This window comes from Eulemur rufifrons, chromosome 27, assembly GCF_041146395.1.
Source record: "Eulemur rufifrons isolate Redbay chromosome 27, OSU_ERuf_1, whole genome shotgun sequence".
NCBI lineage: Eukaryota > Metazoa > Chordata > Mammalia > Primates > Lemuridae > Eulemur > Eulemur rufifrons.
The window spans coordinates 12621562-12765740 of NC_091009.1; the positions used below are offsets into that span (position 1 = coordinate 12621562).

The 144179-nt window shown below is 35.0% G+C and overlaps 3 protein-coding genes across 5 annotated transcripts; 1 reads left to right on the plus strand and 2 right to left on the minus strand.

Moving 5' to 3' along the window:
* Positions 1–1741: 1741 nt before the first annotated feature.
* Positions 1742–37562, minus strand: ODR4 (odr-4 GPCR localization factor homolog). Its single transcript, XM_069459246.1, has 14 exons — positions 37467–37562; positions 33619–33739; positions 32327–32461; positions 29146–29241; positions 26852–26958; positions 25750–25786; positions 24795–24935; positions 23181–23276; positions 21977–22045; positions 17584–17712; positions 16793–16883; positions 11348–11533; positions 4886–4996; positions 1742–3716 (listed from the first exon to the last, which is right to left on the minus strand). The coding sequence occupies exons 2-14, from the start codon at positions 33715–33717 to the stop codon at positions 3649–3651; spliced, it is 1365 nt and encodes a 454-aa protein (XP_069315347.1). The 5' UTR covers positions 33718–33739; positions 37467–37562; the 3' UTR covers positions 1742–3648.
* A 648-nt stretch (positions 37563–38210) lies between these two features.
* TPR (translocated promoter region, nuclear basket protein) lies at positions 38211–98656 on the plus strand. 2 transcript variants are annotated; one of them, XM_069459555.1, is made up of 51 exons: positions 38211–38552; positions 39979–40083; positions 41990–42063; positions 46148–46244; positions 51810–51913; positions 52266–52430; positions 52867–52959; positions 53372–53452; positions 53532–53619; positions 54358–54498; positions 54908–54999; positions 55268–55465; positions 57902–58009; positions 58948–59174; positions 60119–60282; positions 60756–60889; positions 60965–61113; positions 62151–62313; positions 63068–63202; positions 63738–63878; positions 64837–65002; positions 66052–66218; positions 67252–67404; positions 67843–67959; positions 69481–69684; positions 69792–69976; positions 70417–70564; positions 72182–72319; positions 72425–72556; positions 73487–73617; positions 74871–75081; positions 75988–76131; positions 76462–76660; positions 77588–77793; positions 78005–78066; positions 78604–78812; positions 79904–80176; positions 80877–81025; positions 81653–81736; positions 84834–85034; positions 86216–86347; positions 86584–86674; positions 88737–88921; positions 90128–90196; positions 90311–90405; positions 92704–92810; positions 94027–94122; positions 94264–94420; positions 96085–96203; positions 97922–98017; positions 98585–98656. In XM_069459555.1, exons 1-51 carry the CDS (start codon positions 38402–38404, stop codon positions 98638–98640), a joined length of 7092 nt encoding a protein of 2363 aa, XP_069315656.1. In that variant the 5' UTR covers positions 38211–38401; the 3' UTR covers positions 98641–98656. The 2 variants fall into 2 exon arrangements, with proteins under 2 accessions (XP_069315656.1, XP_069315655.1); XM_069459554.1 differs by having other exon boundaries at positions 38349–38552; positions 86584–86641.
* Positions 98657–98720: 64 nt separating this feature from the next.
* PRG4 (proteoglycan 4) lies at positions 98721–115138 on the minus strand. Of its 2 annotated transcripts, XM_069459556.1 has the most exons (12): positions 115109–115138; positions 114451–114552; positions 111802–111924; positions 110369–110488; positions 107685–107834; positions 103063–105528; positions 102357–102434; positions 101439–101575; positions 100997–101153; positions 100336–100536; positions 99746–99871; positions 98721–98932 (listed from the first exon to the last, which is right to left on the minus strand). In XM_069459556.1, the coding sequence occupies exons 2-12, from the start codon at positions 114524–114526 to the stop codon at positions 98835–98837; spliced, it is 3732 nt and encodes a 1243-aa protein (XP_069315657.1). In that variant the 5' UTR covers positions 114527–114552; positions 115109–115138; the 3' UTR covers positions 98721–98834. The 2 variants fall into 2 exon arrangements, with proteins under 2 accessions (XP_069315657.1, XP_069315658.1); XM_069459557.1 differs by lacking the exon at positions 107685–107834 and having other exon boundaries at positions 98722–98932.
* Positions 115139–144179: the final 29041 nt, after the last annotated feature.

Genomic DNA, 144179 nt, shown 5'->3' on the forward strand with positions numbered 1-144179 from the left:
ACGTGTTACCCCTTGCCTCCCTGTCCTGACATCATTCCCACTGAGATAACACTATCCTGAATTATTGATTTATCACTACTTTAAGTTTTATCACAAATATATGTGTTCCTACATAATTTAGATTTTTTTTTAGCTTTATAAAAACTGTTATCACACTGTATGTAGACTTTTGAGACTTGCTGTATTTATCATTATATTTCTAAGATTCCTCTAGGCTGTTGCATGTAGTTTATTTTCCCTAGTAAATAAAATTACAAACCCCACAATTTATATGTTACTCTTTTGTCAATGGACATTTAAGTGGTTACAAACAGTGCTGCCATGAGCATTCTTACATGTGTTTTCTTCAGGCACATGTACGCAAGAATTTCTCTAAGGTATGTATGTAGAGGTATTATAGAATGGTTAGGGTATGTGAATACGAAACTGCAAGAGTCAAACTGCTTTCTGAAGAGTGTATCAGTTTAAAATCCTACCTGCAGTATAAAAGGTGCCTTCATGCACATCATCTTCATTGGTATTATCTTATTTCTTAATTTCTCAATCTTTTGAATGTAAAATGGTATTCATTGTTCTCAGTCAATCATTTATGAGGTTAAGCATCTTTTTCATGTATCCAGTCACATCCTCTCAAAATATTTTTCTGTCTTTTGCTCATTTTTCTACAGAAGAATGTCAAATAGAAGTGGTGATAACAGGCATCCTTGTTGTGTTTCTGATTTTTAACAGGAACAACCAAGTCAGGATGCACTATCCTTTTTTATATGTTAAATTCAGTTTATTAATGGTGCTTTTGACTTCTGTTTGTGTTAATAAGTTCTTTTCTCCTGTTGAATGTGCCTGACTTTAATATCACTAAGTTATACGTATTGGCCCCATGCAGTTAAGTTGGAAATTATTCCTTCATCCTCTATTCTTTGAAAGAGTCTGTATACACGGTTGAGATGGAATGGTCTTTGAAAGAGGGGTAAAACTTACCTGTAAACCTGGGCCAGATGTTGTCAAAAATGTTTAAATTGTTGTCTTATCTTTTCCATCTCTGCTTAACTATGTGGTTAGGACTCCTTTTTCGATCTTTATGTTGTTTATTTGTGCCCCATTTTCTTCTTGTTCAATTATGCCAGTTTTACTGTTTTGTCATGAAAACAACTTTGACATTGTGATTATCTTTTTCTAATTCATTGATTTACTCCCTTGCCTGTATCTCCTTGCTTCTACATTCTGTTTCTTCTATTTTTTTAACTTGTTATACATTTAATCTTTTTCCTTAATTCAAGCATTTAAAGCCATTTCCCTTCAAAGTGCTGTTTCTGCTGCATCAACCAATTTTTAAAAATACATTACTTGTAATTAGGTTCTAAGTATTTGTTTCCTTCTTTCTCCTATAAATGTTTTTTAAACTTGTAAATGTATGATTTTTAAAAACTTAACGTTTGTTATTGACCTCTACTTGTTTCTGGTTATCCATTCAATACCAATTATTTGAAATATTTTGTGGTTTACTTTATCTTTGGAATAATTCATCCCCTATCTATTCTTTTAGCAGTTACCCTTGAAATCTGACTACACATATTTAACATAATCAATTTTAAAGTTAAACAGTATCTTAACTAATTTTCTGAATAATAAAAATGCCGCAGAACACTTTAACCAACCTCTTCCCAGTTTATAAGCTACTGTCGTTTTTCAATTACAACCTTATTTTACAATTGCACATTATTAACGTTGTGTAACAGTTTATTTAGTTTTACATTTATTTACAATTTCTTAAAAACATTTCCTTCATTATGATAGTTTTATGCAAACAACATTTTAAATTTGTAATTTATCATTTTATTTACTTCTTCAATTTCAGATCATCCTTTGGGAATCATTTTCCTTCTTGAAGATCATCCTTTTGCAGTTTCTTTAATGAAGGTCTGCTGATGGTAAAATCATTTTTTCGTCTGACCATGTGTTTCAGTTTTATTTGGTGCAAATTATGATAATTAATTTTTCCCCAAATTCTCAAAATATTATTCTATCATCTTTCTGGTACATTGTTGCAGTTGGGAAGCCTACTAAGTATCTGACTGCCTTGCCTTCACTGATGATCTTTTTTCCCTTTGGTTACTTTTAAAATCTTGTGTGTGGTATCTTGCAGTTTACTACCTTGGGTCGAGGCATGAATTTTATTTAAATATGTGCTTGGGATATACTGTGCTTCCTGAATTTATGAATTCATGTGTTTCCCAAAAATGTGGAAAATTCTGTTATCTCTTCAAATATTGCCTCTCCTCCTGGTCTCTATAGTTCTTAACAACTTTCTAATAATTTGTAACTCCTCGTTTCTTAGTTCCTCAATGTGTAATGACTTAAATCTAGCTTCCAGCTCACTTGTCTCTTCAACTGATTCTAATGATGTTCAGTTGTCCGAGGGTTTCTTTGTTCTTATTTCAATAAATGTATTTCTCATTTCTAGGAGTTCCATTTGGTTCTTTTTCAGATTTGTCTGTGGTTCTATCCTTCATTTCTTATGTTGATAATGAGACCTTGGGGAACTGAATTCAATGTTTATTTTTTTAATAGGTTCCTCCTCATGCTAGCTAGTTTCAACTTGTGCCTGGTGATCTGTAGTCATGAAGTAATTCTACTGGATCTTAATCTATAGCAATCTTATACCTAAAGTAGGAAGGTTTGCCCCTTTGCTTCTGCCAGGAGCTAGAGTACTACAACCTGAGGGCCGCTTAACCTTCTTCAACTGTCCTGGCTAGAGCAGCATCTCAGATTCAGGTCTCTCCTTGTTTCTGGTTTGAGGCAAACTGCACGTGGCAGCTGCTATTGGTATTTGCCATACTGGCAACCACAGTTTCCTTCTATGCTTAATATAATAGTCATGATTTCCAACTTAAAATCTGTTCATTTTTGTGGAGGAGGAAAGATAGAAGTGTGGTTCTTGAAGATTTCTCCCACTTCCTTTGAGCCTATTCAAAAGTACATTTTATTCAGGATCTAGTTGTTTTACAGTATCTAGCCTAGCATACTGCTGAAAGCAAAAGTCTTATTTTATATATCAAATAGATTGAAACTGTTATGATACACTAACCTGAGAAAGCACATGATTTATGTCATTCTTTAATGATTCAAACCTCTCTGGAAAGGTTTTCTACCCCTTGATTAGAACAAAACATACAGTTTATTGGAACTGAATGCATATTACAAAGGTCCTAGAGGATGAACTTACTCCAACGTTGTTCCACTTGGTAGAAAATTCTCCTAAAGCTCTATTACTAAGATACAGAGTCAACACTGACTGTTCAAATTTTTAATGTCCTGATTAATGTGTGATCCAGATTAGCAGGACTAACATCTATGATAAATAATATCCCATCATTTTGAACCTTTCAAAAATAGATAATAACGATTTGTTATGTGCAACTTCCATCTAGATGCATAACTTTATTTTTGGAAACCTGGGCCACCTATAATATAAACAGGCTAAACAAGGCAGGTGGTGAGTTCATTTTAGTCAGAAACACACCTAATAGGCATCATGGCAGCATATCTGGCTGCTACTACCTTAAATACAGATGGATTGTTTACATTGTTATTACTCATAGTTTTTAATCAATGTTCTCTGGATGATCAGGAAGCTCTTTGTGCCTCACCCTAATCACTGAAGTAATGAAAGGAGATACCCACAGCAAGGACTGTAACTGCAAATGCTGCAATCACACCTAAAAGTAAAACAAACACAAAACAAATGAAAATGGAATGAGCAAAAGAAAGGCTTAACTAATCCTAGGCTTTGAAATGTGGGTAACTGATGGGTCAAAAAAAACAACACACATATACATACACATACATGCTATCATAGACACACACATATACATACATATGTGTACGTACTAAAAGCCAGCAAAAAAAAATCTTAGAGAAAAATATAGCAGTAAGTTGAAAATTTATATTGCAAAAATGTTGGACAAAGTGTCTCTCTTGCACATGTGTGTACACTCAGACATTTCTAAGAGAAAAACTGACAAATACTGTAAAAGGCTTCTATAAATATTATATTGGCATACCAGCTGTCTCATGCTACTTAGCTCAAACCAAAAGGCAGCTCCAGCAGGCTATTTCTCAACCACTATAATGCAAAGCCATTTGTGTCGCTATTGAAAACTGCAGAAGCCCACATTCTACCATTTTAAAATCTAAGAATTGGTAAGTCTGGGTTGGTAACTTTTATTTTTTCCCGATTATAGTAGCTTTAAAAGAGAAACTGACCAGAGTAGCCCAGACAGAAACACACACACATGCACACACATACAAATTTATCTAATGAATGACAAGAACTACAACTGAATCTTCTGGCTTCTAATTCTCTGTCAAAAGTCTTAACGCTTAACAGTTCTTAAATTGTTCCTTCACTAAACAATAGTCTGCATGTTCTTTGTTCAAAAAGTCTGAAAAATGTTCGAGTGACTTTTGCACTTCTTAGAGCCTTTAAAATACAAAAGTTCATTATAAATGTCCAGACATGAATTTGACTTTTTTACATAGAATACCCATCAAAATCTCCTGCAATAGTAATACTAGGAATATCAGTTTGGAAAACATTGGCCCTACTATACTAATTGATACTCAAAACTACACATTTTTCTTCTAAAAATACAAAAAAAAAAAAAAAAAAAAAATTAGATGTATCATTTCTGAGAGCACTTGGATGATAACACATTATTTATAAATCTTTCTATCTCCAAGGCCTGGCACTTTCCATAATACTCAATAAATACTGACTTAATCTAGCACTTTTAAGAAAGCAAAATGCAATGAAAATAATTTTAAAGCAATACAAAAACTCAAATCCAAAAATTGTCTTTTCGATGTTATAAAAGAAGTAAAATACCTATGTTTTGCTGAATTTTCAATACTATTGTAGTTTTGATTGGTTGTTTTGGTTGTTCATCATCTGTGTTGTCTGATGAAGCTTGACTATTCATAGAGGAACTCATACAAGCTGCAAAAGGATAATAATAATAAATTCTACATAAAATGAGTTTTAAAGAACATCACAAAGAAATATAAAATCAATACCATTGTCCTTCCATTTGTCTTTTTTATAATATAATGAATTTGCTCCTAATCAAATGAAGGTGAATTAAATTTAACTATGTCAGTTTGACTGACATAGTTTTCAAACACTGTAGCTTTCTCACTGACCTAAACCAGCGGGCCATAGAACCAGATCTGAATGACTCTCAGCAATTATAATTTACTTACTATATAGTAGTAGAGATAAATTGATATCAAAAATTAAACCAGAGAGTAGCAGTGTAAACTTCACTCCTAATTGAGGATTAATTTATATATTCTTATTGGTCGTTTTGGCAATTAATAATTTTAAATAATTAGATATTACTAATAAAATCATGGATCAGCAAACTGCAGCCCATGGGCCAAAACTGGCCCATGACCTGTTTTTTTTTTTTACAGCTCTTAAGCTGAGAATGAATTTTTATATTTTTAAAGGGCTATAAAAAAAGAACATGTGAAATTGATTTTATGTGGCTGACAAAACCTAAAATACTTACTATCTGGCATCATACAGAAAAAGTTTGTGTACCCTTAATCTAACTTGAAATTTGATATCTTCAAATATATAGGCAAAATATGATTAGAAATTTGATCTTAGAAGAAGTCTGAATGGTAAGCAAGGCAAAGACATCATCCCATTTTACAGATGGAAAACAAAACCTGGGAGCTTAAATGCATATTTGAGGGTCATGGCCAGTCAACTGAGAATGTGAACACAAGTTCTCTTTCTATTTCATTACGCTGACAGCAATTTATGTAGGTTGACCTATCTGAATTTATTTAATGAAAATGTTTGAACTTATAACATCCTTAGAGATCACACAGGCCAGTGGTTTTCAATATTTTATTGTAGTGTTGAAGAATCCTATGAAAATAAATAAGATCTGACTGAAAATCTCAAGTATGTAAAATATACGAGAGTAGTACTACTTGGGTTGAAGCAGAGACGGAGGGCTCCTGCAGTCAGACAGCTCCTTTCTCCCCCTCCACCTAGAGGTGGGCGAGGTGGGCGAGGTGGGAAAGGAGTGTTATTCCATAGAACTCTAGAGAGCTGCATATGAAAGCAACTAAATCAGACTGATCCCTTTATTTACAAAAAAAAAGAGAAGAGAACCACAGAATGAGAGAGAAATATTACTGTTAAAATTTACAGTAAAATAGCCTACTGTTTTGATTTTAAAATGTTCCTGTAGACATTTCTGTATCCCAATACAAGCACAGGCTCACAAGGATGACATATAAACTTAATTAAATAGATATCTATGGTACCAAAATAGACGAAAAAAAAAAAAACCTACTTATTAATTTCCCATGAAGAAAAGTTTACTGTGATTTTCAGAAATAATCCCTAGTAACTATCTCATTAGAATCAAGGGTACCATCACTTTTTATTTTCTCTTTAAGCATATAACTAAAGTACTTTAAAAACAAACACAAAACCCTCTTCTCTTTTTTCCTACTCTCACGTCAAATCAATCACAAAGAACAACAAATTGTTATGAAGCATCTTTAGAAATATCCAGTCTTCTACATTTTCACAGTTTCTAGTTTTCTCATGAGCTATAACACCTTAGTTCTAGACTACATTAGCCCACTAGCTTAAAATTTCTTCCAACTTTAGTCTGTAGGTCTAAAAGTTGAATGAATAATACAATTTTATTCATGTTTAAAAAACAAAAAAACATTGGGTCTATTAGCAAGTATCTCTGCTAAAAAGTTTTTCCTTCATATTTGGGCCAATAAAATCCTTTTATTAGGTAACAAAAATAGTGAAGTATTAATCATACCTATTTGCTATATGAATTTTTTACTTGTATACTTGTATATAAAGCACACAAAAATTGTTTTATCTTAATACCTTACTTATACATTTATTATTGAATTGCTATATATGAGGATCATGCTCTAGTACGTCAAGTCCTCTGCACAAGTAATTTATTTCTATAAAAGACATTCCACTGCTCTCCTATTTCCATTTTTAAATCTGTCATACAAAATCATGTGATTTGATACAAATCTGAAATAATTTTACCAAAGCAGAATGTTTTTCAAGGAGGAATAAGGCCTTATCACAACAATTTATTTGCCTGTTTTTGGAGGGGGCTTGTAGGATTTTAATGCAAATCTCAGACACTTTGTCACTTCACCAATATCTCGATATTTTACCTGAAATTTAAATGAAACTAATGTGATGATTCCATAGAAAATTATATCTCAACCTGTCCCTAAAACCACATAATTTTAAAGTCAGACAAATTCTAAATTAATCATGAAAGACAGTAACCTTCTTGAGTGTCTGTCAACAAAAGAGAAAACAAGGGCCATGGTGAATGCAGGCAAAGTTGCAGAGGTGCTCAGATTTCATTCCAAGCTACTGATAGGTATGCAGGGCCGTTTAGAAACTTAAAATGAAATGTTAGGACTCGAACTCCTTAGTTGTCTTCTTCACTATCCCTAAATCCTAAATTAACAATGTATCACTATAGTCAGCAATTTAGCCATAAAATTACATCTTTAGCATTACTCATTTTTCCTATACAATTAAATTATCAATGTTTAACTAAATAACAAAAATTAATTTTAACTCTGATATCAAGATAATATTGGCAAAGGTGAATTCCACCATATTTTAAAGTTGTGTCTCCAAATTTTTTTAGCTGATACTGTGGATAAAGTACATCTGATTTATTAAGTTAATGTCTACTAGGAGATGACTAACACATCTAAGAAATTTTAAAGCCCCATAGTTATCCCTCATCTAAAGTGAGTCATTTTAACAAACAAGTTGTTCTTCATCCCTTAAGTCATTTAACAGTATGTTATTTTAAGACATTTACTTGGCAAAATATGTATTTTAAACATAGCAACTACTTGGCAACTATAGTACAGAACAGAAATAATTAAATAATAATGAAGCAAATAATACAAGCTGAGTATCCCTTATTCAAAATGCTTGGGACCATAAGTATTTCAGATTTTCTTGGATTTTTGAAACCATGTATTTCTGGCTAGGCATAAGCTTATAATCTTTCAAGCATAAAATAAGCACGAAAAAGATGTCTGTGGTTTCCTTAAAATTATTTATTCAGTATTTATTAATCAGTAATAAATACTTATGAGCACCTACCATGTTTTAGGCAGAGAGTTCATAAGTATTCTACCCATTTACTATCAAAGATCTTACAGTCTAATGGGGAAGGTCAACATTAAATATGATTATCAAAAGTGGGAAAAAGAGAAAAACAAAAAAATGCAATTGATTTAAATAATTACAGGTATGTAAAGTAATATAAAAGAACAGCACAGAACAGGGAACTACAAGAAAGTTTAGTGGAGGAGTTGAAGCAGTCTGGGCATATAAAAGTTAGTGACAAGTTAGTACCTACAAAGATTTTTTTAAAAATTCTATTTAGTTCCTTGAAGAAAGGACCAGCATTGTGTTATTCTTTGGACCCCAATCCCTAGGACTGACATAAATCAATAATTTGTTCAGTCAACAAATATTTACTGAATACTTAGGATACGTTAAGGCTGGGCTCTTAGTGAAGTGCTAGAAATACAACAGTAAGCAACAGAGGCAAAGTCCCTTCCCTTGTGAATCTTACAGAAAAATCAATAAATATTTGTTGAAATATACATATCATAGTTTCATAAGAGTTTGAATTTATTGGTTTTAGTTTTGTTTTGCGGAGGCTGTTATGAAAGGCAGCTATAGTTACCTCTTAAGAATATATTACAGTGGTAGACGCTAATTAAATTTTTTTAAAATATCTTGGCAGTGTAAAGAATTAATATGACCCTGTTATTAACTGAGGTTAATAACTGTCATTAACTGTTTTTTAAAGAATAACTTAAAAAGCACTAAATAAAATATAAACTAGTCTATATATCATACTTATGTTTGAAATACAACACGAAACTAAACAATGAGTTAAAAATATTCCTTAAGACAGTCTTTAAAAAATCTAAATGAAATCTCTCTCCATTCCTACTCTTTGATATCAGATTTTATTTATTTATTTTTTTTTGAAAGATTTTGTTTATTAGAATAATATGGGAAATAGCTATAAGATTATCTTATAGCTATGTTTCTTTTTTTTTGGGGGGGGATATATATTTTTTTTTTTCTTTTTTTTTTTTTTTATTTCATCTTGTTATGGGGGATACAGAATTGCAGGTTACATACGTTGCTCCTGTACCGCCTTTCCCCCTAAGTCAGAGCTCCAGGCGTGTCTATTCCCCAGGTCGTGCGCATTGCACCCATCATGTAGGTATATATCCCTCCCTTCCCCACTCCCCCTTCCCGAGTCAGCACCTTCAAGTGTTACCACTCCCCAAATACCAGATTTTAAAGTAACTTGTGAATGGAGCAAGTTTTGCAGTTTGCTACTTTTAGTCATTCTTAGTTTAAGAATGTGACATGCACTAAGAGTGTGACAAAGAATTTGAAAAATATAAAAACCATATATAACAGACTCAAGATTCTAATCAACAAGTGAGAAATTATACTGACATAATCTAGATGAAATTCAACAAGGATAATGTAACATCATTCATTTATATTTAAAAATGTTTAAAAGGATGAAATGAAGGATGCCAGGCTAAAATAAGTAGATCATGGAAAGTGATAGTACTATAGTCTGCATTGGTTAGGTCCCACAGGAAGGCTAGAAAACAAAATTGTTAGGAAAAAAGCACAGACTTTAAAACCAAACTTTTTAAGATTAAATTCCAGCTACAGCATTCCATCACCCTGGAAAAGTTACTTAACCTTTCTGAGCCTTAATTCTGTCATCTGGAAAACAGCATTAATAACAGTATCTACATCACAGGGTTGTTATAAGGAGTAAATAATTTAGTATTCGTAAGACTCTTAAAACAGTGCCTGGAAGATACTGTTTTCAAAAAGTGTAATAGATACTATCTGCTAGAGAATATGCTACAGTTGTACCTTTAGAAACGTTAGTTTTCAAGAAAATAAAACATAGCTGCTTCTTAAACATCAGGTACTAAGCAATTTAGAATAGCTTTTTTCCCCTTTTAAAACAAACTTATTTTCCACATCATGACCAATACTAATCTAAAGTTATAAAAAAACTAGAACCTGGTGGTCTCCAACTAACTTGAGGCAGTTTACTGACAGATTTGATATTTTCCAATCGAATAATTATGTGGTCACCATAATTTCAAGTGCACTATGAATCAAACACTACTCCTGCCAGGTGTGGGAATTAGCAAGGCAAAAAGGAATAACTAAGAAATTAGAAAAGGGACTTAAAAAGATTGCTATATTCAAATATCATAAACAACCATATTCTAAAATTTTTCTACTAAGATATAGTAAGTTTCAAGAATGATAGCTATTTATTCATTATTTATTGTTATTTACAAATAATTACTTTTATGGTACATTTTTAAATGTTTCAGGAAGACTATCTTGCACTCACATATTTATTTATGGACATGTTTTCATATCCTGCACTCACAAGAAACAAAACCAAAAACAAAGCAAAGCCAAGCAAAATAAAAAACAAAACCAGCTTTCAAAGTAGAAGGTCAAATGCGAAAGTGATGGCTAGGGGAAGAAAATGTGGTACCCAATTGGATAGTACAGCAAACCTATTCTCTACAAAAATACCATTAATCTAACTTTCTAGAACTGCTCATCTCAGCTTAGTGTCCCAATTATATGAAGGGAATATAAAAAGGCAAATAAAATAAAGAAACTGTTTAAAAAACACAATGCTTAAAAAAACTTTATGACATGCTGGTTTACCAAATAATTGAGATAACTTTTTTTTTAAAGTAGACGTTATTGTTTTTCCCAACTATAAGATACATATATAAATATACTTGATGTAGAAAATTGTGAAAATATATAAAAGTATATAGAAAAAATGTATTGATTTTATTTCAGAATATTTCAGGGTTTTGAGAAATTTTTTCTCTTACATTAAAATAAATACCTTAAAGCTTTATATTTCCGCTTATTTAAGGCTGAACTTGTTTTATGAAGACCTCCGTGCTAGGTCTGAAAAAAACTGAAGTCTCTTAAATTTTGGTACAATTTCCTAGGAAAATACACACTACATGTTTGTATATGTAGAAAATAAACAGATATACTTTTAAATGTCTCAGTTAATATTTTGAAGTGTCAAACAGAACTAGCTTTAGTTGAAAGCTTTAATTGAAAGACATGCTATTTAAATTAGACATCTCATAAGTAATACTGGCAGTAGTCTAATCGGGTTTCTAAATAACATCATATAATTACCTGTGTTTATTTCCTCTGCAATTTCCAAGTCTTCTATTTGAATCACATGATCTAACATCTCTATAAAATGGTCTCTGATTTCTTCAGCTGATTCATCGCCAAATTTATAATCACATAACATTATAGTGGATCCAGAAATGGGGACAAAAACTCGATGCGGGAGGATGTGGAACTCTTTTTCAGAATCTAAAAGCAGAAGGAATGTTATCGATATTTAGATAGGTCTGTCACTGGTATCAGTGATATATATTTTAGAAGTATATGAAAACATCTAACAGAAATAAAGTTTAAAAGGTCAATGACTTTTCATTTTCTAATTGATCTTGCACAAAATTGCTCATACTAAAGTCTGTTTTACCTCAATATACTGGGACTCTGCACGGGACCTATAAAAATACTCATATAAAACTTATAAATTTATCATTGGCTTCAATGTAAAGATGTTGTTGATTATACATTCTTTTATGACCCACTGTCTATGCAAAAACATTCAAGAAAGAATTTCATCCTTGTTCTCAGAAATTGTTGTCCTTCTAGTTTGTTTTAACCTTATAAGCACTGTAAATGGTATAGTCAATTTTTCCCTTCTTCAAATTAGTGGCCCACCTACATAAAGCATACAGGATATGACAGCACCCATTTTTGTATCATCTCACTAGATGTAGCCCCCTCCTATATCAAACATGTTTAGGACATCAAGACATATTTTGTATACCAATCTCACTGCCAATCCCACCTTGCTTTCTTTTTTATCTTCCTTTTGTCTCCTTAATAATACTTGTTTTTTTTCTCTTGTTTACTTATAATGCCTCTTTGTGAACAGCCTTAAATCATTTTTAGAAAAAATGAATCTGAATATAAATAAATAATGAATAACTATGTTTCATTCTTCTTTGAATACTTACAAGCCAGAATATATTATTTCCCCCAATTTCTAACTTAAAGAGTTACTGGTCCACATAAATACATAATTATTTTTAGTTCAACACTATGATTCTAATGAACTATCACAAAGTTAGACATTTTGTGTAAAAAATGACCTCTTTCAGCAACAGATACATTAAAAAGCTACTAAAATAAAGATCAAGTAGAAAACTAAGGCTCACTTTGACAGTAAGCTACGCTTCCTTGGCAAGAGACTAGTGGCAACGTTATATAATTACAAACAGAAGATGATGAACAAGGCCTTAAGTGTCATGGGACATGTTATGACTTAAACTGTATTCCTTCTAGATTCTGTGTATTATCTTGTTTACATATAATAACTGGGAGAACAATTTTACTCTTTGACCAGATTGCCTCCTACCTGTAGAATTACATTACTGCAATTTGTACTGTAGCAAATAAATGATCTAGACATTGAAGTTAGGAACATATTATTGTATTTTGGGCCACAGTTACCTGCAATGTACTAAGTAAAAACCTTCAAAGATGACTATAATGTGCATATGCAATTGACATGCAAAATTTTAAAACTATTTCAAACTACATAAATTCTAAGTTTATCTGAAAAAGAATAATATGTTATAAAATTAAATGTTAAAGAATCGGTTGCAGCTGGGCGCTGTAGCTCATGCCTATAAACCCAGTGCTTTTGGAGGCCAAGGTGGGAGGATCACTTGAGGCCAGGAGTTTGAAACCAGCCTGCGCAACACAGTGAGGCCTCATCTCTATGAAAAAATAATAATAATGATTGGTTGAAATAAATTTAAATTACTCATTAAAAAGGAAAAAGCATTTATAACTTTCAAATTGGCTATTTAATATCAAAATAAAACCAAGTTTTCCAGTTAGTCTGAAGTTAAAAATGAGTATCTTTTTGAAAAGACACATCTCAAAAGGTATTCCAAAGAATCCTTTAGGATAGTCCCATAGCAAAGTATCTAGTTCAACATTATTTAAGTACAGAGAAAAAAAATTTTTAATTTAAGCCAGTTAGATAAGAATTAGGATTCGGCCCATTAAAAATAGAATCTCTAGCTGGTATCAGAGTATTATAGAAGCTTTTTTAGAACAGGCAATACCAGAGCTACATCTTAAAGGATAACCAGACATTTGCATAAAGGGATGGGGAGAAATGTCATCAGGAGAGTGGAATCATGGGCACAGGCAAAGAGGATTACAAATGCTCTTAGAAGATAAGTGGTACGCATCCATACTGATGTAGGAATGGAAGAAGGTAAGAGATTTCACAATTGATGACCTAAATTTTCTCAATGAGTATGTGATCTATTGAGAGTAAGTTGGGCAAGATTGAATGAAGGCTTACAGCAAATAATGAAGAAGGCTTGGAATATGTTTTAAGGAGAATCAAAGAAGAGAAAGATCACAATAAGTAAAATGATTAATTAGAATTCGTATTTTTTTATTGTCATTGAAATATTAAGTTCTTTCATCTGAATAGAAAGATTCAAAGACTGTGCTTACTTTTTTGTTGTTGTTTTAAGACAGAGTCTCACTCCCTTGCGTAGGCTACAGTGCTGTGGCATCAGCCTAGCTCACAGCAACCTCAAACTCCTGGGCTCAAGCGATCCTCCTGCCTCAGTCTCCCGAGTATCTGGGACTACTGGCATGTGCCACCACGCCCGACTACAAAGACTATGTTCACTTTAAAGACTAGGAATTTAAAGTTAGTATGTTCTTTGCAGACTTTCTTATGCCTGCAGAAATATTCTAAATCAGGTTAATTTCATGGCATATATTCTACATTTTACCATATTAAAGTACCTATAAGAAAAATAAGCTAAGTCAAATGAGGACAAAATCTAAAATCTAACAATTTGATGTATATATATATTCAACTTTAGAAATTTACATTTATTTGTAATTATTACACTTACAATTCATTCTTTTATCTTGATATCTTTTTTTTTTTTTGGGACAGAGTCTTGCTCTGTTGCCTGGGCTAGAGTGCCGTGGCGTCAGCCTAGCTCACAGCAACCTCAAACTCCTGGGCTCAAGCAATCCTTCTGCCTCAGCCTCCTGTGTAGCTGGGACTACAGGCATGTGCCACCATGCCCGGCTAATTTTTTTACATATATATTTTTAGCTGTCCAGATCATTTCTTTCTATTTTTTAGTAGAGACGGGGTCTCGCTCTTGCTCAGGCTGGTCTTGAACTCCTGACCTCAAGCAATCCTCCCGCCTCGGCCTCCCAGAGTGCTAGGATTACAGGCGTGAGCCACCGCGCCCGGCCTTACCTTGGTATCTTAAGATAAACTAACATGTTGCTGGAGTAATCATCCTGTTACTAAAATTTAAAATATATATATTTATAACTTGCTTCTTTTCGTAATATAATGCTAAATTTCCCCAAAATTAAAGTTAAGAAATTTTAAAGACAACTAACAAAGTAAGCAATTCTTCTCCTTCATAATCTCTAACTTAATAGCATTACCACTTACTGAGTGCTTGACTTACACCAACTTGTATTAGAAACATCACCTCATTTAATCTCACAGCCTCAAAAAGTAACTATTACAATTCATGTTTTACATGTAAGAAAACAGATGCTTAGAAAGGCTGAATCATTTGTTTGAGGTCACTGAACTGGTAGTAGAATAGACACAGAAGCCAAGAACTTCTGTCTGTGCTCTTTCCACCAAACTATGCAGTATATTTCTTTACACAGGTCCCAAGGCCAATTGCCAGTGAAAACTTTTTCATTTTTTAAAAACTTATAATTAGATAACATTTACTTCTAAATATACCAAATTTAATGTACAAATAGTACAAATGCTATTAGAAGCCATTAATTTTACTAATTGGACATCATAAATTTCAAAATACTAACTCAATATAAAATAATACCAGGACAGTCATATAATATCATTTTTATAAAGCATTTTTAAATGGAAAGAGTATATTAATGTGTGTGATAAGGTAGATCTTTAACATTAATGGTGGATATATCCTCATGCCCTTGCAAATCTTAAAATTCACAATTCAGCTGTAACACACACTGTGCTCAGAAAGTGAAGCAATGGATTTATACCACGAAAGTTACCACATACTCAAAATCAAGTAGCAAAAACAAAGCCACACCAAGATGAGGCTGCTAGGCTGACTGACTACATGAACATGTCCCACATATTTTCCCTGTAAAAATCTCAATCCAATTGCTGCATCTAAGATTCAAATTTATGTATTAGCAAAATTATATATCATTAGTATATGAAATTTGAGGATAATTTGTGAATTGTGGGAAGAATAAATGTTAAATCTGGCAATCCCAAGAATATGGCATACTAGGAATATTTAAAAAAAAAGATTATGATTAGTCCATCAAACCTAATATACTGGCTATCAGTAGTACTAATATAAGTTAGTTATATTGCTCTACACACTTGCCAGTGAAAAGAAGATTAAAAAAAAACCCAATATAATCAAAAAAAAAAAAAAGGAAGTTAGTTATATAGAGGAGCTATGCTTTTTTCCTATGGACAAAAAAATATTACCTTAATAAGCTAACATGTATGTTTTAATTATACATATATATCTACTCATATCTGAATTGCAGAAATGCGGAAATGAGGGTGTAGCTTTAAAAAGCATACTCAATATTTTAATTTTCTTTTTAGGCAAAAAAATTATTTTTAATACAAATTACTGAGACGGTATAAATGGTTTACATTTCCCAAAAGAGGGATATTTATTAAAAGGTAAGACACCTTTAGCCTTTTTTAAACCTAAAAATGTCTGTTAGAGTAATGGCTAAAGTATATAAACTAGTATAATTTATATAAATAGTACTTATTAAAGAATCTATTTATATAGTACTCAACACTAATGAGTGACACTTTTATGGCTAAATTCTTGAAAAAACACATAGATATTAAAAAATATATTAGCTTTAAGAAGTTAACACAGTTTACTCATTCTGGCAGGGGAAGGTTCACTCAGAATTAATTTTAAAAAATTCTTTGGCCAGGTGAGGTGGCTCATGCCCGTAATCCTACCACTCTGGGAGCCCAAGGTGGGAGGATCACTTGAACCCAGGAGTTTGAAAACAGCCTGGGCACCACAGCAAGACCCCCTTTCTACAAAAAAACAGCCAGGCATGGTGGTACAGGTCTGTAGTCCCAGCTGATTGGAGGCTGAGGCAGAGGGATCCCTCGAGCCCAGGAGTTGGAGGTTGCAGTGAGCTATGATGACACAACTCACTCTAGCCTGGGTGACAGAGCCAGACCCTGTTTAAAAAAAACAAAACAAAACCCTCCCTGAAATTTGAAATTGTTGTATCTTGACAGATTTGCTATTACAGCATTCAAAAAAATTTTTCTGGGCAACAACTGAAAAATTTTCATTCAATAATGAAAGTAAAAGATGACACTGTTATGAAAGATAGGTAGGCAGCTATAAAAGATGATGTATCTACTGTATCTTGATGTCCTACTATTATATCAATTGAATACATAAAAAATTAGTACTTATTTTATACTCATAACTTTTTTTTCTGGAATTTCATTCAAAAGCAGATCCTCAAATAGTATTTCACAACGATCAGCAACTGTGTTCAATATATCCCTCTTCATTGCCTATAGGGAAAGAAACATGAAAAAACACAAGAAATAAAATACTTCAAATTTACATTATTTAATTACCAGAAAACCCACATAATTTGCTTTCCAGTATAATCATGTCCACTAAATAACTGATACATCATTCCATTTTTTATTTCCATTTATTTGACATGTTTATTAACACATTTATAGTTTAAAGGTAAATTTGCCTAGTAATAAATTTGCCTAAGTAATAAATTAAAATAAAAAAATGAATAAAATTTTTTATCTTAACAAATAATGCCAGTGTTTCAAATTAGGAAATGTATAACTATGACATAAATGCCTGTCATCACCTTTTAAATTTCTGAACTATATGGATTATGGAACACTACTTAACAATTCTTCCTATAAATACTTTTCCTGTTATTTGAAAAATTCAATTTCCCTCAGAAGAAATGATTTCAAATGTACTAATATAACTACAGTGCATTTACTAAAAATATATAATTATCATTTCTAAAAAATGCATAAAATAGATAATCTATGTATGAAAATCTTAGAACCAATTAATTAATATGGTACATTTGGGGTACTCAAAACATTGAGCCCTTATCAGTTAAAATCAAATTAATAATTATAAAATCTGATACTGACAAAAGATAAAATTATAGGTTTTTGAATAGTCTGGTTAACAAGGTTCCATTTTTAATACACCAGTTATTCCTTTTTGTACCTGCACAGCATCTTTAACCTTGGGTTTATGGCTGTGAACATAAGCTCTGCATTTCACAGCACCCTTGAGGTTTACGGAACCACTGCATATCTGGACCGTGGCTGTGGATCTGTGGTCTGAATTTAGGAGCTGAAAGACAAAATCTGTTCTAAGTGCCAACAGCCAACAATTATTAACCACAGGAAATATTTAAACATTATGTAAGCCATTTTACAAAGAGAGAAGAATTTTTGACTGAGTCAAGGGTTTGAAAATATTCTGCATAAATTATTTATAGGCCTTCATATTTCTCTTTATAAGTTATAAATTATTTTCTGAGCATTTTGAATGTACACTGAAATTACACACAACTACATTTACATTTTTTTACTAACATAATCTCTAAAAATCCAATATACATTCAATATATTCACTAAAAATGTATTATTTGCAGATTACTCAGATAAGTACTGTGAAGATGGAAAGATGTACAAAAATGACATGATGTAATAGGACAGAGGTCCCCAGCCTATGGTGAGTTGTGTAATTATTTCATCATATATTACAATGTAATAGTAATAGAAATAAAGTGCAATAAATATAATGTGCTTAAATCGTCTGGAAATCATCCCCCCACACCCCCCATCCGTGGAAAAACTGTCATCCACGAAAATGGTACCCGGTGCCAAAAAGGTCGGGGACCGCTGTAATAGGAGATATAAGGTAAAATAGTAGATATGTACAAAAATAACTAAAATAAAAAGTGGGATGTAGTAAATATGGTAAAATTATAATCAATTCATAGACATGCATTTATTTATATACTTTCAACTCATAACTTTCATAGAATGAAAGTAATGTTATGCTTCAGGGCAAAAACAAACACACCAACTATGCCTGACACCAGAAAATGATATTCGTGGTTGTAAGTAGTCACTTTCATCTTGCAGTCCCATCTTCTTTAGTCTAACGAGTGTTAGCTCCTGCTTGGTTTTCAGGTGCTTTGCAGATATTTTTCACCTCATCATCTTTTTTTTTTTTTTTTTGAGACAGAGTCTCCCTTTGTTGCCCGGGCTAAAGTGAGTGCCGTGGCATCAGCCTAGCTCACAGCAACTTCAAACTCCCGGGCTTAAGTGATCCTCCTGCCTCAGCCTCCCGGGTAGCTGGGACTACAGGCATGTGCCACCATGCCCGGCTAATTTTTTTTTTCTATATATATTTTAGTTGGCCAGATAATTTCTTTCTATTTTTTTTAGTAGAGATGGGGTCTCGCTCTTGCTCAGGCCAGTCTCGAACTTCTGACCTTGAGCGATCCACCCACTTCGGCCTCCCAGAGTGCTAGGATTACAGGCGTGAGCCACTGCGCCCGGCCTCACCTCATCATCTTAATAAGAGCCAAAACAAGGAGAACACTGAAACCCTTAAAGTACTATAAACAGGCAGAGCATCCCTAATCCAAAAATCTGAAATGCTCTAAAATCTGAAACTTATTGAGCGCCAACATGATGCTCAAAGGAAATGTTCACTGGAGCATATCGGATTTCAGATTTTTAGATTAGAAGTGCTCAACTGGTAAATATTCTCAAATCTTACAAAATCCAGAAAAACCTGAAACCCATAACACTTCTGGTCCCAAGTATTTCAAATCAGGTATACTCAAACTGTACTAAAGGCCTATAATCACAATGGAAACAAAAATCATGATTAAAAAAAAAATTTAAATGGACATAGTAAGAAAGCAATTTATGTTCTAAGAACACTTGGAATAAATCACTCAACAATATGGTAAATTCTGAAGAACAAAAATCAAATCACTTTACAGAGCTTGTAAAAAGTGCTATATGCCTACGTAATCAGGAATAAAGAAAGAAAAATGGCGACGGAAAGAAATAGAAAGAACGTGAATATGTACTGAAAGAGCATGATCAGTCGATGCTAATGTAATTTAGGCAATGTCTAATGTAATCAAGGAAAACTTAAAATTTCTAGGTTTTTAAAAGAATTTAAACTGAAGCATGGTTAAGGTCATGTCAATACAAAATTTGCCACAGATCAAACAGTTCCAAAGGTCCTAAGTCCATTCAAAAAACGTCCATCATCAGATCAAGCAGCAGCATGACAATGCTGCTACTACAATTGGAATAAGCTTCCTATGACACTTGTAGATTTCACTGATACATCAATAAAGTAAGTGGAGAAGGAGTAATAAGCTGCCCTCATCCATTCCACAAATCTACTGTAGATAAAACTACTCTATTGAAAAATAATGCCCTATTTTATATATTTAATATATAACTTATATCTTTTATAACATATAACTCATTTATAATATATGTATATATTATATATATATTAATTGGGGCACTGTTTTAAAAAATAGACTAAACTATTAAAGACAACCCCCCCCCCCCCACACACACATGGAGAAGAGTTTTAAAGAACATAAGGACTTCATTCCTTGATGATGGAAATGTAGCTGGGTTCTACAAATGTAAGTTTCTGTTGGTTACCTGGACTTAGGAATAAACCAGCTTACAAACAGCCTTTGGAATCTAACTGGTTCATAAGTAAAGGAACTTCTGTGATAATGATGTGGTATTCTGGAAAAGGAAAGATCCACCTGGCTGTAATGACTAAATGAAACCTTATACAAATAGTGGCATTTGGGCTAATTCTTAATGTACAGATAGGATTTTGACAGCTTGGGTGACAGGGAAAAGAAGGCATTGGCAGGACATGTTCAGGAAATTCACAGAACTTTAAAGGCACAGCATACATCTAGAATAGTAAGAGGTAGAAAATAAGAACAAAAAGGTATGCTGAGACTATGAAGAGCCTTGAATTAGACTTTTCTAACTCATCAATAGCAATTAAGAAATATTGAGCAAGGAGAGTAACATAATCAGTGTCTAATTCTTACATACACCCAATAAATAATTTTTGAAAAAAAATTATTAAGTAAATGAATGCAAACTGTGATTCAGAAAGGATAATTGGTATACAAAATAGAGTAGAAAAATGGAAGATATTCCCATAGATATATAAACAAAGGTATAAGGTTTTTCAGAGAAACGAGTACTTTTGCCAGAATGCAAAGATGATGAGAGACCAGTTAAGAGCTACTTGTGCTAATCTAGGTAAAATAATACTATCATAAGGCTGATGGCAGTGGAACTGTAAGAAAATAAAAGATAAGTCTTATACCACAATAACAGAATCAATGAAACTTGAGTGGAAGAAAAGTGGCAACCAGTACTTTACTGACTACTGATATAATGGTCACTTCAAAATTTCTAGTGGGGTGACCAGTGAAATGACTGACAAAAATATTTTATACTACATGATATTAAATAACTATCATGGCAAATTATTTTTTATTATTTCCCACTCTTCTCTCTATATTCCCACACTCTATACATCTCCCAATTACAATTTTTTCACTAAAATAATTTTAATCAAACTGTTTAATAAACTAAGAGGTAAGCCTAACTAGTAAAGAGCATAAAGGCAGAGAAAGGGCCAGCCTTAAAACAAAGGAAACTTCTAAAATCAAAACAAAGGTAGAAAATAAGAGACTAAAATACTTTTAAGGTATTGAATAAAAAATTGAGAACTCATGTTGAGTGGCATAAGTAACAATTTAGTAATGTTTTATTGCTAAACACAGAGAAAGGGAAGAAATTAAAACATCCTCAGATGTCAAACCATCTTTAATTCTATTTTATTCAGTTAAGAAAATCCAAGTCCTAGTAGTATTTCGTTTTCAAAGCCCTATAACATTGAAATTAAAAGTTTTCTACAAACATGGCTGTGCTATTTTACACCCATGTCTGTTCATTAGGATAATTTCGAGCAGGTTTAAAATCAAAGCCATGTATACCTTTAGAAATAATTAGTGGCTTTAATTTTTTATTCTTCAAGATATCCAACTTTAAATTTTTGAAGAGAGTTGTAATTTAATATAACCAAACAGAAATATAAAACTTACTAATATTTTGTGATTTTTATCAAATCAGATATAAATCTATTTCAAATTAAGTATATGACAACTCTTTGCACATCTGTGTATACATCTTTTACTTCTAAGTTGTTAAGAATTGCAACTTCACTCATAAAAACCACAACCCAAATTATTTACATACATGTAGCGCACACATGTGTGTATGTATATGTTTTTAATCGCTATCTACTTGATGTTAAAAGTTTAACAGCGTTAAGGCAAAAGACCCAAATAGGTTCTACTAAACTAATGTTTCTTGTGAATAACTTCCCTACAACTAGACATTTTATGCAGTCTCTTACATCTCTAAAATTCTTTTATTCTTTAATTATAATCATAAAATCAGAAACAATTTTGTTATGGTTATTCTAAGAAACAGTGAATTTAAAATAAGTAGCATTTTAAAATATTTACCAACTGTGTTAGCACTCTGACATCAAAACAATGACTAGTAGTTTGAGTATTTCCTCTGGAAGATTTTTTCTGAAAAAAACACAAAATTTAAAAAGCCAGACTTTTGAGATTATAAGTGGAATATGAAAGACAATTTAGAAACTATCTTACATATACTAAATAACTTAAGAGAAAAAACAAGTCTTATTACATATTTTGATTTAGCTTTTTATACAATGTTACTTTATGTATTCTGTATCAATGTGTACTCTTAGAAATCTTTAATTCCCTCCTTTCAGTCCTCTGCAGTGGTCCCCAACCTTTTTGGTACCAGGGACCGGTTTCATGGAAGACAATTTTTTCACAGTGGGGCGTGGGGAGGGCGGAGCTCAGGCGGTGGTGTGAGCCATGGGGAGTGGCTATAAATACAGATGAAGCTTCACTCACTTGCTCACTGCTCACCTCCTGCTGTGCTGCCCCTGGTTCCTAAGTTCCATGTAAGACATGGTGGGGGCAGGGTGGCAGAGCTCTGCAGCCCCATCACCAAGACACCATGGATTGGTATTGATCTGTGGCCCTGGTGTTAGGGACCGCAGCTCTAAAACAAGGACTGGCAAACTATTGCCTCTGGGCCAAATATCTGCACTGCCATCTGTCTTTGTAAATAAAGTCTTACTCAAACACAAGTATGATCATTTATTTACATATCATCTGTGGCTGCTTTCATGCTACACCACCACAGTTAAATAGTTGTAACAAAGACAATATGGCCTGCAAAGTCTAAAACATTTACTTACTATTTGGCTCTTTACAAAAAGTTTGCTGACCCCTGCTTTAAAGGGAGAGATCATCAAAGTGCCTCTTCCTTTAGATTAAAGCTATTTTGGAAGCCCAAACAGACACCTCTTAGAAAATGGCCGTAGCTTTTCAACAGCTGTCAGGGCAGAAGAACATGTGGCCTTTAGTGATAAGAGAGCAGTTTACAATTTCAAGATTAGAGACAATTCAGAAGACACTCTCTACTTTGGGTTTCGGGATTCCAATTACATCAGAAATAATCTCCTCCCATCATTTTCTGAGAAAAACATTTGCCTTTTACTTTAAAAAAACCTTTGAAATGAGTAGATGAAACTGGTTTTCATGAAGGCAAGGACCAAAGATAAGTCATCTTTTATTTTTTCCTGAAGCACACATAATGTTATAGGATGGTTTTCTCTCAACTCACCTGTCCTTCTAATAGGTCACAATCTTCATCTTTAACTTGTCCATTAATCAAATAAACACTGTTTTCTATTTGCTTGGCCCAGCGTGTAAGTCCATTCTTAAATACAACACAGAAATCCATCAGACATAATGTCATCACAATTAAACTCCCTAGTCTCTACTTTTTTCTACATAACACACTGAAATATTATTAATAAGATCCCTAAGTATCAGTAATACAATATTTAAATCCAGTTTCATAAATTTAAAAAAGTATACTCCCAATTTTTGGTACATTATTCATATTTTATAATAGTTTTTTCTGATCTTTATGCCAAACTAACATTTGTATCACAAACTCAGAAGGCTTATTAACTACTTGACTACAGTTAAATAAAATTCAATAATGTTCATTATCTTTAAAAAAAAGTGAGAAAAAAGAGCCTCAAATGAATAAGATAAAGCAGTATTAAAGAAGGAAAAAACAAGCAAGCTCTATTTTTCTTCATCTTTTTTTTCTTTTTTGAGAAAAAAAAAAGAGGAACCCAGCCTCCATTTTTCTTCTTCAGTGTGAAAAAGGAAGAAAAATGAGATATAAACAAAAGAATGGTATAGAAATACAAAAAAGGGCTGGATGTGGTGGCTTACACCTGTAATACCAGCACTTTGGGAGGCTGAGGTGGGAGGATCACTTGAGGCCTGGATTTCAAGACGAGCCAGGGCCACTTAGGGAGACCCTATTTACAGAAAATAAAAAAATTAGCTGGGCATGGTGGCATTCACCTGTAGTGCCAGCTACTGAAATGGAGGATTGCTTGAGCCCAGGAATAGGAGGTTATAGAGAGCTATGATCAGGCCACTGTACTCCAGCAGCCTGGGGGATAGAGTGAGACCCTATCTCAAGAAAAAGAAAAAAAAAAAAAGAAAAAAGACAAGCAAAAAAGGACTAGAAAAGGGAAAACAAAACTAAGGACCAAGAGAAAGCTAGAAGTCCAAACAGTATGACTTTTTACATAATTATGTTTTACAAGGGCTGGACACAGTAGCTCATGCCTATAATCCTAGCACTCTGGGAGGCCAAGGCCAGAGGATTGCTTGAAGCCAGGAGTTCGAAACCAGTTTGAGCAAGACCAAGACCCCTTCTCTACAAAAAATAGAAAAATTAGTTAGGCGTGGTGGTGTGTGCCTGTAGTCCCAGCTATTTGGGAGGTTGAGGCAGGAGAATCATTTCAGCCCAGGAATTTGAGGTTGCAGTGAGCTATAATGATGCCACTGTACTCTAGCCTGGGCAACAGGGTGAGACACTGTCTCAAAAAAAAAAAAAAAAAAAAATTACATTTTACATATGCTAATTAATAAATATTTAGTATGTACCTATAATAGTGAATATGCAAGTATTATGACATTGTCCTACCTCTAAAAACATTCCTAATCTGGCCGGGGTAATATGTAACTTACTCATATAACAATGTTATTATAAGTAGAATGCAATTTTTGAGGATTATAAAATGACACAAAAATTTTTTTTTAAAAATTAAAAAATAATAGTAGAAAAAAATGAATGACACAGGCAACCATAATAAAAGTAGATTGTTCACTCAGCAATCATGAAAGAAAATTCATTTTACCCTGATACCTTTGTATTTTTCTCCAAAGTATAGCTGACAGAAGTAGTAGAAAGTGGAATGTGAATATTAATGTGAACTGTACACTCTAAAGAAAGCCATGAGGTTGATAATCCATTTTGATACTTCCAATCTGCTGGTTTTGCTGAACTCTAGCAGTAGAGACAGGAGAAAAATAAAATAGATGTGATTTAGGTAAAACACAAGGATCAATAAAACACAAAAGTGTACAACCTAGTAACTCATACAAGCTAATATCCAACATATTTGGGCAAATTCCTTGATCAAAGGGCTATAGATTAGGAGCAAACAATATAACACATGCATTCAGTTCAGTACTCTTCAATACATCCTAAGCAACCCTGGCAACCCTCCTCCTCCCTCCAGTAGCAGACACAAAAAGGATTAGAAAGTTCCATGTTTAGAATTCTGAAAAGTCCCTTGCTCTTCTAACTTTCACCCGTAGCTTCCACAGTTATCAATTCTGAAGATCCTGATGTAAGCAAATAATCACTGAGTGACTACTAGATGCCAGACATTTTTCTTTCTGTCCCATCCTTGCTAACAATATTGCAAAGTTACTTCCTCACTTTGCTTTTAGACACCTTATTAAAATGCTTAGTCTGGGTTCTGCTGAATACAAGTAGCTTGTTTCCTAGGCATTGCAGGTATTAATACCAAAAGTACGCTGTCATTTTTACTATCAGCTTCTCAAATATAACACTAAATGCATAAACAAGGTAGGAGAAGCTTAACAAAGAAATTTTAACAATTCAAAAAAAAAAAAAACATAAGTTTTCCTTGACTACAATAAAATTGTGTATATTTCAAAATAAAAACTACAGTTGGCTATGGACATCAATAGGAAGTGATAGCAATCAAAATAATTAAAACTAAACATAAAGTTGAATTTTAATTTAAAAATAGTTTGCCACACAAAAATCTTTAAAAAGTAATTTTTCTTACCTTTGGATCGTGGACATCATAAGTTCGACAAAGTATTCTTTACTAATTAAGGATAGAAATGACCAAAAAAAAGAATTCTTGATAATCAAAAGAATATAGATAATAAAAAAATAAAATTAAAAAAACACATGCATCCAAGAATCCTTATAAAAATCTTAACACTTCATATACTTAAAGCTATATATATGTATGTACGTATGTATGTGTACATGTAACATGTGTATATGTATACACACACATATAAATTGCTCTGACTACAGCACTTTCAGTTCTTGAAAACTATTACCTACCATTTATAAATCCTGCTAATCACAATGAATAGAATGAACGCACCTGTGAAATTTATCTCAACTACACCCCCTCCATAACAGAAAGGGGCACTGTTTTAGATGGGGTCAAGCCTCAGAATGTTCATTGGCTCACAAGGCTTGGAAGTAAAACTGCCCAGGTAAATACCAAAGAAGTTAAAAGCTGAGCTTCTGCAGGAATGGTCACTTTTTAAATTTACTCTTCCAGAAGTCCTAATTGATTGGGCCCTTTAATTGCATTACTCCTTGGCAAGGCTGTCTCTTGCTTGCAGGCAGCCCACCCCTAGCAAGATGCAGAGGAGACAAGCTAAGGAGGCCCTGTAACTGGCTTCTAGTGCCACTTGATCTTGGCCAAAGACATAAGAATTTCTTGGGAGTCCTACACTGTCCAGCTCAGCACATTTATGCTCTGAATTGCACATTTTATCCATAGCAATTGGTGGTAAAAACTTTAACATAATAAAAATATTACTTTGCCTAAGCTGTTAGCTGAGCATTTTTCTCTCTCTAGGGGATCTATCGTGCTTGGATGTATAGGGTAGACAGCTGGTAAAGCATTCAGAATCCTGAGTCCTTGCCATATTGTTCTCAAACTCTACATAACCCTGGGACATAATTTAACCATTATTGCTATTATTATCGGCAGTTCTAATCACATGTTATTTACCAAAAACCATACAAAACTATGCCTACTTTCAAAATAATTTTGATTTAAATAAGTGCGGGAAAAACCTTGCAGGCATATTATTTTGGTACCATATAGCTTTAAACATAAACCACTAAATAAAAGATACTTTTTTGTAGAAGAACAAATGTGAAGTGTCACTCGTTCTGAGACCTCTTCCTCTGTGAAATTCCACAGTCTCTTTCTATTCATAGACTTTTCCACAGCAAATATTAGCTGAAAGAAATCACATCACACATCAATGCAAAATGAAAAAAAAAGTAAGTGTGGAAAAAAGACAATTATAATGTCTCTATGCTTTAAATGTAGCTTTAAAATTCCATGCTTCTATCATGAATTGGTTTGGTTTTTTTTTTTTTTTTTTTTTTTTTTTTTTGAGACAAGGTCTTGCTATGTTACTCAGGCTGGTTTTGAACTCCTAGGCTCAAGTGATCCTGCAGCCTCAGCCTCCTGAGTAGCTGAGACTACATGCACATGCCATCAAGCCCAGCTATTTTTTTTAGAGTCGGAATCTTGCGATGTTGCTCAGGCTACAGTACAGTGGCTATTCACAGGCCAATCACAGTGCACTGTAGCCTCAAACTTCTGGGCTAAAATTATCCGCCTGCTTCAGCCTCCAGAGTAGATAGGTGCGTACCACCACAAATTTTTCTTTTCTTCAAAATAAAGACTGAAACTCATCATTAAACAGTTTAGATGATTCCATTTTTAGGGATTTACAAAAAAATTAGGTTTTAAATAGAACTGGATATGAAAAATTAGTTTGGGGCAACTAGCATTTACATGAAATATAGAAGAGACTATTTTAATTAGAATAAGACAAATCATTTTAACTACAAAAATGGAGCATGTAACCCATTTAGTGTTTCCTATTTAAATGTCAGAAAAGACTTAAGGTAAACTCTAAGGACATATAAAATATAGTAATAACTTAAAGGTAAGAAAATCAGAATAGTGACATAAACTTATGTCAGAAATAAGAATTTTAAAAATGCACACTTGATATAAGGGATGTTACACATTTGGCTGTAAGCTTTCTAACAATAACATGCATAGAGACATCTAATTTGTTACATAATTAAAATGATCCGTGAGCTGAAAACAAATAATTGATCAGAAGAAGCACAACTTTCTTGATGAGTGTATGAAAAAAAATTTCTTCCAGACACACAATATTATGTAATATAATAAACGATGTTCTTAAAAATAAATCTCACAGGTGACGTTGACAAATTTTATAAGGTTATTTCTCACAGTATCTCTCAATGCTGGCCAATAGAAACAAAGTTAGATCATTGAAATGGAACAATTTCAGAGATACAGCATTTTTAAAGTTTTACGTGATTCTTAGGAACAAATGATACAAAAGCAAAAGGATGAAGAGTCTGTATCTCTCTAGCACTAAGCCCACATTCACCCTGTTCAGTTCAGCTCCAATCACAAAAGGATGCACAACCAACGCTATTCATATTAAATATATACAGATTTATATTAAATTGCAAAGTGCCAAAGAGGATAAACAACTGTGAAAGAGGTAAATTTATTTAAAATGAAAAAATTGGCAGAAGATTGAATAACTTGCCAGGGAGGAGAATATCTCCATTTTCTTCTCTTACTCCCGTAGGTGCAAATATCAAATGCTTAGGGTGGGACATCTGACAGAAGTTACAAAACCAAAAGAAACTATAGAATCTGGAGTTCTTACCTGCACATTTTTATCTTAAAAATGGGGGGATTCTGTGAGGTTTTACACTTCTCAAGATTATGAGACCCCCTTTTCTTGGGGTATGAAATACCCTTTCGAAAGTTCATTTGGATCTTGAGTTCTAAAAGACATGAAAACTGGCTGCACAGAGTTTGCCTTAGGTTTGAGTTTAAGGGAAAACACATTGTGGACCTTCATATTTATTTTTAGACTATGTTAGCCAATTCTCTGATACAGCGATAAAGCAAAAGATACAGTGGATTCAGAATAGATTCCTCTGTCCAGGAATACAAAAGAAATATTTGATTGTTGTTTCGTTATGTTTTACTCTCAAAATCTTAAGAGAATGGAACAGAAGGTGAAGAGTCTCAGCACCTATTAATTTTACATACTAGCAATCACTTGTTACTATATGTAAGATCTAGCAGAATACTGCTATTGCACAAGAAAAACTGTTAAAGCATTGTAACTTGTTTAATAATAGTTAGAAGTTATCTTTAAAATAAAGACAGCTCTGATTGGAAATATAAATATTTGCATTTATTCCACTCACGATATCTAAGCAATTGGGTGGAAAATAATTCCAGCATAAGGGATATGGAACACAAACCTAAATATGCCTAAGATTATTATTGCATATACTCATAGTCAATGAAAATAACATGTAACTCTGATCTTATTAAATATATCAGACTTACTCTGCGCAGGGCATTTTGAAAATCATTTGCCAGTTCTAGAGTAGTAATAATAAATACTCCAAGAACCAAAAGTCCCCCTGGTAGCATTCTGGATACCTAAAAATAGAAATAATGTATTAGCTAATAAAAGCATTTGGCATTATATGCATTCTTTTCTGCTTGAGAAACTAAATATCTTCTTAGAGTGTCCTCAGATTTTTAACTTAAAACTATTTTACAAATAAAACCATCTGATAACAACATCTTTTAGCTACATCAATAAATAAACTCCTTTCTCCTAAGAACAAAGACTAAAACACCTTCTAAAATTTTTTCAATGGGTTCCCACTACCAGCTAAATAAAATACAAGTCTTACCTTAGACTGGTATATCAGACTTTCCAGAATTTGGTCAATGTGACATTCAGAGCCTCATTTGACACTACTTTCTCTGAAATAATTAAAGTATCAGCCAAAAGCTACTGATTGTTATCCACATACATCCCTAGGCTTTCCAACTCTATGCGTTTACTCAGGCTGTTTCCTTGGCCTGAACTGACTTTCTCTTACATTTTTACACATCTGACCTCTATTGGATACTTCAAAGTCAGCTGGAGGAAGCTGCCTTCCCTGATCCTTTGATCTCTTAGCTCCCATAGGACTTCGGTGTAGTTTTCCCATGGACCTTATACACAACCTTGTATTTTTATAGATGGCTTTTTTTCTGCGGTCTATATTCAGAGAGCAGAGTTCTTTGGTCAGCTTTTGTTTACTTAATGTATAAGCAAACAATCACAAAGTTTAGTCTTAGAAAATTAGACACCAGAGTCTAATCTCTAATGTATTTTATTAGCATTATGTCTGCTTGTGGTTCCCTCTGATTTTATAAATTCTATTTAGTATAGTAACATAAATTTGACAAGATTTTCACATTTAGTACAGGCAACCTGCATATCTTTTCAAAACCACCAACACATAAAATCATTTCCTTCTAGATGGAAAAAGATGAATCTAAGTTACTATATAAATTCATTTATTCTTCCTGTGTGTGTGTATGTATATACAACATAACATTTTATAGGAGACCAAAAGCAAAATTAAAATAGGAAGTTATTTACAAGCCACTGGGAATTTAACTTTAAAATATTTAATATTTACTTTAGAAGACAGTTACTATAGTTTGGATGTTTGTCTCCTTAAACCTCATGTTGAAATTTGATCCCCAATGTTGGATCAAACACAGCATGATAGGTGTTTGGGTCATGCGGACAGATCCCTCATGAATACATTAATGCCCTCCCTCAGGGAGGGGGATAAGTGAGTTCTCGCTGTTATTCGTCCCTGTATGAAAGTTGGTTGGTAAAAAAGAGCCTGGCAGCCTCTTCCCTGGCTCTTGCTTCTCTCACCATCTGATCTCTGCACATGCTGCCATGGTGGAAGCAGCCTGAGGCTTTGACCAGATGCCCAATCTTCTAGCCAGCAGAATCAAACGCCAAATTAACCTTCTGTTCTTTATAAGCTACCCAGTCTCAGGTATTCCCTTATAGCAACACAAAGACAATAATGTTAAATGTTTCTTGAATTTTTTTTATAACTATATACTGCCCCCACCATAAACACAAATACATGTCTGTGTGTATACACACATAAATACGTTTGTGGATTTAAAAGATTTAAAGTTGATTGGAGAAAGAAATAATTGTATTTTTATCTTACTGTAACATTCTTTATTAGATGATATAATTCATTCAATAAATACTTTTAAGTGGATTAATTTATTCATCATGCCATCTCACCCACTCTAAATTTGCTTCCTCCTTATATAATGGCAACTCTATCCTCCTAGACACCCAGGCCAAAAATCTCATTCATCTTTAGATACTCTTTCCCTGTGTCTCTTTACTCCCAATCTACTTGATCACTAAATCTTCTTCATTATATAGCTCACTCTTGGCAATGAAGTTCTAGCTCAATGTATTAGCTTTATTGATGCATTCATTTAGCCAGTATTTTGGAGTTCCCATTATAAACCATGGAAATACTGTGCTGGGCACTCAGGAGATAGCTATAAACAAAACAGATGTGACTCTTGACCTCACAAAGTTCAGAGTCTAGGTTAGGTTCACATCATCCTCTTTTAGACCATTGCTGTAACTATATGTTTTTTTGTTCTGTCTCCAATCTGCCTACCCTCCATTTACACTGTACCAAGATAACAAAGTTATATTCTAAATTATTGGCAAATCATTCACCCTAACCCCTTCTCAAAATAAGGAGCTCTGAAAGTCTACCATGGAGCTAGGATTGCATTCAAAAACCATCCATAAACCAGCTTCTTCTAGTCTTACCTCTAATTACATTCTTCTACATACCCTGTGTTTCAACTATACACAATTGCTTGCTATCCTCCTAACATCTTTAACTTTGTGTCATTTATCCATACTGTCCTTGGATACTACATGTTCCTTGACTACTTCTGTGGCAAAGTCCTACTCATTCTTCAAGTTCAGAGCCTTCTTTGTAGCTAGTTTGAATCTAACCATTGGCAGTTATTTAATCACTCCCCTCTACATTCCTATAGTACTTTTCTACTTTTTCATTTTTTATAGTTGGTATTATTAATAATGTCTTTCTCTTTGGTTAAAATATAAATTCTCTAAGGGCATTTAAAATAAATTTAATCATCTTTTTATTCCCTCAGTGCCTAGCATTAATCCTTTAAACAATCTGACCATCAACAATAATAATACTAATTAGTATTATTTTAAAGTAAAAAAAAGAAAAACTAGAAACAAGCTAAATGACCAATAACAAGAGATAGGTTAAAAAATTTCATAAACTAACACAATGAACAAATGTTAACAATGGAAAAGCATAGCATTTAAGAGCAAAGGATTTGAAGTTACGCTGTCTGGGTTAAAATACCAGTTCTACCACTTAATTGCTATGTAATCTTGGATGACTTAACTTCAAGTAAGAAAATGCATTTTTAAAATTAGACACAGGTATATCAACAAATAGAAAATATACTCATGGATGAAACAGAGTAGAAAATACTTCTACTTTTGATATACTCTACAAGTTTTGAAAACTTAAGAATGAGTACTCCTAAACCCTAGTCAAGTAACCTGAGCAAGTGCTTTTTTTTTTTGGTTAGTCAAATAAACACAAACTTAACTATATGAAGAGACAAATAAGATAACCTGGTTAGCATGTTCTGTGGCCCATTCTTCATCCAAGTTATCCAACTTAGCTTTGGGATGTTTGAGGTTCTCATTTAGTTCCTCTTTGGGTGGCGTTCTAGTGGCAAGAATCACATAATCCTTTTGTGAAGAACACTTCAAAAACAAATTATAGAAGCTTATTAGAGTGATATCTGATTGAGGAATCAGATGTCTTAGCCCTTATAACATGCCAAAACTGAGTAATATTTGTAGCAGGTTAAACTGTTAATATTCATAATATTAACAGCCTCTGCAGGGAAACTAATTTCCAAGGACAGCCTCACATTGCTCTTACATGTTATCTTTTAATATATTTAATATCAGCTTCTTATTTATTTGGACATCCCAAATGTGAATCATACAGTGGTCCTTAAAAATGGTTTACTGTATGAGTGAATGAACTGCATTAACTAAAAGGTATACACTTAGTCAATTTTCTAGCTATAATTTGAACAGATTGGATGTTTAGTGAATATAAAATCTCAGTACAATATAGCAACAAATGACCTTGTGTACCTTACTTTAATTGAAATGATGATAGTGGGAAGCTTGCACATAAGTGTCCACCAAATAACAAAGGGGATTTGGGACTCTCCTTTTTTTCTTTTTTGTTTTATACTGCCGATTGACACATTCTTCTTTCAATTATAATCAATCAGTACATAAAGCTGCTTATGCTTTTTTCTAAGTGTCCAAATCTCTGTTCCATTTTATGTATTTTAAAGACTTAACTCTATGAGGAAAATAGAATTTGTCTAATTTCCAAATTTCCCCTAATCCCTTTCTCTCCTCCTAATGAACTTAAAAAAAATTTCAATAATAATGGGTACTACAGCATTTAACAAAAATATGACCACTCTTGTCACAAGTCTGAAATAAGATAAGACAAATTAGAATGGGAATAAAATTATCAAAAGCTTCTTTCATAAAGAATTAGATAGCCAGGAATTAATAAAGATTAGAAGAGAGTACAAAATGCTTTGGAAAGACAACAAAATGTAAATTATCTGGTCAATAAAAATTCTAATTCAAGAGTTTCTACATTATAAATTACTTCTACATGGTCAAACGGAATGTGTTCTGACTTGAGCAAACCTGGGCTAGGTTTGTCCTTTGCTCCACATATTGCCTCAACAATCCACTTTAAATTTACTTCTTCTACATCCCATCCTTGTATCTCCCAACCTTGAGTTTACTGTTCAATTGCATCCTTTAACTGTAAATAAACAGGTCATTTGTATATCGATAAATTCAGAATAAAAGATACATACCTGTCCTATTAAAAGGCCAGAGACAAAAGCCTTTCCTTGGAGATTGATGTTTGAAAGATACTGGCCAACAGTCTCTTCCACAATGTAGGTTCTTCCCATTATTGATAACTAATTCAATCTCCTGAATTATAAGAAAAAAAGATATAGCATTTTTAGGTTAAATATAATTTACAATGTTTTTATCATGGGGGGTAGGATAGTGAGAGAAGTGGTACTATCCTGATACTACCCCATGCCTTGCAGTGATTGCTTATTAAATACAGTATTCTTTCTTGCAAAGTTCAAATATAGAATTCTTTTCAACACAGTGCTTCAGGAAACAACTACCAATCAACCACAGTTGACAAAAGAGATCAAACCTATTTCTCATATCTGGTATAAGGGAAAGGACACTAAACTTGAAGTTGTCAACACACCTGATTTCTTATTTTAGATCTTCTCCTTAGTTGCATTTTCTTTGATAATCTATTGCTAAGCTTCAGTGTTCTCGTTTCTAAAATAGAAAAGATGGATTTCTGAATAGCCCATTGAGAGGGAGAAGAATCAAATTCATTGACTCAATAAGCATATGCTGAAGAACTACTATTTGCTAGAAATTGTGCCAGGTGGGATAACACAAAGATGAGTAACACCTGCTCTTTCCCTTGAATAACACATAATACAGTGAGAGTTATGTCAACAGATAAATAACAATGCAATAACAACATTTCTATAGCTTCTATTTTGTACAAAACATTATTCTAAGTACTTTACATGTAACATTTAATAGTCACAAAATCACCATAAGGGAGGTACTATTACTGTAATTTTCATTTTATAGATGAAGAAAATGAAATGAGAAAGATTAATTAAATAACTTGCCCAAGTGACAAAGCTGGTTAAGTGGCAAAGATGAGATTTAAACTTAGACAGTCTGGCTCTAAAATCCATGTTCTTTAATACTACATTCATACTGAGGAATCATGACCAGTCCCTCAATTAAATCATTACTAAGGACAGTTTCTATTCTGCTCTGTCTCCAGTTTGTGGATGGAAACCAGTATATTCATTCCCCCGACTGGCTTGTGCTCTTCTGATTTGAGTTTCTGTAGCCTAAAACCAAAAATACTGAATAAAAGAGTTAGTCAATAATGAATGATCAAAGAGCTCACATTTAATGCAGATGAAAATGTACAGAGATGATATTCAAAGAGCCTATAAAATAGATATAAACAGACTGTGGGAACATAGTTCCACCATTTTGAATACTGCAACTTAGAGATATTTATTAATAGTCATTTTGGATCTGTAAAAAATTTGAATCTTATTCAATACCACAGAGTTAAGGCCACAGATATGCTGGTATGGCATATCTGACACCAGTAAAGTAAACTCCAGTCACAAGGTGGTTTTGCATTACTCTAAAATTAAAGCTCAGAAAACGTGTTCAAGTTTGAAATGACCTATTGGATGCTGTTTTGTTACTGTTTCAAAAAGCCTGTTCAGTTTTGTCTCAGAATGCATTAATTTCTTCCTGTCTCTTTTTTGACAACAGTGAAAAGTGAATCAAGTTTGAATACCATTTTTTAAAGACTAAGTCTAGAACTCCCTGTGCAAATCATTGATGCCTCTAGTTAAGAACTGTCAACTTTTAGTAATGCCTTAAGGTAGTACTCCCCAACCTTTCTGGCACCAGGAAAAGACAATTTTTCCATGGACGGGGGCAGGGGAGATAGTTTCAGAATGATTCAAGTGCATTACATTGATTGTGCACTTCATTTCTATTATTATTACATTGTCACTTGCCACTCTCTGATAGGGTTTTGATATGAGTCTGCAAGCAATTGATTTATTATGGTCTCTGCGCAGTCTAACCTTTCTGCTAATGATACTCTGCATTTGCGGCTGCTCCCCAAACAGTAGCACCACCGCCTCAGCTCCACCTCAGATCATCAGGCATTAGCACGCAACCTGGGCCCCTCGTATGCACAGTTTACAGTAGGGTTCGGATTCCTATGAGAATCTAATGCTGCCGCTGATCTGAGAGGAGGCAGAGCTAAGTGATGCAAGTGATGGGAAGCAGCTGTTAAATACAGATGAAACTTTGGCTGTAAATACAGATGAAGCTTCACTAGCTAGCCCACTGCTCACCTCCTGCTGTGTGGCCCATTCCTAACGTGCCAGGGACCGTTTCAGTCCTCCGCCCAGGGATGGGGACCGTAGCGTTAAGATATGCATTTCTATGTATTTACTTTATCATGTTATTCTATTCCTTTTCCTTCTGCCCTAATAATTCTTAATTCTTGCAAGAAATAACAAGAAACTCCAAAGTTATATTTCACCTTCTAACCTTATTTCTCCCAGTATCATCTACCAGCCATATTAATAAGTAAGAAATTGAATGCAATAGGGAGATGAAAATCTATATGATTATGAAACCTGGATGAATGTCAGGTAAATTTTTCTTTAGAGCTTTTTCAAAATTTTTAAATGTAGTCAACCATATTGTATAAAAGGCACTACTAAAAATGTATACAGTCAGCTCTCTGTATCTGTGGATTCAACCAACCCTGGACTCAAACTTTTCAGAAAAAAAATGATGGTTGCATCTGTACTGAACATGTATAGACTTTTTTTCATGTCATTATTCCCTAAATAATGCAGTATAACAACTATTTACATAGTATTTACATTCTATCAGGTATACGTAGAGATGATTTAAAGAATACAGGAACATGAGTGTAGATTATATGGAAATACTACACCATTTTATATAAGGGACTTGAGCATCCACAGATTTTGGTATCCATGGGAGATCCTGGAACCAACCCCCCACTGACACCAAGGGACAACTATATCTTGCCCTACACAGTTATAATTTTCCCAAAATGTTGTGCATCAGCTACAGTTTTTGTGGTCTAGCCACTGTGACCTAAGACAACTCAACCCCCCTGGACTCTGGTTTCCTAATCTACTAACTAAAGAATTTGGATCCTCACAGATCTGAAAACCTATCTAATTTAGGATTCTGTGACTCTAAGCACAGAATATCTGCACTTCCCACATGATAGATCAACAGTATGATAACACTGTGGGCCTAGGACATAGCACAGTACTTCACATTCCAGCAACCTTAAAGTGCTTATTTATAAAATATTTTTGAGGGAAAAAAATCAGCCTTAAGCGCCTTACTGATTTACTTTCGTTATCACAAAATATCATAAGATGCTTCTGCTTATATTTCTTAGATGGCTTCAGAACAAGATTCAAAAGTATGAACTAGAGAAAAAAAGAATAAATTTCACGTGAGAACTAAATCACCAATTCACAGAAGGCCCACGACTGTGGGGAACTGCAGAAAGGACGACATTAGGAATGCTTTATTTACAATAAATTCTTTCAGAAAAGTAACCAAACATGAAGCAATGACAAATTGAGCTTAGAAATTCCAGAATTATGATCTGGAAACAAGTAGTTCTGTTATGGTGGCATGGTGGGAAGTGGCTTTAAAAGAATGTGTTTAAAAACTTTAGTTACAACTGTTTTCAAGTCTAAAAACATCAACATGATGTTAGATAACACTTTCTGCAATGAAACATTAAAACACAGGCTACACGCAAACTCCTGGTTTCTCTTAACCCTCTTCCTGAAAAATTAACCGGGCTACTTAAATTCCTGTTAAATCACTCAGTATCCTCCCTCCCCCACGCCCAAAAGGCCGTTTCACATAAGGTAAATTCGTCAAAGGTGTGTACCAGAGTGACAGTCCATGTGTTTCCTACACTCTGTCCCTTTCTTTCTCCCTTGAAAAGGGAGTTCTGTGTCACAGAGTGCACACACACACGTATCACATCCTTAGGTTGTCTCACCTGCTTTCGGGATGTGCACTCGTGGCAGAAAAATCCGTCAAAGTGTCCTCTGGAGCCGGAGGGTTACGGTGCAAGTACCAGCCTCCAGCAGCTAGATTGCCCTCCTGTCCCAATGCCACAGCCAATGACTTCATCAAAAAGCGACCGACTTCCCACACCTCACTTCCCACTCCAACACAGGGTCTCAGGAGTCGGGTGGCGCAGACTGATGACGCAACCTGCCCACCCTCCCTTCTCTGCAGAGCCACAGCCAAAGCGACTGCGGTCGCCACCCCGCCCCCTTCCGGGCGCCATTGAGAGCGTGGCGGTAGCCCAGGGCCTGCCGTCCAGCCCTGCCGGGACCGATGCCCTCTAGCGGCTCAGTGTCCAGAAGCCGCCAACGAGGACGACCCATGGCATCCCGGGGCTTCGACGGTAAGGACGCCCTGCTCCTCAAGATGGGACGTGGGTTGACGAGTAGGTATGTGGCGCCACCGCGCGGACAGTAGTCGCGCGGCTGAGCGAGGAGAGCCAGGGGGCGGGGAGAAGGGAGGAAGCGCAGTGGGCGGTGTGGCTTGGGTTTACGGAAGGGCGAGAGAAAAACACTACGTCTCCCAGAACCCTGCGAGGCCCGAAGTGGGTGGAGCTGGGAGCCGGAAATAGGGGTGCACAACGGAGGCAGAGGCAGGCTCTGAACTCGGATTCCCAGGTTGCACAGCTCCGGCAGCTGCGCGCGCGGCCTGGGCGCGGGCGGTGGTGGCGGCAGCGCTGCCGCTGAGGCAGGACTCGCTTTCCCAGGGTACCGCCGCGGGAGTCTCCGGCGGGCAGGCGCGCGCGAGCCACCCAGCGAGGCGGCCGAGGCGGCGGCCCAGGCTTCTGGGTCCTCCTGGTCTTCGCCTGTCTTCACGGCTTCCACCCCGTCGGCCACTGCCACCGTGGGCCCCGGCCCGACCGACATGGCGGCGGTGTTGCAGCAAGTCCTGGAGCGCACCGAGCTCAATAAGCTGCCCAAGTCCGTCCAGAACAAACTTGAAAAGTTCCTTGCTGATCAGCAATCCGAGATCGATGGCCTGAAGGGGCGGCACGAGAAATTTAAGGTGGAGAGCGGTAAGTGAGACGGTCTTCCCGCCCTTGGTTTTGGGCTTCACTCCGTAGCTGTGTCTGCAGAGGCTTCTCCGTTTGCAAGCTCTCACTCTGTGTAGCACCACTTCCTGGACTCCTCTGGCACCCTAGGCCTTCTCTTTTCCGCTCCCCGCAGTTTGGTAAGAAGAAGCCCTTTTACAAAAAGTTAGAATCCACGTTTGATTCAGTTTTCTTTGTAATTAGGGTGATCTCATATAGGGACGCTTAACTTTGGGTCTTTTTACACCGGACATGCTAAAGTCTGCGACCCACCTTGCTCTCTAAGCCTAGAGTACCTTAGGTGCATGCGTAGTTGCACTTTAAATGATAGTGATTTCCACCCTGTTTGCTTGTCACCTGCATTCATAGGCCTTTGCCTAATTGAACCACTTTGTGCACTTGTTCATAGTTTGTCGGCCTGTGATCCCGTAATGAACTAGATATTGACACAAATGAACAAGTACGTAAGACAGCCCTGGAAACACAGTGAATGTGCAGTAAATAGGTTTAATATATCGATTTTTCTCTAAAACTTGGAATTTGATAGCAAATATATTAAGATCTGCTTATAAATTAGCTAAAGTAGGCCTTCAAATAAGAAAGTTACTAATACTAGTGGCTTGAACATCCTTGGAAAAAGATTAAGACTGTAGTAATTACTATTAGCAAAAGACAAACTTCCTCTTGTGTTTTGGCTTACCATTTGTTTGGGGGAATTGATAACTGTTTTTTGCTAAGTTGCCTTGGAAAAAATAAATTGTCACTTCAAAAAAGTGTAATTGTCAAGCAGAATCGATCATGAAAAGTAGTTCTGTGAATTCCACAGCTAAATATAGAACACTGCATTCTACTCATTAATTTACATAATAAATATTGAGTGTCTTCTGTGTGCCTGATACTGTGCTGAACAAGACAGACTTAATCCCTACTCTTGGGAAGTTTACGCACTTCTACATAAATTTAGTAATTTTATGCTTTCAGATATTATTTTGGCTACTTTAAAACAAGCCTTTTAAAGCAAAGCAGTTTTTAATCTAAACAGTTTTTTTCTCCATTTAATAAATACTTATTTTTAGTCTGCTTAATGTTGAGCCATCTACTGATGTCTAAGGTAAGTACTAAGATAAATAAGACATGTTCCCTACCTTGAAAAAATTCATTTGTAAAATCTCTTTTAGACCTATTTTCTTTTGTCATGTTAGTCATTTGGAAGTGTTCATTTAGAAGATAAGTCTTTCTCAGTGCTCAAACTAATTATCTTTCTTTACATTCTTCTTATTGGGAGTGCAATTCCAATACTATACCTTAAATTTTAAAATCAAAGTTATTAGAAATAAACAGAAGTATTGACAATGTGTATACATGTGTGTTTTAGTTTATTTGTATTATTATCATTTTTTTGCTTTTGTAGAACAACAGTACTTTGAGATAGAGAAGAGACTGTCCCACAGTCAGGAGAGACTTGTAAATGAAACCCGAGAATGCCAAAGCTTACGACTTGAGCTAGAGAAGCTCAGTAAGTATTTAATCACTTCTTTATAAGTATTCTTAGAGTATTGAGATTTCTCAGACAATCCTTTGTATGCTTTGGCAGCATTTAATTACTATATGTGAAAATACTGATTAAGCATCATTGTTTTTGTTTATGGTAATATTTTGAATTTTTCACTCCATGGTAGACTTTATAAGAACACATGGCTTAATGGTCAGGAGGCATGGGTTCTAATTCTGACTTGCTATTAAAAGAAGTTTTGCCATGTGTAAATCATAACATATCTGATTGTTTATAAAATGGTTAGACCCACATGTCCATCTACTTACACAGCTTTGCATATCAAATGATATTTTTGAAAGCCTTTTGAAGAGACTAAAACATTATGCTACTGAAGAAGTAATTTAAAGAGAGTGATTTAAGTATTTTTATGGTAAAGAATTAAAGCCTTGTTGATTTCATTTATATGTTAATTCTCTTTATTCTGTTTTAAATTTTATAAGTATCTATGAATCTCAGGATATTTCCTCTTTAAGTCCTAATTCCTGAGAAAGGTGGATAACTAATTTCCATCTTAGATTTTCTATATCGTTAAATCTTGGATGCTACACAAGATCTTAGTTAAAGGTCCTGACATTTCTTAGGAGAATGATGCATCTTGTGCTTTGCTTGTGATTAAAGAAAGCTAACATCAGTAAAGATCTTATAGACTAAGGGCATAATTCATTGATATTAAATATAGCTCGATTTTAATTTGATTGATGGAGAAGGAACACAGGAAGCTCACAATCAAAGGAATGATTAAAAGTTTCAACTTTCTCTCTTACTGGGTCCATGCCTATCAGCTGTTTGGTTTATAACTTTTTTCAGCTACTTTTAGTACCGCTATTTTTAAAACACAACGTATTTGAATGATGGTATGTATACATGTGTGATGGAGCATAAATAGTTAGATCTGGTTCATTATTTACATAGTTTTCCCTTGTCATAATAAAAAGATCTGTTCAGCAGTGGTGCTGAGGAATTTCAGAAAAATGGCTGTGATACAACTACTTTCATAAGATCTGGGAGAGGGAAAAGATAAGGGTAACCCTAGACAAACATGAAATACCTTCCTGGGGTATACAATTAATGTTTGTTTTTTTAAATATATTATTGTAGATCTGTAAATCTGGAAAGCAGTAAATCACATTAAAACAAAATAGAAGATCTAGACTCATTATCAGGGATTTTTTTTCTTTTAATGATCCTCTTTAATAGAAGATTGAAATTGGTTATAATGTATTTGCTCATTAAATTGCCAGCACATAAGATACATGCATTTTAGTGGAATAAAGTCTCAAAACATATGTTCTTTCTAGTTATCCCTGTGTGTTTAGAAGAGAAACTATGTATAAAGCAAGATAACCCATTTTGATTGGAGATTGAGGGATTGATAATTGAATATCAAGCATACTTTTTTCCTCCATGTTAAAGGCTGTTTAGAGTGATAAACAAGTGGAATTGCAAATATCCGTTACTGTGATTTGTTACATGTATATTTTATGTAGTTTAAATGTTATTTTCTCTCTTAATCCTGTGTTTTTAATTCACTTTTCTTATTTCTAAATACAATCCACTCTTTTTTATGATATATGTTGATTTAGAAGATATCGTTGAAAAATAAGGAGTTTGCACATACTTTTTCCTATAAATGTTGGCTAGAATTCTTATACTTGATTTTGGAGACAGGATAGCATATTTGAAATTTTGGTCTAGAATACAGTAAATTTGCAATGTCTTCATAACTTTGGAATGTGATGTACAATTCAGTCTTTCCAGGCTTCAGTTTCCCTCGTTCTTAAAATGTGTAAGGGTGACAGTTGGATAAAAACACTCATTGCAAGTTTTAAGCTAACATGTGTATGTTCAAAAAATTCATTTTATCCAGACAGTCAGCTGAAGACACTAACTGAGAAAAACAAAGAACTTGAAATTGCTCAAGATCGCAATATTGCCATTCAGGTAAAAGTTACTCCTATAAATAAAGCTAATTGTAAACATGATGCTTGAGGATATTTTCTATTCTGATTGTTTTGATCAGTTATTTTTCAATGGGAAGATGAAACAGATACCCTATTAGGAGAAGCTACCAACAAAAACATGTATACATAAATTCCTTAATTAGATCGTTATATGTTTTATTGATTGGATATTCCTTTTACTCAGCAGAAACTATCTAGTGAATGCTTTATTATAGTTAAGGCATTATTCCAAGTATTGTGATGCACTTGGGGATTTGAGCAAATCCACATTGGTAATCATTTCTTTGGGGCAATGATAATAAAAAATTGAATGTGATCATAAGGACTACTGACCATTTTTTAAATCAAGTCATACCCACTGATTCTTTAACCAGGTAGAACTTTAGAGTCTTGCCAGTGCTTTTGTAAAATTTTAATTTGACTTGGGGGTTAAAAGATAATTTCTTCAGATCTCTAAAAGAAAGAAAAAATATTCTACTCCCAGAATCTGAATAGGACCAAAAAAGCCCCATCATATATCTAGAAATAACTACAAAAATGTAAAGTATCTGTATCGAGAAACCTCAAATTGTTTACTGAAAACTGCATGAATACACCTTTATAGATGGAGATATAGCATTTCTCAGGATGGGAAAGTTTTCTATAATTAATATATGTTGGTTATCTCCAAGTGAAATAGATTGAAACTTGTTAATGTAGGTCTAAAGGTGATTGAGGGGAAAAATGTTATGGCTAGGATAATTCTGGAAAAGAATTATGAACTTAACAGTACTTGCATAGTTACATATTAAAATGTTTTCACAAAGCTATGGTTATTAAAATATTGCAATGCTGATGTAAGAATCAACATAGAGATTAGAAAACAGTCCAGAAGTAAAAACCGATACAGAGGATATTAACCTTTCTAGGAGGGGAGCTGTCACAAAATCTTTATAAATCTGGTAAAAACTGTGAATGTACAGCCTAGGAAAACAACATTCACATAAAATTTTGAAGAAAAAAAAACTGTGAGGCAACTTAAAAGTAATAGAATTTATTAACAATCTGGAAAAAGAAACTGAAAGCTTTTCCGCTAAGATCCAGTATAAGGCAAGAAAGCCCACTCTCACCACTTCTATTCAATATGGTACTGGAAGTACTAGCAAGAGCAGTCAGACAAGAAAAAGAAATAAAAGGCATCCAAATTGGAAAGGAAGAAATAAAATTATTTTGTTTCTCTAGTTACAGATGACAAGATCCTATGTGTAGAAAACCCAAAGATTCCACAAAAAGAACTGTTAGAATAAATGAATTCAGTACATTTGCAGGATACAAATTCAGCATTCAAAAATAAGTAGCATTTCTATACAGAAATAATGACCTCGCTGAAAAAGAAATCAAGAAAATAATCTTGTTTACAACAGCAATAAAAAAATAAAATAGGAATAAATTTAACCAAGGAAATGAAAGATTGGTACACTGAAAACTGTAAAACATTGATGAAACAAATTGAAGATGCAAATAAATGGAAAGATATCCCATGTTGATGGATCAGAAGAATTAATATTGTTAAAATGTTCATACCATCTAAAGCAATCTTATTAAAATTTCATTGGGATTCTTCACAGAAATAGAAAAAATAAACAATTCTAAAATTCCTATGGAATCAACAAAAACCGTGAGTAACCAAAGCAACACTGACAAAGAAAATCAAAGTTAGAGGCATCATACTTCCTGATTTAAAATTATATTATGAAACTACAGTAATCAAAACAGTATGGTACTGGCATAAAAATAAAAATGCAGTCCAATGGACTAGAGCCCAGAAATAACTCCAAACATATACAGTAAACTAATTTTAACAAGGGCACCAAGAGAACAGGGAAAGGATCGTCTCTTCAATAAGTCATGTCAGGAGACTATATTTCCACACACAAAGGAATGAAATTGAACCTTTATTTATTTACTTCGTACACAAAAATCAACCCAAAATGAAAAAAAGAGTTGAGTGTAAGATATGAAACCATAACAGGAAGAAGTCCTGGACATTGGCCTTGATAATGATTGTTTTAGATATCACATCAACAACTCAAGCTGTAAAGGTAAATAAATGGGACTACATCAAACTAAAAACCTTCTGCACAGCAAATGAGACAATCAACAAAATGAAAAGTCAACCTAAGAATGGGAGAAGATTTGCAAATCACATATTTAAGAAGAAATTAATATCCAAAATATATAAAGAACATGTAGAACTCAATAGCAGAAAAACAGCCCTATTGGAAAATGGACAAAGAACCTGAACAGGCATATCTCCAGACAAGATATAAAAATGGTCAAGAGGTATATGAAAAGGGGCTCAGCATCACTAATCATCAGGGAAGTGCAAATTAAAGCCACAATGAGGTAACACCTCACACCCTATTAGGGTGGCTATTAATCGATAAATGTTGATGAGGGTGTGGAGAAGAGAAAACCCTTGTACACTGTTGGTGGGAATGTAAACTGGTACAGCTATTATGGAAAACAGTATGGAGGGTCCTAAAAAAATTAAAACTACCATGTGACCCAGCCATCCCTCTTCTAGATATATAACCAAAGGAAATGAAATCAACACCTCATCAAGATGCTTGCACTCCCATATTCCTTGCATCATTCTTCACAATAGCCAAGATAAGAAAACAGCCTAAGTATCTGTTGATGGATGAATGGATAAAGAAAATGAGGGGGAGTGTACATATATGTGTGTGTATGTTTATACATAAAACAATTGGATATTATTCAGCCTTAAAAAAGGAGATCCTGCTAGGCGCTATAACATAGCAAGACCTGGAGAACATTATACTAAGTGAAATAAGCCAGACACAGAGAAATACTGCATGATCTCACTTATATGTAGAATGTACAAAAAGGTCAAATATACAAAGAGAATAGAACAGTGGTTGGCAGGGAGGAATGGGGGAATGTGAGTCAGAGGATACAAAGTGACAAGTACATAGAATAAACAAATCCAGAGATGTACAACATGAGGACTGTAGTTAATAAAATTGTATTAGGGATTTTTGTTAAGTAGATTTTAGCTGCTCTTGTTCCCAAAAAAATAACTGTGAGGTGATAGATATGTTAATTTGCTTCACTGTAGTTACCATCTTTCTATATGTATCCTGTAACATCATGTCGTAAACCTTCAATATATACAATAAAATTTATTTAAAAAAATTTCTAAGTGTAAAAACAGTATAAGAACTTATAATGGGAAAGAGTGATAGACTCAATCTAGTAGAAATATAAAAATCTCTACATAAACTAAAATGCCAATAAACAAGAAGTATTTTTTCAGTAAAAATATGGTAGTGTTTATGTCCCTAATACATGACTACTTTCAAATTTTAAGGAAATCATTCCAGGGAGATAAGGGCAAAGGAAGTTTTTTTAAAAAAATCAAAGAGGAAGCTATATAAATGGCCAATGGCAGTATGAAATGTTTCTCTACTTGTAATCAGAAAAATGCAGATAAAACAACAATAAGGTAATTATTTTTCACACACCCCCCATGTTAGCATTGATCTCTCTCTCTCTCTCACTGTATTTGAATAACCATTTCTGTCATGGGTGGCTTGCGATTACTACTTATAATTCAAAGAAAAGCACGTAAACTGTCTTACTGCAAAGCAGTTTGACAAAATAAATATTATTTCAAGTAATTTCATTTCTAGGGATCTTTCTTAAGAAGTTATTTCAACTAAGGTGTACAAATGCCATGATATTCCTCAGACTATATTTTGAAGGCAAAAAATTAGAAGTATGTTAAATGTCCTATAAAGGCTTGTTTAAGCAATTAGGACACTTCCATGTGATACAAAGGGACTTGGGAAAAATTGTTACGAGCCTAGCAAAAATGTTTTAAAAATCCAAAGTATGAATAGAAATGTTGAGTAGTTTTAAACTTTTGGATGTATAAATTAGAAAGAAAACCAATCACGTTTATACTGCACCTGATGTTAACTACCGTGACAATTCTGTGTTCAATTTCCTATATTGTTCAACTTGATTTTCTTAATTTAAATTTATTCTTTATATGACAGAGCCAATTTACAAGAACAAAGGAAGAATTAGAAGCTGAGAAAAGAGACTTAATTAGAACCAATGAGAGACTGTCGCAAGAACTTGAATATTTAACAGGTATGAACAAGTGTTTTAGCTTTTAACTCCATTCTTTCCTTTTTTCTTTGAATAGTGCTAGGAATTAATCCCCAGTCCGTTTTTGCTGCTGATGTTTCTTTGGTGTGGCTCAGTATAGAGTTCAGTGTGATATCCTATTCTTTCTCTTACTCACTTATCTTTAAAGCTTTATCAAGTGTTTAAAAAAGTGTCTACAAAGTGCACAGATGAAAAACATGTTAAAGAAGTAATAATTTGGACCAAGTTTTGTATGCAAAGATTTTTACTCCAGTGCTATTTATAATAACAAATTGGTAGCAGTTGAAATATTCAGTATAAAGGCTGAATTACTGTTCTTCATTTTATACAGACAGCCTTGTTATCTGTAACCATTCAATATAAGAAGCTGGAAGAAGAACCTGTATTTAAAAACAGGATGAAGGGAGTTTAGGAGGCAGGAATATAAAATATATAAAGATAGAATATAGTACATAGCACAGCTGATGTATTCAGGTGAGCTTGACTCTGAAGTAGTTAATGGTATGAAGTTCCCTTTGGTCCTTTCTTTTATAGTTTTTGAAAATTTTTATTTCTATAAAACTAAGGAGAGAATTTTCAGATATTTACGTTGCTATACAATAATATTCAATTAGGTAAGTGTACTTTTCCAGTCTCAGAAAAGAGTTACTTCAAAGTATTTGTTGATTATGTTGATTAGCTAGCAGTAATTAAAATTCAAAGAATTATTTTCATAAAAACCTGGATGTTTATGAAATATAAAAAACAAAAGAGCTGGGCACACTGGCTCATGCCTGTAATCCCAGCACTTTGGTAGGCCAAGGCAGGAGGATCAGTTGAGCCTAGAAGTTTGAGACCTGCCTGTACAACAGTTTAGCGAGACCCCATCCTTACAAAAAGAAAATAAAAGTAATTAGCTGGGCGTGGTGTCATGCTCCTATAGTCCCAGCTACTAATACAGGAGGCTGAGGCAGGAGGATCACCTGAGCCTGGGAGTTGGAGACAGAGAGACCCTGTCTCCAAAAAAAGAAAAAAAATGTATAGAACATATATATTCTAACTCAATATTCTAACTAAACTTTGAAGAGAAGGTTTTTATTATCATTGCTTTTTAACTTAACAAATGGTTGTTTGTAAAATTTTAATAGATCTTTTGGCGTATATTAAGAACATTAAGATTAATATTGGATATTTAGCTTAAGATACTGTGTTTAAAATAAAGAAACCCGGATAATTCATGTGTTTGATTGGAGGTACAAATTTCAATTCTTTATAATTTATTTGTTAAAATTATATTTGTAATTAAGTATAGCAAAAACAAGTTAAAACAGAGGAATGGAGAACTACAGTTGACCTTTGAACAGTGCAGGGGTTAGGGTCACTTACCCCTTCCTCCCCATGTAGTCAAAAATCCATGTATAACTTGGCTCCCCCCAAAAATGACTACTAATAGCTGGCTGTTGACCAGAACCCTTACTGATAACATAAACAGTTGCTTAACACATGTTTTGCATGTGATATCTATTATATACTGTATTGTTACAAAAGAAGTAAGCTAACAAAGAGAAAATGTTATTAAGAAAATCATAAGGAAGAGGATGTATTTACTGTTCATTAAGTGGAGATGGGTCATGATAAAGGTCTTCGTCTTCGTCAGTTTCTCATTGAGTAGTCTGGGGAGGAAGGGGAGGGATTGGTCTTGTTGTCTCAGAGGTGGCAGAGGCAGATGTGGAGGAGGTGTAAGGAGAGGCAAGAGAGACAGGCATACTTGGTATAACCTTACAGAAATACATGGTAATTTCTGACTTTTTTGCTTTTTCATTTCTCTAAAAAATGTTGATATACAGTACCAATCCTCCTTCCACCGTCTGCTTTAGGTTCAGTGCCCATATTATAGAAAGGTCCATGTCATAAAAGAAGTCAAAAGCAGCCTTGAGTTACCAGACTTCAAACTATACTACCCCGCTGTAGTAACCAAAACAGCATGTTATTGGTGTAAGAGTAGACACATAGACCAGTGGAACAAAACAGAGAACCCAGATATAAAACCACCTACCTACAACCAATTGACCTTTGACAAAGCAGACAACAACATACACTGGGGAAAAGAAGCCCTTTTCAATAAATGGTGCTGGGAAAATTGGATAGCCACATGCAGAAGAATGAAACAGGACCCCTACCTCTCACCACTCACAAAAATTAATTCAAGATGGATAAAAGACTGAGATCTAAGAAATGAAACTATAAGAATTATAGAGGAAAATGTAGATAAAACTCTTCTAGATATTGGCCTAGGCAAAGAATTTATGAAAAAGACCCCAAAGGAAATCATGCAACAACAAAAAATTAATAAATGGGATTTGATTAAACTAAAAGGCTTCTGCACAGCTAAGGAAACAATCAACAGAGCAAACAGACAACCTACAGAATGGGAGTAGAAGCTACACATCCAATAAAGAGCTAGTAACCAGAATCTGCAAAGAATTCAAGCAAATCAGCAATAAAAAAACAAACAGCCCTATTAAAAAGTAGGCTAATGACATGAACAGAAGCTTTTCAAAAGAAGAAAGGCAAATGGCCAATAAACATGAAAAAATGCTCGACATCACTAATCATCAGGGAAATGCAAATTCAAACCACATTGAGATAGCACCTTACTCCAATTAGAATAGTATTTATCAAAAAGTCCAAAAACAATAGATGCTGGTGTGGATGTAGAGAGAAAGGAACACTTACACACTATTGGTGGGACTGCAAATTAATAAAACGTCTATGGAAAACAGTATGGAGATTCCTCAAAGAACTAAAAGTAGACCTACCATTCGATCCAGCAATCCTACTATTGGGTATTTACCCAGAGGAAAAAAAAGACTTTTCATCAAAAAGTCACCTGCACTCTAGTGTTATTGCAGCACAGTTCACAATTGCAAAGATGTGGAATCAACCCAAATGCCCCTCAATTCATGAATGGATTAATAAAATGTGGTTATATGTATACTATGGAGTACTATTCGGCCATAAAAAAAGTGAATTAATACCTTTTGCAACAATCTTCAGGGAACTGGAGACCATTCTCATAAATGAAGTGTCTGAAGAATGGAAAAACAAACACCACATGTACTCCCTATGAAATTGAAACTAACTAACCTATGAGCACACGTGTGCATAGAGGGAAGTAAAACTCAGTGGAAATCAACTGGGGGGAGGGGAGAAGTGCGAAGGAGCAAAAACCTACCTAACAGGTACTATGAACACTATTTGGGTGACGGGCATACCTTTAGCCACAACCCAAGCATTACAAAAGTGATCCATGTAACCTAAAACATTTGTACCTCCTTAATATTTCGAAATTAAAAAAAAAAAAAAGAACAAAAAGCAGTCTTGAGTAATCAGAACCCTTCTGCCAGATTGTGTAATGTCAGTTTGTTTTGTGACAGTGCTGCTTCAATGTCTTCTTCCTCATTATCTGGCACTGATTTGGAAGTACTCTCCCCAGTCAGTTGTCTTCTGTTAATTTCTCTGCTATGGTGTCTGTTAGCTCTTCAGTTTCTCCATGATCCATATCTTAAAACCCTTCACCACCCACTTTTTTTGCCATATTCACAATTTCCATGATATCCTTGATTGGCTCTGTCATAAATCCTGTGAAGCCATGTGTTAATATAACATTTGGACACACTGTACTCCAGCAGGAATTTATTATTTCATCCTTGATGGTTCTTATCGTTTTTTGTATTAACAACAGTGTCCTCTTGAATGGTGTAATCCTTCCAGATGTTCATGATGTTCTCTCCATGGGCTTCTCTTCCATAGTGTTCCAATCCTTTCCCAAAGTTCATGTGTGATGAGCCTTACAGTTTCTTAAGGAACCCCATGATACGGATGAATTAGAGACGTTGTGTTTGGGGCAAGTAGATCACTTCGATACCTTCAGTGTTGAACTCTTATGGGGTTCTGGGTGGCCAGGGAAGGATGTTGTCCAATACCAAAAGAATGTTAAAAGGCAATCCCTAGTGACAAGGTACTTCCTGACTTCAGGGACAAAGCATCAATAGAACCAGTCTAGAAGAAGGGTTCTCGTTTTCCAGGCCTTCTTGTTGTACAGCCAGAAAACAGGCATCTGGTGTTTATCTTTTCCTTTCAAAGTTCAGGTGTTACTGGCTTTATAGGTAAAGGTAGTCCTGATCATAAACCCAATTGCATTTGCATGAAACAGTGAAGTTGGCCTGTTCCTTGCTGTCTTAGATCCTGGTGCATACTTCTCTTCCTTGCTAATAAATGTGCTTTGTGGCTTCCCCCTCCACCCCTAGAATAGGTCACTTTCATCTGCATTAAAAACCCATTCAGGCAGATACCGTTTCCTCAGTGATTTTCTGTATGGTGTCTGGGAACTCCTCTGCTGCGTCTTAGTTGGTAGAAGCTGCTTCTCCTGTTATCTTGACATTTTTTAAGCTAAACCTCTTTCTAAAATTACCTCACCATTCCTTGCTGACCTTAAATTCTCCACCTTTAGATTCTTCACCTTTCTTTTGCTTTAAGTTGTCATATAATGACTTTGCTTTCTCTCAGATCATATAGTTATGCCTTTCTTACAGCAATTATGCATCCACATAAAAGATGCATTTTCAATACTAGACAAGATATTTCACAAAAAGTGCAAGATTTTTGTGCCTGCTGATGTTGCTGCAGCGATGGCTTCACAGGTATCCTTTTCTTTTTTACAATGGTCCTTTCAGCATTTCATTTATCTTGAAAGGGCAGGCAGTCACAGCTGCAGACCTTAATCTAAGGTACATATCAAGCAATTCAGCTTTGTCTTGTGATGTTATGACTTTTCTCTGCTTCTTGGGAGCACTTCCTGCATCATTAGTGGCACTTCGTATGGGTTCAGTGGTGTTACTCAAGGTTTACAGTATTGCACTAAACACGATGAAAAATACATGAGAACTGCGAGAGATTACTTTTTACTGCCATTTGCAATTTACTGGAGATGATCAGGATCACAGGACATTTTAATCAGATATTTTCAACACTAGAGTTCACTGCAACAAGAGATCCCTACAAAATTATTAAAGTAGTATAGTGCATACTACAGTTAATTTTATGCAGTTATGATTTAATACTGCATTTTTACATTTGTTTACATTTCTCTTAACTATCAATGGTGCCATGTATTGTCTGTAAGTGTGTGCGTAAGTTTTGATAAAGCTTAACTTTTTATAATAGATTTGTATTATATTTTTTGGTAGTAAGTGATAAAAATAAACTAGTGCCAACATATATTTTATGCACTCTTGACTCACCTAACTTTTTCTTAATTTTTTCTATGTTTCTAGGCTACATCATTCGTTTGCAAGTTTTTTCAAATTGTCACAAATCTCAAAAAATTTTCCAATATGTTTATTGAAAAAAAATGCAAGTATATGTGGACCCATATAGTTCAAACCCATGTTGTTTAAGGGTCAACTGTATTATAGTAAAGGTTTATGTTCTCAGAGATAATATTTTTGATGTTTGGTTCCTGTGAGTGTTAGTGATTATTTTCTAATTCTATTTTGACCTCTCTAGAGGATGTTAAACGTCTAAATGAAAAACTTAAAGAAAGCAATGCAACAAAGGGTGAACTTCAGTTAAAACTGGATGAACTTCAAGCTTCTGATGTTTCTGTTAAGGCAAGTAACAAGTAATCCCTAATTTATAAAGTACAATTTTTGCTTAAAACTCACCTAAGTTAAATTTTAAATATAGGCAAGTTGTCCATAAAATAATTAAAACCTGGGTTTTTGTTTGTTTTTAATATCAGGGAATTCAGCATTGGGGCTGTTTTTATTGAACTATTTTGCTTATTTGGAATTTAAGTTTTGTTGTAGTTCTTACTTGATTTTTTCATTAGCTAAGAAACTGTGCAAATATTAATATGTATTTCTGTTTTGAAATAAAATTCTGCTTATGTCCCTTAGCTACAAAAAAGTCTTTTGAACAACAGTCTTTAACTGTCAGTGTTATTTTCTTGGATTTCTTTAGTATCGAGAAAAACGCTTAGAACAAGAAAAGGAATTGCTACATAGTCAGAATACATGGCTGAATACAGAGTTGAAAACCAAAACTGATGAACTTCTAGCTCTTGGAAGAGAAAAAGGAAATGAGATTCTAGAGCTTAAATGTAATCTTGAAAACAAAAAGGAGGAGGTAAATTAGTCAAATTATATCTTTCTTTATGCTGGGTATAACTTACATTTGTGTGTCAGTTTATTAAATATGTATTCGGTGTTGTACCTAATTAGTTGTATTGTAAGGTTAGGGGTCAAATATGGAGGACATAACTTATTAACATTTTGCCTAGGAAATTAACCAATTACATAAACAATTTAAGATATTCTTTGTTGAATCTTGATACTCTTTACTGTCTCACGATGTATCTTCCCTAAGATTTTTGTGAGCTAAACTTAAACATGTCATTCTGTGAACTATTGTTACTCATTTTCTTAAATGTGCATATTTTTAAATTGCTTTTTCAGGTGGGGGGATTATTTTGCTTTTCCTCGGCAGCATAAACCTCATATCAAAGTAATTTCAGTTAGTATGGCATCCTACCCCCCATTGCCACCATGCTTTTTGTTTCTAGGTGACTAGATTGGAAGAACAGATGAATGGCTTAAAAACATCAAATGAACACCTTCAAAAGCATGTGGAGGATCTGTTGACCAAATTAAAAGAGGTATAGATGACCAATTGAAAATGTTTGTTTTATAAAAATATTAAAGCATTTAAGAAGCTGTTATTTTACAAAATGATTTTATCTTTTAATCTATCTTTGGCATCAGAAAACAGGAATTCTCTATTGTATAGCCTGGCTAAAACAGTAATAGCTATTAAACGCTATATCTAATATACTGTCTAAAAAATGAGTATGGGTTAATTTTAATATCATTTTTTCTACTTTCAGTTAAAAATATCAATAATACTTTATCCCTAAAGTAATTCATTTTTGTCATGAAAACTGATTTTAATTTTGGTGTTTTAGTCTTTATGTCTTACTTTATAAAAATGGATTTTTTTAATCTCAGCATTTAAAAAACATTCTAAATTTAGTTCAAACTAGACTGCTATAGTTGGGTTATTTTTTTCAGGCCAAGGAACAACAGGCCAGTATGGAAGAGAAATTCCACAATGAATTAAATGCTCACATAAAACTCTCTAACCTATACAAGGTAAATAACCCACCATACATGTTGGTATTTTAATGTTGCTCTATTGACTATTAGGTAACTTTTTAAGATTAACTTTCAGAGTGCTGCTGATGACTCAGAGGCAAAGAGCAATGAACTAACCCGGGCAGTAGATGAACTACATAAACTTTTGAAAGAAGCTGGAGAAGGTAAGTGTTTTTAATTCTGGGAAAATTATTTTTGTTTTTAGATGGAAAGTACTTTTTTTCTTTACCTTTGCATATATTGTTGGATTTTGAAGTTAGACTTAAATTAATCAGGGACAAAATTTGGCGTAGAAAAAAGATCTTTGGATTATGAAATTCAGAGTTATACTTTAAGCAAATAGTATATTTGAAAATATAGATAGCAGTTTTCTGTTTTTTGATCTAATAACTTTGTATAATTTCCTGATTTCTAATGAGAAAATTTTCTTCCTTTTTTGAAACATTTACTCTGATAAGTACGTTTGGGTACTCTTTTGCTCCATAAATAAGACTCCCTTTTTAAGTTATCAATAGTATATTAAGAAATCTCTTATTAATATTTCCCTAAATTCTTGCTTTTTAAAATGTAATAAATAGTCTTTTCCAATAATTTCCTACATTTCAGACAAAAGATCAAAATTTGAAAGAAAGATTATACCTAGAACCACTTGAGATTTTATCATTTGAGTTTCTTATTTTCCTTATAGATAAGAGATACCAAAAGGAAAAACAGACTCACCAGGCTAGAACATTTCAAGAAGTATAAGTAGAGCAAGAACTTCTAGTACATAACTGTCAAGTGCAGCCTCTGTAGAATTTAATGTTGTCCGCTGAAGAGAAAAATGACTGTTCTGTTACATTTTATAAACTGCAAGATTTTAATGATATGTGTGGGTATTCTGCCTTTAAAAATGTTTTTAGCCAACAAAGCAGTACAAGATCATCTTTTAGAAGTAGAAGAATCTAAAGATCAAATGGAAAAAGAAATGCTTGATAAAATAGGGAAATTGGAGAAGGAATTAGAGAATGCAAATGACCTGCTTTCTGCTACAAAACGTAAAGGTATGGCTAATAGATGCTTATTAATGGCTTGAAATACTAGAACTTCCCTACATAAAGGTCATTTAATTTCACTAATAGAATTTCTTTGTCTTGATGTGATGTAGGAAAGTCCATCAAGTTATATTATTGAAATTTATTTTTAAAGTTAATACTCTATCTGTATTTTTATTGAGTCATCAGATATAAGTGCCATTTCATCACACATAATTGTTTGTAAATTCCCAGGTTATTGCATGATTTTTAGAATTAGGTTATGTTATGTGATTTTTATGTCTTATTTTCTAAATCTTCATAGGAATATGTAACGTACAGTACATGTCACTTATATTTTAGTTATCTTGAAAAATTACGAGTGCCTTTTAGTTTGAAATATTGTCAAAACATACTAGATTTGTGTGTGTTGGCACAGGAGCCATATTGTCTGAAGAAGAGCTTGCGGCCATGTCTCCCACTGCAGCAGCTGTAGCTAAGATAGTGAAACCTGGCATGAAATTAACTGAGGTAAGAGCAGTATTAAATCTTGTAAAATTATTTTTCTTCAGCAAAGGCGTTCAGATCTTTCTGAAATTCTCCCCCAAAATTATTCTTAATATCATCTTATGATTCATGGATCATCCTAGGAAAGGCTTTCTTTAGTTCCTGGTTCTGCGTTAACATATAAGTTAACATTTCTATTTTGTATAAGTGCTAAAGAATGTTTATTATGAAACTAGACCACAGGCTTCCATTATTATGGTTAGACTTGAAATGGCCCTTCTTCTGCTTTCAGCTGTATAACGCTTATGTGGAAACTCAGGATCAGTTGCTTTTGGAGAAACTAGAGAACAAAAGAATTAATAAGTATCTAGATGAAATAGTGAAAGAAGTTGAAGCCAAAGCACCAATTTTGAAACGCCAGCGTGAGGAGTATGAACGTGCACAGAAAGCTGTGGCAAGTTTATCTGTTAAGCTTGAACAAGCTATGAAGGTTGGTTCCATTCCTAAGTAATAGTTGTGGGAACAATACTAGCTAGAAATCATTTACTAGGTAGTGTTTTCTTAAGGTGTTTGAATCAGAAAAATCTAAATATGATTTTCAGTAATATGGGAATTACACATTTTGAAACTTCTCATCACATTATTAAACACCTCTGATTACAAAATGTTCTACCTTTACTTAGCTAAAATTATGAGAGACTTTTATGTTTTTTAAAGGCACTTGGTATGTTTTCCTTAGGATTCTCTAGTAGAGAATAATAACCAAATCTCCTCCGACCACAAATTTAGCATAATCATTGTTTGCCAGACAGTTGTGATATCCTGCCTAGAAATGATAATATTGTTTGACTATAGGTAGGAACTCTTATACCATTTCACAATTTGGCATAACTTTTGTACATTATTTTGTTACTGTTCCTTTGCATATTAAAAGTGTCAAGGATACATCTAGAGACTACTTTTTAATAGATAATGATAAAAAAAAAGTGTTTATAATCTATTTTGCATTTAGGGTACAACTATTAATATTACTGAGGGAAATCTTCAAGATTATTGCATCAGTTTTATTGAGGAAATTCAGCTAAATGAATTTATATCTACCATTCTAAGCTGATAAATTTGTTTTTGTTTTGTTTTGTTTTGTTTTTTGAGACAGAGTCTCACTCTGTTGCCCAGGCTAGAGTACCGTGGCATCAGCCTAGCTCACAGCAACCTCAAACTCCCAGGCTCAAGTGATCCTCCTGCCTCAGCCTCCCGAGTAGCTGGGACTACAGGCATGCGCCACAATGCCCGGCTAATATTTTCTATATATTTTTAGTTGTCCAGATAATTTCTTTCTATTTTTAGTAGAGACGGGGTCTCGCTCTTGCTCAGGCTGGTCTCAAACTCCTGACCTTGAGCAATCCTCCCTCCTCGGCCTCCCAGAGTGCTAGGATTATAGGCGTGAGCCACCGCGCCCGCCCCTAAGCTGATAAATTTCTTTTTCCCTTTTTTTTTTGAAGAATGTAAATAAATTGTAACCCTAATTCTGAATTAAATCTCTGCTGCTATTACAGTTTAGAAGTCAGCCTAAATTCAGATACTATATTGTAGCCAATTATTTGTTTTTAGTCAGATGAAGTCTAGCAGTCTTTCCCTGATTGGAAATAATTAACTTTTTTTGACACCCACATCCCTACCCCAACAGTGTAGATTGCAAAGAGGTCCCTTCAGTCCAATTAGATCTTCTTGAGTTTCTGTCTGTTGAAAGTAAGGAATTTGCCTGGAACTTCTTTTTGTCTGAAGAGGGATAGAGGGACTGAGTAGATAACAGCAGCTGTTTATTATGGAAAAATCCTGTTTGTTCCTTCTTCATGAATGTACAATAACAGTAGTAAAAATTTTTTAAATACTTCATAGCTGCTAAAGAATTTGAAGATAATTTGTTTCCTTTTTATAACTAAATTTTTCTGTCCATAACATTTCATGTATCTTCCAGTATAAATTCAATAATGCTCATCTGTAAGGTTCTAATAATTTTATGACCAAATTGCTTCCTTTTTTGTCATCTTAATCAGTCTTGTTTTGAACTCAGTAGATTTTTATTACTGTGATCTTTCGTGAACATTTACCCACTTCGTTTTTCATTTATCTGTTCCTGTTGAAATTGATGTATGTATACCTTTAGAACAGTGTGCTCAGAGATACTTGAAACACCAGGATAAATATAAATTATCTTTAATTTAAATAGTATTTAAAAATATTACTATGTGAAAATAGCACATTAAGAATCAAAATTTGCATGAATTTGAGATAAAACATAAAATTTCAAAGCTGTAAGATTTCTGTGACTGTAGCAATCTCCTTAAAACTGTGCCCCTAAACTCCTAATGATAATTTTGATGGAAAACTTTGCAAAACCAACCTATATCTTTTTTTTTTTTTAACAGCTTTGTGCATTGGTTGCTGCTGCTTTAGAATTACTTACTGATGCATTTTTTTTAAATAAATCAAGTACTTTTTTCATCTTACCCAATATATTTTACTTTTGACATTTATCTCCAGATGACAAGTCTAATAATGATTATTACTGCAATGTAGTCCAATGTCTTTGTCTTAGTAACAAAGCTTTTGAGAGCATTTATGTGGTATCATGTGGTAATAAATTAAGAATATGATGTGGCTGTCAGATTGTAGTTGACAGTGAATTTAGTGGGAGGATGGCAAATTCCCTATCATTTTCATACAGTGACAAGCACAGTAGTGAACGGTATTTGAGATATTAAGAAATAATGTCATATTTATACAGAATTTCTTCCTTTTTTGGAGACTATTATGTAGAATTTTTTAGTTTATAAATTGATTACTATGGTATTTGAACACTGTAGACTTTATGATTTGTATACCTGCTTCAATTATATAATTCACTTGAATTTACATTTTAAAGGAGATTCAGCGATTGCAGGAGGACACTGATAAGGCCAACAAACATTCATCTGTACTGGAGAGAGACAATCAAAGAATGGAAATACAAATAAAAGATCTTTCACAACAGGTTAGAATTTCTTGTTTCTTTTCCTATTTTTTTAAACTGGCTGCCTAATAATGTTTGAATCTGAGGGCATCAAAGATAGAACTACCACATACGAAATTCTAATCAAACAGGACTACTACTCTACCAGGGTTGTAGCCTAGTCATTGTTTTGTCATAGCTTTTCCCTTTTCTTCAAGTGTTTGATAAATTCTTAAATCATAGGTACCAGTAGCAGTAAGTGGACACACAATTCAAAGGGAATAAACGTTTTCTCCAACTTTCACCCCCGTCCCCCAAGAATGTAACCGGTGTTAACAAACTGTTTTGTATTCTTTCATATCCTTATATGTATAAACATACGTGAGTATATAACACACATAAGAGTTGTTTGATTTTACTGAAATAAAATCATACTATATACATTACTCTGCTAATTGGTTTTTTCTTAATTAGCAACTCAATAAATGTAGATCTGTCTCATTCATACATTTTACCTTAATTTTTGTGTGTGTGCTTTTTGTTTAAAAATCAATTCTTTTCTCTCTGCCCTACGTATAATATATACATGCTTTTTTATTTAAAAATCTATTTATTTCTCCCTCTGCCCTATCATACAAGACATACATAAGCACATACACAAAATATCTCTCTGTGGGTGCTGTTTCATCATTGTTTTACAAAATGGGGCCACGTTTCTGGAATTGTAGTTTGCTACTTTTTAATAAATAAAAGCCTTCATTACATACTTAAAAATAATTTTACTCTATTAAAATTTTCCTTGATTATTTAGGTTTCAATCTGTAAAATGCTAACACTTGACTCTTTGTTCTTTAAGATAAGTTAGTATAAATTGAGTTTTCATAAGTAACGTTTTCATTTGTAAATTTTCATTTTCTTCTAAACATTTCCAGAATCCAAATTAACAGTATAATTATAACATATTAAAACTTCATTTTTAGATTAGAGTGCTTTTGATGGAACTTGAAGAAGCAAGGGGCAACCATGTAATTCGCGATGAAGAAGTCAGCTCTGCTGACATAAGTAGTTCATCTGAAGTAATATCACAGCATCTAGTATCTTACAGAAATATTGAAGAGCTTCAACAGCAAAATCAACGTCTTTTAGTGGCTCTGAGGGAACTTGGGGAAACCAGAGAAAGAGAAGAACAAGAAACAACTTCATCCAAGTAAGCAATTGACTACCTCAGTTTGATCAGCAAACATTTATTGAGATCTTTTGATCTTTTATGGGCCCCCAACTGCTAGATACTGTGAATATAGTGCTTTGGGGGGAGGGAAATTGAGCAACAATACCAAAAAAAAAAAATCCTACTCTTAGGAATCTCAGTTATGAGTGAGACAGACAAAATAGAGAATAATAGGTAATGAAACAGATAATTTTTGTTCAGTGTGATTAGTGCTGTAACAGATAAAAGCCTATCTATGGGAGCATAGAGGTGGAGGACCTAGGCTAGATTTTTGGGGAACACACTAAGCTTTATGGAGAACATCTATAGGAATTGCTCATAAAGAGTTTTTTCAAAAAACTTGTATGCTAGAGGGGGAAAATGTCTATGAAAGCAAGAAGACTAAAGTTTGGACTGAGTTGATTTGATTTAATTTTTGCAGCAGAGGTTTTAGATTGCATTGCTGAGTATGAGTACACGAGTCCTGTATGGTGGGGATTTAAAAAGTCAGGTGGCCCATGCCTGTAATCCTAGCACTCTGGGAAGCTGAGATGGGACAATCACTTGAGCTCAGGAGTCGAGACCAGCCCGAACAGAAGCAAGACCCTGTCTCTACCAAAAATAGAAAAAGTTAGCCAGGTGTGGTGGTGCACACCTGTAGTCCCAGCTACTCAGGAGGCTGAGGCAGGAGGGTCGCTTTAGCCCAAGAGTTTAAGGTTGCAGTGAGCTATGAATACACCACTGCACTCTACCGTGGGCGACAGAGCAAGGCTCTGTCTCAAAAAAAAAAAAAAAAAAAATCAGTAGGAAAAGAAAGGACAAGAGAGACAAAAATAGTGTGCTTGGTGGTAGATGAAGATGCTTAGGGAATTTACAGTAGAAATTATAATCGCCTAACTCTTCAGTGCAGTCTGGTGAAATAGACTGATTTCTTTTCCTTACAGAATCACTGAGCTGCAGCTCAAACTTGAGAGCTCCCTCACGGAACTGGAGCAACTCCGTGAGTCACGACAGCATCAGATGCAGCTTGTTGATTCCATAGTCCGTCAGCGTGATATGTATCGTATTTTATTGTCACAAACAACAGGAGTAGTCATTCCCTTACAAGGTAGGCTTGTATATGTTATCCTAAGGAATATTTTGGAAATGTATATTAGGGAATAAATTTTGCATAAGCAGTAGCCACTCTAATGATGGTAGCTTCAAATTTGACGACAATAAAAGATTGATTGTACCATGCCATCAACTCTGAAACACACCATTATTTTGTGTATTACTAAGAAAGAAGAAATGCTTACTATTATTATAAAATGTGCATCTTAGCATCAATAACTTATAATATTTATATTTTGGTTATGTTTTAACATTTAATCTGTAAATATTAAATTATCTCTAATTGGAAAGCAAAACAATACATTGTTTAGCGGATTTCTTATTTTAAAACCCCTATAATCTTATGGTTTCATTTAAATAAATGTAGCTTATTGATTTTGTCATGATATATTTGCAAAGAAATACTAGATTAAAACTGATTTATGAAAGCCAACAAAGCATTTTATCAGTCTTTTTACTTTTCTGAAGCCTCAAGCTTAGATGATGTTTCTCTTATGTCAACTCCAAAACGTCCAAATACATCACAGACTGTTTCCACACCTACTCCAGTACCTGTTACTGAATCAACAGAAGCCATAGAAGCTAAGGCTGCCCTTAAACAGGTAAAGATCACACCTTTATCTTTGTGTTGGATTTTTAGAGAACAGTGTTACCTTTTAATAATTTCCAATATTTAGTTGCAGGAAATTTTTGAGAACTATAAAAAAGAAAAAGCAGATAATGAAAAAATACAAAATGAGCAGCTTGAGAAACTTCAGGAGCAAGTTACAGATTTGCGGTCACAAAATACCAAAATTTCTACTCAGCTGGATTTTGCTTCTAAACGGTAAATTTTCCTTTGTTCAAAATTTAATAAAGTCTAACTGTTATACTTCAATAGATCAGTCAAATTCAAGAGTTAATTTGCAATGGTGTTGCTTTTTTGTGGACCATGTTCCAGAATGAGAACCTGTGGTAGTTCATTTTTTAGTATTGATTAATGATTTTCCTGGGCAGTGCTAAGGGATTATCTTACTTATAAGTTGAAATTCATGTGAGGAATGTTGTTAGTTTCCCTTCTCGAGGTTGAAGGATTTGTTGTTTCTATAGGATTTAATTCTTTTGTAAATGCTCCAAAGTATAGAGAAATGGGAGCAAATTTTATTCTGCCTTTTCTATTCTAGGTAGAAGAGAAGTGAGTGTTAGGTAATTTTAGGAAAATTTACTTTCTTGGTCACTTCCAAAGAAATAACAGTAAATTTCATTTCATGGTAAATTTCATGGTTATTAGATTCATTGAGTGCTTGTTAGTTTAGCATGTTAGGACAAAATTTGTTTTTATATAGTACATGATAAATATATGTTTTTATAAGGATATAGCAGGCAGTTACTACTGTACATCTAGTAGTTCAACATCGTTTGAACCTAAAAGGTTCAAAGCACCTTTTTTTCTATGTTGACACCTTGAGGCAGCCATTTTCTAACCTTTCAAGCGCACAAGAAAATAAGATGAAGGATTATAGCGGAAAAAAGGATTGGAAAAAAATCCATCACTACCCATTCATAAATATCTTAAATTGCATACTGCATTGTGGTGGGTGTCTGGTGTATCAACATTATATTGGTGTTATTTTAAATGTGATTAATTTTTCCTGAATGCATAAAATGAAAAAGTTATTCAGCATGAAATACTGTACTTTCTTAGAACTTGAATTTAACCATCAAAGTGGAATTTGGAAAAAAGAATGAAGGCTTTCCATTATTGTATGAGCTACTTTTTCATATTATTAATCATGTAAAATTAAGCTGTTGTGAAATTCTTCAGGGAACTAAACTAGGATATAGTATTTCAGTTGCTTATAGAATTTTTTTTCCCCATGTAAGTTATGAAATGCTACAAGATAATGTTGAAGGATATCGTCGAGAAATAACATCACTACATGAAAGAAATCAGAAACTCACTGCAACGACTCAAAAGCAGGAACAAATCATCAATACAATGACTCAAGATTTGAGAGGAGCAAATGAAAAGCTAGCTGTTGCAGAAGTGAGACAAATATCTCTGATCTGATTTGCTTTATAAATTGCATTTGATGTTTCTTTAGTTTTTACTTTGATTTTACTCATTGTTATGACTTAAATATTTAAGAGGTTTGTGGATTACAAGTCCTTATTACATAGTTCATTTTTATCTTGCTCACACTCCATTGTGAGGAGTGGACAGCAGCATTTTTTCAAACCGCTGGAGTGAATTTTATGACTGATAATTCATATGAATTATCAAGTATAAGTATAAATACTTTGAAATGAAATATTAATTTTCAGAGCATTCTCCCAGGTCCCCTGAGACTCAGAGTATACTCTTTATGAGGGGAAAAAAAAAGTTTAAATATATCAGTCATCACTTTAAACCAGGTACTTAGAAACAAATATGGTTTCTAAAATATGTATAATTTATTAGTGTGTACGTATGACTATAGCATAGTGATATAGTTTTACCCTTTTACTCTGGCATTTTAGATTTTTCTTGCTATTTCTAAAGTCTGATTTATTAGAACAAAGAAATAATAAGTATTTGTAGTAATTGTAAGATTTTTTCTTTGATCTAGTCCCCGTAATTTTTGCTTCATATTTTAATACATGAAACTAAGGTGTTATATTTCCTCATATGATGAGGAGGTATAGTTTCTAAATAGCATTAAGAAATATGTAGTAATGAATCATTTTAATTTTATAATTGAATTATTACATGTGACACAATATTTTCCAACATTTTTTCTTTCACTTGTATTTGCCTTAAGGTAAGAGCAGAAAATCTGAAGAAGGAAAAGGAAATGCTTAAATTGTCAGAAGTCCGTCTTTCTCAGCAAAGAGAGTCTTTGTTAGCTGAACAAAGGGGGCAAAACTTGCTGCTAACTAATCTGCAAACAATTCAGGTAACCAAATAAAAAGCACTTGTAGAAAAAAATTTATAAAAGTTAAGTTGAAATACAAGTTATCCTTGTATCTTCTCAATTTTCTTTATTAGAAAATTTATCTGTCACTTTTTCATCCATTATGATAATCATTGAATTTTGGGGTTAAGGCATTTCAGTGTTTTAAATAGAACATTGAAGGAACTGATTGAAACCATGCAATTGGCAGGTTTTCTACGCAGGTCTGTATTTATAGAGTCCTATGCAACTTAACTATTCACAAGATTAAATCTTTGGTTTTATTTTTCTTTAAAACTTTGGGAAATCTGAATGACTTGTAACATGTTTCTCTTTTTTTATATATAATAAATGTTTTAATATGAAAGATGTCAAAATGATTTCTTGATAAATATTCTGTAATAGATCTTAACTTCTTCTTACAGCAATGTGTTGTAATCCTTTAATTCTCTATAGCGTTTAATTCTCTTTGTATTTTTATTTTTAAACTTTTTTACTTTTTTCTTAAACATAACCAAAAATTTTTTCTTTACCTCAGGGAATATTAGAGCGATCTGAAACAGAAACCAAACAAAGGCTTAGTAGCCAGATAGAAAAATTGGAACATGAGATTGCTCATCTAAAGAAGAAGTTGGAAAATGAGGTGGAACAAAGGCACACACTTACTAGAAATCTGGACGTGAGTCTATCAGTGTTCTGAATTTCTATAGTTCGTTTATATTTAGTAATCAATCTGATGTGTGGACATACTGCCATCCAAGTTGAAGCATGGTTTTGAAAATCTTTTCTTACAGAGTTTTTCTTGCCTCATTATATGCCTAATTATTTTTGATTGGGTGCCATACATTGTTTAGCCTCTTGAATGCTGGATATTTTCCTTTAATCTTCTTGAGGTTTGTTCTGGGATGCAGTAAAATTAATTGAAAATGGTTTGATTCTTTTGAGTCTTGCTTTTTATGATGTATTAGGTGGGCCCACAGCAGTGCTCAACTAGGATTTAATTTCCCCACTACTAAAGCAAGACCTTCCTGAATACTGACTAATCCCAGTGTCTAATTAAACTCAGTTTTTTCAGTCTGGCTGCTGGGAACAGGCATTCTTCCTCACTTTGAGTGCCAGGCACTCTTCTCTCTAATCTCTTTGGGTGAATCTTTTCTCTGTCTGGAGTAATCTTCTCACATGCATGCACTGGGCACTAATCTGCTGAGTATTTGAGGGGGACCATCTGCGGATCTCCAGGGCACTCAGTCTGTGAAACTCTCTTCTCTCTGATAGTCTGTCTTATGAATTTGAGCTACTTTAGTCTTCCTGAATTCTCAAATCAGTCTTCCCGATTCAGAGATTCTCCTGGTGTCTGCCTCCTTTCCCCCGCCCTGTGTCATAGTCCGGGAACTTTGAAGTCAGAAAACCAGGGCATTTATAGGGTTCACCTCTTTTGTTTACCATCTCGGGGATCTCAGTTGTTTTCATGTGTTTTCTCTGTTTTCTTTTGATTGTTTGAGGTGGGAAGCTAAATCTGTTTTCTGTTACTCTCTCTTGGTCAGAGTTCTAAGGGTCTATAGAAAGAAAAGTTGAACCTCTAGTTTCTTAGGCACCTAAAGATACTGTTTATAGAGTTTATGTATTTTTTCTTATAGGTTCAACTTTTAGATACAAAAAGACAGCTAGATACTGAGGCAAATCTTCATCTTAACACAAAAGAACTATTAAAAAATGCTCAAAGGGAAATTGCTACGTTGAAACAGCACCTCGGTAATATGGAAGCCCAACTTGCTTCTCAGTCTTCACAGAGAACTGGTAAAGGTAAATAAATGAGAAGACTGATACAATACTAAGTAAAGAAGTACTTCATTAGGTTTATAATATATTTTGTAAATATGTATTCTTTTTGGATGTCGAAAAAGAAAAAAAACGCCTTCACTCTTCATATAGTAAAGCTCAGTTTTGGGCTTAAATTAATAAATTTGCAGTCTTGAAGATTCAAAATAGTTATGTAGGGCACCTGACCAAGGTATCTTCTGAGTTTTTCAGTTCTACATGGTTTTATTTTCTAATGGAAGGGAAAAAATAGTAAGTGTTTATAGACGGTCCCTGACTTAAGATGGTTCAACTTAAGATTTTTCAACTTTATGATGGTGCAAAAGCTATACGCACTCAGTAGAAACTGTACTTCAGTACAGTATTCAGTAAAGTACATAAGATATTAAACATTTTATTATAAAATAGACTTTATATTAGATTAGTTTGCCCAACTGTAAGCTAATGTAAGTGTTCTGAGCACATTCAAGGCAGCCTAGGCTAAGCTAAGCTATGATATTCAATACGTTAGGTGTATTAAATGCATTCTCAGCTTAGGATATTTTCAACTTCCAATGGATTTATTAGGACATCACCTCATCATAAGTCAAGGAGCATCTCTATGTACGTGTATATAAACAGTATATAGATACATAGATATCTGATACATGTATAAAGGAGATATATATATACACACACACACACACACACATATGTAATTATCTAATAGTCCTTGTTGATACCATGTACATTCTTTTCAACTTAAAATTTTTGCCTTTTTTATGCATTTTAGATAACAAAAATTGGTCCAAATATCTTTTTTAATTTTTGTGATAGCTCGTATCAAATATTTGAACTTTCTGAAGAAGTAACATGACAAAATACCTGTTTGTTTTATTTTGATATTCAGCATGGATTGAAACATGAAATAAACTTTCCAGATAGTTAAGTACTTCTGTATTTGAGCCTTAATTGTAATTTCACAAACTCTTTGATGACAGTCATCTATAATACCATTAAAATGTGAATTTTAATAGAGCTGTTATATCTTTTAGGTCAGCCTAGTGACAAAGAGGATGTGGATGATCTTCTGAGTCAGCTAAGGCAAACAGAAGAGCAGGTGAATGACTTGAAAGAGAGACTCAAAACAAGTACTAGTAATGTAGAGCAGTATCGAGCAATGGTTACTAGTTTAGAAGAATCCCTCAACAAGGAAAAACAGGTACGTACCATTCTGAATTCAATTTGAACACATTTATTAACCTTTTTATAAATTATGAGCCTGCTATGTATAAGGCACTGTGGCATAAATTGGACTGACATTATCACCATTACCTTCTGAGAGTGCTTGAGTCTAACAAGCCAGATAAAATAAAAAACACAAAATTCATAAAGCAAGGGAAGATGTAATTGCTATAGGAAAGGTACAGATGAAATGTTGAGGAAAATGAGAGGTAGGGAAAGTTATTTGTCTCCTGGAAATTCATGGCTTCACACGAGAGATGATACTTGTGGCAGAGCCTTGGATGAAGGTATCATCTAGATAGTTAGATATAGTAGAAAAATATTCCATGTAGTAGGAATCCTCAGCCAAGGTAGAAAGGAATCACATGATAACAGTTTGTAGTTTGGCTATTGTACTGAGTTTGTGAAGTGAAAGAATGAGGGATAGTTACAAAAGTCATTGAGAACCAAATGTGAAAGGTTTTTAATGTAATGTTAAATTATATTCTGTAGGTTTATTAAGAGCCATTGATTTTTTTTTTTTAACATGTCAAAACCAGAATTTTTTTTTTTTTTTTTTTTTTTTTTTTTGCTTAGAAAATTAATTTGGTAGATTAGAGGATTCATTTGGAGGCTATTCCAGTAGTCTAGGGCCACAGTTTTAAAAGCTCCTTTTGTGGTTGGCTTTTCAGTGAAAAGCAGTGAAAACATGTGAGGAACATACCTTTCAGTGGTAGAGTAGGCAGATTTGGCAAGAGGATGTGAGGATTGAGGGAAAAGTAAGAAATGGAAATTTCCTTTCAAAGGAGAAAAATGGCCAATAGCCAAGTTGAGAGGTAAATTATGCTTATTGATTTACATGGTGTTTTTGCTTGTTTTTGTATCTTCTAGTCACATTTGATGGATTCTTTTTCTAATATAAGGCAAACATCAATTTTAGTACTTATCAAATTTAGTTTAGATTTGGAGAAAGTAATTGTATAATTTTAAATTTATAATTTTTGTATCCTACTTTTTGTAATATGGCGAAGGTGACAGAAGAAGTGCGTAAGAATATTGAAGTTCGTTTAAAAGAGTCAGCCGAGTTTCAGACACAGTTGGAAAAGAAGTTGATGGAAGTGGAAAAGGAAAAACAAGAACTTCAGGATGATAAGCGAAAAGCCATAGAGAGCATGGAACAACAGGTAAATTAAGCTATTAACCATATTATCTTTTTTCTTGTAAGGATTTGAATTCTTTTATCTAGCTCATTAGTTACCACTCAGATCATTTCAACAGAATTTATTGAACATGTAGGCAACAATTTCAGCTTTGTGTTTTACCCTGTATATCTGTATACATTTCCTTTTGAAAATTTTAGACTACTTTACAGAAGAAGGTATTAGTGCTGCTTTTTAGAAGCCTATGTCTGAGGTTTGACTTTTGCAAACATTAGTTAGGGAGTGGATATAGAGTTGCATAACTGTACAGTAGATTATATCAGGTTATAACTATTTTAAATTTAGCAGCAGTCCTTTGGGCTAATTGGATCTTTAAAAATCTGTCCGTCAATGCAGTAATACAACACAGTATTTTCTAAGTAAGTTTGTGGTTAACTCTGGTTTAATCATCTTCCTCCTTAGTTATCTGAGTTGAAGAAAACACTTTCCAGTGTTCAGAATGAAGTACAAGAAGCCCTTCAGAGAGCAAGCACAGCTTTAAGTAATGAACAGCAAGCCAGACGTGACTGTCAGGAACAAGTAAGTGTTGTGTTCATAGCCAGCTATTAAGCAATCAGCTTTGATCCTGAGAATGGTTCTTGGAGTATATTTATGTGTTTGGGGGACAAGTAGATCTTACAAAAATGCAAGATTATTTCCACTCTTGTGGAACCCAGACTAAGATAAATTGAAGATATAGATGAAGGCTAAAAGTAAATAGTACAATATTCATTAACAATCTTGACAAATGGGAAAAAATGGAAAAACAGGATTAGGAGGCTAAAACGTGTACATGCTTTCATTTGTGAACATTCTTTTACTATTTTGGTCTTTCAGTAGATCTTGTAAAATTTTATTACAGACAAAATGGTTAGAGGTATGTTCCCTCAACAAATAAGGACCTTTTGATAACATTTTTAATGCATTGCTGAGCTTACACTGATTTCTGTACACTCTTTTTATAAAATTATAGAAAACGTCTCATTTTAAGTGTATATATGTACATGCATATGCGTGTGACAAAGCTTTTTATAATTGTTTTTTTTTTTTTTTTTTTTTTTGAGACAGAGTCTCACTCTGTTGCCCGGGCTAGAGTGAGTGCCATGGCGTCAGCCTAGCTCACAGCAACCTCAAACTCCTGGGCTCAAGCGATCCTCCTGTCTCAGCCTCCCGAGTAGCTGGGACTACAGGCATGCACCACCATGCCCGGCTAATTTTTTCTATATATATTTTTAGCTGTCCATATAATTTCTTTCTATTTTTAGTAGAGATGGGGTCTCGCTCTTGCTCAGGCTGGTCTCGAACTCCTGAGCTCAAACGATCCGCCCACCTCGGCCTCCCAGAGAGCTAGGATTACAGGCGTGAGCCACCGCGCCCGGCCTATAATTGTTTTAAGAGGTGATAAAACACAATTCAGGAGAGTGGGAGTCATTAAAATGGTGGGACGGGAAAGGTATACATGTAAGGTTATTGGTAATGTCCTCATTTTTAAGTTGGGTGGTATGTTAACGGCTGTTCATTGGTTACTATTCTTTATTGCTTATGTATATGTAACATATACATCAAGATTGCTTTAAAAATGGAATACAGGTTAAAGAGGCTTCATAAGTAAATTTGATAAAAATGAATTATCTTTGGCTTATTGCCAAACACAGCATACCATTGGAAATTAAAATTAAATAATTTATCTATAATTCAATATGCAAATAAATGATTTTCATTTCCCTTTATTTTTAAGTTTCTATGTGTGTTTCATAGGCTACCTGTGACAGAGCAATAAGAAAAAGAAAAAATAGAAGTTTGTGTGTGTGTATATTTCACATAGCTTATTTTTAGCTTTTTATCTCATAAAGTCTATTCCAAATTGATACCTAGTCTTCTAAGTTTCATTGTTAAAAGTTCTTTAAGTAGATATAGCATTAATTTTTTATTCTCCTGTTTGCTACATTTAGATTGTTGCCACTTTATTTTTAAAAATGCAGTGTGTGTCTTTTCCAAAAGTACTGATTAGCGTTATGGATTTTTAATCTTTGATGTCAATGTGGGAATAATTTCTTACAGGCTAAAATAGCTGTGGAAGCTCAGAATAAGTATGAGAGAGAATTGATGCTGCATGCTGCTGATGTTGAAGCTCTACAAGCTGCCAAGGAACAGGTTTCAAAAATGGCATCGATCCGTCAGCATTTGGAAGAAACAACCCAGAAAGCAGAATCACAGTTGTTGGAGTGTAAAGCATCTTGGGAGGAAAGAGAGAGAATGTTAAAGGTATTATTATACAGCGTAATAGAATGTTCCAGGGAGTTGAAAGAGTTTTTTTTTTTTTAATGTGTATTGGAAAGATCTGCTATTATGATAGACCTCTTGGCTTATAGGATGAAGTTTCTAAGTGTGTTTCACGCTGTGAAGATCTAGAGAAACAAAACAGATTACTTCATGATCAGATTGAAAAACTAAGTGACAAGGTAGTTGCCTCTATGAAAGAAGGTGCACAAGGTCCGTTGAATGTATCTCTCAGTGAAGAAGGAAAATCTCAAGAACAAATTTTAGAAATTCTCAGGTAAATCAAATATGTTTTTCATTCTTCATTTCTGTGTCATAACAACTATAAAATGAAATGCCTATATTAGAGAAGGGAATTGTACATAATTTTGATATAAAGCTCATTCTGTCTTTTATTGGCCAGCAAACCCACAACCACCAAATTGGTCACTTTTAACAGGTAGAAATATTAAATAAATGACTTTAAAGTTGATTCTGATAGTAAGAATATGAGCAGACTCCTCTTGAAAAACTACATGCCTTTCAGGTTATTTTAAAGATACACATGTTTACAGCCAAAGTCTTTAATAAAAAAATAAAAATGCATCTCTTATTTATTATTAACGAAAAATATGAAAATAGTTAACAAAGTAATTTTCGTCATCTTAAAAATTACCCAAGTTTTGAAATGTTGGCTTTTTTAATTCAAATAAGATTTTAACATATATATTCTTGTAGATTTATACGACGAGAGAAAGAAATTGCTGAAACTAGGTTTGAGGTGGCTCAGGTTGAGAGTCTACGTTATCGACAAAGGGTTGAACTTCTAGAAAGAGAATTGCAAGAACTGCAGGACAGTCTAAATGCTGAAAGGGAGAAAGTCCAGGTATGTATACCAAGCTTTGAGAAAGCAATTGTTAAATCAAAAGAGAACAATTCATTTACATTTCTACCAATTAACATAGCATAAAATTTACTTTGAAATAAACATTCTTCCTGGACTTATAGATTCATTAAATGATTGTTAAGTACAGTATAGTATAGTGGTTAGGTGTGAAGGCTCTGTAACCAAATGCCTGGTTTCAAATTCTAGCTTCATACAATCATCTGTGTGGTCTTGGGGACATTGTTTAACTTCCCTGCTCTTAGTTTCCTCTCCTGTGACATTTGGATAATCATAACGAGGATTAAGTGAGTTTGTGCACATGAAGCATCTAGAGCCATGTCTGCTTTGTAGTATGTACTTAATAAATTCCAGCTGTCTCAATTATAATTGTCATTGTGTATACATCTGGATAGTCGCTCTAGAATAAAATGGTAGAATAAAACTGCTACCAAATATATCTCTCTCAGCCAAGGAGCAGAAAGCAGTGAAAACTAACAAAGAAAGGAAAAGAAGGTGCTGTAATGAAATGGATTTTATAACACAAGCTTGCTTGATTACCCCATACCAGCACCCAAAAGCTTCTGAGGAGATATAGTAATATACCCCCACATCTAAGAGGAAGGAAATTAAGACCTTAAAATATTTACCTTCTTTTAACTAATAAATAGTCAAAATGACAGCAAGGGAGGAACCATTGAACAGGGGAAAGTAATAATTAGATTTATGGGATTTATGTTTTCAGCAGAAGTTAAAAGTTTCAGAATTTCATCCTGTTCAGAAACAATCCAAATTCAAATTTACCACCATGGAAATAATAAACAGACCCTCCCATTCAATAGAGTTAACGCTTGAATGAAAGAAGGGCAGAATTAGGTTTCTAACAAAGATAGCATAATGTCTCAGTCTTTTCTGCTCCCTTTGCTGTTCCCTTAGGCTATAGAAAAGCAAATACTAAAAAATAGCCCATGAACAAGTTCGGAGGGGAAAACCGACTCTTACATATAGGAGGAAAAGAATCAAGAAGTAATACACATTATATCAAAAATAATATAATAGCTGTCCAAGTGTGAGCAATGTAGCATGGCAACCACAAAATATGCTATAGCTTTAAAAGTAGTGGGGGAAGAAAGTAACGTCACATACAAAAGATGGATAATTATATCCAGTGAGAAGAAAAAAAGTTCTTCACAGTTCAATAGATATTCAGTAAAATTGCTCAGTACAAAGTGACAAAACGACAGAAGAGAAGAGGGATTTCTGAACACGAGGGAAAAAGCTGAGTATTAAAATAACATTATTTTAGAACTATTAATAAATTCAGTGCAGCAAGAAACAATAATAACAGAAAGGTAGAGGTTTGGATTGATGTTTTTACCTAATGTTAATATAGTTATTTGTTGGTGAGATTTGTAGTGTCTTTTTACTTTTATCCTTGCATTTGTTTAAACTCTTGACAATTAGCGTGCATCATAGAAAATTGTAAACATTCAAAAATTTCAGTTTCAAAAGTTGAAATTTAAATTCTATTTTGTTGTAGGGATGATTGGAACTAGTAGGAAAGGGTAGCCTTTCAACTATTATGAAGTGTTGGTGTCTATATGTGTTTGAAATGTTTAGGTAACTGCAAAAACAATGGCTCAGCATGAAGAACTGATGAAGAAAACTGAAACAATGAATGTAGTTATGGAGACCAATAAGATGCTAAGAGAAGAAAAGGAGAGACTAGAACAGGATCTACAGCAGATGCAAGCAAAGGTTTGTAGATTAGTAATCAAAAATGGAGGCATATTATTATTTTTAATAATATTATAAATGAATTTTTACGTTAGTTGTTAAAAAATATATTGACACTATTTTCAGGTGAGAAAACTGGAGTTAGATATTTTACCCTTACAAGAAGCAAATGCTGAGCTGAGTGAGAAGAGTGGTATGTTACAGGCAGAGAAGAAATTACTAGAAGAGGATGTCAAACGTTGGAAAGCACGTAACCAGGTAAATGCAGTTATACCTATTCCTAGGCCTGGAAACATGTCTAAGAATACATGTTGATTTTAACTAATGGGGTAAAATGTAAGGGGATAAAAATATTTGAAGAACTAGTGAAATTTTTTTTTGTTTTTTATCAGTGAAAATCTTAGTATGTTACATGTATATGCAACAGATGTTAAACTTAGAACTCAATTTTTTAAAAATTTTTGGTTACATTTAATTTTCCAGAAGCAGTTAATTTATTTCCCCTAATTCCAAAATTTTAGTCCTTATCTCTGAGATACTTTTATACATGAAAATAGGAATTTATATAGTTTATTGAAGCACTTTAAGAAGACTTGTTTCTGGCACCTTTTTAGAGAGATGAAACCATATAGCATAGTGTGGTTAGAAACTCCAGCTCTGTCAACCAGAAGGTTGAAAATACGCCTTGCACATACTAGTTATGTAATTTGTGAAAGGTTCTTCACCTCTCACAAGAAATAATACCACTCGTCATGTGATGGAAATTAAATAAATGTAAACAAGTTCACCCAGCACCTGGCACCTAGAAAATGCTCATGTTTGTTTAAATTGTAATACAGTATGCACATTTTTTTTGTTGTAAACATCACTTTAATGAAATTAGGTACTTAAGAGCTTTTAAGATTCTTTGTTTCCCTTTATTTGGCCTCATTATAAAGAATCTGAAATGTATATTCACAAATATGAAAAAATAATGAGCAGTTAATAACATTTGATTTTTTTCCCCCTCTTCCATTCTGGCTAAACAAACTAAATCTTAGTTTGATCTTGGTATCTTGTAGTTCTGTGCTTGATCACTTTACATGCAGGATACCTAATATAAACATAATTAGATATTCTACTATTTTATTATAGCGCATTTGTTTCATAAAGCCTTAAAAACCAAATATGCATTTTTTGATCTTCTAGCATCTAGTAAATCAACAGAAAGATCCAGATACAGAAGAATATCGGAAACTCCTTTCTGAAAAGGAAGTTCATACTAAGCGTATTCAACAGTTGACGGAAGAAATTGGAAGACTTAAAGCTGAAATTGCAAGGTATATGGAAAGAAGCCTTAAATCATATATAATACATGAAATCTTGAAGTTTATTTCAACTCTTTGTATGACTCCCCAAGTCCTTCCTAGTTTTGGAAAGAATGGAAAGCGTTAGAGCCTTTTTGTCCGGCTTCCCTCTGTTTTTCTGTGGAGTCAAGCAAATGACGATATAATATTATGCCTTCATATATAAAATATATATGAGAATATTATTCTCATTGTAGAGAATTATTTCTCTATATTTTATTTTTTAAAAAGCTACTTAGTATAATTCTAAAGCTAATTTGCTAAGCAGTTGTCAAAATAACTTCAAAAAGTAGGTTTTTCTTTTCTTTTTTTGGTTAGCTTATATTCGTGAAACTCTACTGGTAGTTTTTAAATTACGTATTTCCTTAAATGAACTTATACTGAAGTTTTGCCCCTTTAAAGATAAGAAATTAAATATTAAAATTAATGTTCCTGGTTTACCTTTTTTAAACTTTACTAATTTGTCAATGTCATGTCTCCCACTTATATGAATCCTTTACAGCTTATAAATTTTTGTCATATATACTCTGTTCATAGCAGTAGTCTTATATGTTAATTAGGAGAAATATTATTTTTTAGTCTTAAAGATGCGGAAGCTAAGATTCAAAAAGCTTGACTACCTAAGGGTACAGAGTTAGTTGTTAAGCCCATACTCTTAATTCAGGTCATCTGATTTCAAGTTCAATTCATAATACAGTACAGGGGTTAGCACACCTGCAGGCCAAATCTTGCCTGTGACTTGTGTTTGTACAGCCTATAAGCTAAGAATGATTTTTACATTTTTAAAGCACTGCATAAAAAAAGAAGAACATGCGACAAAGACTTTATGTGGCTTGCAAAGCCTAACATATTAACTCTATCTGGCCCGTTACAGAAAAAGAGTCACAACAGTAGAAAGAATGTAGGTGTGCTGTCAGGCAAGCCTGAATTAAAGTCTAGATACCATGACTTGATTATGTTGTAAAATTGTGCATGTTACTTGACCACTAGTAGCTCAGTTTCTCTCACCTCTAAAATAGGCACATGAGCCTATGTAATAAGGCCTTTCCAAAGGACCACAAATTTATAAGTTAAGTGATTATCTTTTGAAGTGTGTGTGGAGTTTTTTTAGGATTTTTAAATAAAAAACTTACTAAAGTAGCACAATATAAACTTACACTGAAGTATTTGAAAATTTGAAAAAAGTCTCGATATTTAGTCTTTGTCCTTTCCTCCATTTTTGAAAGATCAAATGCATCTTTGACCAACAACCAGAACTTAATTCAGAGTCTGAAGGAAGATTTAAATAAAGTAAGAACTGAAAAGGAAACCATTCAGAAGGACTTAGATGCCAAAATAATTGATATCCAAGAAAAAGTCAAAACTATTACTCAAGTCAAGAAAATTGGACGCAGGTACAAGACTCAATATGAAGAACTTAAGGCACAACAAGATAAGGTATTTTGAAAAGCTTTTCTTTAAAAAAAATTAGAATGAAACTTAAATCTTATTTCTTTGTAATCTTGCATATTACTGGTTTTTAGATTCTAAATTCTTGTGTGATGTATATGATATCTTTATTTGGTTTAAGATTAGTTCTTTTAGTATGTCTGCAGTGCACTATAAACTCAAAAAGAAATTTTGGTAAATAGTAGATATTTTAGTTCAGTTTTCACATTTCAAATACTATCCCCTTTTGAAGCTACATCCTCATAACTCATTGCTAATTAAAATTATATATATATCAAAAAATGATGACTAATCAGACTTTGTATAGTTTCAAGTAAGTTGTTTGTTAAATGCCTATCAAAAAGAATCCAAATATCTTCATTATATTTTGAACCTAAATCTTGTTTTTAATTCCCAAAAATAAAGAATTTGTATGTTGACTTAATTACATATTTACCCTATGTTGGATTAGAAAATATATAAAGAAAAATATCCAAAATTCTTGCCCTTCAGTGTTAATCACTATTAGCACATTAATAGACTTTTCTGCACATGTAATAATGTTTTCCCAAAGAAATGATATCATTTGCATGTGTTCTTTTGTGGTCCTGCTTTTCCACTTTGAGTTAAGTGAAAAGCTCATTATTGTGAAAATACATTTCTGTGTCAAAAATTCATCTACGATACATCATCATTTTGATTAGCTGTTTAGTATTCAGTTGTATGTGAAACCATAATTTACTTAACTAATTCCCTATTTTTGGACGTTAAAAGTGTTCTATAGAAAATTCATTTTTGAATACCCTCCGGATAAAATTTCCTTGTGTAACTCTGATTATTTCCTTAGATAAACTTGCAGAAGTTGAGTTCCTGAATATAAATACGTAGGCGTATCATTACTGTTTGTCTTCTTAGGTCATGGAGACTTCTGCTCAGTCTTCTGGAGACCATCAGGAACAGCATGTCTCAGTCCAGGAAATGCAAGAGCTCAAAGAAACCCTCAACCAAGCTGAAACAAAGTCAAAATCACTTGAGAGTCAAGTAGAGAATCTGCAAAAGGTATTCATATGAGAGCAGTAAAAGGTGTAGAGTCCCTAATTCTTTCCTTCCTGTATACCTAAAGAAATATGTGTTAGCCACTGACACTTTCCCTTATCATGTGGGAATGCATAAATTTCTTCTTTTTACTTTGAATGGCTCATGTTTGTAAATAGTATCTAAGTATCTTCAAGTGTCCACTTAGTTGGTTTGACCACCTTTTTATGTTTGTACTTCAATTTAATCTAAGAAAAAGCAAATTAATGTTACCTTTTCAGTTTATATGACAGACATGCAGTTTGTATTGATTTGATTGAATTCTATGGTGAATGCTTTGTTTTCCTTTAAAAGACATTGTCTGAAAAAGAGTTGGAAGCAAGAAATCTTCAAGAACAGACTGTGCAGCTTCAATCTGAACTTTCAAGGCTTCGTCAGGATCTTCAAGATAGAACCACACAGGAGGAGCAGCTCCGACAACAGATAACTGAAAAGGAGGAAAAAACAAGAAAGGCTATTGTAGCAGCAAAATCAAAAATTGCACACTTAGCTGGTAAATCTCTTGTTTAATGTTTGAACTTGGTTGTAAAATTTGGTTATGTGATGCAGGCTTAAAATTAAATTGGAAAGAAGAAAAGTACACATACTACAGAGTGATTTTTTTTTTTTTTTTGGTGTGTGCTTTAAATATTAGGTATATTTAGTTAGACACAAACATAGAGCAGTTTGAATTTTCAGTTGTGATGAGAATGTCGATATATTTATGAAGTTTTTCTTAATTGTTAACTGGTAATAAATGGATAACGGGTACTGCTGTCCTTCTGCTTTAGTGTGTTAACAATTCTACCTTGTGACAGAGATCATTTGGGCCAGACTGTGCTGCCCAGGTACCATCTGTAGACAGCATTGGATCTTTGCAGCCCAGGGATTTGTGCCTCACTGTACAGAGGGCCCCTCTAGCTGTTTAGGGAGAGCACCATGTCAGATTTATGAGGAGCCCAGTGCTGCAAGGCTCTCGGCCTTATTCATCCTTGCCTGCCAGTCTGCTGAATAAAATGTCGAACTGTTGGGTTTTATTTAATAATCTCTAAGACAGTGTCCAGCAACTTATTTCATAAAGTTATTGAATTATTTTAAATATATGCTGTAGATTATATGAAATGAAAATTTTGCAACTCATAGTAATGAATTGAATGATACATTAAAATATTAAGGTTCTTGTAAAAGAATTCTGCTAACTGGAAGTCTTTAGCTTTTTGAGATTTTAGTTAGGAAAAGTTACATTTTTATGTTGGAGTAAGTATATTTTATATTAGAATACTAAACATGGATATGTTAGAACTTTGCTCATTGAGATGTATGTGTCAGAACTAATTTAGATGTTAAAGTACAGTAGATCTTTGTGTGCTAATTAAGCACATAAATATTCTTTTCAATGTTTTATTATAATGTAAATATCATCGCATGGGCACTTCTTTAGGTGTAAAAGATCAGCTAACTAAAGAGAATGAAGAGCTTAAACAAAGGAACGGAGCCTTAGATCAACAGAAAGATGAACTGGACGTTCGTATGACTGCTCTTAAGTCCCAATATGAAGGTCGAATTAGTCGCTTGGAAAGAGAACTCAGGGAGCATCAAGAGAGACACCTCGAGCAGAGAGATGAGCCTCAAGAACCTTCTAATAAGGTAATTAGCTAATTCTGTTTTAATGACAGGTCATTTTTTTTCTTTGTACATTTTACTAAAAAGTGCCTTGTGATTCAGGAGCCTTTGTCAGAATGAATTTTGGCTAAATTCAAAGTATACAAAAAGAATTAAAATAGGAAGATATTTTGATGGCATTGTCTGATGGACTCTTGTGGGATAGGCACAAAAATCAATCGTTTTCTCTTTATAGGTCCCAGAACAGCAGAGACAGATCACATTGAAAACGACTCCAGCTTCTGGTGAAAGAGGAATGTGAGTTTTAGTTCTTTTACAGTCTGTTATTTGTTTTTCTTTTAAATTTCAGGGAACCTCCAGTAATCTTTGGGGAGAAACCAGAAATCTATATATTCTGTTATTAAAACATATATTTGTCTCTGTAAAACTCTATCATGTAGTTGCAAACTTTCGTTTTTTAGCATACTTTCGGTCTTACCGAGTAGAGCTTTGTGACAGAGAAAACATCTTTCATCTTTTAGTTTGTGATTGGCTTCTAAGTTAGTCTACTACTGATTTTCCCTGCGATGTCGTATGGTGACAAATATAAAAGGCTGGGCTGAGACTTGGATTCAGCGATTCAGTAGTTAGATACATTCTGCATAACCAGAACGCATCTCTCCGAAGTGGTGCAGTTTTTAATGCTTAAGTTCAAAACCTCTTCAATAAGAGTTTTGAAACATTTAGTGAACAAGAACTAGAGAACTGTGCTTACTGTCTTTCTAAAAATACTTGTTTTAAATCTGCCTAATAATTTTTTATGAATCATTATTGTTGTATTTTCTCCTTTTTAAGTGCCAGCACATCAGACCCACCAACAGCCAATATCAAGCCAACTCCTGTTGTGTCTACTCCGAGTAAAGTGACAGCTGCAGCGATGGCTGGGAATAAATCAACACCCAGGGCTAGTATCCGCCCAATGGTTACACCTGCAACTGTTACAAATCCTACCACCACCCCGACAGCCACAGTGATGCCCACCACACAAGTGGAATCGCAAGAAGGTTAGTGAAATAAAATCGATCTGATTGAACTGACTGCTTATTTAGATTTATTATAGGATGATGACAATTAACTTCAAGGATAGATGAAGCATCCACTAAAGCTGAAGTCAGATATTGTAAAGGTGGTGTTTAATATTTCAAGTGTGTACCTCCCAGGATACTTGTTAATACAGCAAATTTCTTCCTCAAGCCCTCTCTTCCTTTCTCCTTTGTTTTATTTTTAAGCTAAAGAAGTGGGAAAGTATACAGCATGTTTTTCTAGGACTAAAATTTTCACTTCTAATGACTAAGAAAGATGATATGAAATCCACTTTGAAAAACCATACTAAATGACTGGCTCAGCCCAACATCACCTTTTCACTGAAGTTGTATGACCTTTTTATTGCTTTCTCCACTTTTTTCCCCATGGTACCTTGTTAGTCATTAAGGCAATGACAACTTTTTATTTTATTCAGTTGTACACATGCTTTTTGATGCCACTAGACTGAGCTCCTCAAGGATAAGAATCTTACTTTTTACTGTTTAATCCCTTTACTCAACCCCCAAAATAGGTGTTCAGCAAAACTTTGCTACAAGCATATTTTCTTAGATTTTTATCTTGATGTGTATTAGAATTCAGTAAATTATTCAAGTATTTAGAAATATGATTTACGTGTATGCTATCAAAGTACAGAATATTTTATTTTGACTTTATCCAATAAAATGCTTACCAAATACATTACCAATTAAACTTACTGTTTGTGTTATGATATCAATTAGAAAAAACAATGCTTAATGAAACCTAATTTGACTTGAGCTTCTTAATTTCATTTGGTAATAATTTAAGTGAAATAATAGATGCAAAAAGTTTCAGATATGTATTTGTTTATTTAATTCAACCAATAATTTATTACATACTACCATGTCAGTCACATAGGTAGTACAAAAATGCACAATACCATTACCTTTACGCACAATGCTTTTGTCTATTAAGTAGTAAGAGAATAATTATGCAAAACTATGCAAAATGTGACATGTACCACAATAGGAAGAATAATTCCAGCTTTGGTAAGAACAGAAGACTTATATTAAACATTGTAATTATTTTTCAGCTATGCAGTCAGAAGGACCTGTGGAACATGTTCCAGTTTTTGGAAGCACGAGTGGATCTGTTCGTTCAACCAGTCCTAATGTCCAGCCCTCTCTCTCTCAACCCATTTTAACTGTTCAGCAACAAACACAAGCTACGGCTTTTGTACAGCCCACTCAACAGAGTCATCCTCAAATTGAGCCTGCCAATCAAGAGTTATCCCCAAACATAGTGGAGGTTGTTCAGAGTTCGCCAGTTGAGCGGCCTTCTACTTCCACAGCAGTATTTGGCACTGGTAAGACTAATTTTAAAATGAAGTTAGAGTAGACCCATGCATTTATGATATCTTAGATACAATGTATATCTTGAGTATTCTTTGTACATACTTGATTTCTTCCAGATATTAGAATGAATGAGTGCATTCCTAACATTATTTCATGTTTACTTCTGAATTCAACTATTTTAGGTCAGTTATTTTTGTCATTAAGACCTTTCTTCCCCTCCAGTTATTTTTTGACTTGTTTTAAAGATGAAACAACCCAAAACATATTATATATAACTTAGTTGCAGGTCCTGAAAACTAAAAGACACCTAAGACAAAACCATACACTGATTTATATACAGTGTAAATTTTTCATCCGACGAGTCCTTGGTTTTATAGAAGGCCCCTATGTAAACTTTATAAATAGCAATTATTAATATATATCAGTAAAATCTCATTCATTGTAAGAGTTAGGGTCTTTATTAACCAAAGGTTAGGTTGGCATGAAAACATTGATTCAGAGCATAAGTTGCTCTTTGTTTACCCATAGATTAGCAGAAGCAAATTATGTTGATGACCATATATCTAGGACTTAATTAATTGTATTCTAATGATTTGTACAATTAAATGTTTACTGTGTTCTTCTTTGGTTAAGTGACCGTGTTAGCTAGATTATCTTTGTTTAAATTGAGTTATTCTCTAATTTCAAGATTTAAATTATGTAATTTCAAAGTTTCAGCTACCCCAAGTTCTTCTTTGCCAAAGCGTGCACGTGAAGAGGAAGAGGATAGCACCATGGAAGCAGCAGACCAAGTCTCTGATGATACAGTGGAAATGCCTCTTCCAAAGAAGTTGAAAAGTGTTACACCTGTAGGAACTGAGGTGTGTAAAGTTATTTTATTTTCATTTTTACCAGTAGGGTTAAGGTATTCTTTTCAGTTAAAGCCTAATGAAAAGTAACCTTTGGAGCCAAAATGCATTCATTATCTGGAAAACACTCTTGTTCAACTTACTATGTAAAGTTTCCACTAACAACCCAGGTATCATTGCCTATAATATTTTATATTATTCTTTGCATATATTTAATCGAATTTGTTTCCATTTCAATAAAAAATCACTGTAAACACCTAAGTTGAATTCCATTTCAAAGTTTTTTAAGTTTATAAGTCTCATGGATATTTTAAACTGTTATCTACCTTCTTACTCTAAGATTAACCAAAATTATATTGCTTTATTTTTTGTTGTTGTTAGAGCTAAATTATAATGAACTAGGTTTCATATCAAACATTAAGGCTACTAAGTTAACTTCATATGTATGTATTGTTTACAAATCTTATATATATTAAAGAGGAATGTGATTATTTTATAAATAAAAATAAATGGACATTTCTTTTGTGCAGCTTTAAAATTGTAGATTTGAGTTTTGTTTTATTGAGAGGACAAGTAGAACAGATAGCCCTTCATCTAGGGCGCTGATGACATTTAACATGCCTGCATATTATGATTCAGGAAGAAGTTATGGCAGAAGAAAGTACTGATGGAGAGGTAGAAACTCAAGTATACAACCAGGATTCTCAAGATTCCATAGGAGAAGTAAGTAAAAATATACTTAAAGTAACAAATGGTTGCTTTTAATGAATGAAATTAACTTTGACAAATGAAAACATTTTCTGGAATTTTTTTAACTTGTTCTCATATTTAATGAAATATTACTAGAATTCACTAGTGTCCCATGAGTATACTACTTTCTAAATTTATATTAAAGAAATGTTTTTGTTCATAGGTAGCATGGATTTCCAGATTTTCCAGAGTTAGGAGTGAAGATTTTCCACTATTTTAATTTTAATTAAGTTGAGTGGTTGAGTCTTGAGTTAATACATAATACCTCATTTGCTGGAGTCCTCTGTTGTTTCCCTTACAGAATAAAATCATCCATAAAAGGAAATGAATTTATCTACTTCATTTTCTGAACTCTCATTGAGGTTCCTCTAGAGCAGCTTTACTGGCAGAAAGATCAAACCACTAGGTTCCATTGCTAGCTCCACCACTTAGAAACTCTGACTATAAACATGTCATTATTTCTCTCAGTTATCTCACTCTTCAAAAAAATTTAATTTTTAAGATTGTGAAGTACCTAAAGCAGTACCTGTCCACATATTAGGCACTCAAAATGCTGTTAATTTTCTTGTGTCCCTCTGCCCCACAAGATGAGAATTTAGCTATAATAATACTAATAGTTAACTATTCATACTTAACATAGAACTCATTACCATATACCAAGTATTGATCTAAGAAATTTACATTTATTCACTATGGGAGGCCAATATAGGAGGATCACTTGAGGCCAAGAGTTCAAGACCAGCCTGAGCAAGAGTGAGACCCCGTCTCTAAAAATAAATAGAAAAATCAGGCAGGCATAGCTAAGATATATAGAAATACATAGAAAAAAATTAGCCAGGCATGGTGACACATGCCTATCATCCCAGCTACTTGGCAGGCTAAGGCAGGAGGATTGCTTGAGCCCAGAATTTGAGGTTGCAGTGAGCTATGATGACACCACTGCACTCTGGCCCAGGTGACAGAGTGAGACCCTGTCTCAAAAAAAAGAAAGATTTATATTTACTAACTAATTTAATCTTCAAAACAACCCCATTTTATAGATGAAGAAACTGATACCCAGATAAGTAATATACTTAAGTTCACATAGCATTGGAGCTAGGATTTAAACCCAGGCTGTATAGTTTTAAACTGTCCTCTTAAGCTTGAAACAATACTTTCTCTCTGGATAAACTTTTAGGGTCATTTTATTATCTGTGTAAAATTAAGGAATTATCTCAAGCTAATCTTAAGTAACCATAAATTGTAAGTAAATTTTAGTTTCTTAGATACATTCAGTCTATAAGTTAATTTTACTAGCTCTCCTTGACTAAAAACAAAAAACTAAACCTTAGGTGAATGTGTAGTACAACTTGAACATCGATACTTTGAAAATCCAAAATGCACAATGCTCTAAAATCCAAAACTTTTTGAGCACCAACATGAAAGCCACATGTGGAATATTCATTCCACACCTGACCTCATGTGACGGGTTGCAGTCAGAACACCATCAAAACTTTGTTTCATGCTCAAAACTATTAAAATATTACATATAACTATCCTCAGGCTATGTGCATAAACATATGCAACATAAATGAATTTCATGTTTAGACATGGGTCTTTACCCCCAAGATATATTGTTATACATATGCAAGTATTCCAAAATCCAAAGCATTTCTGGTCCTAAGCATTTCAAAAAAAGGATCCTCAACCTGTACCATAAGTGACATCTGTTCTATGTATCTTTCAGAAAGTGTTGTCTCTGAAAAACATAAAACAATTTGAAATAATAAGATGTGAATTTCTATTTTATTCTCAGACTTGGTTAAATTATAGTAAAATCTTCTATGGAAAGCTTTTACTTGAGATTGGCAAAATTGTCTGTGACTCAAATGTACCATTTGACGTTTCATTCCACCCCTCTGAATGTGTAATAGTTCATTTTTCTGATTTTCCGACAATGAAGCAGATGTTCTTTTTAAGTGTTGCTTTTCCTGAAATAAACATGTCACGTTGAGACACATTTTTAATTATATCATGATTTACTCACTTTTTCCATTATAGTCTATATAAATTTTTGATGAATGTCTTAGTTTAAAAGACATTGTTGTTGGCTTGTAAAAAAAAAAATAGATACTACTGATTGCTTACGCCAAAAAGTAGACATTTAACTTTTTATAGCAAATATCAGAAATAGAGTTAAAATAATAGTTTATTTCAGTAGCTAACAAAATCGAGTTGTGGAAGTAGATTGAACAAGGAATTATTTTAATATCTGATATCTTTAATGTGGTTTGAAGGCTTAGGATAATCAGAGTTTTGGGGAAAGAAAAGGTTTCTTTGTAAAAAGACAATAGCTTATTTTATTCAGCATATTTCCATTGTTTTTCTAATTTAGGGGAAAAGTTTCTAATAAAATGTTGCAAGTCCATGTGTATGCTTTTTTCTGACTTTGGTCTACAACTGTACCTAAGTATATTGGTCAACTAATTATATTGGTTACTGACCACTTGAAATAAGGCTAGTCCAAACTGAGATAAGAGTAACATATACATCAGATTTTGAAGACTTAGTAAAAATTTTAAAATCTAAAATATCAGATTAATAATTTATGTAGTGATCACATGTTGAAATAATGTTTTGGATATATTGGTTAACTATGTTATTAAAATTTATTTCACTTGTTTATTTTCCTTTTTTTAAGTGGCTACTAGAAAATTCAAAATTACATGTGACACTCATTGTGGCTCACATATTTCTGTTGGACAGCACTGATCTACAACATAACACTGTAGTTTTGGACATGCATATATTTATATATTCTTCTCTTATGTTGAGTATTACCCAATAAGATTTATAATAATTCTTCTATAGGAAGACAGTAAAGAAACTCAAAGGTTCATCATCTTTAGCATGTATTTCAAATTCTACTTTTGAAACCATATTTTTAAAAATAAAATACACCTAGTCTATAAGTATTCTTTAGTCTTTACTTTGACCTATAATAACTCATGGATCATTTTAGGTTTGGTTTTTTAGTGTTTTGTGGGTTTTTTTGTTTGTTTTTTCAGTTTTTGACTTTTTATTTTTAAAGGGAGTAACCCAGGGGGATTATACACCTATGGAAGACAGTGAGGAAACCTCTCAGTCTCTACAAATAGATCTTGGACCACTTCAGTCAGATCAGCAAACAACAACCTCGTCCCAAGATGGTCAAGGCAAAGGAGATGATGTCATTGTAATTGACAGTGATGATGAAGAAGAGGATGATGATGAAAATGATGGAGAACATGAGGTAAATTTGATTTGAAATCATCCAGTGTTTCTAAACTGTTAGATGAAAGTGCTTAAATCCTTGGGACAACTAATGCATCGACTAATAAATTCTGGTTTCTAGTCAGTGTAAATAGATTTTATTGGGGCCAGGCCCGGTGGCTCACGCCTGAAATCCTAGCACTCTGGGAGGCTGAGGAAGGAGGATCACCTGAGCTCAGGAGTTTGAGACCAGCCTGAGCAAGAGTGAGACCTCATCTCTACTAAAAGTAGAAAAAATTAGCTGGGCGTGGTGGCACTCACCTGTTGTCCCAGCTACTTGGAAAAGGCTGAGGCAGGAGAATTGCTTGGGCCCAAGAGTTTGAGGTTGCTGTGAGCTATGATGATGCCACTGCACTCTAGGCTGGGCAACAGAGGGAGACCCTATCTCAAAAAAATTAATAAATAAAAATTTTTAAAAAAATAGATTTTGTTGATTTTCTTTTATCCGATTAGTTCAGAAATTAACATTTTATAATAAAACTGAGTATAGAACCAGTGCTAGCAAGTCCCAGCTTTTAAAATTTTGGTTTTGTTTTTTTTAATGATTGCTAAGCATTTAAGATTTATTCTCAATTAAACTTAATCTTAAGTCTTATTGATAAGTGACTATATGAATTTAATTGGAAATGCTATGGTTTCTGGAAATAAAAAGAAGAAATAAGGATTTCTTTTCTCTTAGAGCCCCATAATTTATTTCAGAAGTAACTGAGAATACCATCGTTGAAGCGTATTTTAACTGAAATATTGTATTTTCTTTTGGAATTTAATTCTGTATGGGCAGTTTTTCATTTTACACTTTTGGGTTAATAAAGCAACATTTTTTAAAAGCTCCTGGTATAGTGTAATTTCATTATTTTCTTCTTCAATGCAGCCTATTTAAATTTAGAATTAAACTAGACCACTTGGCACTTCACTGACATCTAGGGGCAATAATCTTTGAATGATCTCATGCAAACAGTTAGAATTCAGAATTGATTGCTACTTTACTAATTCTAGTAAGCATCATAGCTATAGTATCTGGTACTGCTGAACTAATTCCATATAATGCTCAAGACAACTATTTCCTGATCAGTGACGAATCACTTACATTCCTACATTAGTATCAAGATGTGCAGAACATGTGGGCCATATCCTAGATTATTTATTCATAATTTCTACTAGGATTATGAAGAAGATGAAGACGACGATGATGATGATGAAGATGACACGGGGATGGGAGACGAGGGTGAAGATAGCAATGAAGGAACTGGGAGTGCAGATGGCAATGATGGATATGAAGCTGATGATGCTGAGGTAACTGGCTGGAATTTTTACCATTCATTTTAAGAGCTTGCTTAGAAAACTTGCTGTTTTCTAGGGCTACAGAAAAGCCTATATCATTAGTACACTAAAACCTTTTATGCCTTTGAGGTTTTATCGGTTGGTGGTTGTTTGTTTTTGCTGTGGTTTGGTTTGGTTAATTATTCAGTTTGTTTTTTTAAGGTTTTTATTGATTTACTTGAGCTTACATCATCACATTTTGTTTTCAGGGTGGCGATGGGACTGACCCAGGCACAGAAACAGAAGAAAGCATGGGTGGAGGTGAAGGTAATCAGAGAGCTGCTGATTCTCAAAACAGTGGTGAGATTTATATTAGTCTTTTTTTAATTGAATATTTATAAACTAGGTAATATTTTCTAAACTAAATAATACTTTCTAAGCTCAAATTGTATTTAATCATCCTGTATAAAACTTACTTAGTAAATTGACAAGTAAGGGATTGACTCCTATTCTAGCTTTGTCACTACTTTGCTCTCGTAAAGTTTACTGTACTGTTAGGTGCCACCATTCTACTATCTTTTCTACCTCGTTGGTAGAAAAACATTTTGAAATCTCTAAAGTATTCTAAATTCCATATGCGGCCACTGCTCTAATTAAGGGAAAACATTAAATCAGGGACTTCCAACAGCAGTAGTAACAGTTCACAACCAGAAGAGGTCAGTCTAATCAAGCTTCATGCTTTAAGATTTATGGATATTGGAGCTTTGCAGTGTGATCTGGTTTTCCAATGAAAAAAAGATTTTTTGATCAGTACAGTATACCTTCTGTTGTATCTTTGAAAGAAAGAGTCCTAGAGGTCCACCGAAAAGTTGTAGGCATTAAAGGATTGTGGAAATTATAGAAAATAATTTTATTTTATTCTCATCGTTTTAAAATGTGTCTTAAAGAATTAGCGATCATCTGGTATAATATTCCTGGTTTTACGGATAATACTGAGCCAAAATCATTAGTAGTGATTTAGTAAAATCTTATATATTTGGGTTAATGGGAAAGGATTGTATCTGGGTTTCTGTAGAGGCCTGAATATTTAAAAGGGCAAAATATATACTCATTTGAATGAATATAAAGCAAGGGCAGGCAACCCTTTCAACTTTTAAGTGTTTTAAGAGAAAAATAGACTAATGAATATTAAGCCATGTAATAAAGAATAGTCTTCTTTTTAAGGGAGGAAAGGAGAGAGAAATTAATATACTTGGGATAACAATTTATATTTTACAAACATTTTGTAAATTAAGAAACATTTTGTGTGTATCACATAGTTGGGAAAGAGGGAAAAAATTTTGCCTTGTTAGGTATTATCACTAAAAGATCTGTTGAACGCAAATGTTCATAGCCATTTTTCTTCTCCTTTTCTATTTTTTTTTTTTTCTTGCAGTCAAGCAAAAATAGGCCTAGTGGTCTATGGTCTGACTAAAATTTAGTGGATAGATTTGGCACATTGCCAAAAGTTACTGACTGTTTTTCTTTACTTGTATTGAACTATTATTTAATTCTTACAATAAACTTAATCAAGTTTAGGTACCAATGAAGAATCTGAATCACAGAGAAATGACTTAACCAAGGTCACATAGCTACTAAGTGTTAGAGCAAGGATCTGATTCTAGACCTTAAGACTTCTGAACTACTATATTCTGTGATATCCTATTCAACTTTTCATAGTGAAAGACAGCTTCTTTTGTTTCTATAATGTATATAGAAGACAGACATTTGAGGGACCATTGAAATTCAAAATTTGGGAAAACCAAGATATCAAAGTATAGTTGTAAAGCTTTTCCTCAATCTTCTTCGCCCTGTTTGATTGTTATAGTCTAGTGGTCTGACCTTTAAGTAATTGGCCCACTTTATTAAGAACAATGTAAGACAAAATTTATTAAAGATGTATCACATGCATGTTGCTAGGTGCTTTATGTTCATTATTTGAAATCTTCAGAAAAAACTTACTTATAGGTTACATTTGCTCTATTAACCAACCAAAAAATAGACTCAAAGAGGTTAAGGCAGCAGTCTCCAACCTTTTTGACACCAGGGACTGGTTTCATGGAAGATAATTTTTCCACCAACCAGGGGTGGAGGGGTGGGGTGGGGGAGCAGGTGCGAAGCTCAGGCAGTGATACAGATGGGTACCAGGCCTCAGCCCTGGGGTTGGGGACTACTGGGTTAAGGGACTTCCTCAAGGTTACACAACTGATATGGGCAAACCCCATTATTTCTGAGTCTAAAGCCCAACACACCTTACAACTTTACTTCTGAAAATATTAGTGAGGTGAACATTCCTAATGGTAAGATTTATGTTTCTAGGGATTGTCCAGGTTATTTTGTAGTAAATTTAATAGTTCAAAACTAAGCTTCTCTTTTCCTGTAGGTGAAGGAAATACAGGTGCTGCAGAATCTTCTTTTTCCCAGGAGGTCTCTAGAGAACAGCAGCCATCGTCAGCATCTGAAAGACAGACCCCTCGAGCCCCTCAGTCACCAAGGCGCCCACCACATCCACTTCCCCCGCGGCTGACCATTCATGCTCCACCTCAAGAGTTGGGACCACCAGTTCAGGTATTACAAATACTGGTCATTCTGAAAAATGAACTTTTAAAAATCTTGGCTTTTTTTCCCTTTCCATTAGATATTTTTCTTCTTTTTTTTTATATGAACTTTTTAATGTTTTGGCATATTTTTATAAAATTTTCTAAACTGAAACTGGTCTCTGATTTCATTTCCTTGAAATATGACAGTAATTTACTTTCATAAACGGAATGAACTTTAGAATAGCAAGACTTACTAAAATTAAATATACTATAATCATATATATAAATTGAAATAATTATAGTCATAGCAAATAAAATTCTGTTGCTATTTCTACAGGTTAAAACAGAAAAATATTTTCTTGGGTTTTAATGAAAATAAAGTATATTTTGGCAGCTCACTACCATCTGATTTGAAGGTTTCTTTCTATAATGTGCATGTTTATTAAAAAAGGGGATTTTTTTCTACTTAACAGAAGAGCATTTTTTCTCTCATTTGTTTGTAATCACCTATTTCTACTTTTAAAATTAACGAAGGTATTCATGACCCTTTACATTTAGCATGTAATAGGGTTGGGCATCTCTTAATGAAAAGTGCTTGCAGAAATAGCTGGAAAAGTATAAAACTTCTATTAATCTAGCTTGAGTTTTATCCTGTAACATAGTGTGTTAAAATACTTTCAAGTATAAATTCTACTAAAGTACCACTGATGAAAATAATGTCATTATGTGAAAATACAGTCTTAAAGGGACCATATATGGATGCTGGAAAATATACCCAATCTGTCAATTTAGAATTATCTTAACTGGGAAGCAATTTATAAGAAGACAGTAATGCTGTTTGAACACCAAAGAATAATTAAGCCTTAAGATCCAAAGGCATACTTGCTAACATTTTCAGTTAAGAAGATAGGAACTGAATTCATTTACATACAAATAAGATAGGATCATAAATTTGTTTTAATTTGAATATTAATATTTTGTCTGTCAGTTAATAACATATTTTTCTTTTGATTAATATTATAGTGTCTATAATTAAAAATTTGTCACTGATTAAAACTGATTTCTTTAGCACAAGAATAGTAGCAATTTTTTCTGAGAAAATATCCTGTTGATTATATATCTGCTAACATTTTAGTTATTTTATTGCCCACCTAATAAGCTGTCTGTTGATAATTGATGTTTGTTTCATTGCCTGATTCTTTAAGACAAATGTACTTTCTTTCTTGACACACAGAGAATTCAGATGACCCGGAGGCAGTCTGTAGGACGTGGGCTTCAGTTGACTCCAGGAATAGGTGGCATGGTAAGTACTTACTGATCACATAAAAGTGATTTGTTTATTCGGCAATTATTTGTACAGTCCCTATCTATGTGTGACGATGTGCCCGTTAACTCCTGTTTTCTATCTCTGTTACAGCAGCAGCATTTTTTTGATGATGAAGACAGAACAGTTCCAAGTACACCAACTCTTGTGGTGCCACATCGTACTGATGGGTTTGCTGAAGCAATTCAGTAAGTTAATGAAATAGAAACACATTTTGTCACTAACCAAATACTGTTTCCCTGTTAACTTATCATTTGATTGACTCATTATTTGTTGAGCCCTTCTCTGCTGTGTACTAAATAAGCACTTAGGATAGGAGGGTTGAGGATGTAGTGTTGGGGAAAATTATACGGAGATGAATGAAATACAATTGCTTCTATCAAGAATTTTTAATTAAAAGACAATATAACAATGGTTAGGACTGTGATCTCTAAAGTCAGAATGCCTGTGTTTGAAACATAGCTCTACTGCTTACTAGCAGCAAGTTCCTTAGCTTCTCTGATCCTGAGTATACTCATTTGAAAAGTGGGAATAATAATACAATAGTTCCTACTTCGTAAGTTGTGAGAATTAAATGAATTAATTTGTGTTAACATGTTTAAGATATTACCTGACACATACTATGTGCCATATAGGTGTTGGTCAAGGTGTTGCTAATTACAGTGATCGTAATGGATAATATCGTGAAATCTAAGCATATGAGCAACTAACTGTAACTTCAACGATCTAGAAGAAGACTAAAGGCGTAAGCAATAAGCTCTGTCAATAGAAATGAGGAAATAATTTATTCCAACAATTAGGGGGAAAGAATCTGAAAAGACTTGATGAAGAGGACATTGAATTCAGTCTTGGAAAAGCATAGCTAACATTTTTTGAGCATTTTTATGCATCCACTTATTTTATGCTCATAATTATGAGGGTAGACGCTTTTACCATTGCCATTTTACAGATAAGGATACTGAAGCACAGACATTCACTAATTTGTCAGACAGAGGACAGACTGCCAGGAAGTAGCAGTTTTTTGGTTTCAAACCAGTTAGTCTGGCTCTAGAATTTATGTTAACTGTTAGGCTAAACCACTCCTTTTACAAGATTAAAAGGCTTTCCATATGGAAGTATACATATTTAATTGTGGCTGAACTGTTATTTGTGTAACAAGATGTACTTGAAGATCGGAATAAAAAAGATTCCACAAACTTGGGAAAAGGTTAATTGTTCTGTAGCCATGGTAACATGGCAGTCAGAACCAGTTTTAAATGCACTCAGTTAACCACAGTGTATCTCAGCTAACACACTTTTGCAAGCCAACCAACCAGTGTGAGCTCCTCCCTTCTGAAAGTCAGCAATCAGGAAGAGACTTCAATAAACTTGCTTCTGAGTATCAGCCAATGAACAGCATTTTCACCCAAATAAACATGTTCTACAGATGTCAGACTCTAAAGCCTTTAATAGTCACCAGTCCCTCACCCCCACGTTCCCTGAAAATCCTGTGTAAGAACAGCAGTCTTCTTGGAGAGAATGTGCCTGACCGACATAGCTTTCTCTTATTATAAAAAGCAATAAATTCAGCTTTGCCTTTTTTATTTCAGATATCGAGGTTATAATCTGATTATCTAACAAAGATAAGACTGAAAAAGTAGAGTGAGGCCTTGTCAACTGGCAGCCTTAAGTGCCTTGGAGCTACTCAAGATTTTGGTCCAGATAGGAAACTTGAGGGCCAGCTAGGAGAGCTCAAGGTTCTTCCATAAGAGGATAACTGTATGGAGACAAGTTTAAAAATCCACCTGAATGAAAAGGGCCTTAACTAAAGCAATAGTGTTAAAATAGAAAAGAAAATAGATTCAAGAGGTATTATAGAAGTATAATCCTTAAGTATTGATAGCTGGCTACCTAAGGAAAGATAGAGTACAGAGTGGGCAAAGGAAGAAATAATTCTGAGTTTTTTGTTCTGGATTGTGGGCAGAAAAATAAATGATTGTGGTGTTAGGATAAGGGGTAAAACAAGTTCTTAGCCATCTAATCTTAGAGAATTTTTCTAAACCTTGGGAGCCAGCTAGTGAACTCTTCTTAATAGGCCAGACAGGTCTCTTGATTTTTTGATGACTCAACAGTGAAAACTAAGATAAAACTTTGTCTCCTGACTTCATTCTAACTCTCTTTTTATGCTTCTTGTTGAGTTTGTGTTGTTTTCAACATATATGGGTGGCAATATGTAACAGATTCAAGAAATGTGAGGCATAGTTCAGGAGAGCTAAAAGATATTTATATATAAATCACAGGTTATTCATATTATTACTAAATTCATTAATAGCTGATGTTTTGAGTATTTTTATAAGTAAAATACCCTTTATTGACTTTATTTTCAATCTATTTCCTTCCCAATTTGTTGATGCTCATTCTTCCTTGTTCCTATATTCTTTCCACCTTTGTGGTTTAAACAAGGTAACTTTGTAAGTTTCATCTCAGACTACTTTTTATCCATTTAGTTCCCCACAGGTTGCTGGTGTTCCTAGATTCCGGTTTGGGCCACCTGAAGATATGCCACAGACAAGTTCTAGTCATTCTGATCTGGGCCAGCTTGCTTCTCAAGGAGGTAAGTCGCTAAATAAACCCTGAGATTTCCTGGATTTGTATGTATTCAGTAATAAGCTATTGTGATTTTAAATTTTAAGAAAAGAGCAAATATAAATATTTTAAAAGTTGATATTTAAATAATCCCTTTGCTAATTTATGGAGAAAGCTATCATATACTTATTAAGCGTTGCCTTACATATAAATCTTATCTTTCCAACAAAGTTATTTCTTTGAGCTTAAGGACTGCTTTTTTACTTTTGTATCTCTTCTGGCTCCTAGTATAGTATCATACATGAAGTAAGCATTCAGAAATACATAATGAAACAACAAATATACATAGGTACTACCTGTTTATGGTTTGACACTTGTAACATTCCTGGGTAAAAGTATAAGATTAGTTATATTTTTTCTATTAACACTACTTAACAAAATAATATTCAAAATATATGGAATAAAATGACCCCTAAATTAAGTAATAGAAGTAATTGGTTTTCGTTATGCTGTTTGTGGAATTTTTTACCTTTTAATCTTCAGTTAGGATTCATATAGCCCACTTTATTTCTAGGAAGCTGGCTGGCATTTTATAAGTAAATATAGAACGCATACTACTTTAATAGTAAGCCCATGACAAAAGATTAATCTGCAGACCTCATAAAACTTATTTAATGTGACACCTGGTTGTTTAGGATGTTAGTTCTAACACTACAGGCCTCTCTACTGATACAAAATTATAAGTTGACTTTATACATTTGAAGTGTTGTGTGACTTTGTATGTTAGGACAATTTCCTAGACTTGAGAGTCAGATCTAGGCTTAAATCGGAATGCTACCACTTACTAACTTTATAACCTTGGGAATAGTTAATTAACCTCCTTGAACTAAGTTTCATTAGCAAAAGGGGGATGATAAATACCTTGCAGTTTTGGTGAGGAATAGAGACTAATATAGTAGTTCATTCATGGTTGGATACTCAGTGAAGTTAGCTTGTACGAAACTATTAAAGAGCATTTTAGCTAATTTTTTAAAAGTACTTTAATTAGTGTGAGGGTATTTAAAGGATATGTTTAAATTGTATTTAAAATTTGAGAGATTGATTTTTGCTTGATGGAATAATTAAATTGCAGGTTTCAGCAAAATTGTGTGTCTCCACTAATTAATATTTTTCTTTCAGATACCTGGCATATTGACAATTTTATGTTCTTTCAGTCATTCATTAATATTCAGACTTGTCTTTAGGTTTAGGAATGTATGAAACACCCCTCTTCCTTGCACATGAAGAAGAGTCAGGTGGCCGAAGTGTTCCCACTACTCCTCTACAAGTAGCAGCCCCAGGTAGGTATCAAAGGCAGATTAGTAGATTTTGTGTCTTAATTATAAAAATAAAATGGAAACCTATAAAATATCATCTGGCTAAAAGTTTTATAAACCACCAAGTTACAAGTTTAATTTTTTTATTGTTTTTTCCTTTTAAAGTGACTGTATTTACTGAGAGTACCACCTCTGATGCTTCAGAACATGCCTCTCAGTCTGTTCCAATGGTGACAACTTCCACTGGCACTTTGTCTACAACAAATGAAACAGCAACAGCTGATGATGGAGATGAAGTATTTGTGGAGGCAGAATCCGAAGGGTAATTTATTTTACAGTTTTTGCCTGCTTTAAACTCATCAGATTTTATATTTGTTTTCCTTTAGCTGGGAAAAATCTGTTGAGCTCACTTTCAATAGCATCCTACTAAAAAAAAAATAAACCAAACCATATGCTTTGAAAGACTATTTTGCATATAGTAATATATTTTAGAACGTGAAGATTATCATAGAAGACAATTTTTAAAACTACTGTGTCCCTGAAAATTGTATGATACATTCTAGATCAGAGTATTTCTTTGGAAGTACTGGTGCCTTTCCATTAATGTAGCTGCTTGAACTTTTCCCTAAGAAAGAAGCCTTTCTGTGAAAATTAGGAATATTAGGTAATGACTCACTTTCCATTTAGCAGTGGGCTCTCAAGGGATCCTCATTCTTTATTTGTGTGCATTTCGACTTTGATGCCTGAAATACTGGCTTCATAAAAATTAGATTTTTCTAGTAGTTTTCAAGACATGACTACATTTTTAGCACATCAGTTATAAAGTTTAGCAAAAGTATTTTGTGACAAGTCCTCTGGTCTTTTTAATAAGTCAAAGGAAATGGTGTAATTTAATGGAAAGAGCCATTGGACAGTGATCTTACAGTTTAGCTTTCAAGATGGAGCCTAATTCTTTATAAGATGAAAAAATTGGACCACCTCATGATCAGAAGCCAGAAGTAGAACCCAGATTTCCTAGGTAGAACTCAAGAAGTTTATTTTATTTAGCAACATTTTCTTATAGAAATTATAGGCCAACTCTAGTATATAAGGGAAAAAAGCAGGTCTATTGTTACTCCTCAACACGGTGCTGCTTAGTGGGGGAAGTTAAAGACCCTCTTGAGAACATTAGCTGCCATTAATTCCATACCATATACATCACTTTACATACGTCATATCTAACTCACACACTATCACTGCAAAGTATTGTCTCCATTACACACATGAAAAACCTCAGGCTCAGAGCATGTTAAAATAACTAGTATTGGTAACCAGCTCAGACTGGATTTGAAACCCTGACTCCGGCCCCATGCTCTTTACATTTCACCAGCACTTCTCAACTTCAGCATATAGTCCTAAGCAGTACTGCTCAGGTAAATTATTACTAATAACCACTAAAGTTGGCAAATGAATAAAAAACCTGGAGCAGATTCATGTTATTCTTATACTATCTCCCTCACTTGCTTCTCGAATGGAAGAAGGATGGAGTTGTAACCACTGAGCCAGGAGTTTCACATACCCAAAGCCTATCTCAACTGGGCTGGAAGCTATTAGTGTGTGACTAATTTGAATTATTTTAGTACTCTGTTCTCCTAAAAAGTTTTGGAATTTATGAAAATCTGGACAATATATTTCCTGTGAATGTCAAGAAATGTGGAATCCTTGTCAGAAAAAAAGAGGGAAACAAAAAAAGAGGAAAAACAAAAACTCAAATTGGAACATGTCCTGGTGAGAAAAGGAATGAGGAAAAAAACAACTTGACCTCTTTTCTTCCCTGCCCCTTTAAAAAATATGTATGGTTACCAATATCAGAGTCTGTAATTTTTAGTTTAAGGGGAGTTTTGGATAATTTAAGTGACAAACTAGATCAAAAAAAAGTTTAGAAATAATTTAGGATACATTCTAGAATCGGTTTTGTATTTTCTAATCAATTTTTGTTTTCCTTAGTATTAGTTCAGAAGCAGGCCTAGAAATTGACAGCCAGCAGGAAGAAGAGCCTGTTCAGGTATCTGATGAGTCAGATCTCCCTTCTACCAGCCAGGATCCTCCTTCCAGCTCTTCTGTAGGTAAGTTCCTGCTCTTGACTACAGTACAAATTTTATACATCAAATTTGTTTGTGAAAACACTGTTATGTTAGCAACAAATCCATATCTTTTTTTTTCTGTACTTTAAAATGCTTTATTTAGAAGAGAAATTTTGCGATTAAAGGGAACTTGGTTTATACTAAAGTCATTATTCTAAGAATATTCCGACATCGATAACCAGAAATATGGACATGGTGAATCCATCCCAAAAGAATAGTTCACTTAATGTTTCATCTAGACAAATGGTTCTCAACATACTGTTCGGTAGAGTTCTTGGGTCTCATCGAGGTACTACAGGTGCTATAGGGGATGGGCATGTTGGGAAGGAAGCTAAGGAGGGGTAAGTACTCCAGGCATCTTGCCTCTGTTTGAGCCAGAGCAGCTCCATTTTTGGTTGTTCAACATACTGGGGTCCTACAAGAGATTTGATGTGGAGGGCTGAAGGGTAGAAGCTCTGTTGCTTCAAAAAAATGTTTGCAGTTTACTAAGGTAAACAGTTTCAGAGTTTGCCTTTTCACATTTGAAGTTAATTTTTTTAAAAAAAGATATTATGTATCTTTCCTATAATAAAAGTTATTCTTTTACATAATAACATACAGCATTTTTTAAGCACTTTCTATGTGTCAGGCCATATTCTAAGCCCTTAACATATATTTACTCTTTTGATTCTCACAACAACTCAGCGTGGTAGATACTCATCCCTATTTTATAGATGTTGAGACTGAGGCACAAGAAGGGTGAATAACATCTTCAAGGTCAAATAACTAAGAAGTAATGGACAAGTCAAGATGCAAAATGAAATTTGGCTCCAGAGACTCTACTCTTAAATAATATACCATACTAGCTTATCTATCTCCAAATTTTTAGGCAGGAAATTACCATTATTATTGAGGAAATACAGTACTCAGTCATTCACTCTTATTTTCATTTTGAATTGTTTACAGTAATAATTCTCAAACTCTGCCATGGAACCTTCAGATGAAAAGTTGGGAGTGGGAGAAGGTAGATCAAGTAGATCGTTGTAATAGCCTTGGCTTTCATGGGTACAGGAAGCTATTGGAGGGCTTCACGCAGAGTACTGACACGACCTGACTTAAAGGCTTAACAGCATGGTTTGGCTGCTATGTAAAGAAGAGATGAAAAATAAGTAATGGACAGAAACAAGGAAAAAGTTTGGAGGCTACTACAATAACTCAGGGTAAAGATGATGATGGCTTAGGCAGGATGGTAGAGTTAAGATTGTGACAAGTGGTCAGATTTGGAATGTATATTTAAATTTGAGCTTGTATGATATGCTAATGATTAGATTTGGGGTGTCCAAAACAGAAGTGTCCGCTATGATTCATGTTCTATTGTATTGGGCTGTTTGCTAAGGGACTTGACAGTTTGTTTTCCATTGTATTTCCCAGCACCTAGCACCATGTCTGATACATGAGTAGTCACCAAGTAAATACTTCTTAAATTAGTTGAGTGAATGAATGAAAAACATGAGGTACTTTTTTCTTCAAATAGGGATTTTTTTTAACCATTTACCCTTTTTTGGTTTGTTAAATGTCCTCTCATTGTTAAAAAAAACAATATTGAATGTAAATGGATGTGTCTACATGTTATTCATACATTCATTTAGTAATTAGTTTGTGTCATTATAAGTGCTTTCTTGTTTTAACTTGCTTTTCTTGTCTCTTAATGTTTTTCTTAGATACTAGCAGTAGTCAACCAAAGCCTTTCAGACGAGTAAGACTTCAGACAACATTGAGACAAGGTGTCCGTGGTCGTCAGTTTAACAGACAGAGAGGTGAATTTCTGATCTACTGACTACATAATAGAATGTGGGATAGTAATAAAAATGAAACACATTTTCTAATCCTTAAACTTCCCTTTTAATTTTATAAATATTCCAAAGATTGATTAAATAATTACATGTGGAACATGTGATATTTACTAATTTGTAAGCTTCTTGTAGACAGATCTATATACCATAGATATATAATAAATATGTATTTATAGTTCATATATTGATTTCTTTCTTAAATCCAAATTAAGATTTGGAAAATCTAAAGTGTTATAGCTATATTCATTTGTTATATCTCTACCTATTGTCATTGTATTGTTAAATATTTTTTATACAACAGTATGAAATTTATGACTTTGTTTTAGCTAGTAAAAAGTATTTAAAATTTTAATAATCTGATTGTTGTAATGATTTCCATTAAAGATGTGGAATATCTGTTTCATATCCATAGTGCCTATATATTTCATATTGAAAATAATCTCTCAAAGAACTTACTAGAGTAAATGAATACCCTAGTTTTGAGCTGTCTTCAAGGTGCATTCAATTTTATTCTATTTTGTTCTCTTACAGGTGTGAGCCATGCAATGGGAGGTAGAGGAGGAATAAATAGAGGAAATATTAATTAAATGGTCTATAAACTAAAATAACTGAATGAGGTTGTCGTCTGTTTTAGTGTAATGATTGTCGCATTTACAAACATTTTTATATTTAAATTGGTATGCTTATCTCAACATTCTTTATTAATAAAATGTATTTCAGTGTCAAAGTTTATTATTATTTTCTTCACTTTAATTAGTTGACGCTTCCTTTGCTCATCAGTTTAAGGACAGTTGTACCAGACTTTGGATAGGGTCTGCCCAGAACGAGTAGTAATTGCTCTTGCTGTTCTACTAGGCACGTCGATGTTATAGTATTGATCTAAATGGAAGAGAAATCATTTTTTTAATTAAAAGGAAAACAGAACACTCAAAACTCAAAAATAATTTATGCCGATTATTATGCTCAAAGATACTGTTTATCATTTTAATATCAGAAATGTTTTTATTAATTAATTTGAACTGACAAAAAGAAAAACAATTGCTTTGACCTTTCTACCTTTCAGCTTTTTTGACCTTTCAAAAGATTGACCTTTCAACATCTTCCAGTAAAATTTGGTTCAACTCTCCTTTTTGAAGTAAGCATTTAAAAAATAACCGAATTAGTCTGAAAAATAATTCACTTGAGTTTATCCTTTTTTAACAGTACATTCTGATGTCATTCATATTATGGAATCATAGGCAAAATAACTTAGATTGTCGGGCTTTTCAAGAAAAAGTATCCTGGGTAATATAATTTAATTAATAAAATCAATTTCTCAGGAACTTCTTTCTGATTTTATAGACTGTGTATTGATGCAAATCAGTAAAATGTTGTGTATACAAGGTATCTATTAAATGCCACAGATGATAGAAGTAAAGTACTGTTTTCAGTAGCAGTTTTACTCAAGTAGTTGGATGTTTTATTATAATTTCATGAAGGTTAGAGCAGAATTGAATGGCAATACCATTCAGTTTAATTGAAATTCAAGCAAAAACCTAAAAACTCTTCCTTTTTCACAGCAATTAGAATAATACAGTTTACTCACTTTTGGTCACCATTGCACAGTTGGTGTTTTTGCTGTGATTATATTCATATTTTCACAAGTGATATCACCTCCTCGAGAAGCTATCAAAGTTACACTTAATGACTTACCCTTAGAAAAGGCATAATAGTCGTAGCCGTCAGGTTTTCTGATATTGGGTAGTGATATAGCTGAGGTGACCACATTTGGAAGTCCTCTCCACACTGTACTCACTTTAACTTCATTATGAAGGAAACCTGCAGATGACATTTTTAATAAAAGGTGTCAAATTAAAAGGGAACATAACTATCTTGGAAAGATCCAGACAGACCTGGGTTTTAATCTCAGTTTATTCACTTAGTAGCTGTTACTTAGGTAAGTTATCTAACTTCAGTGCTTCGGTTTTTGCCCTCCAATACAGCACTGAGAGCGACCTTTTAGAACTGTTGAGGGCTCCAGATTTGTATATAATGTTCTTGGTAAGAAGCACTTGATAAATAGTATTTGTTACAATTAACAAACCTGAATAAACTTTTCCTTACCCACAAAGAAAAAGAAAATATTGCTCTGTTTATTCAGTAAGGCAAGTTGATGTGTTTTACATAAATCTTAAATTATTAGGGCTATTTGGTAGTATTTATATTTAATAAGCCTTACTCTATAAGAAACTACATTACCTATACTTTATGTTTAAGAATTTTTAACACAATAAAAATCTTACCTTTGTCTTGATAAACAACTCTGACTGGTGGTGAATAGTGAATTCTGATGGTGTGTGTTTGAGAAGGTCCGATAGCCCGTTCAAAGCGACGTCTCCTAACTTGTGTTGTTTCTCCATACACTGGATAATTTATAGCAGGCCTTCTTCCAGGGCACTTTCGGACAGGTTCCTGTTTATAAATATACTGCTGAACGCTGCCACCTGTTATGTGTGAGAAAGTCACATAGAATATGAAAATTGATTTAACCCTCTCAGATAGAAAAGAACTTTTACAAAGTGGAAAAAATGATCAGTTTTTTCTTGTTTTTCATAAAATACGTCTAGATATTAATAATGGCTATTAAGGGTGTTACAAATAATTACTAACCCTGAAATACTTGTTGAATGCATAAATGCAACAAATTGCATAGTTATATATTGAACTTTAATTGAAGGTAAATGATGACATTCCTTCAGTGACCTGAAAACTAAGATGAATTGTGATTTACATGTCAAGAGATCTAAATACTTCTTACAACCTTCAATTTTGATTTTTTCATTGAAAATATTTGATTCCAGCCATTAAAGATATCTTCTGACAGTAAACCCAGTAATAGATGAAAAAAATGAAATAAAAATGAATTCTTTAAAAGTTTTGTATTATCAATTATGTAACACTTACCTCTCTTGAAAAAATACACAGATTCAGGCCTGTTCTTGTATTTAGATATTGAAAGAGCTGCCACTATTTTTCCATTTAGTCCTCCAAATCCTTTTACAATTTGCTTGGGGTACCCTGCATCTTTTATATCATTGGTGAAACGCCAGTATTGAGAATCCTGATAATTTAAAAGAGAAAATGAGGTTAACAGCTTTGAAAAAGGTTAGTAACTCATTTTTAGATTTAAGCGTAGGAAGAAAGTGTTAACATTATTTAAATGTTGTAATATGTTGACCATTAATGTTATCAAATTAGGTATTAATTTATGATTAAATTTTCATTGTAGAGTAATTCATTAAAATGTGGGAACACCTCTGAATTGGAGGGCAAAGTGATTTATGTTGTTGTAATAAACAATGCAATTACAATTTGCTGACTTCTCTCATAAAGATATTTTTGTTACCTTAAAGAAGAAAGTTTTTCCTTCACAGTTGCATCTAGTAAAAACAGTATCAATAGGGGAAGGAATACCCCAAACTTCAGTAATTCTGCGAGCTGGAGATGGGGGACTGAATGGACTTAGCATCCAGAAATAATGACCTAAAATTTAAAGAGAGACATCAGCCTATAAGCTGGATACTGAAACCTATTCCAAAAGAAACCAAAATGAAAAAATTTTAAATGGTTATAAAGAAAAACAGATTATATGCATTGTATGACTGGAAGTTTAGGCAGTTACAGAGGGTAGTATTTAAACATTTCTGGGAGTAGATATATCTCAAGTCCAGAGAAATCTAGCATAACCTTTGAGATATCTTTGTTTTCTAGTTTCTCTAGAAAGAGCCTTTTGGCTTTTTCTTTTAGAATTAAGGAGTTACAACTTAATGACTACGAAAATCTCTTCAGAGTATTTACTGTGTGAGCATGTTTTCAGATTTAATCTAAATATATTTTAAGAAGACTGGACTAGTAGAGAATTAACATGAAATAACTGCTTTTCTCCTGTTACTCTCCCACAGAGAATGTAACGCTTTTGAACACATCACAGCTTAGATGTTACTTTCAAATAAAGTAAAGCAGGGAAAACAAATTCTTATGTCATTTCATTTGATAGGAAATTAAAATTTGAACTACCTTTTAAATCCTAACAGTTGGAGAAAAACCTCTGTAGTGTCAATTTAGGGTTTTTCCTTACTTTAGTTTGTCTAATTTTACTAATCCAATATTTTGGTTACTACTCTCAGGTTCTCATTGTGTGAGGTAGGTCTATCAATCAGGTCCCCCTCCAGAAAGCTCAGCCCAAACTAGCACTCGTCCGTGGCTTTGGTTCTCATAAATGCCAAAACAAAAAGATGGGAAGAAAGAGAAACGTATACATCACCTCGGAATGCAACTAACGTCCCATTGCGCAAAGTCGTCAGCCCATCTACTGGCTCACCGTTGCATAGATTGGTCTCATCTAAACAGATTAACAACAACAACAAAAAAAAACATATAGAACTGAATGAGAGAAGTACGTTCTTTTCAAGTCCTCCCACACGGTTCCATTTCCTGTTTATTCTGTTCTAAGATCTTGAAGGGCACAGTTTGAGGTGTCTGCATTTCAGAGGTGGAAGAAGTGATACACTTCATAATTCCCTTGTACTTAAAGGTGATACTATTCAAAAATATTATATAAATTATTATGAATTGAAATGGGCCAGGTTACCTTGATCTTCAGGTAAACTAGACATTTACTGGATGTATGAACTCAATGTGCAGTTCCATTTTTCAGTTCTGGTTGCCCTTTGGGTTGGTTTCGAAAAGAATAACTACAAATTTTTTTGACTGTACCATCTCTGCTTCTTACAGACACAGAAACACTAAATTCCTAGCCCTAGGTTATTACTCAATTTCCTAAAGACTGAATAAGCTTACTATGATTGTTCCTCTTCTGACCTACAGGGGAATTGTAAAATTTCACAAGTTAATAAGGTCTGGGTTCTAGGTAATATGTCTTAGTAGAGTGATCCTAAATCAGGGCATTCTGGTTAAGATAGATGTAAATTAACATTACCAGTTTTAAAAATGACAGTGATTCTTATTACCTGAAAGCATAGGGTTGATGACAATGCCTTGACTGGGTCCTCTCACTGAGTACTCAATGCCTGGAATAACTATAGGAACTAACACCGGGGGCCTGGGTATTATGTGAGGTGTTTCTCCTTCAGCACCATCTGCATCTTCATACTTTGGATATACTTCAACTATTTCTGAGTTTGGAGTTTGGTTAGGGCTGGTGGTGGTTTGGAGCCTGGTTTCTGCTAAAGATGTAGGGTTCAATTCAGGCATTGTTGTAGTCATCTTTGGAGGAGTTGGTGTTGTCTTTGGTTTTCTAACTCTAGCTGTTGGTCTTGGTTTTTTGGTAGAAGTGGGCTTTTTGGGTGCTTTAGTTGGCTTTTGGGGTTTAGGAGTTGTCGCTTTAGAATTAGTAGTTGTATCTTTTGGTTTAGCTGTTTCTTCAGGTTTTTTCATAGTCTCAGTTGTAGTAGTTGTTCTTTTTGTTGCAGTAGTTACTTTGGGTGCAAGAGTTGTTGCTTTAGGAGTAGTAATTTTGATTGATGTGGTTGTACTTGTTTTGGATTCAGTTGTTTCTTCTCTTGTAGTTGCTGTCTGTTTTGTTGTAATCTTGGGTGCAGCTGTTGTAATTTCAGGCACAGTATGTATATCTTTTACTGTTGTCTTGTCTTGACCTGTTGTAGTCATTTTGGGGTTGGTCACTTCAAGAGTCTTAGTTGTAGGTACAGCAGGATCCTTAGGACTGTTTTCAGGCGCCTTTGGTGTGGGTCCTGCGGAGAACTCAGGAGTTGATTTAGGAGGGATCTCCGGGGTAGCGGGAGGCTCCATGGTGGTAGTTGAAGTAGAAGCCCCTGAGGTGGTTGGAGCAGGTGTCTCAGGAGTAGTTGGAGCAGGCTCCTTAGGTGTGGTGGGTGCAGTCTCTTTGGTGGTAGTTGGAGCAGGCTTCTTGGGGGTGGTGGGTGTGGGCTCCTTGGGGGTGGTGGGTACAGGCTCCTTGGGGGTAGTAGGAGCCTGTGCCTTGGGAGTGGTGGGTGCAGGTTCCTTGGGTGTGGTGGGTATGGGCTTCTTGGGGGTATCTGGAACAGGATCCTTGGGGATGGTAGGAGCAGGTTCCTTGGGGGTGGTAGGTATGGGCTCCTTGGGGATGGCAGGAGCAGGTTCCTTGGGGGTGGCAGGAGCAGGTTCCTTGGGGGTGATGGGTGCAGGCTCCTTGGGGATGGTAGGAGCAGGTTCCTTGGGGGTAGTAGGAGCAGGTTCCTTGGGGGTAGTAGGTGCGGGCTCCTTGGGGGTGGTGGGAGCTGGTTCCTTGGGGGTAGTAGGTGCGGGCTCCTTGGGGGTAGTGGGTGCAGGCTCCTTGGGGGTGGTGGGAGCTGGTTCCTTGGGAGTGTTGGGTGTAGACTCCTTGGGAGTGGTAGGTTCAGGGTCCTTGGTAGTAGTGGGTACAGGCTTCTTGGGAGTGGTAGGAGGTTGTTCCTTGGGGGTGGTAGGTACAGGCTCCTTGGTGGTAGTGGGTGCAGGCTCCTTGGGGGTGGTGGTGGGTGCAGGCTCCTTGGGGGTGGTGGGTGAAGGCTCCTTGGGAGTGGTGGGAGGTTGTTCCTTGGGGGTGGTGGGTGCAGGCTCCTTGGTGGTGGTGGGTGCAGGCTCCTTGGTGGTGGTGGGTGCAGGCTTCTTGGGAGTGGTGGGAGGTTGTTCCTTAGGGGTGGTAGGTGCAGGCTCTTTGGTGGTAGTGGGTACAGGCGCCTTGGGGGTGGTGGGAGGTTGTTCCTTGGGGGTGGTGGGTGCAGGCTCCTTGGTGGTGGTGGGTGCAGGCTCCTTGGTGGTGGTGGGTGCAGGCGCCTTGGGGGTGGTGGGAGGTTGTTCCTTGGGGGTGTTGGGTGCAGGCTGTTTGGTGGTAGTGGGTACAGGTGCCTTGGGGGTGGTGGGAGGTTGTTCCTTGGGGGTGTTGGGTGCAGGCTCTTTGGTGGTAGTGGGTACAAGCGCCTTGGGGGTGGTGGGAGGTTGTTCCTTGGGGGTGGTAGGTGCAGGCTTCTTGGTGGTAGTGGGTACAGGCTCCTTGGGGGTGGTGAGAGCAGGGGCTTTGGTTGTAGTTTCAGCTTTAGAGGCAGGTTTAGCAGGCACTTTAGATGTGGGTGCTAAATCTTTAGCAGATGTTTTCTCTGCACTTCCCTTCTCTTTAGCTGAAGTCTCTTTTGCAGTAGTTGAAGTCTGTTTATTTGTTACAGTAGTCTCTTTAGTTTCAGCTGTTGTTTCTTTACTGGCTGTCAAAGATGTCTCTTCAGATGTATCAGAATTAGGTGGAAGAGTGGATTTAGGGTTTATTGGTTTTGCTGTTGTAGTCTTGGGAGACGTAGTAACTTTATTGCGTTGGGTGGTAGGACTGTCAGGAGTTGGAGTGAGCTTAAAATCACCATTATCCGGGCCACTTCCAGCTTCATCTTCAGCTGGTGGTTCTGGGGTAGGTTTCTTTTTAGGAGTTTTTTTCTTGTTATCTTTTACTAGAGGAAAAAATAGACATCTTGTTATTTTAGAATAATTTTTCCTTTTAACAGTGACCTAAAGTTCCCATCTTTATCATTGACTAGTTGTGTGTTTCTAGGCAAATTGCTAACCTCTAATATATCCATTAATTTATTGTGAAATGGTAAATAATCTATCTTATTGGGCTGAATGATGTACGGGATGAAAAGTACAAGTTAAACCCTATACAATTAATACATGGAATTTCAGTGGCAATATTGAAATTAACAACGTGATCAGTAATACTAATTCATCTCTTTATATAATGTTCTTTACCCCTCACTTTTTCTGCTCCTCTTGTTCCTCAGTGCCCAGGGCCCTTTCCTCCCTCCCTCCCTCCCTTCTTTCCTCTCTTCCTTCCCTGCTTCCTTCCTCCCAACATCTCCTAGTTGCACTGTACCAATTACCTTACAGGCCTCTTCAGCCAGCTCTGAGGAAATCTCCCCCAGTCACCCCCAAAGTCTCTGCTAAGCCCTGTTCCCATACCTAGACCTATTAGCTGCTCTCTTTCCTCTGCTTAGCTAAACTTGACAGTCCCTGGAGACACAGCGAGGAGCTTAGGATGCCACGGCAGCAAAAAGACCCTATTTTGCAGAATTTCCCATAGCAGCTACCCCATAGGAGAACTACAAAGCCCCAAGGGGCACTTCACTGAGATGAATTCCGTTTAGCCAACGTGTATTACACTTTTATTGTATGCAAGATTTTCTGGATGACTAAGATTAAATATCTGGCTAGTCAGCTAGAGAGAATGCTTCAGAGGAAATCACAACCACCCAGGAAATGGAGTTCTTCAAAACCCTATTGTCCAAAATCCAGTATTTCCTGGTGAAAGAGAATATATTTTAGAACTTCAGGAAAAAATAAAGAGAACAAAGGGAATCTCCTTTCAGGCAATAATAGCCTACTCTGTGGCACATTCTCTACTAGAGAAAAATCAGCCAGATATAATTTCTAGGAAAATAATACAGGATCTGTAAAATGTGGATAATATTGCCCTTCTTAGAGGTTTATGAGAATTTAATGGATTAATATTTATAAAAACATTTAAGCAGCATATAAGTGTTTTTTTAAAAAAATAAAAGAAGGCTGGGGAGGGGAAAATGAAAACACAAGGAAGATAGAGGAAGGGGAAGAAAGCAAAATGCTAACAGGTAGACAGGAATTGCAGTAGAACACCATAAATAATCATCTCTGGTGCCATCTCCTGGTTCCACAGTTGCTGCTTATCCTTTGCTTTTAAGAGTGGTTTCTCAGCTGTTTGGCACTAATTTCCTGTAGGAAGTATTCATCTGGTACTTTCTAAGATAATTTTTATAAAGTTATATACCCGCCCCCATATTTTGAGATACTCTCATTCTACCAACACACATTGCTTTTAAATAATCATTGTTAATATGGCATTGATATAGTCTTTGATCTTTATCAATGCTCAAACCTTTGGGTTTCTTCTGTAATTCTCTATTAGCAGCTGAATTTTTGGAAGACTTGACTTTCCGAATAGTTGAAGAAGAAGAGGAAGAGGAGGAGGAGGAGGAGGACTCTTGATTTTCAGAAACAGAATGTTCTATAAATCAAATAAAAAAGGTTGATCACACCAACTGTGATTTCAAACAAAAAAGAACTGCCAGTCCAAATGCAATAAGAAATGCTGTTTACTGATCTACAAATATCTGTGTTCTGCTTTTGTTTATAAATAACATGATGAACTGCCCTTTTGTCAGTTAGAAGCAAGGAACCTGAGCTTATCACAGATACTAGCACTACAACTAGTATCTCGCAACTTTACCACAGTTGCCAAAATTTTTCACAGAATCTAATTATTCTGCAAAGAAAACCATGGGGTTGTTTTTATATTTGTTTTTTACAGTAACATTTGTCCCTTCTGATTTTTTTTTTTAAATCCAGACCAACGCTAGATTTGGTAAATAAGAAAGACTATAAGTAACTGAGGGTTTGCAATTTGTTTTAAACTTTGACTTAAAGCAAAGTAAAAAAAAGTTAACGGGTAATGAGCCTTTCATGACTCCTATGATTATCCCGTTCTCTGAGAACGGTGTTATGTAAATAGTCCACCTACAGGTCATTTCGTCTAAGAAATAGCTTCCTTTGGTTGCATCTGTCATCTTCCTACCTTCTGTTATTTCCTCTGATTCTACAACTTTCTTAGTCTTCTTCTTGTCTGGTGATTTGGGTGAACGTTTGGTTGTTGATTTGATGTTTTGACGTGCTCCTGGAGGCTGAGGTGCAGTCTTTGAAGATGGTGGTGATGTGGGATTGTGCACTGAGGCCAAGCAAGACAGGTCAGTTAACATCTTGGTTATATTCATCGGCAGCCCTAACTGTGAAAAGCACGGATGCATCTGGTTCAGGAATCCATGCTGGTGAAAGCCACTGCAGGCAGGCTTTGGCACAGCACTAATGGCTCCAAACCAACTCACGCTGAGGATGCATTGCTATAAAATAGTGGTTCTCAAACTGCAAGTTATGACAGGGAGCAAAGTCTCAAGAATCAGGAAACCTGAATTCCAGTCCTAGGTCTACAAGTCTCTATCACTGTGACCTCGGGCAAATAGGCTAACTCCTCTCGAACCTCATTTTCTTGTCTGCAAACAGATGTTTATTCAAGATGGTCTCTGAAGGTATTTGCCTGCCTCAAAAATACTTGATTCTATAAGCATCATCTTCTGTAATTATAAAAATAATACTACATGTTGATGACAGGATATTTATGCTCTTGAGAAGAATATAATTACATTTTTCCTGTTTCCTTATTCATTTAAATCAAATGATACGAATTTACCTTTCAGTTATTTTTTAATTACAAAAGTTCTATATGAATATTTATTCTTGTGAAAATTTCACACCTTCACATTATGCTTTTCCTCAAAATGTGCTTCCCTTCCAAAGATAAGCAAGCATTAATATTTTGGTGTTGATCTTTTAAACTTTTTATCCCCTTCACTCCTACCCCTTTTCATGTCTAGAAGAGAAGACATACAGCATTTTTTGATCATTAGGAACCAGAAGAAAAGAAGAAGGACTTCTGAAAGATAAGAAAACACAGAGCAATGGGGACTCTCTGGTACAGAAGAACTGTGATAAATCCTGCTACTCCCACCAAACTCAGAACTTCATTGCTCTAGACTCCATGAACGGACCACGGTACTTCTTTCTCCTCCCACCCAACAAAAACATCAATCATCTCAAACAGCTCTGCCATGTAGTAGCTAACGCTCTTGGGCAAAACAGTTACTTAACCTCTCGCACTCAAGTTTTCTCACCCACATTCAGAGGCACTTGGACAGCTGTGATTCCTTCAATTCTTGAAATGCTTTGATTTTTAGGTAGTTGCCTGTAAGCCGTATTTACATTGAAACAACTAACTGGTGAGTCTCAAACTAGTTTTAAAAATGAAGTCTTGGAGCTCTGGGTGGTTCCATTATTTGGGCCCCTGATTGTCTGATGATTTCTGTAAATGAAGTTGCCTGGCATTGCCTTCATCACTTTTTTCCACTGAGTTCTTCCTAAACCTTAGGTAATCTGGCCCAACACTTGCTAGCATAAAGCATTGTCTTTACTAAAGTGTTCGCTCAATGCTTCATCACTCTCTAATCATCTTCCCTCTCCACCCATTCTCTGCCCAAAATAAATCCTTAGCTTTTTGTTTGGCGGCCAAAATAATTATCAGGGTAATGAGTAAATATGGTTCACTCATCATGGGGCCTTGCAAAAGCTACAGGAATGTTGAGCTCTGAGTTGGGCTTTTTTTTTTTTTTTTTTTTTTTCTTTTTGGTGTTTTGTTTTTTCCACCTGGTTTCATGAGCCCTGAGTTTTGATTACAAGGGTGTTGTCTTCGTTATTTTTGGAGTGCTTTCCAATGGAAATATTGAACAGTGAAGAAACATCCCTCAACACTGGCGATGAACAGTTTTTCACTGTTTTTCCACTGTTTTAAAGGAGCAGGAAGTGCAGCCTTGTTTAAATAAAATGATAAGATTATGCAAGCAAGGCTGATTTTCACTTTTACCTCCACAAATATCCTCGTTTTAACACAGTAGGATTTAAGACAAACATTGGATACAAGAAAATAATTCATTATTTAAGTATATTTTTTCAATCTTTTTTTTTTTTTGTAACAAGTGGAGGGTTTTGGTCACCCTCAGAGTACTCCTTCAGGACTATAACCAGCGAGGAGGATCTGAAATGGAGCTATCCTTTTCCTAGACTGTCACTCACAGGCTCTTGAACAGAGACTACTGAGGGGACTGGAGAGATGAGAAGGAACACATAACCGACAGGTGACTTCTTAGCAGATTTGCCCGTAACTTTAGTGGCTTACACTAATTCACAAATTGACTTGTTTAGAGAAGCGAAAAGTGTCGATTCTATCCTTAAGTATACACTCAAACATTGAGGCCAAAAGCACAGAGAGCTCAAAGAACAGGTGACTTTGTGAAATCAGCAAGGGGGAGACAAGACATCATCAAATGAGTTGATTACTGGTGATTTAACCTGAAATTGAACCACATCTGAAGGAAAAAAGCACGTCCACTCCGTCCCATCCTCTCTGTGACTGAACCACAGTCGTTGGTGCTCCCAGAGCCCGGCTGAGCCGGGGGCGCTATTGTTGGAAGATGCTTTGCTTCTTTAATTCATCTCCGTGAAACAAACTTATTAGGAAATAGTTGATAAGTTAGCAAAATCAAGACCCTAGAGGGACTGCATGTTAAAGCATGTTAAACACTATCGGTGATGCCAGGGCAGGTGCCCAGGGCTGGCTGTACCGGGAGCCCCCGAGCGGCCTGTGATGCTCACCTTCTTCACAGAACTTGTCGTAGTCGGAGCAGCACTTGCCGTACTTGTTACACTGGGAGTCACAGTCACACTCCCTTCCTCTCGCAAAGGACTCAAAGCAGCGGCCTTTACAGGAAAGCTCTGCCCAGAGCACAAGAAAACATTACAGATTATTACGTGTGAAGCCGTCCCCATGTGCTTGGCAACCATTTCTCATTTCATAGCTGACTAGAGTTCCAACCGTGCGTTTCTAAGTCTTTTATTTGGAATGTGGAGTACATGGTCCAGTTAAAGATGGATGGTGGCCCAAATGAAGACAGCCCAAGTCAAGAAAGAAATGTGGTGACTCAGAGGAACTTTTCTTGTCCTTCAAGGCTCTAAAAGACACCTCAATGCTACCTGAGTCATTTATATGGATGGACAATAGAAAATTGGGAAATGTCTGAACAGCGAAGGGACTTCCCATGAAATCCCTCCATCCTCTCCTCTCACCACTGCTGTGTAATAGATTTATGTTAACCAAATACTCAGATCTTATGGCAATATATTCCAAAGAGCTGGCTTAATATAAATGGGTCACTATTTGGACTTGAAAATTATTTATGATGCAGAGACCTTTATGATGACAAGCTAGGCAAAGTGTAGAGATAAAAGATTTCAGTCTAATCCCACGGTATAGACTGTATAAGAGGCCTGCTCATTTCAAAAAAAACCTTGGTTAGAGGTACAGTGACTCACCAAGGCCTGTTAGAAATAATTACTTTATCCCATACACGGATTGTGCAACAATATATTTATCAGTTTCGCATGCAAATTGTAAAGCAAATATAACTCTAAACAATATTAATTATAATTTTCATAAATTGAATATGAACTGCTTCTGTGTTAATAAGAAAATGCCCCAAAATATATTCACATGAAATACCACCCATAATTTAAAATTCAGACCTTTGGGTTTTAACTGAAACTCATCATTAAACACTAGTACTTTCTAGAGCCTTTTTTAGGTCATTTAAAAACATGTTGCTATCAAAAAGTCAAATAGTAGACAAGATTATTCTGTGCTACGAATTCTTTTGATGAACTTACTGAAAGGCTCCATCACTAAGCAATTGCACTTCTGATTATTAGTAAATAATTACCCATTACTAACTACTTAATGTCAACTGAGTCACAGTGTTGTCTCTGTTTAAAACAAGACACTTGAACTAGTCAGTAACCTCGTGCAAGGGACAGATTTCCAGGCTCCTCTGACCCTCCCCAGTCATCAAGCCTTGACACCATCCTTAGGGACAGAGCACCGCAACATTTATGCAAGTGAAGGGAAAGGCGCTTGAGCAAAGGAAGCGAAACAGTGGGAAAGCAGCGCTGCGAGGGGGTGCGAGGGGGAGCGAGGGGGGCTCCCAGAGCAGCGTCGCTGGACAGAGGAGGAGACGCCGGCTCTCGGGACTTACCCACAGTGCAGACTCTCTTGAAATCGGGGCAGCACTCCATGTAGTGTTGACAGTTATAATCACAGTTGCAGGCGGCATCTCTAGAATACCCTTCCCCACATCTCCCTGCACAGCTTGATAAATCTAAAATTATACAATACTAGCGTAAATATGGCCAGACCACTTCACAGAGGGGGACAGATCTAACGAGGGGGACAAAGCCGCCTGGGCGAGAGAGAATTTGATCAATCGGGGAAATGTTGGAATGAGGGTTAGCAACAGGCCCGGCCGGTAACTGGCTCATCTTTTACGTGATCTCGATCATGTCACTTTACTCTTCACCAGGCTTGAGAAGATAAATACGCTCCTGACATCGGGCAAAGTAAGGGCTCTGCATAAAGACAGTGATGCTCCTAACGGAGAAGTGGCTGTGGCTATGATGGTCACCAGCTGCCACTGACTGCGCATCTCTGTGCCAGGCACCGAGTCACACGTTATCTCTGATGCTTATGGAAATGTTTCCAGGAGAGTATCAGTAGCCCCTTTTTAGAAATAAGGAAGCTGAAACACAGAAATTTTAATAACTTGCTCGATGACACACAGCTAGCTAATAGTTCTAGTATATCTGTATTATAGATCAATTAACACCTATTAATTATTTGTACTGACTTCTTTGACTCTTACAAGTGCCCTGATTTGGATAATAAATTGTATAGTCATCTTAAGCAAACAGTCCATCCAGAATTTGGACTCTGATGTATCTGACTCTAAAGCCCAAGATTTTTCCACCCAGTTACACTGCCTCTCATTCCTGATGCCAGTTTAAAGCAAGCTGGTTATGCCAGCACGAACTTTACTAGGCATTCTCCTCCTTTACTGATGGGGATAACTGGATACTTTAAATGTTGGCAACGCCAGATGCTTAGAACCACTGCTAAAGTTACTGCAAAATAGAGAACTCTTGAAATAGCATCTGGACATGAATATAAAGGTCATGAATGGAGTTTTCCTGGGCAGAAAACAAATAACAAAAGCACAATTATCCTCTAATTTTTTTTAAAATAAATCTTGGAAAACAACACGATAAAAACCTCCCTGAGAGTGAACCGCAGCAACGTAACAATGGAATCCATCTCTGGAATAGAAATTAGCAGATGCAATGTCTTAAATCCATAGAGGAATGTTGAAACACACTGAAAAAAAATCTCAAAAGAATAGAGTCCAGGAAAGTTAAAGTCTGAATATGCAAATAAAACAGTAAATAGTAGGACAACTTTCAGATCTTTTTGCATGCATATATGTACAAGACATATGAAAATGCATATATAGTGTATGTATATAAATACATATATTATATATAAAGAAAAAAAGAGAATGAGAAGAGGTTGAGAAAGCAAGAGAAGCAGACAAGACAACATCAAAAGAGTGTTCTTTTACAGTTGGCAGATTTCTTAAATAAGAAATCAGTTACCTTTATAGGAAAAGTTTATTTTCACGGACTAAATGTCAGTCCTACTTTGGTTGCTGTTAATTTTAACCACTAATTTCAATTTCATTTATTTAAAGGAAATTAAAAACTGTTTTAGTGAAAAACTGATTATATTACAGAAGAAAAGGTAATTTAGGAAATGCACCCAATTTTGTGAGCCTTGTAATAATATTATGAGAGAGCTGAAGGATCTGGAGATACCAGAGTGGTCATAATTCCTTATTAAATATTCATGTGTGCTTTCATGTGTTTTTCCATCTTTTCTTATCTAAGAAATTCTGCAACTACACCTGTGCAGGCAGCTATCCACCATATTCAGGTTTCATAAGAATTTCAGTTATTTTACTGGAAATGTCTGCTTTAGAAATGTAATTTCACCATAACAGTCATGAAACTTGATTTTTCTTCTCTCAGATTTTGCTTATCAAAGGAAAAGAAAAGAAAGAGATCTTGGTGTTGTTACACTAATCAATCTAGATCACATGCAAGCAACTTTTGCTAGTGTGATTGCATTGAATGTATTTCAACATTCTTTAAGAATGAATAACAAGAACTGTTCATCCAGGACTGACTCTGTTTTGGAAGGTCCATGAGTAGCTCAATATTATAACACAAAATGACAGTCATATCTGTATAAGTCTATATCTGAATGAATAGTCCTTATAATAAAGAGAGAATACTTTCAAGATTAATAAAATGCCATTTGAAACATTGTAAATATTCATTAAAATATGATATCTATGTCAACATGATGCCAAAATAAGTTGTTTGTCAATAATTTACTTGATGTAAAAGACTAGTTAAATTTATTTGTCACCATATAGGCAAAAATTATAGGATAAATATTGTTCTTTTAGTTATTTTGATGATCTTGTACAGCTCCAGCATACTTTTATCATATGTCTGCATTTTTTAAACTTTTGGAAGAACCATAGGAATAATGAATATCATAATTATTCTGTACAAAAGCTCAAAAATTCTTGAAAATTTTCATAATGCAGAAAAAAAGGTAAGAATTCCAAATCACTTATAAATATACTATGTATGTTTCACATTTTATTAAGGTTATACTACATATTAAACTCAAATATCGATTTTTAGAAATTTATTTCATTTGTTAAAAATCAAGACAATGACTAGCAATAGTTGTTAAGTCAAAGTATTTTTGATGGTTAAGTTACCTTGAGATGAGACTTGCTGAATCAAAAAAACTGAAAGCAGCAGCAACAAGTAAATGGGAAGTATTTTCCACTCCATGGTTGTTTTCAGGTACTGTAGCCTTGCTGAAAATAAAATACAATTATAAGAAAACTGCTCTTTTATCTCACCACTAAGTTTTGCTTGTGTTACACACAACGTTTTAATAATTTTAAAATGTAATTTAATAATAAAAACATCCCATTCTTGAAACAAATCTTTTTAAAGTAATTCCATAGAAAATATCTGACCATTATACTCACTCTTAAGCAGAACAAGTCATCATTACCCTCAGTTATGTTACTGACCATTTTAATACTTTAGAAATCTCCAACATAGAAAACAGACTTACCTTAAAACTCTATTCAAAGTATAGCATATACTTACAGTGCAAGGTTTAAATTCTGTCTTGGGGGGGAAAAATAACTGGCTTCAATAAAATTTAATTTAACAAGCATAGTGGAATTATCGTTCCAACTTTCCCTTTACTCTCAATATAAATTGTAAAAGCTTCCAGCAGGTGTATTTCATAAATATAATCTTTAAAAAAAAATTTCCAGCTACTATCCTTATAAATCTTTTTCAAATACCTTTAATGAAAACACATTTAATTCCATGAAGCAAGTTAACTTTGACACTTACCGGTAAATGGATAGATGAAGTTCTCCAATGTGCTGGAAGTCTTATATATCAGTGCAAATATATTGGGATGAACCAATTAGTCCAAAGGTTAGACAAAATCAACAGTGACAACCTATGAAATCAAACTTTCCTCATGTGTTGGAAGTAGGCCCAGACGACTAGACTTAGGCAACATCTGGAAAACACTTCCATTAACAAAAATGACTACTACAAAATAAATTTAGATTTATTGGCTAAAACATTTCTAATTTCTAAGTGAAGTGAACAAGTTGTTCTGAGATGGGACATCACCCTGGAAGGCTTTGAAAAGTATATCGAAGCAGCAACTTTAAAATAGTGAAATACTGGTATCATTCCTTTTTTTCCCCAGTTAAATCTAGCAAAGGTGGCTTTGAAACTTATCTATTCTTACTTTGTGGCATAAATTTCCTGAATTTATAGCATTAAATAAAATGTACATTTCTTTTCCTGAGTATTTTCATTTTCACTGAACACAGAAAACATGCTCTCAGTTACCTACAGGTGAATTATTGACACTGTGGATTTTCTAGCTTCCTTTACCAAGCTAACAATCTGCTTAAAAACTGTATTGATATTTCCCTTAGCCCCTTTATTTAAGAGCACCAGTGTTTGGAAAAGGTCTTTTAAATTACTAATTTATTTTTTCTTGCCATAGAGAAAATGTGAACCATCAACCTTGCAGAGCTAAGTTAGCTTAGCTCAAGGCTTTCCCCCATTTTGATATGGAATGTTCCTGTTTAAATCTTACCCACCAACATAAAGCCTCACTTGTCACGTCTTAGCACCTCCCTGAAATCTTCCTGGGTCAATCTAAATCACCTGTAGAATTACAGTCAACAAGTGTACTACATTTTATTGACGGTATCTGTCCATTTTTCTCTCACCCTCAACAGATGTGATTTCCCTAAGGACAACCAACCCCTGGATCTTCACTTTACTGCCAACATCTAGTTCAGTGCTGCACCAAAGTTGTGTGTTTAACGCATGTTTGGTGAAACAAATTATTGTTGTATCCTTGACTCTGCTACGTACTATGAATTTTGTAGGTATTGCATTTACTTATCACTAAATGCCTTTAAGTTAAATATAATCATCCATATTTTACAAATAAGAAGTTGAAGACCCACAAAGGAAGGGTTTGTGACCCACCCAAAGAACCATAAAGACAAGGAGCCAAACCAAGATCTGAACCCATTTCTCTGCATTTTAAGTTCCATCATGTTTCCACTATCCCCAGCTCCTTTTTGATCAAAACCATCCCTTCAGTCTGTAATCACTGTGCTAAATTTTAGTCCATCATTTGTATATATAGGTTTATGAGATTGTCACCTTCTTAAGGACAGAAATTATAATACATGCATCTCTTTTGTTTCCACAATGCTTATTTCTGGGCTAAATATATAAAAGCAATTTAGAAGCTAGCTGCTCACTTCTTAATAATCCTCTTTCTCTGGGAACTACTTCCCCATCTATAGGGGTATTTTCCTTTTGGCTCTGGTTATATATGTTACCTTGCCACATCAGTGACAGCTGATAGGATTAGAAGCAGAAACCTGAACTAACCTGGGCCGATATGTTTCCCTTTCCTGGAAATTTGGAAATATGATTCAGAGATTACAAGTTTATCTGCCTATGTAGACCTATATCGTGCACGTGATCTAAAGAAGTAGAAAAAGTCCTTCAGAATAAAGAGATGATTATGAGTGAAGCAGCCCTGCAGACAGAGAGATTTCTGACGAATTTCTATGTCTTGGTTACTCTGTGTTTTAGACCCAACTTTTTGCTCTTTATCATCATAGCGAATTCTCCCTTTGGAGCTGAAGCTAGCTAAAGATGATTTTTGCTACGTAAGATCACAAATCAATGAATAGTAGATATACAAAAGATCCTGTTGGAGAGAGTTAAACAGAATTCTCTTAATTCTTATCTACGCTGAGGTCAAGAGGAGGAAGCCGGAAGCTTTGTAAATTTTCAATCCAGACCTGTACAGTGTTGCATTATTATTTGTTTGGAATATTGGGAATACCCCAATCAGATACAAATGTACACACAGACACATATTTTTAAATAAAATATAAGTTGCTTTCTGATTATTGCCTTTTGAACTATCTGCATTATCATTTTTCTCCTTTGTATGCAATTCATTATAAATGATGGCAAATAACATTCTCAGATTGACTCAGTAATATGCACTTGTTCTTAAGTTCAGATTCGAGGCAAGGAAAACTGACAAAACACACACACATGCACGCACACACACATTAGCACACTATTATGGCCAATGTAAGCTATAACTTTAAACATATCCATTACCATAGTCTCATGTCATCAAATATGTTTTCTCTGTGCAATAAAACAAAAAGAAGAATGAGAAACTATTAAATGCCCAGCCCATTAAATTTAACTCATAAATACCTGATTTACTTCATTTTATTGGGTAATGAGGCTGTTTGAGTAGTTTACTCTTAAAATACGGAAGCATTTTAATTTTATCTATTAAATATATTTTTATAAACTGTACTAAGTATTCTGTGAATATTGGGCCATTGAACCTTCATTGTGAATCACCCACCAATAGCCCCACTAGGCTATAGTTTCCCCCTTTAAATTTCATTTCTCATTAAGGATATTTTCTTAATGTTCATTTTAATCTTGTTTAATTGGGATAAGAATTATCCCAGAATTGTTTTTCAATGTAAAGGAGACAGGAGGAGGAGAGTAAAGAGAGATGGAGTGGATGTGTATAATAGTAAATCCTAGATTCATCTTCTAGGGATGATTTCACACGGTTCACCCTCATGGAGATCAGTCTCTGTACTTATCAGCAACATCATGATGCCTTCAGAGAACATTCAAGCATGTTTAGGGATATTTTCTCTGCATTAGACTGTCGTAGACTGTTTGTGTCCTTCTACTTGGTGCGTTCTGTCTCCGTCCCTGCAGGTAGCTGTCTCTTTGCCCTGTAGCCAGAGCGTCTGTACCTCATGGCTTCCCTCCACCTTTCCACGTCTTTGATGTGTTTCATTTCCTTCCAGCAGCAGCCTAGGAAAAATAAAAGCATGCCAGGGAAAAATCACAGATGCAAGCCTTAATTTGCTCACAATGCTAAGTTAGTGTATTCTAGAGGTGAAATAACTGCCTGCTCTCATATGCAGTAGGGAGTTGGACTTTGGGAAACTTGTCCATTCCATTCAGGCATTTTCACATACTGGAAAGGATCGTGGCTTTTCTTTTTCCTTGATGTTTGATCAAAAGTCTGACCATTAGATCAGTAAAAGTGTTATTGTATTTGCTTTTGGAGATCGTGGCAGTCTGATAATTGATCCCAATCTTTTCTACCTTTTTCTAACTTCCCAGCTAGGGATTACATTTCCTAGCTTCCCCTTCAGGTAGGTGCAACCACGTCACTGCATTTTCTCTGGTGAAAGAGGAATAGAGAGATACAGGCAACTTCCACTCATTTTCCAAATAGGAAATAGAACTTCCTCTTTCCCCGCTTCTTGTAGACTGGAAGGTGAGCATCAGAGACCAGCTTTGATCATGAAGGCAGGGAGAGCAGCCTAGGGAGTAACATTCACGGTGGAACACACATGCTCTCTCGCTCCCTGCACTAGTCAGAGGGTGTCAGAAAAGGACATATATTTCCATTTTATTTGAAAATTTTTAATTTTAGGTCTTTTTTAGACATTATTCTAATTAACGTAAAATCATAAGAAATCCCCATATATTTAAAGGAATTGTATTCTACAAATTAATTTCTATACTCTACAACAGTGGAAAAGAATGAACTGTTGGTAATAAACTATTGGTATTGGAAAGGGAGAGGTAAGTTATCTTTATTTGCAGATGACATGATTATATATGTAGAAGATCCTAAAGAATCTCAAAGTGGTAAAAACTACTGAGTGAATTTGGCAAGATTGCAGGATATAAGACCACTAACATGATCCATATTGAGGCCATTTTAATGCATGAACTTAGATGTACATGAATAAAGTGTTCCCTCTACTGAATTTTCTAAAAATAAGAGTTCATTCATCCAATTTGTTCATTCATTCAATTATTTTGATAAGCAATTATCAAATAGTGCTCCCTACATACTAAACTGCGTACTAATTGCTGGAGATACATGTCTGTGCAAGAGAGAGTCTCTGGTTCCTAGGAATTCTTAGACTAAACAAGGAGCCAGACATTTAAATAAATAGTTCAAATATCGTGTGAAAGAAGGAAGGCAGTGTGGTGAACAGCTAGCGCTGGGCTTCAGAATAGGTCAGACCACTGTTCAAATCTGTGTTCAAATTTTCTAACTGGTGGGTTTATACAATTGTCTTGACTTATCTAGACCTCAGTTTCCTTATCTGCAAAGTAGGAGCAATAATTCCTGTTATTATTTGGTATGGCAGATGTACATAAAAGATAAAGCAGAATTATATTGAACACCAGTGACATGTGCTTAATAAATCATAGGTATGACGTTTGTGGTTATGATTATAATTCTAGAGCTGCACACAAACTGCTATGAAAACATGGATCAGGAAGTGCCAACTCTACCTGAGGAATTTTTCACAGTTGAATGACATGTAATCTGGAGTCTGAAGGCTCATGGCTAGGAAAGAGAACAGTAGCCAAAGGTGACAATAATAGAAAAAAATGGCATAACTCCTCTTTTCATTCTTCTTACCTATTTGTTCTTTAGTTGCTGACAATCTGGCTTCTTCTCTTCCATGGAACAGAGCTTTGGAAGATAAAAAATGACCTTATAATCATCCTAGGATAGGCTTTTTCTAATAGACCATTTTAGTAACCTAATAATAATAGGAAACATGTTGAGCATTTATTTTGATACACAGCATAAGTACATGACTTTACTGAGTCTCACAATGATCTTATGATATTATCATCATTATTATTATTAAACCCATTTTACCTTTGAGATTATTGGAGGCACAGAAAGGATAAGTAACTTGCTCAAGATCACAAAGCTAGAAAGCCAGTAAGTGATAAAATTAGTATTTTAACCCAGGTCTTTTCTGACTCCAAAGCTCGTGATTTTAACCAATTCCATGACCTACCTACTATAATATCCAGGGTTGATAACTACCTTCTTTGTGCTCCTACATAACTGTACTTGTATCTCTAAAATAGTATCTTAGCGATATTCGTCTTTCCCACTACGTTGCAAGCTTCTTAAGGTTTCAGAATGATTACATCTTATTCATTTTGTAGCTTTTTCACAGCTAGCATGGTTTCTTCTTCTACATGATTGGTCCTCTGTAGTTGTTGTTGAATTAAACTTAGGTTTCCTGTCTTTCTTCTAACGACCACTTTGCCATCACATCTGTTTTCTCACCCCTACCATTATAGCATTTGTGATCATTCAAGCCCACATCACTCGGGTTCCAGATGTCAAGGCAGCATGCTATGTGACAGCTCAGACAGGAACATTACAAACTTATTTCCTAGTAGCCAAAAACATGAGTAATTTCCACATAACCATTTAAGTGAGTGAAAGTGAATTGGGGTGCTATAATAACTCAGTGTGACAAATACTCCAGAATTGGGAAATTCCGAGAGTGGGAGCAAAGTTTGGGTGTGGTTGGGTGTGGTCGAAGGACCCACAGATAGGTAGGACAAGAGGAAAGTCTCCCAAGAGACACTGTGGAGGACATTTCATTGAGTCATTCCAAAGCAGGAACACAAGGCTCTTTAAAGATATTGAGTCTAAGCAGTTTGAGCTGAGTGCATAGCACTGCATGATATTGTAATAATTAAAATATTTCTTACTCTTATTATTTCTTATATTTCTTATTATATATCAGAATATATATTTATCTCATATATTTCTTATTCTTATTATAATATTTCATAATAATTCTTTAAAAATCCCTTTCCCTGTGATGGTAGCTAGTTTCTGTCGAAAGGATTAAGAAGCAGGATGTTTACAACGAATTGTCTCCGTGGAGTGTATATTAAGCTTGATAAGGAAAAACCAGTCAGAAGCTTAACATAAAGTTCAACATTTTGTTAATCACTCACTTATAAAACTAGGCTCCAGAAGATCCTTACACCTCTGGCAGCTCAGCAGATGTTAGCTGCAAGAATTCATGCGTAAGTGTTATTGCTAATATTGGCTCTTGCTCTACCTCTCCCCGGGACGGGATGGGAGGCCCTTGGTGTTGGCAAGACCACAGGTTCTTTGCTCGATTAACTTAAACCTCAAAATGGTTAAAGGAGGCCAGGTGCGGTGGCTCACGCCTGTAATCCTAGCACTCTGGGAGGCCGAGGCAGGAGGATCCTTCAAGGTCAGGAGTTCGAGACCAGCCTGAGCAAGAGCGAGACTCCCGTCTCTACTAAAAATAGAAAGAAATTATCTGGCCAACTAAAAAATATATATAGAAAAAATTAGCCAGGCATGGTGGCGCATGCCTGTAGTCCCAGCTACTCGGGAGGCTGAGGCAGTAGGATCACTTGAGCCCAGGAGTTTGAGGCTGCTGTGAGCTAGGCTGACGTCAGGGCACTCACCCTAGCCCAGGCAACAGAGCGAGACTCTGTCTCAAAAAAAAAAAAAAAAGAAAGAAAGGTTAAAGGGATGGAGGGCAGAGATGGGACAAGTGGTTACTTACTTATCCTTTTATTTGTACTGTGCTTTTCCTGCAAAGAAAACATTTATGGCAGGGGCAGTGATGGAAGGCAGATCAGATCCTCTGTTCCTCTAAATCCTCCTTGGAGTAATGCCATGAGAAACTGTGTCCCCTGTGGACACAAACTCAAGGTCATAGCCAGGCCTCGAAGAATCCAGGCTTTGGACAACACCCCCACCGACCATCAACATCTATTAAGTGTCAGCCAGGTACCAGGCGTTTATTCTGATTAAAGCAAAACCAAACAGAAACAGAAACAAACTAAGACCAGGGGTGAGGTAGCTTTTATTATTATCCTCATATTACAAACAGGGAACTGAGCATCAGAATTTCAGGGACTTTTCCTATGAAAATGGTAGAAGCAGGATTCCAGCCTACACTTATCTGAAAATTATGAAACAGATTTCTCGTAATGTTATACTAACACTGAATTACTATAAGGGCCCAAAGAAGCTTCGGGTATTTAAAATTCATTTGGTTTAAATGATGGACGTGTCTTCCTTCTTCATAGATGGTCTGTCATGATGAATTCAACAGAATACGAGAACTCTAGGCCTCTCTTTTTTTGTATTTAATTATAAAAATACTGTAATTAATTAAAAAACCCTATAATTTTACCACTCTAACATACTATTTACATTCTTAACTATTCTCTTCCAGATTTTGTCATTATGCAACTAAAATTGCATAATCATATTCAAGATCAATAAGTTATATTTTTAATTTTTACTATTGAATTAGCCAACATGTTTATTTTTTCTTTGTAATTGGCATGTTAATTACTGTATAATACTCCATGTAGTTGAGATACCATAATTAAATTTCGTTGAACTAATACTTTTTTTTTTTCCTTTTTTTTTTTGAGACAGAGTCTCACTCCGTGACCTGGCTAGAGTGCAGCAGTGTCATTGTCGCTCACAGCAACCTCAGACTCCTGAGCTCAAGTGATTCTCCTGCCTCAGCCTCCCCGGCAGCTGGGACTACAGGCACCTGCCACCATGCCTTGCTAATTTTTCTATTTTTTGTAGAGATAGGGTCTCGCTCTTGCTCAGACTGGTCTGGAAATCCTGGCCCCAAGCAATTCTCCCTCTTCTGCCTCTCAAAGTGCTAGGATTACAGGCGTGAGACACTGTGCCTAGCCTGAGCTAATTCTTATTAGACATTTCTGGCTATTTTGTAATAAAAATGTACATTTAGCTTTTTTCTTCTATTAAAGAAAACTTCGGGACTCAGTATGGAAAATACATAGGTAACTTGCATTTTTTTATATTTTTGAAGTTTGGAAGAAGCAATCATGGAAATAACCTGAGCTTTAGCTGGACAAACTTAAACTTTGGGTCCCAAAGAAAAATTTTGCATCATGCAGCCTATAATTAACTGTTCCCTGAAAACTTTTTGCAGTGTATTATTATCTCTCCTCTTTCAGTGGCCAGTATACAATTCTGGTTTATTTAAAAGAAATAGCCTCTCCTTGCCCAAATTTCTATAAACTCCCTGACCCTATATATTGTACTTCTTAGGGCATATTTGTTCTAAATCTGTCAAATTAACTACAAGAAATGAGATATATTAAAAAATGAGCATGCCTTCATAATAAAATCTAATTTAGCAAATATCAGTGGTATATATTCTTAGGGTCAACCTTTCTGTTTTAATCTTCACAATTATTATTTTAAATGATGGCATACTATTTTAATCTTTACTTAACTATCACTCTATTATTGACCTTTATCCAACTGGTTTCCAGTTGTTTGCTTATGATTAATGTTGCAACAAATTCCTTTTCTAAATGCAGCTTATATTGCATTTTACCTTTAAAATAAATTCTTAAGAGTGGGAACATCTTTATGATTTTGGATAAGTATTGTGAAATTATCTTGCTGTCTAGATTGTAAATTCGTCACAGGCAAGGAAATTGTCTCATAGATGTTTGTATTTCCAGCACCTGTACTTGGCACATGAGTTTGCTTTATAAAATATCAGATTTAATTTAATGAAGCTGTCAGATTGCTCTCAGTGTGACAGGCATTGTAAAAATTCTTTTTTTCCCCCTCCCAGTAATGGAAGTGAGTTGGCACTCAGGCACACACTGCTTGGTTATTCTTCCATCTGAGAGCACGCATTTGGAGGCAGGAGACAGGACTGACGGATGTGCCCCATGTAGATCGTGAACACCTTGTAAGGGAAGGGGTGGTGTGGGAAACAAACGACTCCTGAAGGAACCGTCCACTGAATGGTCTCGGAACTGAGAAAAGTCACGGTTAGTGCCCCATAGCTCCATATCACTGAAAACAAGAACTTCTCTCTGCTTTGGCCCTTTTCCATCTTAAAGCAGACTGCTACAGATACGAATGTTAGCAAAAGAACACAGAAGGTCAAAGGCGAGGCAAGAAGCCAAAGACTAATTTCTTTCCTGTCACCCTTTATCTCTTCCATGCTTCTTGTAGGAGAGGAATGAGGGGGCCTGAAGGAGAAAATAAATGAAAAGCCAAAGAAGATAAGCCATGATGTAAATATTTGACATCATCGTACACAGAACCATCTATCTTATGTCTGGTAGAGCCAGGCGGGGGTATCAGAAGGAAAAAAAAAAGTAGAGTAATTTATACGGGTGCCAGTAAGACTAAAATTGGGATTGTCTAAGATTTTTGAAAAGCCAATGAAACTATTTTGTGCCTCTGTTTTTGGATCTAAAAAATTAAATTAATATAGGAAAGTAAAGAAATTATGTTTTATATAATGTAATGATCTAGGAAAAATATTATTTTTTTAAAGCAACAATTCATTTTGCACTCCTATCTTGCCTTCTAGAGAGAGACTGATTTTATCAAATAAAATTTTATTATAATCAGTCCTCAGCAAACTAGAAGCTCACCAGCTTCCAGACACTCTGCATCATGCAGAAAGGTTGGAGGACGCAGAGAGAGTGAGTGATCAGTTGGGAGGAAAGGGGAGAGAAAGAGGAAGGGCTCTCAGATGGAATGATAGGAAGGCTCAGGTGAGAATTTAGATAAATAGCGACTGACTAAAGGAGGTTTACTAACTCATGTGCAGCATGGTGTGCAGTATAACTCCTCCTCTCCCCGTTCCTTAGAAAATCTTCAGTAAATCAAATAATGTTCACAAAAGCTTTCAATTCAATGGATTTTTTATGGTGACTATAAAAATGAAAAAGTAGATTCTTTTTGATATATATGCATTGGGTCATGACTGGCACTGGGCGAAACCAGAAGCTACCTATGGGTGACTCTGACACTTTACCTCTAAGGATACCGAACAATGACTTTACATCTAGTATGTAAAATATAAGGGGAAAACACACAACCAGAGCGCTTTCCGAAGCTTACAATGACAAGGAGGGGTATGGGCTGAAAGCATAAATAGCTCCGAAAAATTAAGAAATAATTAGAAGTAATCAAAGTGTTCGAGGGAACATCTCTGACTGGGGAAACTGACACAGGGGACTATCGGGACGATCCCGATGGGCAGCTCCCAGGGGCCTGGGTCAGAGGCAGAGTCCTGGCTGGGTGGATTCTTGGTGCCCCCAGGAGGCCATGCTAGAGTCCTAGGTTGAGGTGTCTCAGGACTGGAGAGATAGCAGTTTGTTTTTTTGTTTATATTTTGCTTGATCATTCAATAAAACACTTAAGCATGATATAAAGAAAGTAATTCTAACAGCAAGTGAAGGTTTTGAGATACAGGAAAACCATTTAAAAGGGGAAAAAAGGTGAGGGTGGAGATTTGTTGTTGATGGATTATAGCCAGTTCTTTCTTCTTGATGGTGATTCTCACAAGTGATGTGCTGTTAGAAACTGGAATGATATCTAATGGCCAGAGTGACTCACTGAAGGGATGATGGGAAATTGGTCAACAAAGTACAGCAACTTTTGGGTAATAGGTCACTGTGTATCTTCTGGCTCAGGCTGCTCTCTCTCTCCCTTTGCTCCTAGAATTTCACCTGAACATCCCTTTTCTGCTTTATTGCACCAAGAAAAGTTGGATTCCGCTCTAACTTTTTAAAGCCTCTTACAGGAAGCAAACCTATGAATCAACGACTCAATGGCGGTGACCTAATCACTAGACCAGGCTTCCCGCCATCGGCAGCCCACCAACCTCTTCGCTCCTTCAGAAGGTTTCTTTACAGAAGTTGTGAGTGCTGATTGCTTGCAGCTGTTGCTGAGCTTGCTGCGACGGCCTGACGGGCTCACCCTAGAAGTCTGGCAGACCGACCGGCTATGTGGGGTTATTGACCAAGTCTTATGCAAATCAAAGATCCTGGGAGTGTAGAAATTACATGGGGCAAAATCCTAAGAGCAATCTCAGAAAAGTGTCTGTTGAAACGAAATGTATATTTTGCTTAAAAGCAGCCAACTCCAGAACTGTTAGCTTTAGAGAGAAAGTACCAGCAGGGAATTGTAGAACATAATAAAAAGTCGTGATCAGTGGGAGAGAGTTAAGGAAGGAAAGAATGAATCACCACTCCGAGACTTGGATCTAGGAAGGCAAGTGCTCCCCGGGGTGGCAGATTGGAGGAAGGGAACAGCCCAGCCCCAGGATCTGTAGTAAGTGGAAATGTTAGAGCTGGTAGTGACCTTGGCATAGGAATGGGCGAAAGGGATCACTGGAAGGAAGGGAGCACATGCTGAGGTCTGGCCAGGTGGAGTGCTGTCTTCAGGACATTCAACCAAGCACCCTGCAAGGGCCACCCTTCAACTTAAAAAATGGGTAGTGCTTGCACGCTTCCTAAACAAAGACAATATAGCTGTGTTTGGAGAATTAGGAAGTCGATACAGGTATCTTTTTTCACTTGATTTTTTTCTTTGAGTCAAGGCTATTTACTGAATAGTGGCTCGAAGGGTCATATTTTACTTAATAATTTTTATGACATTAATTTCTTGTATTTTTGAAAATGATTGAAATGCATAGATTTTCCAAAACGTAATGTTTATAGTTCATGTCAAGATAGGCTATTCCAGTCATTCAGAGAGCAGATTCTTGGTCAGTTCTTGTATCGCCCATAGTTCCCTATTAGCAAATAATATCCAAAAATAAATGATGCACAAGGAAACTGACATTTTGTTTTTCAAAAGTTATGTTGCATCAAATAAGTAATTTTCTAGAAAGTGGAGAGAGAACACGCTAACTCATCTTTGACATCTTTGTGTTTATGGCCACAGAGCTGGAGAGGCCCTGCTCTCTACTGCACATCACGTGGCGTCAGAATTTTCTAATTGTGCTAACGTTCAAATCTTCCACCTTCTCCCTGTAGGAGTCACCCTCTGCATGCCCCTCAGGAATCAACATCCTGAGATTCTGGCTAATGTACGCTATGATCACTAGACTCTAGACTCTGAGGTTAAAAGTTATTAGGTTGCTCCCAGAGATGATAGACAAGGGACGCAGTTCACAGAGGGGCCTCTTAAACTCATTAAAATCTGTCAGGTAGGAATTCTGCTTTCTTCCCGGAAGGAGCAGCAAGCTGATCACCTCAGATCATAACTTCTGCCCCAGCTCAGGACTGGGACTACTTTTTCGCTTTTGCTCATATGTATCCCAAACATTTTTTCATACTTTTAATTGATTTGCTTTTTTAGACATTAGCAAATGTCCAAATAAGGAAGACAAAACTAGAGTATTAAAAAAAAAAAACATGGCAACTCATAACTGCAATTATATCCACCTTTATCATCGCATCTTTGTCTTAGTAAATTTAAAAAGGGAAGCTTCACGCCTTGAGTTTAAACTTTGGGGAAAGGAGCCACATCTAGCTTCCAATTCAACATTAAGCAGAGAATTAGGAGCAGACTAGTTTCCTGACTACTACACTATTAACTTACATAATCATAAAATAGGGCACAAGAATATAAAGTTTGGAGGAAATTCCAGATATAATAGAACACTTTATAAATTTAAATATACTATATGGCACCTACTATTTAGGCATATTTAGTAAAACTAAACAAAACAACACATAGATGAGATAATATAGATGAAGTGTTGGTTTCGTTCCACACAAGCTTTCAAAAGGCATTCGGCTAGAGTCTGAACTCACAGGGTAATGTGAATTCATAATCTAGTTGGAGGTCTGTCATAAACTTTGAAAAGCTATCGACTGCCCCTGTGGATAGAAAAAATGTTATAAGAAAAGTCAGACCATCAAGTAACTCAAGCTCACTGGCTATGTGAATTTCGGTAAATTATTTAGCCACTATTGTGGAAGGATGTTGTAACCACATGGGTTAATGCATGTAAAGCACCTAGAACAATGCTAACTACATACGGTACATTCAGTAAAAGTTACCTTTCATTATCATTGTTGTTTGTATTATATGAGTTTGAGTTACTTGATGTGATACCAAATTCCATGGTAAAAAGACTCTTTTCAGAAACTTAACAGATAGATTATCGTATGGAAGAGTATAGCATTTTCTGATAGAAAATGGGTTTAAAATAGAGAAGGAAAGATACAGGTTGGAATAACAACAGTTGACTTGTACATTGCACTATTTTGTCACAGGATCTCATCTAGATTTCCCCATTCCTCCACCCCCACCCCATTCAAGCCCTGGGTCAAACCTTGATGTGAAGCCCAACTCTAATGTTTTTCACAAAAAAATATAATCTATACATATAGCATTTTTATGTTTGTTAACTTTTGTGACAATTTCACAGGAAGTAGGACGGGGGATTCTTATTTTGTCCAGTAAGTCCTTCTGCCAACTCACTGGCTCTCTCCTCCATAGCTTCCCCAAATATTTTAAGACAATGGTTATGATAGTGAGTAATTAGGATCCACATGTGATAAAATAACACTTAACCATTCATATTGGCCATTATTAAGGTTAAAGCTATATTTATGGCTTAGATATAACAAGAGTGTCTTGAGACACGTAATTGTTTTGTAAAGTGGCGTGTGATTCAAATGCTTCAATAAAATAAATTCTCTGTTAGGAAATAGACAAGACATAGGAGATATGTTCAAATAGGTTTCATAAACACCACTCATTTTCTCGTCTGCCATAGTAAATTAGTATAAACCACAATTTTTGAGAAAGCATGTGTAATGGACTGAATATTTGTGTCCACCCCCAATTCATATGTTGAAATCCTAACCCCCAATATAATGGTGTTAGGAGGTGAGGTCTTTGGGAAGTAATTTAGGTTGTGAAGGTGGAACTTTCATTAATGGGATTAGTGGTCCCCCCACCCACTAATGGAGAAGAGATCCCAGACATCTCTCTAGCCCTGCTTCCGCCATCTAAGGATACGATGAGAAGACAGCAGGCTGTAATTTGGAAGTGGTAGGCCCCTCACCAGAACCCACCTGTGCTGGCACCCTGATCTCACACTTCCAGCCTCCAGAACTGTGAGAAATGAATTCCTGTTGTTTATAAGCCACCCAGTCTGTCGCACTTTGTCATAGCAACAGGATCTAAGACAGCGAGTATATTAAAATGTCTGTGATATGAATGTGAAAGTCACAATACTCCCCAGTCAATATCCAAATGGCAGCCTACAACCAATCCTGACGAGGGAAGAGTTCTACAACCACTGTCAGAGAAACGTTACTGAAATAAGCTAAAAATTTTGGATCAGTTAGTTCAAGTCTTCGTATGGAAATTGAAGAAGAGAAAATTTAAATTCTCTTCTTCCTGGGCGCACAGTTGGATCACATTTAGCGGCATCCTTTACAGTGAGGGGGCCATGGGACTGTGCAATGGATTAAGGGCAGAAGTGATGTGTACCCCTTTCATTTTGGACAAAGTGGAGGACACCAGTGCCCTTAGGTGGTGGCAGAGCCACCCCTTGGAAGAAGCCTGGACCCCTGAATGACTGTGGATCAGAGGCCCTCCTCTCCTCTTCCCTGCATTGGACTATGTTATGAATCATAAATAAACTTTAATTGTGTTATAAAAATTTGGCAGGTTTTTTTTTAATGGCAGCATAGCCTGACTAACAGAAATCTTATAAAACTGGTAAAATGTAAATCGATTTTTCTTCTGGTAAAGTAGAGTGTACCCTTGAGATAAAATTGAAAAATGCTCCCGTCTCTGGTGAGTAATTTTATGAAGTGCTTGCGGCAATTGGTAAAGAGAGGCTGCATGGAAAATCCCTTTGCACCAAGCTGTGAGCAGTGTTGTCTTTTCAGCTTGGCCATCCAAAATTGGTCCCCAGCTTCCCCTCTTTGGAAACCTCAAAATATGGTAAGCGGTTTCAATGACACCATCCCACAAGAAATTACATTTTTAAAAGCATTATTAATTAAGCCATTATTTTTGTAAGGATATAGATGATATTTACTTGCCACAAATCCCTAGACACAGAGGCTGAGTCAATTTCTAACACAAGGGGAAAGAAAGAAGACTTTGGAGACAGAGTCTTCTTCGAGTGCTAGTGTTCCAAGCAGAAGAACCTTCCACAAGCCAATCTGCTTTGGGCTCCAGCTGGGAATATATCTAATCATCACAGCTTTTCACAGGATTCAGCAAGTTTGGGATGATCTTTATTGTTCTCGGGGCAACATGGCCAGAAGGAAGTCGCTCTGATAGAGGGTCCAAAACCAAAACTGAAAACCACTAAAGATTCATACACTGAAATAAAAAATTCTCTATAAAGTCATGCCCCTTGGTTCTCAAAATAATGTCCAAACACCTCAGTGTAGACTATAGACCCTTCATGATCTGGTATTTGTTTACTCTATGGCCACATCTCTTCCCACCCTCCCTTAGCAATTTACACTGACCACACTGAACCTTTTATAGCTTCTTCAATTGTTCATGCTCTTTCTCAACTGCAATTTTATTTGTACGTGTTGTTTCCCTTTTCGCAGCTGCTAAAGATCTTTCCTACTTAACTCCAGGACTTGTTAATTTGAAAAGAGATTCAAGGAGGCAACTGATCCTGATGAAGGAAGTTGGTACTCTGGGAGGATTCAAAGGAATATGCTTAGTAATGATGACCTTTCCAGCCTCCGCTTAGATGTCCTTTCCACGTGGAAGCCGTCTGGTTAGTTGCTTCATCTATGTCCTCCAATAGTGCTGTGTGTGCCAACGTCTTCCAGTTACTGTGCTCCCTCCCCAGTGTATCTCGCCCTCCACCACTCCCAGCACACACACACACACACACACACACACACACACAACTGAGAGCTGATTGAGACAGGCTCAAGTCTTGTCTGTCCCTGTTATCCCTGAGGCCCCAGTGCCCAGGAATTTGTTGAAAGATCAGATGAATGCACTTACCACTGTCATCAAAATAAGTAGCAGAAGCAGCCCCACCATTCTACTTTTCTGCTCCAAGGTAAATGATACTTTTCTTGGTGACATCTTGTGTCTCTTTGATGCGGCCTTTAATGGTCACTTACAATTTATATCTTTTGTATCAAAATGCATAAGGAAATGGAATATATGCTGTATTTTATCCGCAGAATTCTTTTCCAGCCTGGGGGCCACTCATTGACTATAACAATGGCAAACCTTTTTTTTTTTTTTTTTTTTCAGAGATAGGGTCCCACTCAGGCTGGAATGCAGTGGCTACATCGTAGCTCACTGTAACCTCAAATTCCTGGACTCAGGTGATCCTCCCACCTCAGAGTCCTAGTAGCTGGGATTATAAGGACCTGCCACCACACCTGGCTAATGTTTTAAAAAAAAAAAATTGTAAAAATGGGGTCTTGCTGTGTTAGCTCAAGCTAGTCTGTAACTCCTGGCTTCCAGCGATCACCCTGCCTCGGCTTCCCAAAATGCTGTGTTTGTAGGAGTCTTCACACCTGGCCCTCCTTTTTTTTGTTTTAAATCAAAAGGAAAATTTAGAAAAAATTAAAATGATTATGATTTGCATTTTTAATTAAAAATAAAAAAGCTCTATTGAGGTAAAAAGTTATATTTATCTAACTCAAATAACATATTGAAAGAGAACGATCCATAAAAAGAGAACTACTTTAAAAATATATCATTTTAACTTTTCATTCTATAATGAATAATTTCAGACTCACAAAAAGTTGCAAAACGGTACAATGATTTACCATATATTTTTCACCCAGATATCCTAAGCACTAACATCTTATACTACCAGTTTTCAAAATCAAGGAATTAATACTGTTATACTAGCAGTGCTATATCTATTTTATAGACTTTGTTTCCAATTGTACCAATTGTTTCACTGATGTGCTTTTTCTGACTCAGAATCCAATCCAGCGTCATCCATTGCATTTAGACATCATACATCCTTATCATCATTTTTGGAAAAGTACTCAATGACATGTCTTTAATGACATGGATGATTGCTGTTCAGTTACCTTGCAGAATTTTCTTACGTTTGGGTTTGTCTAATTTGTCCTCATGATTAAGTTCAGATTATGCATTCTTGTTAATAACATAGAAGAAGTGTTGTATTCTTCTCAATATATTTTATCAGGAGGCATTTTTTATCAGTTTGTTCACTTAAGGGGGTATCTGCCAGATTTTTCCACTGTAAAGTTACTGTTTATTTTCCTTTATGATTAATAGATATCTTGTGGAGAGATAATTGAAGATGATAAAAATATTCTGTTTTTCATTATAAAATATATTCTGTTTCTCATTTTACTTTCATCCTCTAATGTCAATATCCATTGGAGATCTCTGCCTAAAACAATTATTACTATGGTGCTTGACAAACAGTAATTTTTTATTTCCTTCATTCTTTCTACATTTATTAGTTGGAATTCTGAAACGAAGAGTTTTCTTATTCATTTATTTAGAATGGATTCATAGATTTGTATTTTAATAAATGGGTTAAAATCAATTACTACCATTATTTACTTATTGTTCAAATTGTTCCAGGTTTGAGGGTAAAAGTGATATCATAATTTTGCATATCCATAGCACCTGCCACAGGGCAGATACAGTGGATGCTCAAAAAAATATTTGCTAAGTCATGAAGGATGCTAAAGGAAAAACTTGAACTTGATTATTATTTATGCACAATAATGAAGATGAGAATACGAATGAACTTTTCTTTATAAGTTGTTTCTAGAAAATTTAAAGCAGCATGGTAAGAAACAAATGGAAAAATGTGTAATGTAAATTAGAAGAGAAGGTTGGTGCAAAGAAAAACCTTAAGTAGGAATATATAATGGAAATAAGCATAAGGCCAGTGCTCAAAATGTATTACTTGATGATCTATACGTTTGCTGAGAATAGAAAACAGAATTGTTTGCTTAATAGAGTTTAATTATGGTGACAATAATGATACCAGAATTACTGACCTTCAAGGGCAGTTTGAGACTGAGGTTTCAAGCCTGGGCATAAAGGAATAGTTTGGGTTTTTTTGTTTTTAGAAAGGCGGTATAACTATTAGAATCTTCAATCTTAAATTGCTTTCATAATCTTAAACAGCTGTTTAAAGGGCAAAGGGTAAATCTGATGTACAAAAAAAGAATATCATATAAAGAATGGGAGAGAACGAGAGAGAGAATGTTCCACTCTTGGCTTCCTTTGGCCCTTTTAGAATCTTGCTAATGAGCCCCATCTGTGCCAGCTTCTGAGTCTTTGCAACTTGTTTCTGGTTAGACTCACAGCCCTGCTTCTCTTTTATGGAAAACAGCAGTCTAAACTCAAGCCCTCTCACAGGGAAGGGTTGCCAAGCCATCTGGGGTCCCTCTGGGGACGAAGTTTACCATATTCCATTAGAGGCAGGCAGATGTGCCCTACATAAAGACCAATAGCTGCCTAGCAAGGCAAAAAGAGAACGCAAATGATCGTGAAAAATAATTTTTATTGCTCTGCTTAAAGGAAAAACAGATTTGATCTCTGCATACTGAAGTTACTGTAGCCTCAGGAAAGCAACAAACTGCCCTGGGGCACGGTAATGCCCTGCTTTAGTTCTGAATTCTTATGCTTTCATCAATTTTCTTTACTGCAGGTCAACTCAGAGCCTTTAATATACAGTGAATGAATGTATAACATGACTTTCTGAAAGGAGAATGTCATGTAAAGCATTTTCCAAATGTATCTTGGAATATGTTGGGATATTCTCATAGGCCAGTAGTTCTCAAATTTTAGCATGCATCAGAATCACCTGGATTCTGTTAAAACAGGATTTGCTCTCTCACCCCATACTCTGGAGTTTCAGATTCAGCAGGTCTGTGGTGGGCTCAAGAATTTGCATTTCTAAGAAGCACCCAGGTGATGCTGCTTAGATGCTGCTGGTCCAGAGACTATTTTGGGGGCCACTGGCCTAGGTATATGATACCCAAACCATATTGGTTTAACTCTATTTTCAGGGGTGCTTTATATCTTTCAACTCCCAACAAGTGGCCAACTAAAAATTAGGTCTCACCTCATTGGAATTTTTTTGTTGTTTTTGTTAAACTTCAATCTAGGATTTTCAAAAGTGTAGACCAAGAATTACTAATGATCCACTGCGACCTCCAAGACACTCACAAGTTGTTTTATTATAGCACTGGTGCGTATAATATGGCAATGTCTGTTTCCAACAGTTACGAAACATTGACTGACAGTATTTTATTTTTTCAGATTTTATCCCATTGGTGATTCATTAAGAGAAACCCTAGTCTTCTTACAGATTTTGGTGGGATTTTTTGTATACAGGTGTTTGGGCTTGTTTGGGGGGGGTTGTTTAAATTTTTGATCCCATTAAAAAGTTTTTAGGAAAAAAAACCCTAACTTATAAGCACTTCATGGAAGTACTAAAGTTTCTCTGTGGCCATGATTGGAAATATTAATAGGAGATGGTGGAAATATCAACAAAGAATGCTGAATCCTGTGAGTTAAGTATTAATACCAAACCTAGTTTAAATCAAAGGTGTTTACATAGATGTTCCCTATTTGCTATAAGTGTCTAGGAATGCTTTCAAGCTAACTAATTCCATACTTGCCTTTTCATTATACATGCATCTGTTCTTCCTAGTCTTAGGGTGCAACAGGGAAGCCAAAATTGAAATTTAATGTTTGTTATTATGCTAGTAATCATCAATAACAATCCCAGTTCATATCCGTTATTCAAAAATCCCCAGAACCAGATGTGTTTCAAAATTAGGAATTCAGAATTTCTGTCACTATAGAATGCTAAACGGTGACCACATTGTGCAATACATGTAGCACTTCCAGTAGGATCCAGGATGGCACTTGCTAGAGAAATGAATTAATATTGCTGTAGGAAAATATATGAATAGTCACACCCAGCACATAATAAAGACAACGAACAGGGTTTTTTTTTTAATTTTTTTTTAATTTTTTTTTATTTCAGCTCATTATGGGGGTACAAAAGTTCAAGTTATATATATTGCCCATGCCCCCCTATCCCCCTGAGTCTGAGCTTCAAGCGTGTCCATTCCCTAGACAGTGCACATCGCACTCATCATGTAGGTATGCACCCATCCCCTCCCCCCACCCCCATCTCCCCCAGTCAGAACTTCAAGCGTGTCCATTCCCCAGGCAGTGCACATCGCACTCATCAAATAGGTATACACCCTTATAATGGTTACATTTTGCTATCAGATGAGTTCAAGTTATGTCATTTTTTTTTTTACTGTTTAAAACAGCTTTATTGAGATATAATTCACATACCATAAAATTCGCTATTTTAAAGTATACAATTCAAAAGTGTTTAGTAAACTCACAGAACTGTGCAACCATCATCACTGTTTAATTTTAGAATATATTTATCATTCTCTATTTCTCCCCCCTCCCGGCCCCTGGCAACCACTAATTCACTTTCTGCCTCTATGGATTTGACTATTTTGAACAATTCATACGAGCAGAATCATACAATATGTGGCCTTTTGTGTCTATCTTCTTTTGCTTAGCATACTGTCTTCAAGGTTCATCCATGTAGTAGCACATATCAGTATTTCATTCCTTTACACTGCTGAATAATATTCTACTTTATGGCTATACTACACCCATTCATCCATCAACAAACATTTGGACTCTCCACTTTTTGGTTGTTATGAATAATGGTGTAATGAACAATCAGGGACACATTTTTATGTGAACATATTGGTATATACCTAGGAGTGGAATTTTTGGGGTTATATGGTAACTCCGTTTAATTTTTTTGAGAAACTAGAAAATTTTTTTCCAAAATGGCTGCACCATTTTATAGTCCGACCAGCAATGTATGATGATTCTGATTTCTCCTCATCCTGGCCAATAGCTGTTATTGTCCATCTTTTATATTATATCCATCCTTGTGACTTTGACGTGACATTTCATTGCAGTCTTGATTTTAATTTTCCTGATGGCTAATGATGTTTACATTTTTCATGTCCTTATGGGTCATTTCCATACCTTCTTTGCAGACATATTTATCCAAGTCTTTTGCCCATTTTTAAGTTGGCTTATTTCTCTTTTTATTGTTGGGTTGTAATAATTCTTCATAAACACTCCTTGTTGCAAGCCTTATTAATTTGCAGAGCTCTGAAATATTTATAGTTGATTTTACAAGTTTTTGCTAGTATTCTCATAACTTCTATGGAAGATCTGTTTTACAGAGCTTCTATTCTGCCATTCCAGAAGTGCTTACCAGGTCGTATTTGATAGATCACAAAAAACCTTTCATTTTTCAAAACTTTTTTGAACTGTAGAATTGTGAATAAGATTTTTCTCTGATTAGAAATCATGCTCACATTTTTAAAAGCTAATTCACCTTTTCAGTGTCCATATTATATGAATGAAAGAGACAACAAAATCATATGACTGGAAATACAGCTTTCTCAACGTCCAGTAGAACCTGCTGATGATGATGTGAAAAGAAAATCCAAAATGGAGAAGATTAGGCCAGAGGTATCTAAAAAGGAACTGGGAGGGCAGGAAGAGTTAGACCCCAGTCATGTGACATCAGATGGAATCTGACCTGGAACTGGGCCAAATCATAAAACCAGCCACATTTGATATGAATTGTTAATGCCAGGCCTGATCACCAACCTCCTGGAGAGACAGCTACCTGAACTGGATTGATCATCAACTAGGGACATCCTAAACTGATAACCAGCCATCATCAGTCATGGACTGTGCTAAAATCTTCCAAATGTGTAAACTTACAGTAGCCCTATAAGCCCCTGACTGACCTTGCCTGGATGGAACACGGTTTAGCTACTTGCTACATTTGTGTTTCCCAAATTGTGATTCCTAGACCTCGATTAGAATGTCTTTTCTTTTCTTCACTACTTTGCAATGTTGGTTTTATTTCTTATTAGTTGACGAGGAAGAGGCAGTTAAACATAAATCCCAAATTTTGATGTTGATATTTTGGAGTATCTTTGTTATCATGTTACCTACATGAGAAGAAAAAATAATATTAATTTTGATTTATACTTATTTTATATTAAGAAACACTTGTTTTCATAAGAACAAGCGAAAAGCCAAATGTTTTGATTTTTACTGGCAGAAAGTAAAGGCAATATAAAAATTTAATTAAGGTTGTAACTCTTCTATAAATTCACAAATTTCACTGACAGCTAATTACTGTGTTTTGATATTTTCTGCCCTTTAAAACTATACGATTTTAAAAATTGGTTTGATTATAAAAATTCCTTGAAAAGCCATCAGATTTTAAATATTCAGTTGTTAAGAGTTTCAAACAGTCATGTTTTGCTTATGGACCTTTAGACATCAGAAGAGGATACTAGAAACAGGCTTGCTAGTGCAGGGGAGGGAAAAATGGCTTCCCTCAACTCTTTGAGGTTCTTTGTCTGGGCTACAAATTAAACTGACATAAGACAAACCAATAGGAGAAAAAACACGTTTAATTAGCTACGTATGCACAGGAGTCCCACCAAAATATAGGACCCAAAGAAGGGCCAGATGATTGAAGCTTGTATAGCATTCTGAGCTACAGAAAAGAATGGGGGCTTGGGGCTTCTGGGGAGTGGTGGAGACAAGTTACGGGAGGGGAAGGGGAGGAAATGTGTGGTGAATAAAGATCACCTTATTATGCAGATAGAAAAGTCAGGTAATGAAATTGTCTTAGAGGAGCTCTCTTTCCAACATAGATACTTTTACTGATGTAGATTTCCATTTTAGATGAAAATTTCTTTTACAAAAGGACAGTTTTTCAGAGCTACTCCTTTGTCTGCAGTATCTCAGAATAACCAGCTTAAGCTATGCCAAAAAAGTATATTTTGGGGGTGGCATATTCTAGTCTCCTATAGTCATATTTTGGGGTGGTGTGTCCTGAGCCCTAACACTCACAATATGGAAGGCTCAGGAGCCCTAGAAACTGGTATTTATGGACCATGTACTATATGCCTCGCTACACGTGACTGTGTTTGGAGATAGAGCCTTTAAGGAGATAACTGAAACAAAACGAGGTCACATGGGTAAACCCTAATTCAGTGTGGCTGGTGTCTTTATAAGACAGGGAGATTTAGGACACAGACAACACACAGACCTAGGAGTGACCATGTGAGGACACAGTGTGAATGTGGCCATTTGCAAGCTAAGGAGAGAAGCCTCAGAAGAAATTATCCTGCCAACACCTTGATCTTGGGCTTCTAGCCTCCAGAACTATGAAAATAAATTTCTGTTGCTGAAGCCACTCGGTGTATGGTATTTTTTTTTTTATGGCAGTCCTAGAAAACTAATACAATGTAGCAAGAAGATGGTAATGTAAGGAAAAATATGACAATGTCGTATAAATACTGGCAAGAAAAATTGAAAGCAGATAGCATGGATAGAGAAGGATGGAGGCGGGTGCTATATATGTGTCAACCTAAAATAGTCAAAAGGGTCAGAATCTCATTTAATGAGAGTTTATTCAAGTGCAAAGTGTGAAACATCAACTGCAAGTGAATAGAGTCAATGTTCCAAAGTAGGAAAGTTAAGGTTTCATTTATATAGGAGAGACAGAGGAGTTTTTAGCAGGATTATAACCTTTATATGAGATTGGCACATGGCTACAGCAATTTGATTGGTTATAGGCAGTGTTTCTTTTCAGGAAGGGCACATTTAACATTTTTAACAAAGGATGTAATAATAGTCATGGGTTTTCTGTCATCTGGTCCTAGCAAAGCAGGACAACAAAGGGGAAGCTAATCTATAACAAGCATCATGAATAAAGAAGGCAGGAGTCTTTTGTCCCTGACATCATTTAATTTTCTTTAGTTCTTGTGCAGAGCAAGAAAAATAAGAAAGCAAGTCAATCTATAATATGAGAAATAGGAGTTTTAGTCATATGTGATTCAGATCACAGTCACATCTCTCTCAAGGCTTAAAGTATGTTGGAGGTTCCAACAGCTTTTAAATTATATTTATTTTTGCATATGACATGGTGGCTTGGGGAAGACATCTCTGAGTAAGTGACATTTAGGAGACTTTCATAAAGTGAGGAAGTAGACCTTCTGGACATCTGGGAAGAGATGGAAGAAGCAACCAATGCCAAGGTTCTGAGGTTGAAATGTATTATCACCTCATCATGGCCCCTCTTATGCTCAAAGACCAGGGAAAACAGATACACCTTAAAGAAACAAGTGAGTGTGGGTTACTTGGCTGGCAAGCACTCTGCGACTATTTATTAGTACCTGTGGGATTTTAACTTACGGAGGTGACTAAGTGATGACATGAACCGGCCAATGCCATTGAAAGATTTTTATTACTTATAATTCCTGAGAAGAGGGGCCAAGCCGTGCCATGCAGGGCCACAGGGGAAGCATCAGGTTTTAGTCAGAAGGAAGAAGGAGGAGCAAGGAGAAATTCTAGGCATGAATCTTCATTGGCATTTTTGTTTGTTTGTTTTTTGTTTTTGCTTTTCAGGAAAGGCAAGGCAGGACAGGGTAAACAGTTTAGAATTGGGATAGTTTGAACAATTCCTGCAGGTTTGGGGCTAGACGGGTGTTCTCTAGTGGCCTGGTTCCTGGGATTTGTTGGTTTGCATATGAAAGACACTTCCAGTGAGCCCCTTGCAATCTCTAAGAATTGGCTAGTCCTGGAGGGACAGACAGTCTCTCCAGCCAGTGAGCTTTTTCAGGTGTGAAAACATCATAAAGTACAGAGGGAAAAAATGCAAGCAAATAGGGAAGATTTATGCAGAAACCTTTGATAAGTTGGTTTGTAACTAGGTTTGCTACTTAATTCGCAGGACTCATAGCTCTGAGAATTTTTTAGTGATATTTCCACCACCACCCATCTTCAATCATAAACCACAAAGAAATTTTAGCACCTCCAAGGAAGTACTTGGAAGTATTTTCCTAAAAACTTTTTAAAAGTGAGACCAAATATTTAAAAACAAATAAAATCTATAAGTTTTAAAACTGTTTGCCCTGCCTTGTCTTTCCTGCAAAAACTCCAATAAAGACTCACATAACTAAAGTAAGGCTCAGAACAGATAAATAATATTCCTAAGATCAACAGAGAGTAAAATTTTGTCTGATTATAAATCTCATGTTTTTAAAAATCACATTTTTGAAAACAAAGGAAGCTTAAGTAAGTTTCAAATCTTTATGGCATATTCTGACAGTTTTTGCAATCAATGGCGTCATCTAGTGGCAATCGTTCAAATTTCAACCAAATGTCCCAGAGGGCTATGCTAAATCATTAGAGAGTATTACTAAGCAAACTTCCTCCAATTTAAATGACTGTCAGATTACAGTCACCACTTTTTTGAAATAATTACAGATTCATAGGAAGTTACAAAGATAAAACAAGAAGGTATGTGTACCCTTCAACTAATTTCTCCCATGATTAGATTTAATGTACAATATCAATGTACATACAATATCAACTCCAGGAAATTAACATTGGTACAATGTGTATTTATAATTCTATGTCATTTTTATCACATATGTAGACTTCTGTAACTGCCATCATGTTAACTGAGAAGATATAACAAGGCTCATAATTTGGACAGGAGAGCTTTATTTCTCATAAAGGGCTGCAGCCTGCAGGTGGCCATTCAGCAGACTGGAAAGCAGAAGCCCTGATCAGAAGCCAGGATTACCTGCTTCAAGGGAGGGACAATGGGAACAGGAATTCATGCTGAGCAGGATGGCCAAATATATATATTTGACATGCTATAGGAATCATGAATATTTATGAAAGGAGAAACATGCCCATGTACAGTTGTGCTTTATACCCCTTCGTGGAGTCCATTCAGTGGGAGGAGAGGGGGAGGCTTAGGATTTTATTTTTAGTTCACAGTCACAAGCAAGATACAGACATATTCCATCATCCCAAACACAATCAGCTCTCTGTATCCGTAAGTTCCACATTTGTGGCTTCAACCAACCATAGATAGATAATATTTAAAAAATAAAATCACATCTGTACTTAACATGTACAGGCTTATTTTTTCCTTGTCATTATCCCCTAAAAAATACTGTATAATAACTATTTACATAGCGTTTACAGTGTATTAGGTTTTATAAGTAATCTAGAGATGATTTTTTTTTTTTTTTTTTTTTTTTTTTGTTGAGACAGAGTCTCACTTTGTTGCCCAGGCTAGAGTGAGTGCCGTGGCGTCAGCTTAGCTCACAGCAACCTCAGACTCCTCGGCTTAAGCGATCCTACTGCCTCAGCCTCCCGAGTAGCTGGGACTACAGGCATGCGCCACTATGCCCGGCTAATTTTTTTTTTTCTATATAGATTTTTAGTTGTCCATATAATGTCTTTCTATTTTTTTAGTAGAGACGGGGTCTCGCTCTTGCTCAGGCTGGTCTCGAACTCCTGACCTCGAGCGATCCACCCGCCTTGGCCTCCCAGAGTGCTAGGATTACAGGCGTGAGCCACCGCGCCCGGCCTAGAGATGATTTAAAGTGTATTGCAGTATGTACCTAGATTACATGCAAATTCTCTGTCTTTTTATATAAGGGACTTGAGCATCCTCAAATTTTGATATCCATGGAAGGTCCTAGAACTAATCCCCCATGAATATGGAGGGATTATTGTATCTCCCTCTGATACCCCCTTATAGTCACACCCACTTCCCTCTTTTCTACCGTCTCTAACCATTAATGTATTTCCATCTCTATAATTTTGTCATTTTAAGAATGTTTTCTAAATGAAATCATATTGTATGTGACTTTTTGAGATGGACTTTTTTTCCACCCAGCATACTTCCCTGGAGAGTCATAGAAGTTGCTGCTGTCAAAATAAGTAATTAAAAATGTAAACTGTTGGAACTTTAAAATATTCTGAGCCTTAAGGGAATGTGATTATGAGACCTGAGTCACAAAAACAGGCAGCTGTAACCTATCCATGATAATACAAGATGTGCTAGACCACCACTGTTTTTTGTGGCTGAGTAGAGCTCCATGGTATACATATACCACATTTAATTAATCCACTCATGTATTGATGGGCACTTGGGTTGTTTCCACATCTTTGCAATTGTGAATTGTAATGCTATAAACATTCTAGCGCAGATGTCTTTTTTACACGATGTCTTTTGTTTCTTTGAGTAGATGCCCAGCAATGGGATTGCTGGATCAAATGTATCCAGCTCTACTTGTAGCTCTTTGAGGTATCTCCATATTACTTTCCACAGAGGTTGTACCAGTTTGCAGTCCCACCAGCAGTGTACGAGTGTTCCTCTCTCTCCGTATCAATGCCAACATTTATTGTTTGGGGACTTTTTGATAAAGGCCATTCTCACTGGAGTTAAGTGATATCTCATTCTGGTTTTGATTTGCATTTCCCTGGTGATTAGAGATGTTGAACATTTTTTCATATGTTTGTTGGCCATTAGTCTGTCTTCTTTTGAAAAGTTTCTGTTCATATCCTTTGCCTACTTTTTAATGGGTTGTTTGATTTTTTCTTGTTGATTTTCCTGAATTTTATGTAGATTCTAGCTGTCAGCCCTTTATCGAATGTGTAGCAAGCAAATATTTTCTCCCATTCTGTAGGTTGTCTGTTTGCTCTTGTGATAGTTTCCTTGGTTGTGCAGAAGCTTTTTAATTTGATCATGTCCCATTTATTTTATTTTGTTGTTGCTGTGATTGCCTTTGGGGTCTTCTTCATAAATTTTTAGCCTATGCCAATGTCTATAAGAGTTTTTCCAACATTTTCTTCTAGAATTCTTATAGTTTCATGCCTTAAGTTTAAGTCTGTTATACACTGTCAGTTAATTTTTGTGAGAGGTGAGAGGGCTGATCCTGTTTGGCTATTGCAAATAATACTGAAATAAACATGGGAGCACAGATATCTCTTTGATATATTATTTTTTAATTTTGTATATACAGTCAGTAGTGGAATTGATGGGTCATATGGTAGTTCTATTTTTCATTTTTTGAGAAACATCCCTACTATCCTCCCTAGTGGCTGTACAAATTTACATTCCCACCAACAGTGTATGAGGGCTCCCCTTTCTCCACATCCTTACCAGCATCTGCAATTGCCTACTATTTTTTTTTTGTTTTAGCTTTTATGATAAGTGTGTACTAATAACTCAGTCTGGTTATAATTTGTATTTGTCTAATGGCTGATGATGTTGAACATCTTTCTGTGTGCTTACTTGCTATATGTATATCTTCTTCAATAAAATGTCTTTTCATGTCTTTTGTCTACTTTCTGATGGATTATTTATGTTTTGCTATTGTATTTTAAAATTTCTTTATATATTCTAAATATAAGTCCCTTCCTTGCAGGATATGTGGTTTGCAAATATTTTATCCCAGTCTGTAGCTTGTCTTTTCATTTTAATAATTGTCTTTCACAGAGTAAACATTTTAAATTTTGATGAAATCCAATTTATCAATTATTTATTTTATGGACCATGCTTTTAGTGTCATGTCTAGTAACTCTTCAATGATACCTAAGTCCTGAAGATGTTCTACTATGTTATCTTTGGGTTTATCCTCTCTGGGATTCAATCATATTCTTGAATCTGTAGATTTATGTCTTTGTCAAATTTGGGAAGTTTTCAGCCATTATTTCCTCAAACACCTTTTAAGTCCCTTCCTTTTCCTTCTCTCCTTCTCAGGCTCCATGACACAAATGTTAGATCTTTTGTTACAGTACCACCAGTTCCTAAGGCTCTATTCACTTTTTGTTTGTCTGTTTTCTCTGTTGTTCAGATTGAGTAATTTCTATTTCTCTGCTTTCAAGCTTGCTGATTCTTTCCTCTATCCCTTTCATCCTGTTGTTGAGCCTGTCCATTAGGTTTTTTATTGAAGTTATTATATTTTACAGTTCTAAAATTTCCAAATTTTTCATTTGACTACCACAAAAACCTTCTCATATAATCCTAACATCTGTGTCATCTTGGTTTTGGTGTATGTTGACTCAAGTTAAGATTCTCCTGGTTCTTGGAATGACAAGGGATTTTCATTTGAAACCTGGGCATTTTGATATTCTATTCACAGACTCTGTATCTTACTTATATTACCTGTTTTAGCATGTATCCTTTGACACCACTTTAGTGGGGAAAGAGAAATGCTGTCATCACTGCTAGATGGAGGTGGAAGTCCACGT

Excerpts from the sequence above, each read along its gene's own strand:
- ODR4 (XM_069459246.1), bottom strand. The coding sequence starts at position 33,717 with ATGGGAAGAACCTACATTGTGGAAGAGACTGTTGGCCAGTATCTTTCA. Across the intron at positions 22,046-23,180 it reads GTGACCTATTAGAAGGACAG|AAAAAATCTTCCAGAGGAAA; the intron begins GTGAGTTGAGAG and ends TGTTTTTTTCAG. Across the intron at positions 11,534-16,792 it reads TGAAATTCCAGAAAAAAAAG|ATTCTGAAAAAGAGTTCCAC; the intron begins TTATGAGTATAA and ends TTCTGCTTTTAG.
- TPR (XM_069459555.1), top strand. The coding sequence starts at position 38,402 with ATGGCGGCGGTGTTGCAGCAAGTCCTGGAGCGCACCGAGCTCAATAAG. Across the intron at positions 42,064-46,147 it reads ATCGCAATATTGCCATTCAG|AGCCAATTTACAAGAACAAA; the intron begins GTAAAAGTTACT and ends TTTATATGACAG. Across the intron at positions 86,348-86,583 it reads ATGAAGCTGATGATGCTGAG|GGTGGCGATGGGACTGACCC; the intron begins GTAACTGGCTGG and ends TTTTGTTTTCAG.
- PRG4 (XM_069459556.1), bottom strand. The coding sequence starts at position 114,526 with ATGGAGTGGAAAATACTTCCCATTTACTTGTTGCTGCTGCTTTCAGTT. Across the intron at positions 110,489-111,801 it reads CAAGAGAGTCTGCACTGTGG|AGCTTTCCTGTAAAGGCCGC; the intron begins GTAAGTCCCGAG and ends TGCTCTGGGCAG. Across the intron at positions 99,872-100,335 it reads AGTTGTTTATCAAGACAAAG|GTTTCCTTCATAATGAAGTT; the intron begins GTAAGATTTTTA and ends TGTCATCTGCAG.